The 107,189-nt window shown below is 51.3% G+C and overlaps 5 protein-coding genes and 1 long non-coding RNA gene across 38 annotated transcripts; 2 read left to right on the top strand and 4 right to left on the bottom strand.

Annotated features, from left to right (window-relative positions):
- Nucleotides 1-823: 823 nt before the first annotated feature.
- On the top strand, nucleotides 824-10,670 carry PALM3 (paralemmin 3). 3 transcript variants are annotated; one of them, XM_085012696.1, is made up of 8 exons: nucleotides 824-947; nucleotides 3,972-4,020; nucleotides 4,427-4,495; nucleotides 4,918-4,998; nucleotides 5,530-5,672; nucleotides 5,824-5,908; nucleotides 8,475-8,520; nucleotides 8,623-10,670. In XM_085012696.1, exons 5-8 carry the CDS (start codon nucleotides 5,557-5,559, stop codon nucleotides 10,419-10,421), a joined length of 2,046 nt encoding a protein of 681 aa, XP_084868822.1. In that variant the 5' UTR covers nucleotides 824-947; nucleotides 3,972-4,020; nucleotides 4,427-4,495; nucleotides 4,918-4,998; nucleotides 5,530-5,556; the 3' UTR covers nucleotides 10,422-10,670. The 3 variants fall into 3 exon arrangements, with proteins under 3 accessions (XP_084868822.1, XP_013850124.1, XP_084868823.1); XM_013994670.3 differs by lacking the exon at nucleotides 4,427-4,495; XM_085012697.1 differs by lacking the exons at nucleotides 824-947; nucleotides 3,972-4,020; nucleotides 4,427-4,495; ... (1 more) ...; nucleotides 5,530-5,672; nucleotides 5,824-5,908 and adding an exon at nucleotides 7,873-7,910 and having other exon boundaries at nucleotides 7,991-8,520.
- Nucleotides 10,671-10,811: 141 nt separating this feature from the next.
- IL27RA (interleukin 27 receptor subunit alpha) lies at nucleotides 10,812-33,201 on the bottom strand. The gene is given in 14 exon segments (NM_001243884.1): nucleotides 10,812-11,541; nucleotides 11,667-11,760; nucleotides 11,951-12,041; nucleotides 12,418-12,543; nucleotides 15,422-15,580; nucleotides 15,659-15,760; nucleotides 18,786-18,971; nucleotides 19,068-19,251; nucleotides 24,585-24,658; nucleotides 24,757-24,916; nucleotides 27,687-27,844; nucleotides 27,933-28,090; nucleotides 32,407-32,524; nucleotides 32,999-33,201. Coding segments are annotated over 14 exon segments (1,959 nt in total). The 5' UTR covers nucleotides 33,093-33,201; the 3' UTR covers nucleotides 10,812-11,286.
- A 224-nt stretch (nucleotides 33,202-33,425) lies between these two features.
- RLN3 (relaxin 3) lies at nucleotides 33,426-56,816 on the bottom strand. 5 transcript variants are annotated; one of them, XM_021081988.2, is made up of 5 exons: nucleotides 56,456-56,689; nucleotides 45,524-45,605; nucleotides 37,130-37,241; nucleotides 36,280-36,486; nucleotides 33,426-34,244 (listed from the first exon to the last, which is right to left on the bottom strand). In XM_021081988.2, the coding sequence occupies exons 3-5, from the start codon at nucleotides 37,194-37,196 to the stop codon at nucleotides 34,015-34,017; spliced, it is 504 nt and encodes a 167-aa protein (XP_020937647.1). In that variant the 5' UTR covers nucleotides 37,197-37,241; nucleotides 45,524-45,605; nucleotides 56,456-56,689; the 3' UTR covers nucleotides 33,426-34,014. The 5 variants fall into 5 exon arrangements, 4 of the variants coding, with proteins under 4 accessions (XP_020937647.1, XP_084865893.1, XP_013850120.1 ...); XM_085009767.1 differs by lacking the exon at nucleotides 56,456-56,689 and adding an exon at nucleotides 45,789-45,951; XM_013994666.3 differs by lacking the exon at nucleotides 37,130-37,241.
- A 266-nt stretch (nucleotides 56,817-57,082) lies between these two features.
- On the top strand, nucleotides 57,083-89,093 carry RFX1 (regulatory factor X1). Of its 25 annotated transcripts, XR_014837524.1 has the most exons (23): nucleotides 57,083-57,303; nucleotides 64,473-64,860; nucleotides 72,508-72,617; nucleotides 72,822-72,905; nucleotides 73,474-73,581; nucleotides 74,650-74,766; nucleotides 75,867-75,962; nucleotides 76,323-76,712; nucleotides 77,430-77,524; nucleotides 80,214-80,580; nucleotides 82,505-82,686; nucleotides 83,678-83,797; nucleotides 83,888-84,003; nucleotides 84,235-84,353; nucleotides 84,436-84,545; nucleotides 84,701-84,852; nucleotides 84,927-85,024; nucleotides 86,407-86,556; nucleotides 86,672-86,880; nucleotides 87,268-87,421; nucleotides 87,503-87,548; nucleotides 87,685-88,259; nucleotides 88,589-89,093. XR_014837524.1 is itself a non-coding variant. In XM_085012680.1 (22 exons), exons 2-22 carry the CDS (start codon nucleotides 64,542-64,544, stop codon nucleotides 87,852-87,854), a joined length of 3,312 nt encoding a protein of 1,103 aa, XP_084868806.1. In that variant the 5' UTR covers nucleotides 57,083-57,303; nucleotides 64,473-64,541; the 3' UTR covers nucleotides 87,855-89,093. The 25 variants fall into 25 exon arrangements, 20 of the variants coding, with proteins under 20 accessions (XP_084868806.1, XP_084868807.1, XP_084868810.1 ...); XR_014837525.1 differs by lacking the exon at nucleotides 76,323-76,712; XR_014837527.1 differs by lacking the exon at nucleotides 76,323-76,712 and having other exon boundaries at nucleotides 64,554-64,860.
- On the bottom strand, nucleotides 60,751-68,722 carry LOC146405466 (uncharacterized). Its single transcript, XR_014837529.1, has 3 exons — nucleotides 68,320-68,722; nucleotides 67,064-67,184; nucleotides 60,751-62,905 (listed from the first exon to the last, which is right to left on the bottom strand). It is a non-coding gene; the product is annotated as an uncharacterized LOC146405466 (long non-coding RNA).
- Nucleotides 89,094-89,193: 100 nt separating the features above from the next.
- On the bottom strand, nucleotides 89,194-97,028 carry DCAF15 (DDB1 and CUL4 associated factor 15). Of its 3 annotated transcripts, none has more exons than XM_085012698.1 (13): nucleotides 96,893-97,028; nucleotides 95,308-95,405; nucleotides 95,072-95,207; nucleotides 94,326-94,432; nucleotides 94,101-94,240; nucleotides 93,846-93,933; nucleotides 91,223-91,657; nucleotides 91,022-91,113; nucleotides 90,789-90,917; nucleotides 90,610-90,695; nucleotides 90,285-90,389; nucleotides 90,085-90,200; nucleotides 89,194-89,723 (listed from the first exon to the last, which is right to left on the bottom strand). In XM_085012698.1, the coding sequence occupies exons 7-13, from the start codon at nucleotides 91,569-91,571 to the stop codon at nucleotides 89,668-89,670; spliced, it is 933 nt and encodes a 310-aa protein (XP_084868824.1). In that variant the 5' UTR covers nucleotides 91,572-91,657; nucleotides 93,846-93,933; nucleotides 94,101-94,240; nucleotides 94,326-94,432; nucleotides 95,072-95,207; nucleotides 95,308-95,405; nucleotides 96,893-97,028; the 3' UTR covers nucleotides 89,194-89,667. The 3 variants fall into 3 exon arrangements, with proteins under 3 accessions (XP_084868824.1, XP_003123398.2, XP_020939365.1); XM_003123350.5 differs by having other exon boundaries at nucleotides 93,846-94,016; XM_021083706.2 differs by lacking the exons at nucleotides 95,072-95,207; nucleotides 95,308-95,405 and having other exon boundaries at nucleotides 93,846-94,016.
- Nucleotides 97,029-107,189: the final 10,161 nt, after the last annotated feature.

Consider the following 107,189-nt stretch of genomic DNA (forward strand, 5'->3'; position numbering starts at 1 on the left):
CAGGACTGTGATAAGGGAAGCGCTGGAGGCTGCAGAAGACTGACCTGGAGCAGGAGACGATTTCCTCAAGGGGATGATTGAAGAAACACTATCAGCTGAGAAAAGGGGAGCTAGCCCTTTAAGCATAGGATAAGGGCATAGAACAGTGACCCTCAAGATCTGGGTAGGACTTTCTCTAGACCTTCCTCATGACCACACCCCCCAATAGTTATAGCATCTAAGGAGTATCCAGGCTCCCAGAGATCGTTTGATCTCTCATTCTACAAAAGGGGAAACTGAGGCCTAGAAACCTGGGAGAAGTTGCCCAGAGTTGTCTAGAACCCAGGTTTTCTGGTCCCCATGGGGCACAGGCTCTGGTCTCCAGAATCCTTGAGCTGGATCAGCCCTCCCTCCTCACCCCAGAGCCAGGGTCCAAGAAGGGAGCAGTACTATGTCAGAGTGTCCTTCATGTGGCCTGCAATGGTGCTCAAGGCTGGGTGACTCTGGGGAGGGAGGGAGCAGCTGGACTTGAAACTTGAAATGTCTAGGGTTCCAACTGGAGGCCCACTGTCTGAGGGGAGTGGGGGACTCCCAATTCCCGTCCACACGCTCTATCATGTATGTGAGTGTGTGTTTGCCGGAAGGCAGGCCAGCAAGTGCAGCAAGGAGGCCAGCTGCTGGTAAATAATTGATCAGGACAGCTGATAGTACCTCCCCAGAACTGCCCGCCGGCCCCCAGCCCCCCTCAGTCCAGCCCAAGAGTCTCCCGCCTCCTGGCCCAAACCAGCTGGACCAGCTCTCCCAGTGCCCGCCTGCAGCCCCCCCCACTCCCGACAGCCAAGTCACAGCCTCCAGGGCACCTTTACAGCAAGCAGGCGGGTGGTGGGTCCTGAACTCGGAGACCAGAAGGTGGGCTTCTGGGCAGAGATGGCCCTGCAGAGCCAGGCGTGGTCTCCGGTCACACCCATGTAAGTGTCCAGGGTCGGTGGTGGGGGCTGGTGGGCAGAGCCTGGGAGGGGCTCATGGAAGCCCCTGACTTTTCCACAGGAGGGGGTGGTGAGAGCTCCAGCTAGCCTCTTCTAAGGGGGCCGGGAGGAGTGGCGGGAGGCTGGCAGCCAACCCACAGGTTCTTCTATGCACCCCTCCCCAGAGAGTAGGGTGGGGGATGTGAACCCCACCCCCCTCTTCTTTTTTAGGAATTTTCCACTGGCAGGCTTCAAGCCCAAAGTCCAGCCTGGGGGTGGGGCTATTCCTTGGTGGGGGTGGAGAATGTTAGGGTCCCTTACTCCCATATTTTGCTTCTGGAATCATCCCTCAGTGTCCAGGGTGGGAGGAAATGCTTGCGATTCAACAGAAAAAGTTAACAGTTCCCAGACTGGGAAAGATCACCTTCTTAATGAAATGACCACCAATCCTCGTGGGGCAACAGGCCACCACAGCCAAGGTTGTTCTTGTAGGCTTAAAGATAAGCAACATCTACCAAGGTGTGCAGAGTATTTTAATATTCAAGATGCAAGGGCTTTTCAAAGTAATAAGATGGAGGGACTCCAGAGGTTTGTAAAGAGTTCTGGAAAAGGGGTGCCCCCCAAGGGACCCCAGTTTGGTTCCTCACTCTTTTGGGTTCCCCTGTTGCATTATTCACCAACTACAAACCTGGTTGCCTAGCAACGGGAACCTGATTCCCCCCCCCAGCAAGGAAGAGGCAGGGAGATTATATCTTGGGGGTAGGAGAGCTGAGGGGACACTTCAGCCTTTCCCCAGTAGCAAACCTATTAGCAGCAGGTCTGAGCTTTTGCTGGGGCACCCTCTAAAGCATGACTTTAGCTTCCCACCCTAAATGAAATTGGGGACCCCACCCCAAGGCTGATCTCTGGTCTCCTGGCTGTCAAGACCAGGACACCTACACTCCCCTCTTCCCTACAGCGTTCCCACTGCTTGGGGCTTGAGAGTTCCAGTCTTGACTCAGTGATCATAGACCAGTCTCTTCGCCATTTCTTGGAGCCTCAGTTTCCTCATCTGTAAAATAGGGACAGTCATACTTATCACCTAGGATGGTAGAGAGGGTCAAATGAGTTACTACAGGTAAAGCAATTAATAGTGCCTGGCACATAGTGTGCACTGGCTAATGGTTGGCTGATTTTATTCTCAGTTGAAATGTCGATTCAGCAAAGAGTCAACTACAGTGGCTCAAGATCAAGGCAGGGAGGGGGAAGCGGAGGTGGCTGTGGGAGTGGATCGGAAGTCCCATAGAGCACTTAGAGCGCTATATATAGTAAGCGCTAAGTGTGAGCTCACTATTATGCCTTCATGGTGAGGCCAGAGAAGATCTGGAGGCCCTGCCAGGGTTTAGGCAGTGAGGTTAATGCTCACCCAATAGGTTAGTGCTCAAATTAATAAGTGTTTGAGGGCTTGCTCTGTGCCCACCCTGGGGTAAGTGTCAGGGCCCACAGGCAGATAGATAGATACTTCTAGAAACTGGCCCATGAAGCACCTGCAAGAGTCAGCACTCAATGCATTTCTGTGATGATAAGTTAATGTGATGATACCTGTCCCCAAAGTGACCCACAGTGCCAGTCAGCCTCCAGCTTCCAGAGGGAGACCAGATGGGCCGGGGTGGCCCTGGAGGCTGGGAATTGGGGATCCTAGGGTGCTTCGAGGAGGACAACAATGGGGGAATCTCAGGTTAAACCTTAATCAGCAAGTCCCCCTCCCCCTGCTCCCAGTAGTTCAGAGTCCAACACTAGAGAAGTGACCTGGTGACCTATGCCACCAGGGAGTGGGGTTTGCAGGTGGAAAGGCAGCTCTGGAATTACCATGGCAACAATACCATGGTGGCATGGACACTTCTCTCCCCAGACTCCCTCATCTCCCAGCACTTAAGGCATGCTGGGTAGGAGCAGAGGTTCAGAGAAAGTGTGGAATTGAAAAGAGACCCCCAGGAGTTCCCGTCGTGGCGCAGTGGTTAACGAATCCGACTAGGAACCATGAGGTTGCGGGTTCGGTCCCTGCCCTTGCTCAGTGGGTTAACGATCCGGCGTTGCCGTGAGCTGTGGTGTAGGTTGCAGACGCGGCTCGGATCCCGCGTTGCTGTGGCTCTGGCGTAGGCCAGTGGCTACAGCTCCGATTTGACCCCTAGCCTGGGAACCTCCATATGCCGTGGGAGCAGCCCAAGAAATAGCAACAACAACAACAAAAAGACAGAAGAAGACAAAAAGACAAAAAAAAAGAAAAGAAAAGAAAAGAAAAGAGACCCCCAGCATGTCTGGTGGGATTTGAGAGTTTCTGTAGAACAGACTGGGACTGGTTATTATGATTAATCAAAAACATTTTTTGTCATGGAAATTATTAAGTTATTATTATTATTTTGTCTTTTTAGGGCCATGTGGAGATTCCCAGGCTAGGGGTCTAATCGGAGCTGTTGCTGCTGGCCCATGCCACAGCCACAGCAACACCAGATCCAAGCCACATCTGCAACCTACATCACAGCTCACGGCAATGCCGGATCCTTAACCCACTGAGTAAGGCCAGGGGTCGAACCCAAAACCTCATGGTTCCTAGTCGGATTCGTTTCCACAGCGCCACGACAGGAACTCCGGGAACTCCTAAAGTTATTATTAATAATAAATGATGCTACTGTTTTTGGAGCACTATGTCCTAAGTTTTTTCCTGCATGGAAACTTCTTTGCAAGGGCATCTCTCTACAAGATGACTATCCAAGTCTCAACCCATTTTACAGATGAGGAAACTGAGGCTCAGAGAGGTGATGTTAGGCCTAGGAAGGGATTTAGCTCAACTTGTCATGATCTCTGTTCTCTCTTCTCTCAGCCGCAACTCCTCCTAGGTGCAAAGGGGAAATATAGGAAAACACTGGGTTTTTGTTGGTTCCGAGCAGCTCAGGGATCTTGGCTCAGAGCAGGGTATTCAAGAGGTGCACCTGCTGAGAGGTGGACCTCTGGGAGACCCCTTTCTCAGCCCCTGCCCTCTCTCTACAGGCTCATGGCGGAGAGCTTCCTCTACCGGCAGCGGCTAGAGGTCATCGCGGTAAGTGAAGCCCTACCAGTGCGCTCCGCCCGCTCCCTGGGCACCCCTACCCTTGCCTCTTGCCTCTTGCCTCTTGCCTCTTCCTCGCCTCCCTCCAATCATGGGGAGCAGGCCCAGCGCTGTGAAAACGAACGGGAGCACCCTCAGCTCCAGCCTATCCAGGGGCGCCCCTACTAAATCCTCGGGTCCCTGTGCCCCCCATTTCCTCTGGTCACAGCCACTCCCAAAAATGGAGAGCTGTGGACCCCGAAGGATCGAAAGCCACATCATCCGATGCTCCATTCTTTAACCCTCGACTCCCAAACACCCCATGTCCGAACCCCATCTCTCTAACCCCGTCTCTGAATCCTCATCTCTCTGAACTCCCCATCTCACTAACCCCCATCTCTCTGATCCCCTACCTCAGCACTCCCATCTCTCTGGTCCCCATCACTACATCCCAAGCCTCGCTGGAACCCTATGACTGCATCTCCTGGTAGGACCCCCTTTCTTACTAGCCCCCTCCCTTTGATCCTCGTGTTGGACCCCCTTCTCTCTGAACCCCCTCCCTCTTAACTCAATATCTCACATCCTACTCTGAATTCCCATTCCAAGGCCCTCCCCATCTACAGACCCTGATTTTGTGCGGACCAGGCCTCTTCAGCATCCCCGGGCGCGGCCGGCCCCGCCCCCGCCGGCCCCGCCCCCACCCGCTGCTGAGTCAGCGCCAATGCCGCCCCCTCCCGCGGTGGGGCCCCGACCGGTGTTCAGCCAGCCTGCGCTGCTCGAAGTCTGGGGAGTCCCGGGAGCCCCCGGGAGCCCCCGGGAACCCAGCGGAGGAGGGAGGGCGGAAGGGGAGGTGGCTGCTCCTCCCGGCCCCACCCGGCCCTCGGGCAGCTCCCGGTTCTCTGTGTGCAGGAGAAGCGGCGGCTGCAGGAGGAGATCCGCGCCGCGCGCCGGGAACTGGAGGAAGAGAAACTCCGCGTGGAGCGACTCAAGGTTGGGGGCAGGCGCGGGCACCTGCCCAGCCAGGCGATGAAGTGAGGGTGTCTGTGATAGTTCTGGGAACCAGAGGAGCCGCTATCTAATTGTGGGGGAGGGGGCATTAGTTCCAGGCTTGGGGCGCGCGGCTTTCCCAGCTTGGGAGAATAGGTGGTGGTGATGGGGACATTTGTTCCACTTTTGGGAAGAGTATGGGGACAGTGGAGGTGTTTGTTCAGCTTTGGGGTAGGAGGGGGCTGATAAGGTCATGGATTTCACTTTTGGGGATGTCTGTCCCCTTCTGGAAGGGTTGGGGAGATTGATGGGTGTCTTTTCCAGCTTGGGAAAGCTATGAGCTGGAATGACAGACTACGGGGTGTCTTTCCCACCTGGCATTGTTGGGGACAATGAGGGCTTGAATTCCAGCCTGAGGGGAAATGTTTGTCTCTGTGGTTGTGGGGCCATAGGAAATCTGCCCAGCAGATGGTGGGCATCCAGAGGGGGCACTACAGGAAGTAGGATAGTCCATGTGCCCCTTCCCGTGCCCAGAGGAAATCTCTCCGGGAACGCTGGCTCATGGACGGGTCAGCCGAGGAACCAGAGCGACCCCAGGACCCCACCTCGCAGGACCCCCAGTCACCTGAGGGCCAGGCCCAGGCCCGCATCCGAAACCTGGAAGACAGCTTATTCACGTGAGCAGGGCCCCTGCCTGACAGCTTGGCCCCAGCCTGGCTGGGCCAGTCCTCCCAGCCCCCTGCTGGGAGGCTCCAAATTGAGACTTTGGGTCGGGGTGGTCCCTTGACCCTGGGGTCCAGGCTCCCAGCACACCCTTCTCTTTCCCAGCCTCCAGTCCCAGCTGCAGCTGTTGCAAAGCGCATCCACAGGTGCCCAGCACAAGCCTTCAGGCAGGCCCACCTGGCGCAGACAGGTGAGGAGCTAGGGGAGCAGGTGGTGGGGTCAGGGTGTGTGGCCAGCAGGGCCCAAAGCAGGACTTCTCTCAGTACAGTTTTTTTATTTTATTTTTTTATTTTCATTTTTGTGTCTTTTTAGGGCCGCACCCATGGCCTATGGAAGTGCACAGGCTAGGGGTCAAATGGGAGCTGTAGCTGCTGGCCTGCACCACAGGTCACAGCAACGCCAGATCCAAGCCTTAACTCACTAAGCAGGGCCAGGGATCAAACCCGCATCCTCATGGGTACTAGTCGGATTCGTTAACACTGAGCCGCAATGGGAACTCCTCCCGATATAGTTTAAATTTTTTTTTGGTCTTTTTAGGCCACACCCACTGCATATGGGGGTTCCCAGGCTAGGGGTCCAATCAGAGCTGTAGCCGCTGGCCGCAGCCACAGCAACATGGGATCTAAGCCGCATCTACAACCTACACCACAGCTTACAGCAATGCTGGATCCTTAACCCACTGAGCGAGGCCAGGGACTAAACCTGCATCATCATGGATGCTAGTCAGATTCATTTACCGCTGAGCTATGATGAAACTCCTCCCAGTATAGTTTAGATGCTGGGTCCTCAGTTACTTCTTTGCTCTGTGGTCTTGGGAAAGTTGCTTTCCCAGCCCAAGCCTCAGTTTCCCCATTTCTAAAATGCACATAACAGCACACACCTGGAAGAGGTGTGCCAGAGGGTCCATGAGATCATAGCTTGGCACCTGGGAAAAACACAGGGGAACATTTTGATACATGGTTGCCACTATGACCTGAATGAGGAACATAGAAAATGTGGGAAAGTGTTTATGGAATTCAGCCTCTAAGGTAGGAAAGGGTCACCATGAGATGCTCTCATGATTTGAAGCATCAACGTGGGCTTTGGGTTTTGTTTCAGTAGTGCTTTTATTCAGATGTGATTTGCATGCCATGCAATATACTGGCTTTTGAAAACCAAGACAACTTTACATGAAGTGGTTCTTTGTGGCTCTCTGAGTTGTCCTTGAAGTCCAAAAATCCAGCAACATTTGCACCTGGCCACAGTGCACTGTGGGTTTTCCACAGTCCCCATCTCTCCCTGATGCCTTACCTTGGCTCCCAGGTGTCTGGCACAGGACAGAAGGGGTGAGAGGAGACCTTTAATTGGCATGGGAAGCCCTTGTTGGGTTTTTAGTCTAAGCTGGGAGTTCCTTGCTAGAGATGTATGAGTCATGATTCCTGGCCCAAGGGAGCTCACAGTCCAGATGAGGAGATAGGATGTAAAGAGTCTGTGAGGGGGGAGCCCAGGATGTAGAGAAAGTACCTAAGTGAAGTTGGGGTTTCAGGGAAGGCTTCCTGGGGGCAGTGACATCTATACTGAATCTGAATGGGTACCAGATGGTAAGAGAAAGAGGAGTTCCTGCTGTGGCATGATGGGTTAAGGATCCAGTGTTGTCTCTGCAGCTCTTGGGTCACTGCTGAGGCACAGGTTTGATCCCCAGCTTGGCACAGTGGGTTAAGGATTGGGTGTTGCCACAGCTGAGGTCACAGCTGCAGCTTGGATTTGATCCCTGGCCCAGGGACTTCTCTTTGTGGTCTGTGCACTCAAAAAGAGAGAGAGAGAGAAAGGGAATCCCAAGGAGTTCCCTAGTGGTTCAGCAGGTTAAAGATCCAGCATTGTTGTCACTGCTGTAGCTCTGGTTACTTCTGTGGCGTGGGTTCAGTCACTGGCCGAGAACTTATGCATGCCACAGGTGCAGCAAAAAAGGAGAGAAAGACAGAATTCCAGGCAGAGGAAACAGCCTGGGCAAAGGCCTGGAGGCTGGTAAGAGGAGGGTAGGAGCAGAGAGCTGTAAGGAGACTTTTGGAGAGCTGTGGGGTTGGGCACAGGCGGCCTGCAGAGCTATCCCCAACTCTCCTCTCTGAGTTCATCTTCCCCTCAATCTCTTCCTCACTCCACTCCAGCCACCTTGAGCCCCTTTTCTATTCCTTGTACTTGCCTAACTCGTTACAGCCTTTGCACTTGCTGTTCCCTCTGCCTGGAATGCCTTTTCCCACCTATTGGCTCAAGGCTGGCTCTTCTCACCTTTCAGGCCTTTGTTCAATGTTACCACTTCCAAGACAACCCCCTGTGTCTTATACCTAATAGAGGTACCTCATCACCTCCCAGCCTTGTCGCCTGCTTTTTCCCTCCCTTATCAAAGCCCTTCTCACTCCCTGAATTATAGATTTATTTGCGTTTTATGTTTATTACCTGCCTCCTCCCACTGGAATGTTAAGTTTCAATAACAAATGGCTTAAGTCCCTTAAGGAACTTGAGTAGTTTGGCAGAATAGGTCTCTAATACAGAGGGATTGGCTGCACGGACACAGTATTGATGAAGCACCTACTGTGTGCAAGGCAGTGGAGCAGAGGGACATAAGACTGGAGAGGGAAGACTGAGGTACAATAGAGGGTTTGGTCCTGAAAGTAATGGGGAGCCCCTCCGGGTGTTTGAGCTGGGGAGGGGTGCCAGCATGCAGGAGGCTGGCTGCGGAGATGCGGGCTGGCCTGACTTTGTTTCTGCCATCTCTGCAGGGTCACCGTCCTCTCTCCCAGCCTACGGTGGAGGCAGGTCCTGCAGGTAGGTGTTTGGAGGTCGGGGGGGGGCGGTCCTGAGAGGAAGAGCCTGAGTCTCACTCTGTTGCCCTATCTCTCCTCTCCACTTCTCCCCTGACTCCCCCAGGCCAGACTGATCTAAACAAGAGAGCTTCCCTACCAGCTGGACCAGTGGGCACAGACCCAGAGTCCCCCTCTGAGCCCAGAGATGAGGCTGTCTGGGTTCCACCAGCCCCAAGGAGGGTCCCTGGGGCAGCAGGGGTCTCCTTGGAAACCAATGGCCCCTGCCCTGGATCCAGCCCCCCTCTGGAGCAAATGCTGAGTCAGGGGGTGGCAGCACTGGAGGAGGGAGTGAATGGGGCCAAAGGAGAAGACACAGTGAAGGTGGAGTGGGAGGGGCTGAGGGCCACAGAGGACTGTGCCATGGGGACGACGGGCCTGGAGCTGGAGGCTAAGGTGGAGGAGATGGTGCTGGAGGCCATTGGGGACAGACAGGAAGCCGGCCACCCAGAGATCCCGTCATGGGTCAAGGAGGACAGGGGCATCGTGGAGGTACTCTGGGAAGGGGTGGGAGGCACAGAGGGCAGTGACTTAGAGGTCACGGGGGAGGCGGGCCAGGGCCTGGAGGCTGTGCAGACCAGCTCCCTGCAGCTCCAGGAGGGACCAGTGGGAGCAATGTCTGAAGGAGGGGAAGGCGCTCCCAGGGGCAGCCCTGATGGTGATGGGCAGGGGGGCCTTAGAGGAGAGGAGGGGTCCTTCATTTGGGTGGAGAAAGTGACCCTCAGTGAGGAGTGGGAGGAGCTGGTAGTGGAGGGGTTAGAAGGGCCAAAGGCCCTGGGAAGAGAAGGAGATGAGAGTCCACTGGGGGCAGAGGGTAGAGGTGGGGAGGAAACGTGGGAGGTGGAAATGAGGCAGGCAGAGGAATCGGTGGGCGAGGGGAAGAAAGGAAGTGAGGGAAAGGTAGGTGCAGAGCCAAGAGAAGCAGAGATGTCACTGGCGATGGAGAGGAAAGGAAGTGAGGAATCCTTGGAGCCAGAGAGGAGAGGAAGTGAGGAAAAGGTGGAGACAGAGAGGGGAGGAGAGGAGGAACCACTGTCAGCAGAAAGAAAAAGAGTTGAGGGACCTCCGAGGGCAGAGAGGGAAAGAGGTGAGGAGCCATTGAGAGCAGAGCAGAAAGGAGGCAAGGAAGAGCTAGAGGCAATCAAAGAACCTTTGGTGACGGAGAGAAAAGGTGAGGAATCACTGAAAGTAAAGAGAATGGGAGGTGAGGAGCCACTGGAGGCAGAGGCCAAAGGAGATGAGGAATCATTGAAGGCAGAGAGAACCAGAGATGAGGAGCCACTGGACGCAGAGACAAAAAGAGATGAGGAATCACTGAAGGTAGAGAGAATGGGAGATGAGGAGCCACTGGAGGCAGAGGCCAAAGGAGATGAGGAATCACTGAAGGTAGGGAGAACTGGAGATGAGGAGCCGTTGCAGACAGAGAAGACCCAAGGGGTTGAGGAAGATCTGAGTCCAGAAGAGCAGAGAGAGTCAGGAGGAAAAAAGGAATGTCAGGCAGAAGAGGTGAGCAAGACAGGGTCTCCCCTGGGGGCCAAGGAGGAGGCAAGGCCAGAGGAAGAAAGACAGCAGCCCCAGGAGAAACAGGAAGGCTCCCTGAAGGAGGAAACAGTGAAGCCCCAAACCCCTGCTGAGGGCCAGGACCCCCCTGGGGATGCCACCCCCTTTCTGGCGGAGACCTCAGCTCCGGAGCAGCCTGCTGAGTGCCAGCCACTGCTTCAGGTGGAAAGGCCTAGGGCCAACCCCAGTGCCCGCCCTGTGCCCACCTATGCACCTGCCCGGCAGCCAGAGCCATCTTCCCCTCCTGAGGGTGAAGGGGCGAGTGGCCCTAAGCAGAAGACGTGCCAGTGTTGTGCAATTATGTGAGCCCGTGCCCTCCACCCCATTCCCAGCTCCTCTCACAGCTACCTCGGCCTCTTGGCATCCAGCAGAGGGTCCCAGGCACAGACAGGGCACTGTGGGACTGGCTGTGGTACCTGGGAGCCAGCTGGGCCACATGTCCAACTCCACCTGGACTTCCAGACCCCTTGTCCACTGCCTGTGACCCTGGCTCCCTTCTGTGACAAAGCCTTTATACTTGAAATAAAATGATAAAACGATAATCCTTGGAACAAAGTGAGTGTGTGTGTGGTTGGTACTGAACCACCTCGCCATCTCCTGGTGGGAAGTGGACAACTTCACTCTGCTAAGAATCAAAGATTATGAGTCAGAGAGAGTATCGATGAGCCAGCTGCTATAACAAAAAAGACCTCAAGCTACAGTAGCTATCAAAATATTAAAACATTTATTTCTTTAGGCACTTCTTGTTCATGTAATCATTTGGGAACTCTGGTTCCTTTCCATTTCTTGTTCCACCTTCACCTTGGGTGTGGCCAAAACTGGATCACAAGGCACAGTCATGCTCCAGCTCATGGGAAAAGGACGGGAATGTGGAGAGGCCCCCACCTAGACCCAGCCTTGGCACACATCATCTCTGCTTGTGTTCCACATGTGAGAACTCGGTCCATGGTTGGACCCAGCTGCGAGGAAGGCTGGGAGTGCACAGAACTACAGTTCTGTTATAGCAGCAGGACAGGTTTGGGGAGGCAGCTCCTCCTCTGGATTTCGTATATTTTCCTTTGCTCCCTTATCCATCCACATATTCTCTCTAGGGCCAAGCCCTCCTAGCCCCTTCTCTGTAGGGGTGCTTCAATGTCAGCTCTTCTTGGCTGAGTGTCCTCAGGCAAATGTCTCAGCCTCTCTGAGCTTCAGTGTCTTCATCTGTCAAGTGAGTACCCCTCTCCCCACCTGGCGTGGTTTCAGGCCATAACCTGGAGCCTGGGGTGGGGCCCAGAAGGCCCAACTCTTCAGGCGTGGGCAGGAAGTGTTTCTCATACCCAGAATCCAGTGGGACCGAGGCCTGGGGGGGCTCTGTAACCGGTACCTTCTCTATCTCCTCCACTTCCAGGATGGGCGAGTCCCCAGGAGGCTGGGCTTGGGGCAGCTCCTGGGAAGAGAAGAGGCTGAGATTGTTCCCCTGACCACAACCCCCCCCAATTCTTACCTGCCCCTCACTGTGCCAGCTTTCCCCAATCCCCCAGAGCACCCAGACAAGCCAGGCTTTTGTCTCACCTTCATGGGGGGCAGGCTGAAACTGCTGTTGGCAGGATCAGGAACCTTCTCCCAGACCCAGTGAGGTAATACCTTATGCCTCAGATGGACGCACCTGGCAAGCAGGTAAGAGTCAGAGTAGGGAATCCAGGCAGCCAGATGCCCATGCCTAGAAGGCAGGGTCCAGGAACGTCACAGAACCCCAAGGCATTGGCCCTTTACCAGCCTCCCCTGCCCCCAAATTCAGCTAATATCCAGCTGCCCTCTTGCCCTGAGCGAGAAACCCATGTTTCTGACAGCCTCACCTTCCGGAGGTGGCTAGGCTCACGCTACAGCCCATCAGGAGCAAAACCCACAGCAGGACACCAGGCAGAATTTTCCACTTCAGGGTGTGATCTGGGGAGGGGGAGGGGCAAAACACTTGGACACCAGGGAGGCAGGGAGGGGTCAGGTAAGACTCCTGAATGAGGCAGGACACGAGCAGAGGAGGTGGCTGAGAGGGCATGGCTTATGGATGGTAGGGGCTAAGGGTGTGGGAGATCTTGAGGTGGGAGTAAGGCTTGTGAAAAGGTCAAGGTCAGGGATGGGGCAAAACGGTCAGAGACACACATTGCCTGATAATTCACAGCCTTGTTTGGCAGCATCAACATCTACCCCCACCCCCCCACGCCCAGTCAAAAAGTTGACCACTCATTGAAGCTCAGTAATGATTACATAACCTCCTCGCATGGAGCAGGACCCCTCCCGTGGTAGTCCTACCCAGCCCCCCTACCTTGTAGGTGAAGCCAGAGGCTTGGACCAGATGGGCCCTGTCCTGCAATGGTGGATGCAGTCACCCACAGCTCGCAGGAACCCCAGGGAAGGTCAGGCAGGGTGATGGTCCGGGTGCTGCCACTCACTGCAGGACATCCGGAGAGGTCAGGGAGGTAGTCAAGTATTGTCTCAGGACCTTTGCACCTGCCATGCTCTCCCCCAATATCCACATGGCTCCTGCCTCACTTTCTTTAGCTCTTGACTCAGAAGGTCACTTTCTTAGTGAGGCCTTTCCTGACCACCCGCCAACAATTAAAATAGCACCTGCTTCACCACCCATCTTCCTTGCTTCATTCTCCATCCAGCACTTATCACCTGACACACTTAGATATTATTTACTTTGTCTACATCTACATGTCCCCGATTAGAAAGTCAGCTCCACAAGGGCCATATTTCCAACACCTGGATCAGTGCCTAGCACATAGAAAGCACTCAAAAATGATACATATTTGACTCTTGAACAACACTGGGGTTAAGGATGCAGACCCTCTGCTCAGTCAAAAATCCGAGTATAATTTATAGTTCTCCATCCCCAGTTCCACACCTGCAGATTCAACTAAATGCAGAGAGTACTATAGTGTTTGCTACTGAAAAAAGTCACGTATAAGTGGACCTGCTCACTTCAAACCTGTGTCATTCAAGGGCCAACTGTGTATTTGAATAAATAAAAAGAAGGCATGAATATCAAATCCCTCACCAACACAAAATCCAGTGAAGGGAAATTTGCCACAGATGAGAGGAAGACATCTGTACCTCCCAGAATTGTTTTTGTTTATTTTTTTTTAACTTAATTGCCCTTTTCGGCTTTTAAGCCAAAAGAGAAGGCAGCTTTTGGTCTGTTATAGGATTATAGGAAACATGAATATGGGTCAAGACATACTGACATGGAGTTCCCATTGTGGCTAAGCAGTAACAAATTCAACTAGTATCCATGAGGACTCGGGTTCGATCCCTGGCCTCACTCAGTGGGTTAAGGATCTGGCATTGCTGTTAACTGTGGGAAGGTCACAGACAAGCTCAGATCTGGCATTGCTGTGGCTGTGGTGTAGGCTGGCAGCTTTAGCTCCAATTCGATCCCTAGCATTCGAACCTCCATATGCCACAGGTGCAGCCCTAAAAAGACAAAAAAAAAAAAAAAAAAAAGACAAACAATGAGAATGCTGATATACTTGAGTATATTTTTTTTTCATTTTTAGGGCCGTACCTGCGGCATATGGAGGCTCCCAGGCTAGGGGTCAAATCGGAGCTACAGCTGCTGGCCTGTACTACAGCCAGAAGTACTTGGGATCTGAGCCGCGTTTGCGACTTACAACCCAGCTCACAGCAACACTGGATTCCTGACCCACTGAGCAAAGCCAGGGATGGAACCCTCAATCTCATGGATACTAGTCGGATTCGTTTCTGCTTTACCATGACAGGAACTCTCCTTAAGTATAATTTAATGTGTCAGTTTTTCACTTATTTTTTTTTCCTTTTTTGGCCACCCTGCAGCATGTGAAATTCTCCAGCCAGGGAAGAGATCCAAGCCTGTGGGTTAAGGATCCAGCTATGGCAATGCTGGATCCTTAACCCATTGTGCCGGGCAGAGGATTGAACCTGAGTCCCAAAGCTCCCAAGACACTGCCAATCCTGTTGCGCCAGAATGGGTACTCCTAATGTGTTTGTTTTTTAAAAAAGAACAAATAGGAGTTCCTGTCGTGGCTCAGTGGTTAATGAATCTGACTAGGAACTGTGAGGTTGTGGGTTCAATCCCTGGTCTTGCTCAGTGGGTTAAGGATCCAGCGTTGCTGTGAGCTGTGATGTAGGTCACAGACATAGCTTGGATCCCATGTTGCTGTGGCTGTGGTGTAGGCTGGGGGCTAAGCTCCAATTAGCTGGGGAACCTTCATATGCCGAGGGAGCAACCCTAGAAAAGGCAAAAAGACAAAAAAAAAAAAAAAAGGAACAATTAATTTTTGTAATTAGAAAAAAAAGGTGGGGTTTTTGGTTGTTTTGGTTTTGGTTTTTATGGCTGCACCCCCAGCATATGGAAGTTCCCGGGCCAGGGGTCAAACCTGAGCCGCAGCTGCAACTTACGCTACAGCTGCTCCAATGCCGGATCCTGAACATGTTGTGCCACAAGGGGAACTCTAAAAATGTATTTTAAATTACTGTTTTTTGCTTTTTCTTTTCATTGTGTCTATAGAGATGATGGATGTTCACTAAACTTACTGTGGGACTATTTCACAATATATGTAAATCAAACCATTACACTGTATACCTTAAACTCACACAGGGATATCAATTATATCTCAATAAAACCAGAAGGAAAAAGGTCATAAAGATAATTTAAAAAGGAACTTGTGGAGTTCTCTTGTTTTGCAGTGGGTTAACCACACAGCATTGTCATTGCAGCAGCTCAGGTCACTGCTGTGGAGCAGGCTGGATCCCTGGCCTGGGAATTTCCATGTGTAGTGGGTACATCCAAAAAAAAAAGAAAAAGAAAAAAACCACTAAAAACATAAAAAGGAATTTATGCTCAAGAGTAAAAATTTAGCCTACACTCAAAGGTATGAAAAATAAAAATAAAAATTATATGTAATCCTATAATCCCTATGGACATTGTGGGGGAATTTCTTTCCATATTTGTGCCTCTGCTTCACTCAATGCTGGATTTATTTTACAAAAATGGAACCATCCCAGAGAGTTTATAATCCTTTCATCTTTTTCACTTATTAAAATATGACAGGCATCTTTCAATGTCAATAAATATAGATTGGAGTCTTTACTTTTAAAGGCCAACTGATTGTCTACTGCACTGATAGCCACGAGGGTTATTATCCATTAGAGAACCAATGATATCAAGTGTTCTCCCAGGGGCTGAGAGGGAATCAAAAAGGCCTGTCTGGGGGCAAGGGGAAAGGCAGACTGATGTGTGGGTCTGGTGGGGGCTGAGAGTAGGGGCAGGAGGCAGTGGAGCTCACCATTCATACACACCGAAGGCCCAGTCTCACTCTGCGCACACAGGGTGTAGTGGGTGAGATGGCCCCGAAGCTGGTACCTTGGCACCTCTCCCCACGCTACAACAGGGGTCCCTGGAGGGGCATCCTGGAGTCGCCAAAGCACTGGTCCTGCTATAGGTGCTGGTGAAAGAAAGATGGCTCTCAAGGTCAATGTCGGCTAGAGTTTCAGGACTCTCCATCTCCAGCCCCATCACTTACCTAGTTCCTCTCTGAACTTCCAGACTGAGGGGGCAGGGGCCAAGCCCCAAGGAGAGACTGCTGTCACCGTGATTCGGTAGGGGACCCCTCTGGTGAAATTCCCTGAGTGGGGAAGGAGCGAAGACCAGTTAGAATTGGCTCCCCTCCCTCACTCATTTCTTTTTTTTTCTGCCTTTTCTAGGGCTGCTTCCCGCAGCATATGGAGGGTCCCAGGCTAGGGGTCGAATCGGAGCTGTAGCCGCTGGCCTACGCCAGAGCCACAGCAACGCGGGATCCGAGCCATGTCTGCGACCTACACCACAGCTCACAGCAACGTCGAATCCTTAACCCACTGAGGAAGGCCAGGGATCGAACCCACAACTCATGGTTCCTAGTCGAATTCATTAACCACTGCACCATGACAGGAACTCCACTCATTTCTTACTTTGGAGGAATCTTCATTTGTGTCCCTAGCAGGACACTCTGATATAAGGATTTGGGTGAAAGTCATTTATCTGACATAATCCCAGAAAACACCAAGAAGGTAGTGAGGAAGTGAAGCAGGGCAAGAAAGGCAGCCAGTAAATGGTGTGTTAAGAGAATCAGTTCCCAATGTGGCCAACGAAAGCTCAGTCCCGCTGGTGACCTCTGGGTGGCAGAAGAGAGCACAAGCCTGAGAGACATCCCACTCAAGGAGGGAAGGAGTTGGGGTATTTATCCATCAACTATTATTAGTCATTGGTGGAGGGCATTTGAGGGGCCTTGATTCCCTGGCAGGCAAAATGCTTCTAGCTGTCCAGGTAGGCAAAATGCTTCAGATCAGAGAAAGCCCTCACGCCAGACATGCAAATGCCAGAGGCTGGGAGATAGTCAAACACTCGCCCCGGCTATGAGTGGGGTGCCTGGTTATAAGTGGGGCAAAGGAGGCTACTGAAGTCCCTTCTCAAAACTTACTGCTAGGAGTTCCTTCTTGGCTCAGTGGGTTAAGGATCTGGCATTGTCACTGCTGTGGCTCTGGTTATCGCTATGGTGTGGGTTTGATCCTTGGCCTGAGAACTTTCAAGTGCTGAGAGCAGCTAACCCCTGTGCCACTCCCACCCCCCAAAATAAACCCTATATGGCCTCCCCAGCTGTGGATTTTCCAGACCTGGGGCTCCTCTTCTTTTGTCCATATATACTTATGGGTCTTGGGACTCTATCCTAAATCTCTTACTCAACACCTTCTCAAGGGTTATACCAAATACAGACTCTCCTATTTTGAAGCTCAGCTTAGAACTTACTGCTAGGCTGAAACTTGAGTATCTGACAGTCCCATGGACAACTGCACTTGGATGAGGATATCAGATACAACATATCCAAATGGGTCCCCAAAATTCTGCTCCAAAACTCCCCAACAAGTCTTCTCTGCCTTCTCTGGTCTCGCCCTGGTCCAATCCCCATCAGCTCCCACCTGGACAAACACCAGTCCTTTCTCTTAGGTCTCTCAGCTCCAGCCCTCACCCTCCCACAACAGCCAGGGGGCGCCTGTTAGCACTTTAGCAATGCTCCCTCTGTGGCTCCCACCTCACTCAGAACAAAAGCCAATGTCCTCCCCATGACCCTGTTCTTTGCACAGTCTGCCTCATCACCTCTCTGCCCTCACCTCCTTCCACTCTCCCCCTTGCTCATTCCACTCCAGACACACTGGCCTCCTCATCAGGTACATTCCTGCCTCAGGGTCTTTGCACTGTTTTATTCCCTCTGGCTTTTTCCTCAGACATCCTCAGAGCTCTTTCTCTCATCTCCTTCAGGTCTTAGTTCAAATGCCACTTTCCCAGAGAGGGCTTTTCTAACTTTTCTTTGTGAAATAGCCATCCCTCCTTTCTCCCTATTATCCTGACTTATTTTACCCCAATAACATGACAGATGTACTTGGTTTTTGTTCCATTGGTTGCCTGTCCTACAAGATGAGGATAGAGATGTTGATAGGGATGATGGTGGGGATGCTGCTGAGAGCAGAGTGATGGCTCAAGGTTTAGCTTCAGGAGCCTGACTCCATGGTTGAAATACTTGCTATATGGCCTCAGATGAGTTGCTTAGCCTCTCTGAGCCTTCTTATTTTCTTTCTTTTTACAGATGCATCTGTGGTATATGGAAGTTCCTGGGCCAGGGGTCGAATCCGAGCTGCAACTGCAGCCTACACTACAACCATGCAATACTGGATTCGAGTCACATACGCAACCTATGCTGCAGCTTGTGGCAACACTGGATCCTTAACCCACTGAGTGAGGCCAGGGATCAAACCCACATCCTCACAGAGACAATGTCAGGTCCTTAACTCACTAAGCCACAAGGGGAACTCCTCTGGGACTTTTTATCTTTTCTTTTCTTTTTTTTTTTTTTTTTTTGCTTTTTAGGGCCACACCTGCGGCATATGGAAGTTCCCAGGCTAGGAATCAAATCAGAGCTACAGCTCCTAGCCTACACCACAGCCACGGCAAAACCAGATCTGAGCCGTGTCTGCTACCTACACCACAGCTCACGGCAATGCTGGATTCCCCAACCCAAGGAGCAAGGCAAGGGATTGAACCCGCATTCAATACTAGTTGGATTGTTTCCACTGCGCCATGATGGGAACTCCCTCTGGGCCTTTTTCTTGATCTGCATGATAATTGCAGAAACCTACTTTATAAGGAGTTTGAATGATTTAATGCTTATGGTGAATGCCAATATACATCAGCTGCCATCACTGTGTACCAGTGTCTGTATCAGGGCCTGGCTCAGAGTGTCTGGTCAATTAATATTTCTTGCATGAATTCATGATCCTCTTTTTTTTTTTTTTTTTTTTGCCATCTCTTGGGCCACTCCCGTAGCATATGGAGGTTCCCAGGCTAGGAGTCGAATCAGAGCTGTAGCCACCAGCCTATGCCAGGCCACAGCAACTTGGGATCTGAGCCTCGTCTGCAACCTACACCACAGCTCACGGCAACACCGGATCCTTAACCTACTGAGCAAGGGCAGGGACCGAACCCGCAACCTCATGTTTCCTAGTCGGATTCATTAACCACTGAGCCATGACGGGAACTCCATGGATTCATGATCCTTTAACACTCCTGCAAATCCAGCCATCAGTCTGCTCTCCAGGACTGAAACGGTCCTGGGGCCTCACCTGGCAACACAGCGCTAAGGTTCCCAGGAGGAAGCCGGACCCAGCTGAGGTCCTCCAAGGGGTCTCCATCTCGAGCCCAGTCCACCACATGCTCCTGAGGCCCTCCAGACCCCTGATGCCAAGTCACCAGCAGCTCTTTGCTCCCAATGATGCTGACCTCCACGCCATGGGGGGCAAAGTCTGGACCTAGAGGATGGGGAGGAGAAAGCTCAAGCAGTCCACTTGGGAAGTCCCTTCCTGAACCTCCAGGGTACCATGCAGAGGAAGATCAGAGCCTCTTACCCAAGCAAGCCAGAGAGAGGTTGGTAGGAGGCTCCCAGCTTGTGGCATTGACGGCAGACACCCAAGCCCACTCTGCCTGCGTTGGGATGGAGAAGTTGCAGCAGGGAGTCTCCTCCTGGGTCAGTTCCTGATCTTTAACCTGGAACCAGACTCTATAGCTGACCTGCACACAGTGCCCTGAGGCCTGAGAGATGAGGGGAAGAAGCAGTTAATACCTCCCATTTATCAGGCGCATACAATGTATCTCAGTAAGGTCACCTGACAAACCAGTCAGTGAAATTTTTTGTTTTTGTTTTTTGTCTTTTCAGGGCTACACCCATGGCATATGGAAGTTCCCAGGCTAGGAGTCGAATAGGAGATGTAGCTGCTGCCTACACGACAGCCACAGCAACTCGGGATCCAAGCTACATTTGCGACCTATACCATAGCTCATAGCAACACCAGATCCTTAATCCACTGAGCGAGGCCAGGGATGTAACCCGCAACCTCATGGTTACTAATTGGGTTCGTTGACCACGGAGCCACAATGGGAACTCCCTGTGAAATGTTTTTTTATTGGCTTCACTTTACAGGTAAGGAAATGTCACTTAGCAAGTGAGTCTCAGAGGAGCTCAGTGGCAGAGGTGGGATTAGAGTACAGCATCTGGAGTTCCCAGTGGCTCAGTGGCAACAAACTCAACTAGTATCCATGAGGACTCGGGTTCAATCGTTGGCCTTGCTCAGTGGGTGAAGGATCCCGGGTTGCTGTGAGCTGTGGTGTAGGTCTTAGACAAGGCTCAGATCTGGTGTTGCTGTGGCTGTGGCATAGACTGGCAGCTGCAGCTGATTCACCCCTAGCCTGGGAACTTCCATATGCCAGAGGTGCAGCCCTAAAGAGACAAAAAGAAAAAGAAAAAAAAAAAAAGAATACAGCTCCTGGGCTGGAACTAAGATAAGGTAAGTGAGGCACTCACCTTGGATACAAAAAAAGAGAGAAGATACCCCAAAATCCGATGAGGTTAAATTATATTTTGGAGTTCCCACTGTGGCACAGTGAGTTAGGGATCTGATGTTGCTGCAGCTGTGGTGTAGGTCGAAGCTGTGACTCAGGTTCAATCCCTGGCCCAAGAACTTCCATATGTTGTAGATGCAGCCAAAAAAGAGGAAAAAAAAAAAAGATAAATTTTAATGCAACATTTTATTTAATTTTTTTATTAAAAATTTTTTTTTTCATTTTTGGCTGCCCCTCGGCATATGGAGTTTCTGGGCCAAGGATCAGATCTGAGCCGAAACTGCAACCTATGCCACAGCTGTGGCAATGCCAGATCTTTTAACCCACTGTGCTGGGCCAGGGATCAAACCTGCATTCCGGTGCTGCAGAGATGCTGCCGATCCCATTTCTCCCACATCAGCAACTCCTAATGCAACATTTTAATCAATCAAAATTAATGCAAAAGACAAATTATCAAGATTTTAAGTAAAGACAGGATCTGACTTTGCACTTGTACACCCTGCCTCATTCACCTAGTCTGTACTGTGTAGTTCTCAGGGACTGCAGAATTCCCACTGTTGTTTAGTAGAGTGTTTATGTGTAGCAAAGAGCAGAGTGCTTTGGGGAAACTTGTGAGAATTTTTGGTTGCCTCAATAATTGGTTTTTGATGGGCAAAAGCCAGGGACACTACATTTTCCTAGAAACAAAAAACTGTCCCATGTCCCTTGGGACTTTTTTTCTTTTTTTGCCACCCCACAACCAGGGATCAGATCCAAGCAGTAGTGACCTACACTGCAGCCTGGCAACATGGGATCCTTAACCCACTGTTCAGGGCTGAGGATCAAACAGTGCTCCCAAGGTATTGCCAATCCCATTGCACCACAGCAGTTAAATCCCCATGTGCCTTGTGACTTTTGAATATCACCCCTACTGGAAAATATTGTAGGTGAAAAATCTAATATTTTTAACTGATTCTAAAACCAAACTCCTTTTTTTTTTTGTTTGCTTTTTAGGGCCACACATGTGGCATATGGAGGTTCCTAGGCTAGGGGTCTAATTGGAGTTATAGCTGCCAGCCTATGCCACAGCGACAGCAACACCAGATCTGAGCCACGTCTGTGACCTATAACACAGCTTATGGCAATGCTGGATCTTTAACCCACTGAGTGAGGCCAGGGATTGAACCTGAAATCTCATGGTTCCTAGTTGGACTCGTTTCCCCTGCACCACAAAGGGAACTCCCAACCAAACTCCTTTTGATGTATAAATACAAAATCTTTTTGAGACCTGGTTTTAACATTCACTGAATTTTTTAGTTCTCTTCTGAACATATGGTGACTTTCTAGGCAGTTTTTATTATCAATTTCCAGCACAATCTGTGTTTTTTTTGTTTGTTTGTTTGTCTTTTTGTTGTTGTTGTTGTTGTTGTTGTTATTGTTGCTATTTCTTGGGCCGCTCCCGCGGCATATGGAGGTTCCCAGGCTAGGGGTTGAATCGGAGCTGTAGCCACCGGCCTACGCCACAGCCACAGCAACGCAGGATCCGAGCCACGTCTGCAACCTACACCACAGCTCATGGCAACGCTGGATTGTTAACCCACTGAGCAAGGGCAGGGACCGAACCCGCAACCTCATGGTTCCTAGTCGGATTCGTTAACCACTGCGCCACGACGGGAACTCCTGTTTGTTTGTTTTTTTGCTTTTTAGGGCCGTACCTGCAGCATATGGAAGTTCCCAGGCTAGGGGGTCTAATCGGAGCTACAGCTGCCAGCCTACACCAGAGCCACAGCAGCACAGGATCTGAGCCATGTCTGTGACCTATACCACAGCTCATGGCAACACCAGATCCTTAATCCACTGAGCAAGGCCAGAGATTGAACTTGCAACCTCATGGTTCCTAGTCGGATTCATTTCCACTGCACCATGATGGAAACTCCTACACAATCTGTGTTCTGATTAGAGAATTTTTCAATGTGCCCTGAACCACCTCATCGCTTTGAAGTTCTTGGAAAATGGCTCTACAGCTTAGCATGTGGATGATTTTGGTAACTGTTCAGCTTGTGCAGGGGAAAAAAAATGCATGTTCTGATGTTTCCTATGTGAGTCTATTAAGTTGTTTGTTATTCACGTGTTCAGATGCTCTAGCTCTTAGCCTGTGGAAAGATCTTTTTGTTATGAAATTACTTAGAGTGGTATGTTAAAATTCCCACAATGGTTTTGGAATTATAGAGTTCTCCTTGTAGTTCTGTCAATTTTTACTTTATGTATTTTATTTTATTATTATTTTTTTTTGTCTTTTGTTGTTGTTGTTGTTGTTGTTGTTGCTATTTCTTGGGCTGCTCCCGCGGCATATGGAGGTTCCCAGGCTAGGGGTTGAATCGGAGCTGTAGCCACCGGCCTATGCCAGAGCCACAGCAACGCGGGATCCAAGCCGCGTCTGCAACCTACACCACAGCTCACGGCAATGCCGGATCATTAACCCACTGAGCAAGGGCAGGGACCAAACCTGCAACCTCATGGTTCCTAGTCGGATTCGTTAACCACTGCGCCACGATGGGAACTCCTACTTTATGTATTTTAAAGCCATGTTATGAGGTACATACAGATTTAGTGCTCATATTGTACTGGTGAACTAAATATTTGCCATTACACAGTAGCCTTATTTCCCCTTTATTTTCCACTGAATGTTATAATTAGAACACTGTATTATAAATATTTTAAAATATGTGTAAAGGAGTTCCCATTGTGACGCAGCAGAAACAAATTCAGCTAGGAACCATGAGGTTGCAGGTTAGATCCCTGGCCTTGATCAGAGGGTTAAGGATCTGGTATTGCTGTGAGCTGTGGTATAGGTCATAGATGCGGTTCAGATCTGGCATTGCTGTGGCTGTGGTGTAGGTCGCAGATGAGGCTTGGATCTGGCATTGCTGTGACTCTGGCGTAGGCCAGCAACAACAGCTCCGAAAGACAAAAGACAAACGACAAAAAAAAAAAGTGTAAAAAAAATTTCCTTTAAGGAGTTCCTGCTGTGGCCCAGTGGGTTAGTGATCTGGCTTGTCTCTGTGGCACTGCTGGTTCAATCCCTATCCCAGTGCAGTGGGTTAAGGATCCAGCAGTGCCATAGCTGTGGCATAGTTCATAGTTCATGGGTGTGGCCAAAAAAGGAAAAAAATAAATAAATAAAATAAAATGATTGTAAAAAAATGACTTCCTTTTGGAGTATTCTTATGGTGCAGCAGGGTTAAGGATCTGGCACTGTCGCTGCAGTAGCTTGGGTTGCTGCTATGACATGGGTTCAATCCCTGGCCCAAGAACTTTTACATGCGATGGATACAACAACAACAAAAAAATGTGTATACATGGGTTATATCATCTATGTATTTTGTTTTAGTATAGTAACGGCATTACTAAGTATGTGTTATAAAACAGAGGCACTGACTCTGTGAATCGCCATTTGAAAGCAGGTGAACCTTAGCTCTACCACTTACCATTTGTGTGGTTTAGGGCAACTTCTGTGTCTCATTTTCTCATCTGTAAAGTTAGTTAATATATTAAGTGTGTAGGCTAGGACCTGGCACACAGTAAGAGCTCTGTAAGTGTTATGTATGGTTAAAATGAGTGATATTAGACTGTGTGGCCCAAGAAAGCATGAGCCCTATTGTTTTGTTTCTTGCCATATTTACTGTGAGCCAGCGCCTAGCAATTCCTGGAACGTAGTAGGTGCTCAGCAGATTTGGATCAGTGAGGACTGTTTGTTTCACCCTTGTCTATCATCTCATAATACCTTTTTGTAGTAACATCAGAGCCTTTAGCATATTGTACTATACTTTGTGGAGCAAAGCCTAGCCTTGCTTTTAAATCTTTGCACCCAATGTCCCCCCACCTGGAACACCTGTACCCATCTCCATGTTTCAGTATAGATCTCCAAGATTCAGCCAACAACAATTGGTGGGGTTCTTTTGCGTGTTTTGTTTTGTTTTGCCTCAACCACAGTATATGGAAGTTCTTGGGCCAGGGATCGAATCTGAGCCACAGCTGTGACCTTTGCCACAGCTGCTGCAACACTGGATCCTTAACTCACTGTACCATAGCAGGAACTCCAACAATTGGTGGAGTCTTGCTCTGTGCCCAGCAAGGTACCAGGACCTCTCTGAGCAGCCCCTCCTTAAAGCCCTGAAGCAACCTCAAGAGGGCAGCACAGTAACCTCTATCTTGTTTACATCATTGTTTTTTGTTTTTTTCTTTTTTTGTCTTTTTAGAGCCACACCCGATGCATATGGAGGTTCCCAGGCTATGGGTCTAATTGGAGCTACAGCTGCTGGCCTAGGACACAGCCACAGCCACACCGGATCCAAGCCGAGTCTGCGACCTACACCACAGCTTGTGGCAATACCAGATCCTTAACCCACTGAGGCCAGAGATGAACCCGCATCCTAGTGGATACTAGTTGGGTTTGTTACCACTGAGCCACACGGAAACTCCCACATCATTGTTATTTGGTATTTCCTGACACATGCAGAGAAATGTAACTAGTCTCTACAACTCACCTTCCACAGAAGTAGGGGTTCCTGTCCGCCTGGTGCCCCACAGATGTTCCCTGATATCCACACATCTTTCGGACCTGGCAAGGATGAAAAAGGAGAGACAAATGGGAATGGTATGATTGGCCAGACTTGTGGGAGAGAGGACGAGGGTATGGGGTAAGCTGGGAATTCTCACCAGAGGGTGGTGTCTGGAAGGACAGAATGGGGCTCCACTCGCCCCACAAATTCTCTTCTTTCTCCACTTGGCAGCGGCCAGACATCTCATAGACAGTGGCTAGCTCTAGGTCCTGGATCTCAAGAGGGGTCAGGGGTATGGACTTCACTTCTGGTTCCAGCTGAGGGAGAGATAGGGGAGAGTGCTGAGGCTGAAGACTGAAGTGAGGAGTTCCCGTCATGGCTCAATGGTTAACCAACCCAACTAGGAACCGTGAGATTGCAGGTTCGATTCCTGGCCTCCCTCAGTGGGTTAAGGATCTGGTGTTGCCATGAGCTATAGTGTAGGTTGCAGACTTGGCTCAGAGCCTGAGTTGCTGTGGCTTTGGTGTAAGCTGGCGGCTACAGCTCCGATTAGACCCCCAGCCTGGGAACGTCCTTATGCCTTGGGTGTGGCCCTAAAAAAAGACAAAAAAAAAAAAAAAAAAAAAGACTTAAGTGAAAATACTTGGTCTTGGAAATTGCCATGTGGCACAGTGGGTTAAGGATCCAGCATTGCTGTAGCTAGGGTGCAGGTTGCAACTGTGGCAAGTGTTTGATCTCCGGAACTTCCACATGCCGCAGGTGCAGCCAAAAAAGAAGAGGAAGGAGGAGGAGGAGAACAAGAAGAGGAAGAAGGAGAAAAGCAAAATAGTAACTGGGTTACTTTGCTGTATAATAGAAAACTGACAAACACTGTAAACCAACTACAATGGAAAAAATAAAAATCTTTTTAAAAAAGAAAAAAAAAGTAAGTACTTGACCTTACATGTCAATAAGATGACCAATACTGTCCTGCTTTGCCTGAGACAGTGCATTCTCAGGACACAGGGCTTTCTTTTTTAAAACTGGGACCATACCTAGCAAAAAGAGACAAATTGATTATCCTCTGTGCCAGGTATAGCATTAGGTGTAAATTCTATTATCATTCCCATTTTACAGATGAGGAAAACTGAGGCCAAGAGAGTGAAGTCATATACCCAAGGTCCCAGAACTGATGAGTGCTGGAGATGAGATTCATGCCCAGTCAGATTTCAAAGTCTGCATCTTGGCATTGCTCTGAATTGCATGAATATTCACAGTGACAACAACTTTGCTCTACATTGTGGGCTTTGGGTTTTTTTTTTTCGGATATGTCTGCAGCATGTGGAAATTCCCAGGCCAGGGATCAAACCAGTGCCCTGAGCCACAGCAGTGACAATGTCAATTCCTTAACCACTAGGCCACCAGGGAACTCCCTATATTGTGGTGTTTTGCACCCAAAGCTGTGATTGAGACAGTTAACTTATCCCCAATATTCATTCTCCCCTTCTTCCTTTGGAAATAGAACCTGTGAGTATCAGTTGGGAACATGTGTGTGAAGAATAAAGACTACATTTCCCAGTCTCCCTTGCAATCAAGTGAGACCATGTGATTATGTTCTAGTCAATGAGATATAGGAGGAAAGATACGTGCAACTTTCAGGTTATGGTGTTTTTTTTTTTTCCTTTGGTGTCTTTTTAGGGCCGCACCCGTGGCATGTGGAGGTTACCAGGCTAGGGGTCTAATCGGAGCTGTAGCCACCAGCCTACACCACAGCCACAGCAAAGCCAGATCCAAGACAAATCTGTGACCTAGAACACAGCTCATGGCAACACCAGATCCTTAACCCACTGAGTGAGGCCAGGGATAGAACCCACATCCTCATGGATGCTAGTTGGGTTCACTAACTGCTGAGCCACGACAGGAATTCCGCTTTTATTATTTTTGGAGTGGTAACTGAAAACCAGGCTCCGCTCCTCATCTGTAAAATGGGTAGGCATAAAAGGAATTACCTCAAAGAGTTCTTGTAAGGATTCAATAAAAAGCCTAGAACAGTGTCTGGCACACAGGAGGTGCTAAGTGTCTGCTGTTAAACTCTTATTTTATTTTAAGGTTAATGTAAGCTATTTGAGGATTTTTATTCATTCATAAAAATGGCAGAGGGGAAGAACTCCCTCTGTAGCTAGTGCCTGTGAGGATGTGGGTTTGATCTGTGGCCTCGCCGAGTGGGTTAAGGATCCAGCATTGTCACAAGCTGTAGCATAGGTCATAGATGCAGCTTGGATTTGGTGTTGCTATGGCTGTTTCCAACCCTAGCCTGGGAACTCCTATAGCCTCCAGGTATGGCCCTAAAAAGAAAAAAAAAAAAAAAAATGGTAGAGGAAAGTTCCTGTTATGGCCCAGCAGATTAAGAACCCAACATAGTATCCATGAGGATGCAGGTTTGATCCCTGGCCTTGTTCAGTGGATTAAGGATTCTGGAGTTGCTGCAAGTTGTGACGTAGGTTGCAGACTCAGCTCGGATCTGATGTTGCTGTGGTGTAGGCCAGCAGCTGCAGCTCCAATTCAACCCCTCGGCCAGGAAATTCCATATGCCACAGGTGTGGCCTTAAAAAAAAACTAATAGGAGTTCCCATCAAGGCTCAGTTGTTAACGAATCCAACTAGGAACCACGAGGCTGCGGGTTTAATCCCTGGCCTTGACCAGTGGGTTAAGGATCCAGCGTTGCTGTGAGCTGTGGTGTAGGTTGCAGACGCGGCTCGGAACCGGAGTTGCTGTGGCTCTGGCGTAAGCCGGTGGCTACAGCTCCGATTCGACCCCTAGCCTGGGAACCTCCATATGCCACAGGTGCAACCCTAGAAGAGGCAAACCCCCCCCCCCAAAAAAAAAAAATTGATAGAGTAAGTTTACTGAGTTTCTCGAAAATTTCAAGTGGAATTTGGATTGGGACTACATGAACTTTATAGATGATCTTGGGGGGACATTTTTTACCTGAACAGGCTGCGTGTAGACTCCAGGGGCAGGTAAGAAATGAGTTCTCTGATTTGGGAGTAATGTCCCAGGCCCTCCTGGAAAGGGGGAGAGGGGAGTAAAAGGGCCCCTGACACTCACCAGGGTCCAGTCTGTCTCCTGGCATCTTCGGTAGCGGAACTGGCAGACCAGGACCTTATGCGGTGGCCACACAGGAGGGGCCCACTGGACAATGGCCTCTAGGGGGTCATCCTCTGAGAAGTCCACATCAGGGTACAATCGGGGGGCATCTGGCTTCACTACAGAAGGGGAGGCCGAGGTGCATTGAGTCAGGGCCTCCAGGACAACCCACCCCACACAAAGCGTACCCCCACTCTCGCCTGTTACTTTGGGTTTCGAGGTTCACGAAGACTGGGGTCCAGAGAGGCTGGCCTGCCTTGGCTGCCCAGACAAGGAGTTTGTCCGCTGTGGTGAGCTGTTCCCGTGGAATGGTCACCCAGCTCTGCCCCGTGGGCACTGCCACAATCCAGGTTTTGTTAGCATGGCTGTGAGGAGAGATGTGGGAATGGGGAGAGTCTACAGTGAGCTGGCCCAGAGCTGTAATGGTAACATCTGCTCTCCCCGGGTTCAAATCCCAGTTCTGCTGCTTTAGAGCTGTGTGACTTTGAGCAAGTGACTTAATGTCTCTGTGCCTCAGTTTCCTCATCTACAAAATGAAGGTGAGAAAAGGTACCTTCTGAGGAGTTCCTGCTGTGGCGCAAAAGGATTGGCAGCATCTCTGCAGCACCAGGAAGCAGGTTCAATACTGGGCCTGGCACAGTGGGTCAAAGGATCAGATCTCATGCTGCCACAGCTGTGACCTAGGTTGCAGCTGTGGCTGGGATCCGATCCCCGGCCTGGGAACTCCCTATGCCAAGGGGGTGGCCAAAAAGGAGAAAAAAAAAAAAAAATAGGGCAGCTGAAAGGGCTGAATAGGGAAGGGGAATCAATGAGCTAAGAAACGGAAGGCATTTAAAACAGCAAGTGTCAGGTGCACAACAGATGTTACATGAGCGTTGGTTATATTTATTGAGCACCTATTAGATCTATGCACATTTACTTCTATGCGACTTTTCAGTCAGCAATTACGTATTTTCTGCCAAGCCCTGATATAGAAACTGGGAATAGGGATTTGACCAAAGCAATTAAGGGATCTGTTCTCTGGAGATGGTTCCAGTGGGGAAGGCAGATGAGAAACACATAAATACGGAGTTCCTGTTGTGGTTCAGCAGGTTATGAACCCGACTAATATCCATGAGGATGTGGGTTCAATCCCTGGCCTCGCTCAATGGGTTAAGGATCCAGCATTGCCATGAGCTGTGGTGTAGGCTGCAGACGAGGCTCGGATCCCACATTGCTATGACTGTGGCATAGCCCAGCAGCTGCGGTTCTGATTCAACCCCCAGCCTGGGAATTTCCATATGCCACAGGTGCAGCCCTAAAAAGCAAAAGAAAGAAAAAAGAAAAAAACAAAGAAACACATAAATATATAATTGATGGTACAATCGATATTAAGAACAATCAAGGAGTTCCCCTGGTGGCGCAGTGGTTAACGAATCCAACTAGAAACTATGAGGTTGCGGGTTCGATCCCTGGCCTTGCTCAGTGGGTTAACAATCCGGCGTTGCCGCGAGCTGTGCTGTAGGTGGCAGACGCGGTTCTTGGATCCTGTGTTGCTATGGCTGTGGTGTAGGCCAGCAGTTACAGCTCCAACTGGACCCCTAGCCTGGGAACATCTATATGCCATGGTGTGGCCCTAGAAAAGGCAAAAAGACAAAAAAAAAAAAAAAAAAAGAGCAATCAAGCAGGAGTGAGGATGCAGTGTGATGATGGGATATGGTGTGACAGTCCTGATTTAGGAACGGTCGCCAGGAAAGGTCTCTCTGAGGAGCTATTTGAATAAAATAAAGGCTGAAGGATGTGGACGCACAGCCAAACCGCACTGGGGGGAAGAACATTTTAGGAAGAGGGAGCAGCCAATGCAAAGGCCCTCAGGCCATACTGTGCCTGGAGTTTTACAAGAGGGAGGCTTGCACAATGGAAGTAGTTAGTGAGGGGCAAAGTGGGAGGAGGTGAGGGCAGGGAAGTGAGAGATTGTACAGGGCCTGAGGGGCTGCAGGAAGGACCTTGGCTTTTACCAGGAGTGAGGTGGGAGCCCTGAGGGGCTGTGAGCAGGGAAGGGAGGTGCCCTCTGGATGTTGTGGTGGAAAACAGACTGTGGAGCTTAGGATGGCAACCAGCATGAAAGGAGGAGTGACTGCATGGTCCCAGCCAGCGAGGATGGGGGCTGGACCAGGGTGGGTGCTGAGGAAGTGGGAAGTGCCAGATTCTGGACAATGTAGAAGGTGGAGATGGCAAGGCCTGCTGCTAGATCAGATGTGGGTGACAGAGAGAGAAGAGTTTAGGATGTAGCAAAGGACTGGATTTCAAAGGTTTAAATCAAAGCTTTCATTAAAAAACAAGAACTACCACAACAACAAATACACATGTGTTGGCAAAGATGGGGTGAAATTAGGAGTGTCTGTTGTGGCGCAGTGGAAACAAATCTGACTAGGTGCCATGAGCTTTCGGGTCCGATCCCTGGCCTCGCTCAGTGGGTTAGGGATCTGGCGTTGCTGTGAGCTGTGGTGTATGTAGGTTGCAGATGAGGAACTGATGTGACTGTGGCTGTGCCATAGGCCGGGCAGCAACAGCTCCAATTAGGCCCCTAGCCTGGGAACCTCCACATGCCACGGGTACAGCCCTAAAAAGACAAAAGACGGGAAAAAAAAAAGTTGGGGAGAAATTGGAGCTCTCATATTTTGCTGGTAGGAACATAAAATGATGCAGTTGTTGCAGAAAACAGTTAGGTGGTTCCTCAAAAAGCTAAACACAGAATTCCCATATGACCCAACAATTTTATTCCTAGGCATTTACCCCAAAAAAACTGAAAGCAGGGACTCAAAAACTTGCACACATATGTTCACAGCAGTGCTAGTCACACTCGCCCAAAGGTGGAAACCACCCAAATATCCATCCACAGGTGAAAGGATGAACAAAGTACAGCATTCCCTACAGTGGAATATTGTTCAGCCATAAAAAGGAATGAAGTTCTGGAGTTCCCATTGTGGCTCAGTGGTTAATGAATCCGACTAAAAACCATGAGGTTGCGGGTTCGATTCCTGCCCTTGCTCAGTGGGTTAAGGATCTGGTGTTGCCGTGAGCTATGGTGTAGGTCACAGACATGGCTCGGATCCTGCGTTGCTGTGGCTCTGGCTTAGGTTGGTGGCTACAGCTCCGATTAGACCCCAGCCTGGGAACCTCCATATGCCTCGGGAGCAGCCCAAGAAATGGCAAAAAAAAAAAAAAGGAATGAAGTTCTGGAGTTCTCTTGTAGTGTAGCAGATTAAGGATCCAGCATTGTCACCACACCGGTTCAGATCACTGCTGTGGCACGGGCTCAGTCCCTGGCCCAGGGACTTCCATGTGGCTCGGGCATGGCCAAAACAAACAAAAAAAGGAATGGAGTTCTGATTCATTCTACAACATGGATGAACCTCAAAAACATGCTAAGTGAGGAGTTCCTGCTACGGCACAGTGGGTTAAGAATCTGACTGAAGTGGCTTGGGTCACTGAGGAAGCATGGGTTCTACCCCCAGCCTTGCATAGTAGGTTATGGATAGCGTTGCTGTGGCACAGGTCATAGCTGCAGCTCAGATTCAATTCCTGGGCAGGGAACTTCCATATGCTGTGGGTATGGCCATTAAAAAAAACAGAAAGAAAAAGGAAATGGTTAATTTTAAGTGAATTTCACCATGAAAAAAAGGGGAAAGACCTTCTTTTACTCCCTCCCCTTCCCCCAATGAAAACCCTAGGCCCTGTTTCTGGAGATCGGTGGTTTGATGGTTGCACAACAACATGAATGTATTTAATGCCACTGCTGAACTGTACACTTAAAAATGGTTGAGAAAAAAGGTGGTAGATTTTATGTGTATTTCACTACCCTTAAAAAAAAATTCTCTCATTCCAGTTCCCACCTTTTTTTTTTTTTTTTTTTTTTTTTTGGTTTCTTTGTCTTTCTAGGGCCGAACGCACCTGAGGCATATGGAGGTTCCCAGGCTAGGGGTCAAATTGGAGCTGTTGCCACCGGCCTACGCCACAGCCACACCTGATCTGAAACAAGTCTGCAACCTACACCTCAGCTTACGGCAATGCTGGATCCTTAACCCACTGAGCAAGGCCAGGGATCTAACCTGCAACCTCATGGTTCCTCGTCAGATTCGTTTCAGCTGCACCACGACAGGAACTCCTCAGTTCCCACCTTCAAATGCTCCTTTTACTCTCCTCTCACTTGGCCAAATTTGAAATGAATTTCAGTTTCCAGAGTGATTCACTGTGAAGCAACATCAGTCACCCCCTCAGAATGTGAGCTCCATGAGGCTTTCTTTCTCACTGCTGCACCCCCAGCACCAGACCAAATGACCTTTTCATATGCTCAGAGAAGCTAGCAGCCTAAGGTCACACAGCACTAAAAACAACTCCTAATCATTAAGTGTTTTCTCTTTCTCAAGTGCCTCACTCACTGAATTCTCAGAACCAACCCTGGGAGGCAAGTTCCATTACTATCAACTTTTGATAGAGGACGAAACAGGCTCAGAGAGGGAAAGTGATCGGTCCAGGGTAACAGGCAAAGAAATGAGGGAACCTAGACTCTAAGGACTTGAAAGTGGGCAGGGCTGGGGGTGGGGGGTGGGACAGAATGGGTTCTCTCAACCTGAGAAGGCTAGGAACCTAAGCGGTGCCGTCCAAAGCCTCAGTTTCCCCGTCATCCCCTTGTACTCACTACTTCTGGCTCTGGAGGTAGAGCGTGGAGGGGGTTCCCAGGTCCCCAAGAGGCTCCCACGAGCAGTTTAAGTCGCCCAAGGGTCCGACTCCATAGCACTGCAGTGGCCCAAGGCTTCCTGGAGAGAGGGGCGGGAGAGTCCAAAGGAAGGTGGTCAATTCCCCCAGCCACCGGCACACTCCAGAACCTGAACTTCCGCGCCCCCCATCCCGAGTTTTGACAGCTTCTGAGGGGGATCCAGGGTCCCTCACGGAAGTGGGTGACAGAAAGGGGGCGCTGGGTACCGCTCCCCAGGCTTTGGGCATAACTCCTCCCCTCCCTCTGCCAGCCACATCCTGTTACCACCCCCTACAGCCCCTACCCCTGCCCACCCCCCACTCCGGGCTCTGGCTCCCAACTCGCTTCCGCCCATTACCCAGCTCCTTTCTTCTCCCAGTCCCTACCCCTGCGGCGGGGTGGGGGTGGGAAAGCAGATTAGCGCCGAGACCTCAGTCATTCATTTCGCAAACTTGAGCTGCACCCCTGAGGATGTGCGCTTTCAAGCATGAGCGTGGCGGCAGAGAGCCCGACACGAGCTCGCTCCAGAACTCACCCTGGGGCCGAGTCCGGTGGAACAGCAGCAACAACAGGGGCAGCAGCACCAGCTTCGGCCAGGGCACAAAGGCGGCGGCCCTGGCCCCAGGCATGGCACTCCCGCGCCCCTAGTCCTGCCCGGCCCTTCCCGGCCCAGCGCGGCCGCGCCGCTCGCCTAGCTCTCGGGACCCAGCGCCCAGAGCGGCAACGGGAAGCCGATCCACCCCTCGCGTCCGCCTCCGCACCTTGCGCTCGGGATCCCCGCCCCTTTGCTGCGCCGGAAAGTCCCCGGCCGCGCTCTCAGGGGCTGGGGAGGGGAGAGCCAAGGGGGAGAGAGAGGGGGAGGAGGAGCGGCGTCGAGGGTGCGGCAGAGCTCCTCTGATACCTGCCCCTCCCCTCCCCAAACACCATACACACACACACACACACATACACACGCTGCCAAGTACTTTGGAACTTTTATTTGGGGGGTTGAGGAAGATTCTGATCCGTACCCCTCCCCCCACCACTGAGCCTCCACCCCAGGAAACGAAGGGAACCTGAGGTCCCTCTTCCAGGCTTGGGGTCCACAGCTTTAGAACCCAGGCTGGGGTGGAGGGAGGGGCCTGGAAGGCTTCGGGGAGAGAGGGGGCAAAGGCTAGAATGGGGCGGGAGTTGGGGGTGGTATAGTTTGGGCTGGCGAGGGGACAGTGGCCACAGCTGGGCCAGGGTCTCAGTGTGGCCACTTTGGGTAGAGCAGGGGCAACCGTTGCAGCAGGAGACAGTACAGGCCAGGAAAGGCATGAGATGGGCTGGGGAGAAAGGGTCCCCATGTGGCCAGGTAGGGGCACAGCCTGCTCAGGGTCAGGATAGGCTGGCCAAAGGTCAGGGTTGGGTGGGAGGACTCTATTCTGAGCCCATAGTGCCTGAGCTCTGTGACTTGCTGATGAATGAATGCATGAGGGGCTAGAAACAGGTGCCCACCTGGACACCCATTAGGTGGACAGCAGAGCTGGGACATTCACTCTGGTTCTCCATGGCCACCTGGTCCCCTGTCTAGCAGAGGCTGCTGATTTCACTCTTGCTGCACCCCCACTTGCAGCAGTTGCTGGAGAGGCCAGCCAGGACATCACGACTGCCCCTAAGAGCCCCAGGGGTTCTCTGCCAGCCTGGTTGAACCCCATAGAAGGTCTCAGGGGACTTGGTCAGGGCCAGCCATTCGCTGGAGGCCATTGCCTCGTCCAACTCGCTGTCTGCGTTGGAATCTGTGTCTGAGAAGACATCCCCTGCAAAAAGATGAAAAGAGTGAGTGCTTGGGATTCAGCTCAGGCCACACTCAGAGTTCTGGCTCCTGGCTGGTCCAGCCACTTCTCTGTTCTTGTGACTCAGCCTGTTAGTTAAAGATTTTTTTGTTTTTGTTTGTTTGTTGTCTTTTTAGAGCCACATCTAAAAAGAAAAAAAATTGTGGCCAATGACATGGCCCCGTGGGACAAGGACAGGTGCAGCTGGGCCCCTGGCAGTGTCCTGGAGGCTCCTAGCAGCCTTGGGGTCCTCAGGGAGGACTGGGGGGTGGGGGAACACAGGGCTTAGGACAGTGACTCTTTTTTTTTTTTTTTTTTAGGGCAGCACCTGTGGCATATGGAAGTTCCCAGGCTAGGAGTCAAATTGGAGCTGCAGCTGCCAGCCTAGGCTGCATCCACAGCAACTCCAGATCCGAGCTGCGTTTGCAACCTATACAACAACTCATGGCAACACTGGATCCCCAACCCACTGAACAGGGCCAGGGGTTGAACCCTAATCTTCACGGATACTAGTTGGGTTCATTATCACTGAGCCACAAGGGGAACTCCCAGTTAAAGATTTTGATGCCACTGGTACCTGGGTTCCAGCTTTGATGGGCAGCTTACTCGACCTCACTGAGCTTGGCTTTCTGCTTCAATCATTTTCTTTCCCCTACTATTTATTTGTGGAGGACCTGATGGTTAAGAACATGTGTTTGGGAGTTCCCGTCGTGGCACAGTGGTTAGCAAATCTGACTAGGAACTGGGAGGTTGTGGGTTCGATCCCTGGCCTTGCTCAGAGGGTTAAGGATCCAGCGTTGCTGTGAGCTGTGGTGTAGGTCGAAGATGTGGCCCGGATCCCAAGTTGCTGTGGCTGTGGTGTAAGCCAGTGGCTGTAGCTCAGATTAGACCCCCAGCCTGGGAACCTCTATATGCCGCAGGAAGCAAACCCTAGAAAAGGCAAAAAAAAAAAAAAAACATGTGTTTGAGAGCTGAACTGACTAAGCACCAATCCAGCCTCTCTGAGTGATAACCCTGAGCAAGTGAATTTACTTCTCTGAGCTTAAGTTACCTTGTCTGCAAAGTGAGGATAATAATAACTCTTATCTTCTAGGATCTCGTACCCAGTAGAAGACTCAATACCCATTAAAAACAAAAACAAAAACAAAAACAAAAACAAAAAAAACGGAGTTCCCATCGTGGCACAGTAATTAACGAATCTGACTAGGAACCATGAGGTTGAGGGTTCAATCCCTGGCCATGCTCAGTGCGTTAAGGATCTGGAATTGCTGTGAGCTGTGGTGCAGGTCGCAGACACAACTGGGATCCTTCGTTGCTGTGGCTCTGGCATAGGCCAGCGGCTACAGCTCTGATTAGACCCCTAGCCTGGGATCTTCCATATGCTGTGGGAGCGGCCCTAGAAAAGGCAAAAAAACCCCAAAAACAAACAAACAAAAAAACACTTAAAACAGTGTCTGGCACATGGTAAGCACTCAACTGTATGCTACTCTGTCTTGCCTCACTTTTGCCACTTAACACCTGCAGGATACAGGGCCTGTGCTCCTATTTGCTGTTAAAGAGGATCAGGGAGGGAAAGCAAGTTGGTAGGAGGGTCACCTACTAGGTGGCAAATCTAGCCTTGGATTCATCACATCCCTCACACTACCTTCCCCAAAGGGTTGGAAAGCACTTTAGTTTCCGCTTCTGAACGGCACATACCAGGGTTTTGCAAACAGCAGCCTTGCCTAATGCAGGGCTCACACATAGCAGGTGTTCCAGAAAGAGTAGCCTGTTCTCTGACTTTTAGCTAGGGTGAATGGCTTGCTGTCCCCACACACACACCACCCCATCCCAGCTCCTCTGCTCTGCTAATTGGCTCCTCCAGCCTTGGCACAGCTTTGAGGGCTTGGCTGTCTCCCCAGTTGCATGTGGAGGGAAGGGACTCTCTTGCTCTTCATCTCACCTCCCTTCCTGGCTCCTCGGACCCTTGTCCTGTCTCGTCCACCCCCCTTCCCCACACACATTACCTCCCCAGCCTCACCCAGAGCTTCATGGGCCAGCATGTCCGACCGTCTCCACCGGGAGCCCCCGCAGGTAAAGATGACCGCTCGGATGAATTCACGGCCGCAAAGCTTCACTCCATAGGGTGACGCCCGGGCCTCAGTCCTCAGCCACAGCTCCCCAGCCAGCACCCATACGGCCAGCAGCAGCAGCAGCAGTGGACGTTTGGCCATTCTGGACGGGCTGCCTGAGATGTGAGAGTGGACGCAGCAAGGCAGCTTTCTGATGGTTGGTGCCTCCTGGACCCCCATTTATACATCTTAGCTCCCCCCACCCACCATGGAAGAGCCAAGTGACCTCCTTTATCTCCTCCTGCAGAGGGAAGGCGGCACAGCACCCACCCCACCCCGACCTTTTCCATCTCCCAGACCAAGCGATAACCTTTCGCCAAGGATGGGGTGACGTGGTCCAGCACACTGTCATTTTCAACAGAGAGAGGCGAGAAGGTCTCCATTCAGCAGAGACCAGGAACCCAGACCCCCATCAGACCAGAAGAGGGGTCACAGCCAGCCCCCCATCACCACCATACTGCTAGGGTCCCAGGGCCTCCTCTATAGTGACAACAACAGTAAGTGCTTACGCAGTATGCACTGTGGGAACTTCAACCTATGCCACAACTTGTGGCAAAGCCAGATCCTTAACCCATTGAGCAAGGCCAGAGGCCAACTTGAATTGGAGGGCTTGTTAAAACACAGATCTCAGGAGTTCCCTGGTGGTTCAGTGGGTTAAGGATCTGGCATTGTCATTGCTGTGATTTGGATTCGATCCCTGGCCCAGGAACTTCCACATGCTATGGGTGAAGCCAAAAATAAACAGAAACAAAAACAAACCATAGATTGTTGGGCTCTGACTGCAGAGTGTCTGAGGATCTGCCTTTGTGACAAGTTTCCAGGCCATTCTGATGCTGCTGGTCCAGAAACCACACTTCTGAGAGCCACTGGACTATGAAATCAAGACTAAGATTAAATCCATGTTACAGATGGGGAAACAGAACAGTGACACAAGGTGCTCAAGATCAGCTGGTAAGTGGAGGTGGGAGTTGGGGTTAACAGAACCTCTGGCTCCAGAATCCACACTCCAAGCGAAAGTTTTTAAGGATTAAAGAAAAAAAATGTTTTGGGGACAGAGCTTCAGTTTTGCAAGATGAAAAGGGTTCTGGAGGTAGATGGTAGTGAAGGTGGAACAATGGTGTGAATGGACTTCATGCCACTGGATTGGAAGCTTAAAATGGTTAAATGGTACATTTTATACTATGCATTTGTTACCTTTTTTTTTTCTTACCACCCTGAGGCATATGGGGTTCCCAAGCCAGGAATCAGATCTGAGCCGCAGTTGTGACCTGTGCTGCAGCTGCAGCAACACCAAATCCTTAACCCACTGCACCTGGCCAGGGATTGAACCTACGTCCTAGTGCTACAGAGACACTGCCGATCCTGTTGCTCCACTATGGGAACACCTATTATCACCATTTATTTATTTATTATTATTATTATTATTTTATTTATTGTTTGTTTGTTTGCCTTTTCTTGAGCTGCTCCCGCGGCATATGGAAAATCCCAGGCTAAGGGTCTAATAGGAGCTGTAGCCACCAGCCTACGCCAGAGCCACAGCAACGCAGGATCCAGGCTCACAGCTCACAGCAACACCGGACCTTTAACCCACTGAGCAAGGGCAGGGACTGAACCCGCAACCTCATGGTTCCTAGTCGGATTCGTTAACCACTGCGCCCCGACGGGAACTCCTATTATTATTATTATTATTTTTGTCTTTTCTAGGGCTGCACCCAAGGCATATGGAGGTTCCCAGGTTAGGGGTCTAATTGGAGCTGTAGCTGCTGGCCTACACCAGAGCCACAGCAACTCGGGATCCAAGTTGTGTCTGCGACCTACACCATAGCTCACAGCAATTCCAGATCCTTAACCCACTGAGCAAGGCCAGGGATCAAACCTGCAACCTCATGGTTCCTAGTCAGGTTCGTTAACCACTGTGCCACAATGGGAACTCCCCTATTATCATAATTTAAAAATAATTTTTAAATATTTAACTAATATATACATAAAGAAGATGTCACGAACTGGGAAATGTTTTATTTTGGTTTTTGACTTTTTAGGGCCGCACCCACAGCATATGGAGGTTTCCAGGCTAAGGGTCCAATCAGAGCTGTAGCTGCCGGCCACAGCCACAGCCACAGCAACGTAGGATCTGAGCCACATCTGCAACCTACACCACAGCTCCCGGCAACGTTGAATCCTTAACCCACTGAGCAAGGTCAGGGATCAACCTCCGTCCTTATGGATGCCAGTCAGATTCTTTAACCACTGAGCCAAGACAGGAACTCCAGGAAATGTTTAACAATGGGCTCTCCCAGGTTAAAAAAAAAAAAAAAAAAAAGGCGGAGATTTGTAGCATCTATAGGGTTTCTGGTCAATTTCAAGCCATACATGTAATATCTGTGTGATGTCCCCAAATTCCTGAAAAGCTAACAATTTGTTCTCACAGGTCAGTATAAATAGGCTCCAGGACACCATCAAAATGTGAAAAACATTACAATTTGTGCAATTAAAAAAAATAATTATAAACAGGACAACCACATCATCATCACCCAGATCAAGAAGTAGGATAGTAGTAGCACCATAAATGTCCCCCCTCCCTGGTCGCAATCCCTCCCTGCCAAAGTAACTGCCATCCTGACTTCAGCTATCATCATTTCTTTGCTTTTCATTACAGTTTTTGGGTTGTTTTTTGGGGGGTGCTTGTTTGTTTGTTTGGTTTGGTTTTTGATTTTAGGGCCGCACCTGTGGCATGTGAGAGTTCCCAGACTAGGAGTCGAATCAAAGCTACAGCTGCTGGCCTACACCACAGCCACAGCAAAGCCAGATCTGAGCCTTGTCTGTGACCTACACCACAGTTCACGGCAACACTGGATCCTTAGCCCACTGAACAGAGGCCAGGGATCAAACCCACCTCATGGATGCTAGTGGATACTCTCCACTTCCTGCTGAGCCACAACAGGAACTCTTCATTACAGTTTTTAACACAAACATGAGTGTCTCTGAAACAGATAACTGAGTCTATATTTCTTTCCATTTTTTTTTTTCATTCTAACAAATCGAACTTTTTTGGGGGGCCACACCCATGGCATACAGAAGATCTCGGGCCAGGGATCCAACCCATGCAACACCAGTAATCTGAGCCACAGCAGTGACAATGCCAGATCCTTTACCTATTCAGCCACTCGGAAACTCCTAATAACAAATTGAACTTTTTTGTTTGTTTGTTTTTTGTTTTTGGTCCTTTTGCCATTTCTTGGGCTGCTCCCGCGGCATATGGAGGTTCCCAGGCTAGGGTCGAATCAGAGCTGTAGCTGCCAGCCTACGCCAGAGCCACATCAACGCGGGATCCGAGCCACATCTGTAACCTACACCACAGCTCACAGCATCACCGGTTCCTTAACCCACTGAGCAAGGGCAGGGATCGAACCCGCAACCTCATGGTTCCTAGTCAGATTTGTTTCTGCTGCGCCACGACAGGAACTCCCAAATTGAACTTTTTATCAGTGTATGACATACATGCAGAAAAGTGCCCAGGTCCTAAGTGGACACCTGGAAGAATCTTCACTAACTGAACACACTTCTGTATCCACAGCTCAGGTCCAAAAACAACGTTCCCAGCCTCCATCCAGAGCAGAGGAATTAAGCTTCACCTTCTGGGAGGAGAAATATGGAAGAATTTGTGGACATATATTAAAACTACACTAACTGGGATTTCCCACTGTGGCTCAGTGGGTTAAAAACCCCAAATAGTGTCTTGTCAGGATTCAGGTTTGATCCCTGGCCTCAATCAGTGGGTTAAGGATCTGGCATTGTCACAAGCGGTTATGTTGTTCACAGATGCATCTCAGATGTGGCACTACTGTGGCTGGGCGGAGGCCAGGGGCTGCAGTTCCCATTGGACCCCAGGCCTGGGAACTTCCATATGCTGCAGGTATGGCCATAAAAGAAAAAAAAAATCAAATTGCACTAATAAATACTTTGAGTGAGGCACTTTGAGGCTATACAAATATCCTGTTTCCCATCCCACTCACTGATCTTAGCATTTGTTGGGACATCATATGTGTAGAAATTACTACTGTGCTGTTTGTTTATTAGTAATTTTCCATTTACTTTACTCCTTCTGCATTTGCTAGTTGTTATTTTGGGATTCTTCTTGAGTGAAGAATTGTTTTATCTCCATTTGTTTATTTGTTTAGTCACTTGTTTACACCCACATAGACTCATGAACAGTTATTTGGGTTAAAATCCAATACCATGGTTATTCATTTCATGGGCCAGATCTTTCCAGCTTTGGCCATTGGGAGCTCTTTCAGCTGGCCCCTGCCCTAAGCATTTTATTTCAGGCACTGCTCTTTTGACATGACTCCATATTTTTTCTTAAGTACGTCCTTACTTTCTGGCACCACAAGCTGTTCCAGGCTCATCTTGCATTTTCCCAGCCCCAGTCCTGGAATCAGCCAGGGAACCTGAGTTCCATTTATTGGAAAGTGGCATTGAGAAGCCAAGACTTGAAGGCTGGGTCTGCTCATTGCTATGGAATGGGGGCTGATGTTGTTGCTTCCAGGCCCTCTCAGATGATATTATTACTTAAAAGTGTTGAGGCCAGGGGTTCCCTGGTGGCTCAGCAGGTTAAGGATCCAGCATTGTCACTGCTGTGGCTTGAGTCACTGTTGTGGCATGAGTTGATCCCTGGCCTCGAAGCTTCCATATGCCATAGCTACGACCAAAAAAATAAAAACAAAACAATTAAAAAATATATATTGAGGTAATATGCCTACGAAATAAGGTTGACCTTTTTTAAAAATTTTTTTATTTAGAGAAGACCTTTCATTCAGTATTTCTTTCTCTCTCTTTTTTTTTTTAAGGGGCCACACCTGCCGCATATGGAAGTCCCCAGGCCAAGGATCGAGCCATAGCCACTGTAGAAGCAACGCTGAGTAGTTAGGTTGTGAGCCACACAAGAAGTGCTCATTCAATATTTCTTTTAGAATGGGTTTAATATTTCTGTATTCTTTTAGTTTTTGTTTGTTGAAGAAATGATTTATTTCTCCTTCTATTTTAAATGGTATTCTTGCTGGGTGGAGTAGTCTAGGCTGCAGATTTTTCCTTTTATTTTATTTATTTATTTATTTATTTTTGCCTTTTCTAGGGCTGCACCCGCAGCATATGGAGGTTCCCAGGTTAAGGGTCTAATTGGAGCTACAGCTGCTGGCCTACCACAGAGCCACAGCAACGCCAGATCCGAGCTGCTATCTGCAACTTACACCACAGCTCACAGCAATGCCAGATCCTTAACCCACTGAGCGAGGCCAGGGATCGAACCTGCAAACTCATGGTTCCTAGTCGGATTCGTTAACCACTGAGCCGTGACCATTTTACTATTATTTTTTCTTTATAGGGCCATGCCTGTGGCATATGGAAGTTCCCAGGCTAAGGGTCGAATCGGAGCTGCAGCTGCTGGTTTACACCACACAGCCGCACCAACACTGGATCTGGCTGTGTCTGTGAACTACTCTGCAGCTTGCGGCCATGCGGGATCTTTAACCCACTGAGTGAGGCTAGGGATCGAACCTGCATCCTCGTGGACACTATGTCAGGTTCATAGCCCATTGAACCACAATGGCAACTCCTAAAATTGACCGTTTTAATGTTACATGTTCATAGCAGCATTAGTCACAATAGCCAAAAAGTGGAAACCACTCAAATTCCCAACAACAAATGAGTGGATAAATAAAATATGGTCCATCTATACAGTGGAATATTACTCAGCCATAAAAATAAATGAAGCACTGACACATGCTACAATGTGGATGAACCTTGAAAATATTAGGCTCAGCAAAAGAAGCCAGAGACCAAAGTTCATACCATGTATAATTCCATTTATAGGATACTGTTTAGAATAGGCACACCCAAAGAGACAGAAAGCAGACTAGTGGTTGGTTGCCAAGGGTTGGGAGATGAGTAGAATTGGGAGTAATTGCTGCCATCTATACCTCTAGGGTGATGAAAACATTTTGGAACTAGACAGAAGCAGTGGTTGCTCATCATTATGAATATACTAAACACCACTGAATTGTTCACTTTAACATGATTAATTTTTTTTTTTCCTTTTTTGGCTGTACCCGAGGCATATGGAAGTTCCCAGGCCAGGGATCAGATCTGAGCCGCTGTGGCAATGCCAGATCCTTAACCCACTGCTGCCGGGCTGGGGACTGAACTAGAAATGCCACAGAGACAAGCCAGATTATTAACCCACTGTGCCACAGGGAGGACTCCCTGACATGGTTAATTAATTTCATGCAATGTCAATTTCACCTCAATTTAAAAAATACAATAGGAACTCAAGTGAAGGGTAGCTGCTGGGTTGGAACCTCATCTCTGCCTAGTTCCTGCTGTGTGACCTTGAGCAAGACACTTACCCTCTCTCTGCCTTGGTTCCCCTCCTATAAAAGAGGGAGGATGCAATAAGTGCATCACATGTTTAAAACAGTCAGTGATATACAGTAAGTGCCGCCCAATTAAACGTTATTTCTACTTGACGCATTCCCTTTGGATTCGAACTTTATTCCTTTGTCCTTTTCTTCATGACAAACTCCTGGCCTTGGTTGCCCCCCGTGGTGCCTCAGGCCAAGGGCAATGCTCCAGAAGGCAGGAGTCATATCTGATTGTACTGCTTCGAAAGGGCTGATGAATAATATGCTCCCCTCCTCTGCCTCTTTGCCCCACAACTCTCTAGGGACGCACCCTTCTGCCCTTTTCTCCATATCCCCAGTCCTGGCCCAGGGGCTGCTGATGAATAAACACACCAGGAAATATTTTCTGCCTGACTGTTGGACTCTGACTGTTCCAGAAACAGAAGCTTCTTTTGTGCCTCCCAGAGAAGCAGAGTTTGGAGCTCAACAGAGCTGGGTTCAGATCCCACTTCCTGTGTGACCTGGAGCAAGGCACTGCCCCTCTCTGAGTTCACTGGGAAGGTGGAGATAATAAACATATCTATTTCATGGGGCTGTTCGAGGACTGAAATTACATAAAATGCTTAGCACCCAGAAGAACGTACAGTAAGTGCAGTCGGTTAAATGGTGACCTGCAGAACCCAGGACCTGTGAACGTCACCTTATTTGGAAAAAAGGGGTCTTTGCAGATATGATTAAGGACTTCCAAGTGAGATTGTCCTGGATTATCTGGGTGGGTCCTAAATTCTATTACAAGTTTTAAAGACACAGACAGAAGGGATAAAGCCATGTGAGGGCAGAGATAGAGAGAGAAGAGGAATGTAGCCAAAGAGGTCAAGTCATGCCAGGAGCCACCAGAAGCTACAAGGGACAAGGAAAGATTCTCCTCTGGCGCCTTTGAAGGGAGCCCTGGCTCTGTCAACACCTTGACTTCAGACTTCTGGCCTTCAGAGCTATGGAAGAATAAATTGCCATGGCTGTAAGTCACCCAGTTTTGGTGAACTGTTACAGCAGCCATGGGAAACTCATAGATAAGAATTGGAAGGAGGAGTTCCCATCGTGGCACAGCAGAAACGAATCTGACTAGGATCCATGAGGTTGCGGGTTCGATCCCTGGCCTCGCTCAGTGGGTCAAGGATCCAGCGTTGCTGTGAGCTGTGGTGTAGGTTGCAGACGAGGCTCGGATCTGATGGTGCTGTGGCTGTGGCATAGGCCAGCAGCTGTAGCTCTGATTCGACCCCTAGCCTGGGAAGCTCCATATGCCATGAGCGCAGCCCTGAAAAGACCAAAAAAAAAAAAAAAAAAAAAAAAAAAAGAATTGGAAGGAGCTCCGTGGTGGCTCTGAGGGTTAGGGATCCAGCATTGTTACTGCTGTGGTACGGGTTCAGTCCCTGGTCTGGGGATTTCCATGTGCCACATGCTTGCCAAAAAAAAACCAACAACAAAAAACAGAAAATCCAGAATTGGGAAATATCACTCATGTTAATATACCAGTATCACTATTATCATCATACTCATCATCATCATCGTTATTCTTATGGTCAGCATAAAATGTACCCAAGGAGTTCCCTGGTGGTCTAGTGGTTAGGATTCGGCAGTGCTTCCACCTGGGCTCAAACCCTGATCTGAAAACTGAGATCCTACATCAAGCTGCTGCATGCTGAGACAAAAAAAATAAACCGCTCAAATCTTTTTTTTTTTTTTTTTTTACTTTTTAACTCAAATCTTACTAATCCTAAATAAAGCCATTCTCCATATTTCTTAACTAATTTTATTTTTGAATAGTGGATGCATTCATGTGCTGCACAAACAAAAAGCATAAAGTTTACACTGCAGTATTTCCCAAGTCTTAGTTCCCCTCCTTTTCCCCACAGGAAACCCACTGCTCCTGATTTCCTGAGTATCTTTCCAGAATTTCTGTGCCCATACACAAACAAATAAGAATACAAGTCCTTATCCCTCCCCCCTCATCTGCTTTTACATTAAAGGTAGCAATAAAAAGTTGTTTTTTAGAGTTCCTGCTGTGTGGCCATTATGGTTAAGGATCTGCCATTGTCTCTCCAGCAGCTTGCGTCATTGCTGAGGTGTGGGTTCATTCCCTGGCCCAGGAACTTCCATGTACTGTGGGTGCAGGGGAAAAAAAAAAAAAGCTGTTTTTTAATTGTGATAAAATATAACATTTTAGCCTTTTTTTGAGGGGAGGGGGCAAGCCCATGGCATGTGGAAGTTCCTGGGTCAGAGACTGAACTCAAGCCACAACCGTGCCAATGCTGGATCCTTATCCTACTGTGGCAACAAGGAACTCCACATCCTAACCATTTTTAAGTGCACAGTTCAGTGGCATTAAGACATCCATATTGTCATGCAACCATCACCACTAGCCATCTCCAGAAATTTTTCATCTCTCCAAACTGAAACTCTACCTAATTAAACAATAATTCTCCATTCCTCCACTCCACCCTCCAGTTCCTGGTAACCATCATTCTACTTTTTGTCTCTATGAATGTGCTTATTCTACATAGGTTGTAAAGCAGAACAAGACACTATTTACCCTTTTAGGTCCAGCTTCTTGCATTTGGCATAATGTTTCAAGGTTCATCCCTGTGGTAGCATGTGTCAGAATTTCAGTTCAAGGTAGCATGTTTCATATGTTCTTCTGCACCTTCCTCCCTCCACCCACCCCCCCACTCCACATAACAACAAATGCTGGAGATCTCACCTTTTCAAAGCTCTTGTGGAAGTTCCCTCATGGCTCAGAAGGTCAAGGATTTGGCATTGTCCCTGCTGTGGCTTGAGAACTTCTACAAAATAAAAAAACAAAACAAACACCAAACAAACCTCTTTATGAATCTGTATCATTTGTCTACAGCAACATAATATCATGATATTTTGCTGTGTAGCTGCCCCATGGTTAATTTCACTGCCTCAGAGAGAGATTTTTTTTCCCATCCCTTTGTTCTTAGGTTAACATCACAGTGACGTACCTTGTACCAATGTCATTTCACACATAGACAAGTGTAACTGGAGATAAATTCTGGCTCAAAGACTATGGGCATTTGCAATTTTTACAGATACTGCCAATTTTCCCTCCTTGAAGGTTGGCTTAATTCACAGTCCCTCCAGTAAAGGATAAGAGTTTTTCCCTTTAGCTTCACCAACACTGTTATCAAACTTTGGACTTTGGCCAACAGGAAAGGTGAAAAACAGTATCTCAGCAGAGAAAATGTACATTTCCCTTACCACAAGCGAGGCAGAACATATTTCCGTGTGTTTAAGAGCTTTTTTTTTTTTTTTTTTGGTCGCTGTCTCTTTTTTTTTTTTTTTTTTTTTTGTCTTTTTAACAGAGGTTCCCAGCCTAGGGGTCCAATCAGAGCTGTAGGCACTGGCCCACACCACAGCCACAGCCACAGCCAAGCTAAGCCAGATCCGAGCAGGGTCTGAGACCTACACAACTGCTCATGGCAATGCAGGATCCTTAACCCACTGAGTGAGACCAGGGATTGGAACCTGAGTCCTCACAGATGCTAGGCTGTTAACTGCTGAGCCCCAAGGGGAACTCCATTTAAGAGCTATTTATAGTTTGCTCTTTTCTCCTCTGCTTACCTTTCTTGCCCATTATTCTTTTGAGTTGATCTTTTCTTTCCTGATTTCTAGGAGTTCAGTATATATTGAGGAGGTTTACCATATGGTTGTGAAATGAGTAGTAAGTATTTTTTCCCCAATTTGTCATTTTTCTAAGCTTTTAAATTAGTGATCACTAACACTTACTGAGGATTCACCACATGCCTGGTTCTCTCCTAGGTGCTTTAAACACACCATCTCTTGTCAACCTGACACTAGTTTTCATCTCTAAATACTACACACGAATCTCTGAAAAATCAGGACATTTTCCTACATAATATAATGTCATTTTCACATCCAACAAAATATACAATTATTATTCAGTATCATCTTACACCAGAGTGAAACATCACATTTCCCTGAGTCGCTGAAAGAGACTTTGAGAGTTGGTTTTGAGCAGTGCTGACCAACAGAACTTTCTCTGATGATGAGAATGTTCTCTATCTGTGCTTTTCATCACAGTAGCCACTAGCTACATGCCGCTGTTGAGTGCTTGGAAATGTGTCCAGTGAGACTGAGGAACTGGATTCTTCATTGTGTTTTATTTTAGTTACTTTTAAGTTTTAAGAGCTACATGGTAAATTATAGGCCAGAATCCCTGATGGACTTAAATGCAAAAACTCTCAACAAAATATTGGCAAATGAAATTCAACAATACATTATGAGGATCAGACACCATGATCAAGTGGGATTTAGTCTAGAGAGGCAAGGATGGTTCAACATCTGCAAATTAATCAGTGGGATGCACCACTGTAATAAAATGAAGGATAAAAACCATATGACCATCTCAATAGATGAAGAAAAAATCTGGTAAAATTCAATATCCTTTCATGATAAGAACTCTCAACAAACTGGTATTTAGATAGAATGTATTTCAATGTAACAAAGGCCATATATGAGAAGTCCACAGCTAACATCATACTCAACCCTGAAAGCTTTCCCTCTAAGATCCAGAGCAAGACAAGAGTGCCCATATGTACTACTTTTATTCTGCATAGCACTGGAAGTCCTAACCAAAGCAATTAGTCAAGAAAAAGAAAGAAAGGGCAACCCCTCCGAACCAAATAGCCACATAGGACTAGTAGTTACCATATAGGTTACTTCCTCACCCAAATACAACTCACCTGTCCTGTCTTCATTCCTCCCTTTCCCATTTGGCCTTCAGCATTTTGCCAGGTGATCCCCCCACGCATGCCACTGAGCCCAGGTCTTACCCAGCCCCACCTCTCCCCAAACTCTATCAAGCTTTCATTGGTTCATGCAAAGCCCTCATTAGTTTAATTTCTGCCCCCTCCATCCCAGATCCCCAATTCTTTGCCCTTCCCAAATCGTGACCATCATCTGGAAGGCATTTGCTACATGCTCCTGAACTGGTAGATGTCCTTAAGCAATAGGATGTATCCTTCTGTATGTTTATACATTGACTTTGTACAAGTATGTTGTAATTTGCAAAGTAACATTGTATGCTATATCTCCATCTGTATCCTTTTAGTTCAGTGATACATTGTAGGGGATTGTTTGTTTTGTTTTGTCTGGTTGTTGTTTTTATGAAATTGAAAACATTTATTAACTTCTTTCCTTCAGCCTCCTCTCTCAACACAAAGGTGTCCTTCCACTGGGGGTGAGAGTGGTGATGGGGGTGGGGAATAGGTTGACACATGTTCATGTAGATGTGCATGTGCCCCAAGCATCTTCTCTAAAAGCCAGATGGTTGTGAAATGAGTAGTAAATATTTTCCCAGTATTTAGGGCCTCACCCCTCAGATCTTCGTTTTTATTTTAAAATCTCAATCCATTCCTATTACAAATCTTCCTGTGTAATGATACAGTGCCTCTAGCAATAGGTTTGCAAGATTGTCTTCATGCATCAAAATTGTTTCCAGTATATTTCCCCAAACCTGTTTGCTTGTGTGTCCCCTGACATTAGATTCCATTTCATCCATGGATATATCAGCAGTGTTTACATATCGAATATATATAAATATTTTTTACTGTATTATGTATATAGTTTACAAGATTTTTTTTTTTTTTTTTGTCTTTTTAGGGCTGCACCCCACGGCATATGGAGGTTCCCAGGCTAGGGGTCTAATTGGAGCTGTAGCTGCTGGCCTGTGTCAGAGCCACAGCAACGCCAGATCCAAGCCTCGTCTGCAACCTACACCACAGCTCACGGCAATGCCAGATCCTTAACCCACTGAGCAAGGCCAGGGATTGAACCCGAAACCTCATGGTTCCTAGTCAGATTCGTTAGCCACTGAGCCATGATGGGAACTCCTATAGTTTACAAGATTAATAAGCCTCATTTTTAATAAGCAGGAATGCACAGGCTTTTAAGATGAATTTCCAACAAAACACAGGACATCTTGTTTGCATTTCGATGCACCAAGTGTCAGATTCTTATCCCATTACTCCCTGGCACATTAGCAGATGGTTCTTAAATTTCTTTTTTTCTTCCTTTTAGCAAAACTCTGTGGAGACCTCTCACTCTTGCCATTTAGGTCAGGAGAAAGATTGCCTTATTTTTATTTTTTTGCTTTTTAGGTCCACACCTGTGGGATGTGGAAGTTTCTAGGCTAGGGGTTGAATCAGAGCTACAGCTGCTAGCCTAGACCACAGCCCCAGCAATGTGGGACCCAAGCCACATCTGCAACCAACACCATAGCTCACAGCAATGCCGGATCCCCAACCCACCGAGTGAGGCCAGGGACTGAACCCACATCCTCATGGATCCTAGTCAGGTTCGTTAACCACTGAGCCACAAAGGGAACTCCCGGTTGCCTTATTTTAAAATGCTATAGTGGGGAGTTCCTGTCGTGGCTCAGCAGTAATGAACCCGACTAGGATCCATGAGGACACAGGTTCAATCCCTGGCCTCCCTCAGTGGGTTAAGGATCCGGTGTTGCTGTGAGCTATGGTGTAGGTCGCAGATGGGCTTGGAGCTGGTGTTGCTGTGGCTGTGGTGTAGGCCAGCAGCTGCAGCTCCATTTGGACCTCTAGCCTGGGAACTTACATGTGCCGCAGGTACAACCCTGAAATTTAAAAAAAAAATTTAAATGCTATAGCAGGAGTTCCCACTGTGGACAACAGGATTGAGTCTCTGGAGTGCTGGGATGCAGGTCTGATCCCCAGCCTGGCACAATGGGTTAAAGGATCTGTGTTGTGGCAGCTATAGGAGAGGTCACAACTATGGCTTGGATAGAACTCCAAATGCTGCTGGGCAGCCAAAAAAGGAAAAAAAAAAAAAAAAAAGCTAGAATCACCCCGTCAGATTTTTTTTTTTTTTGCTGGTGAGAATTCTTTTTTAATTTTTATTTATTTATTTTTAAATTGTCATTTCCCCAATACAATTTTTTTTAATGTTAATTCCCCACATGGTGCTCACTAGTTTCATTTAACCATGTTTAATTCTTTTTTTTTTTTTTTTCTCCACTGTACAGCAAGGGGGTCAGGTCATCCTTACATGTATACATTGCAATTACAGTTTTTCCCCCCACCCTTTCTTCTGTTGCAATATGAGTATCTAGACAAAGTTCTCAATGCTATTCAGCAGGATCTCCTTGTAAATCTATTCTAAGTTGTGTCTGATAACCCCAAGCTCCCAATCCCTCCCACTCCCTCCCCCTCCCATCAGGCAGCCACAAGTCTCTTCTCCAAGTCCATGATTTTCTTTTCTGAGGAGATGTTCATTTGTGCTGGATATTAGATTCCAGTTATAAGTGATATCATATGGTATTTGTCTTTGTTTTTCTGGCTCATTTCACTCAGGATGAGATTCTCTAGCTCCATCCATGTTGCTGCAAATGGCATTATGTCATTCTTTTTTATGGCTGAGTAGTATTCCATTGTGTATGTATACCACATCTTCTGAATCCAATCATCTGTCGATGGACATTTGGGTTGTTTCCATGTCTTGGCTATTGTGAATAGTGCTGCAATGAACATGTGGGTGCACGTGTCTCTTTTTTTTTTTTTTTTTTGTCTTTTGTCTTTTGTTGTTGTTGCTATTTCTTGGGCCGCTCCCGCGGCATATGGAGGTTCCCAGGCTAGGGGTCTAGTCGGAGCTGTAGCCACCGGCCTACACCAGAGCCACAGCAACGCGGGATCTGAGCAGCATCTGCAACCTACACCACAGCTCACGGCAACGCCGGATCCTTTAACCTACTGAGCAAGGGCAGGGACCGAACCCGCAACCTCATGGTTCCTAGTCGGATTCGTTAACCACTGCGCCACGACGGGAACTCCACGTGTCTCTTTTAAGTAGAGTTTTGTCCGGATAGATGCCCAAGAGTGGGATTGCGGGGTCATATGGAAGTTCTATGTATAGATTTCTAAGGTATCTCCAAACTGTTCTCCATAGTGGCTGTACCAGTTTACATTCCCACCAACAGTGCAGGAGGGTTCCCTTTTCTCCACAGCCCCTCTAGCACTTGTTGTTTGTGGATTTATTAATGATGGCCATTCTGACTGGTGTGAGGTGATATCTCATGGTAGTTTTGATTTGCATTTCTCTTATAAACAGTGATGTTGAGCATTTTTTCATGTGTTTGTTGGCCATCTGTATATCTTCTTTGGAGAACAGTCTATTCAGGTCTTTTGCCCATTTTTCCATTGACTGGCTTTTTTGCTGTTGGGTTGTTTGTTTATATATTCTAGAGATTAAGCCCTTGTCGGTTGCATCATTTGAAACTATTTTCTCCCATTCTGTAAGTTGTCTTTTTGTTTTCTTTTTGGTTTCCTTTGCTGTGCAAAAGCTTTTCAGTTTGATGAGGTCCCATGGGTTTATTTTTGCTCTAATTTCTATTGCTTTGGGAGACTGACCTGAGAAAATATTCATGATGTTGATGTCAGAGAGTGTTTTGCCTATGTTTTCTTCTAGGAGTTTGATGGTGTCCTGTCGTATATTTAAGTCTTTCAGCCATTTGGAGTTTATTTTTGTGCAGGGTGTGAGGGTGTGTTCTAGTTTCATTGCTTTGCATGCAGCTGTCTAGGTCTCCCACAATTTTTTTTTCTACCGTACAGCATGGTGACCCAGTTATACATACATGTACCCATTCTATTTTCTCACATTATCAGGCCCATCAGATTTTTTTTTTTTTTTGTCTTTTTGCTATTTCTTGGGCCGCTTCCGCAGCATGTGGAGGTTCCCAGGCTAGGGGTTGAATCGGAGCTGTAGCCACTGGCCTACGCCAGAGCCACAGCAAAGCCAGATCCAAGCCGCGTCTGCAACCTACACCACAGCTCACGGCAACACCGGATCGTTAACCCACTGAGCAAGGGCAGGGACCGAACCCGCAACCTCATGGTTCCCAGTCGTATTCGTTAACCACTGCGCCACGACAGGATCTCCCCATCAGATTTTTTTTTAAGAGCTACTTTGTTGCTTTCACTGTTGGCTTAGTGTTTTGTATTCTGCAGCCTTCCTTATTTCATCTTTCTGGTCCCCTAGGGATGGACACCCACATCGCCTTTCTGCTTCAATGAGCATTCTTATCTGGTGTGAAACTTTCAGTGAATATAAAAACTTGGAACAGGATTACCAAAGTCATAGTTCTCTCAATTTAATGAGGACCCAATAATTGGCTTAAACAAGAGAGAATGTTTGTCTCTTTTGGCCTGGGGATCCCAGGTCCTCCTGCCAGTTGCTCTGCCATCCTCTAGGGCAATATCTCCAAGGACATTTGGCTGTGTCTGGAAACATCTTTGGTTGTCACATCTGGTGAGGGGTGGGGGCTGTGTGCTCCTGGCATGTAGTGAGTGGCAGCCAGGGATGCTGCTCAGCACCCTACAATGCAGTTTGGCCCCAAATGTCAATGATGTCACCTGCCCTAGAATACTCCCCATTCCCTTTTGCCATGACTGATTCATCGAAGAGACAGTTGTCCTCCAGCATACTCCACCCTTGGGGTTTGACAGCTGTTTCCTGATGTCATTTAACTTGTTCCTCCATCCTTGCCATTTCCTGCAAATGGGATATTAGGTTGAGGATCAGAGTCAGGGTTTGGCAAGATGTATCCTAGAGGAAGCTGTGAATTTCCTTTTGTATTACATCAGGGGGCCCAGCAAGCCTAAGGGTCCCTCTGTTGTGATGCTGAGCTTCACTGCAGCTAACGATGGGGACAGTCTGGCCTCCGTGTTGAAATCTGCACCCCCTACACCCAAGGAACCCTCTGGTGCCCTGTATCTTGGTCCAAATCCTCTTCTCACCTGATGTTTTATAACCCTCATTGATGATCATTGGCTAAATCGATGATTTCATTGGCTTGTGCAAAACAGTGATTTTTCTTATTCTTTCATTCCTTCCACATTTTTTAGCTGGCATTCTTGGGCTGTTTGGTGAACATGAAAAGCTACTACTGGGAAGCCAAGATCATACTTAATTCCTTACTTTTTTTTTTTTCTTTTTACCCATGGCATATAGAAGTTCCCAGGCTAGGGGCTGAATTGGAGCTGCAGCTGCTGGCCTATGCCCAGCCACAGTAATGTGGGATCCTAGCCACATCTGAGATCTACACCACAGCTTGCGGCAATGTAGGATCCTTAACCCACTGAGCAAGGCCAGGGATTGAACCCGCATCCTCATAGATACTAGCCAGGTTCTTAACCCACTGAGCCACAATGGGAACTCCTCCAATTCCTTACTTTTAATTATGGCTTCCAGGAAGGAGTTGGTTGAAAGCTACTTCCCATGAATTAATGTGTGTGTGTGTGTGTGTTTCAACTTTTTTTTCGTCTTTTTAGGGCCGCACCCATGGCATATGGAAGTTCCCAGGCTAGGGGGTCAAACTGGAGCCATAGCTGCCGGCCTACTCCACAGCCATAGCAATGCAGCATTCGATCCACATCTGTGACCTACACCACAGCTCATGGCAACGCCAGATCCTTAACCCACTGAGTGAGGCCAGGGATTGAACCCGAATCCTCACGGATACTAGTTGGGTTCATTACCACCAAGCCACAATAGAACTCTCTGTTTTAACTTTCAAATTGAGGTATACTGTATATAAAGTACACAGGTCTTACATGGAGAGCTCAGGGAATTTTTACAGTTACACACCTTTGCAACCACCAGCAGATTAAAAACATAGGACATTTCTATGGAGTTCCTATTGTGTCGCAGGGGAAACAAACCTGAGTAGTATCGATGAGGATCTGGGTTCAATCCCTGGCCTCACTCAGTGCGTTGGGAATCTGGCGTTGCTGTGAGCTGTGGTGTTTGTCAAAGATGTGGCTTGGATCCCACGTTGCTCTGGCTGTGGTGTAAGCTGGCAGCTGCAGCTGATTCTACTCCTGGACTGGGAACTTCCATATGCCTCAGGTGCAGCCCTAAAAACCAAAAAAAAAAAAAAAAAAAAAAAAAAAAAAGGGTATTTCTAGCCCCACACTACCTTCCCTGCCAAGGTTTACAATAAATAATTTTTGGGGAGTTCCCGTTGTGGCTCAGTAGTTAACGAATCCGACTAGGAACCATGAGGTTTCAGGTTCAATCCCTGGCCTCGTCCCGTGGGTTCAGGATCCAGCATTGACGTGAGCTGTGGTGTAGGTCACAGATGCAGCTCGGATCTGGTGTTGCTGTGGCTGTGGCACTAGCTGGCAGCTACAGCTCCAATTAGACCCCTAGCCTGGGAACCTCCATATGCCGTGGGTGTGGCTCTAGAAAAGACAAAAATAGATAAATAAATAAATAATTTTTTGGCCATGCTCACAGCATGCAATAACTCCAGGGCCAGGGATTGAACTTGTGCCACAGCAGTGGCCTGAGCCAGAGCAGTGACAATGTGGAATCCTCAACCTGCTGAGCCACCAGGAAACTCCTATAATTTTCTATTATTTACAAATAATTTTGATCTGGGTACAGGCTTAGCTGTACCCATCTTGGGGTTCAAGGACTTCCAGAACGTGAGGAAATGGGTGGGAAGTAAAAATAACGGTTCTATCTGCTTCCCACCAACCAACATATCTGGCCATGGGACCCAACCCTGTCTCAGAGAAGCAACTGCAGGGGCTAAGTGACTTACTTTGCCAACTAGGATTTATCCTAGGCACCTCCTGCCTAGAAGTCTCATTAATTCTTGGGGCTCAGCTATCAGCAGACTGTTACTGTTACTGCTTCTCCCCTTCCATCCAGGGGCAGCAAAGCACACTGGAAAGTCCCAGAAAAGGAGACAGGCTGTTTGGGTTCTGCCGTCTTCAGTTACATGATCCTAGAGGAGTTTCCCTTTTGAGCCTTTGTTTGCTCACCTGTCAAGTGGGGGAATATTGCACTTTGCTGGGTTCCTGGGAGGATTTCTGCAGAATCATCATGACAGCCTTTACATTTCTGGCCTCACCTTCTGGCCCCTTCCTCTTTGTTCATTCCACCCCCAGCCAGATGTTTGTTCCTATCCCCAAGCCTTTACTCCTCCACCTCCGTTTTGTGGGGCTTGCTGGCTTCTTCTCACAACTCAGGCTCAGTTCGAATGATTCCTCCTCAGGTTACAGAGGCTACTGAGTCACTCTTACCACACAAACCCTAATGTCGCTCTCACAGCTTTTTTTTTTAAGAGTCTTTGCTGTTGTTTTTGAATTTTAAGTTAGTTGATTTACAATGTTGTGTTTTGTTGTTTTTAAATTGAAATATAGTTGATTTGCAATGTTAGTTCCAGGTGTAAGCCAAAATGATTCAGTTATACACACACACATACATATATGTACATAAATATTCTTTTCCAGATTTTCTTGGCTTATAGGTTATTATAAGATATTGAGCATGGTTCCCTGTACTATTCAGCAAGTTCTTGCTGATTATCTACTTTATACATAGTAGGCTTCATAGCTCTTATGAATTGATCTTAAGTATTAATCTCTCCTTTTTTTTTTTTTTTTTTTTTTTGCTTTTTAGAGCCACACCCAAGGCATATGGAGGTTTCCAGGCTAGGGGTCGAATCAGAGCTGTAGCCAATGGCCTACACCACAGCCACAGCAACGCAGGATCTGAGCCACATCTGCAACCTACACCACAGCTCATGACAATGCTGTATTCTTAACCCACTGAGCAAGGCCAGGGATCCAACCTATGTCCTCATGGATGCTAGTCAGATTCATTAAGTGCTGAGCCATGTATTAATCTCACTGCTTATTGTGCCTCTTATTGTAGAAGAGTGCAGAGTCTTGGACTTGCCTGCTTCACTTTTACAGCCAGGGCCTTGCACAAAGGAATTATAATGCTGGCTGAAGTAGGAAAGAGTTCAGAGAGGTAGAGCCACTTTTTCAGCATCACACAGCAAAATTTGAATTAGATAGGTAGGCTTTGAGCCTTTGGTTTATTTTTTCTCTCTCCTTGGTCTCTGGTGGGGATTAGGGTACAAAATTTAAAGGGTGTCAAAAAACTCAGTCATCAAGATATTTTTACAAGTCAAAATTAATGCCAAAAAAAGAGAATAAAAGGTAAGATTTGACCCTGAATTTGAACGATTTACTTCATCCTGATCGCAAAGTCCAGGCAAATTCTGTCTTTATTCAAAATTTTGCTATTTTGTTTATCATGGATTTATTTTTCCATTAATTTTGCTATCTAAAAAATAACATTGCATTAGACTATTATTTATCTTGATGACTGAATTTTTACCGAGACGCTCACCCTAGTGCAGGCCTCGGTCCTGTCACTTCTCTCTTAGATAAACTGAGGCACGGAGTACTGGAGGTGGGAGTAGGGTAGGGATGGGGGAGGAGTGCAGAGCCCTTTTGAGCGGCCCAAGCTGTCCCTGGAGGGCCGGACGCTGACCTTTGCTTATCGCCCGAGGGAAGAGCTGCTAATTAAATCCCCCGCCTGCAGGAGACCTTTCCCAGGGCGGCCCGCGCCTCCTGCGGGGCCGAGATAGCCTCGGTCTCCCCGGCAGCGGTGACCTTTCCCGGCCCAAAGGGGCGGGGAGGCCGGAGAGTGCCGGGCGACAGAGCTTTTGGCCGAGTCTAGGCGGAAAGTGGTTGGCGAGGATGTCGCTCTGCGGCTGGACCCTGGCATCGAACCCCGCCTCGGCTCCCCACGTTCAGCCTACCATCGCAGGGCAGCAGGGGGAGGAAAAAGGACCCGATGACATCATCGAACCGGGAGCCCGGCCTTCGTCGTCTACGTCACAAGAGCAGCGTCGCGTCACCGCATTCCTCCCATGACGTAAGCCCGCGAGGCCAAGAACTGGCCCACCTGGGAAAAGAGAAGTCTGAGGGAAGAGATCTTTCCTTTCTCGCCCTTTATAGTCGGTAAGGCGTTTAAAGTGCGGGAACCGACTACCACTCCCAACCGACCTTGCGTGCTACGCACGCGCACAACCTCCAGCGAGAGAGCGCGGCAAACCTTTGGGCTAGATTGACATCCCTTTAGTCGAACCGGAAGGCAGGTGTAACCGCCGCAAGCCAATCCCGACCCCACAAACCCCACCCCTTTATTCTTAGCTAGCTGCTTCCTTGCTGGAGTGACGGGCTCCTCTGCCTTTCAGGGTTCAGTTTGCTTTGATGGACATTCATACCGATGAATCAGAGCACCGGGAAGTCGAGAGGCTGTTGAAAAGCGTGCCTCGGAACCAATAGCTTAGCAGCAGGGGCTGGCGCCGTCCAATCACTTTTCCCGGCTCCGCCAATCACCCTGGACCCCGCCCCCGGCGCGTGACGTAAGTAGGGTGGGTAGCAACAGTTGCCCCGGTGAGGGAAACGGAGGCGCCATAGCCACGGTAGTCGTGGCGACCAAGCAACCCGGCAACGCGAGTCAACAACAACAACCTCCCGGCCGCCCCCCGCCCCCACCCCCCCGGCCCGGCCCGGGGCCCCCGGCACTTTCTGTCCACCTCTCAACATCGCCTCCGAGACCTCTGGAAAGCCCTTCCGCGGACAGAAGTGGGGAGAAGCCGAGGTAACTGGGGCGGCCCCAGCGTGGCGGGCCAGGCCGGGCCGGGTCGGGCGGGGGAGGGCGGCGGGGCCTGAGTGTCGCTGTAATCATAGTCTTGGGGGAAGGGGCGGGCGGTCAAAATGGCGGCGGCGACTGTCGGGACTATGGGGGAGGGGGTCAGGGCCCGTCCGGGGCGACACCACCCGCCCCCGAGCCCCGCGGCCCGGCCCCCGCGAGGGGCGGGCGCTAGCAGGCCGGCGGCGAGTGGAGGTCGGCTGGCCGGGGCGGGGGGCTTTTATATGTCGGGAGGTGCAGAGGGGCGGGACTTGGAGGGCTGGGCCAATGGGAGCGAGGGAGGGGTGAGGCGGGACCTAGGTGAGTGGGCGTGACCTTGCCCTAAGGTGTGGGCGGGGCCGGCCGGTACCCGGGGAGCCGGGTGGGGCAGCCGCCGCCTAGGCCTTCCAGCTCCACTAAGCGATAAGAGGCCACCTGGCCTGCGTCCCTTTAGAGCCTTCCAGGACTCAGTGCCTGCCGTATGTGAGGCCTCAATTTTCCATCCTGTAAAGTGGGGAGAATCATGACTATCACCCCCTTTCTGCAGTTCAGGGACTCCTAATTCCTTCTGGGAATTTCTCTAGGGCTCACCCTGAACTTTTTACTCCAATCTACTGTTTCCGAATGTGTTTTATAGATAAACGGTTAGTCTTAATTGCTGCTTTGCTGTCTGCTCCTAAATCGGTCGCCTTCTCTCTTGAGAGGAGGTGAAGGTAAACAGTTTCATGAAGCTGTGGGCTAAGGGGTATGGCTTTTGTCTGATTTGGTTTGCCGAAAGCGAAGCCCATGGCAGAGAGGAGTGATCTCGGGTGACTGTGTTAGAGGAACAGAAACTTGATTGCTGGCTCTGTGGGCAGCTCTAAGATCTAAGATCTCAAATGTCTCTGGGCAGGGGCCTTGCTCTTGGAGATGGGAATCATTCCTAGCTGTTCTGCCCATCCTAGACTTCCTTTCTGGGAATGGGGAGTAAATGGCGCCTGAGGAAGTTTCTTAAGCTGCTTCTCTTGGCCAGACACATGTTTTTGTGTCAATCAAGTTGGTGTCAACTGGGTCACATGTCACTGAGGAGATACCGGCTTCCAGAGCCCTGTGGACACCGAAGTCAGAGAGGGAAGGGGAAGTGCTCTACATTTGTTAGAGGAGAATCTGAGTGACTGCTTTGCTGGGCCTAAGGATCTGCCAGCTGGGGGAAGAATTTTTTTTTTTTTTTTTTTAATAGCCAGCCAGGCCAAATTCACTTTGCTTATTCTCTATCTTGCTTTGTAGCTTGGCATCAGCAGAGCTGAGTGCAAACTGCAGCCATTTTCTTTAAAAATCAATCAATAAACTTCAAGGTGAAGGAACATTTCAGGTTCTCCTAAAGCTTCCCCCCAAGAATTTGAGATAAAGCTGTGTCACTTCTCAAAGGACTTTTCCAGGTCAAGCCCTCTTTCAGAGGTGGTAGGACCCCTTGAAAATTAGGAAAGGTAGAGATTAGTTTTCATTAAATATTTAGAAATAAGCTCGCTGACAGATCGTGAGCACCTGTTAGAAAGGGGAACTCTGAGCAGCTCAGAAAGTGATGTTACAGATCATCTAGTTTTGTGGACTGCCACTCCCAGCCTCTGCCTCCCCATATCTTATGCATTTGAAAGGCCCAAGCCCTGAGGGTTCACTGACTTTGAAACAACCAATTGTCTTTGAAACTGTCAGCTGCTTTCTGGCTGTAAGCTCCTGGGCAAGTAACTTCTCTGGGCCTTAGTTTCCTCCCACATAAACTGGAGGCAGTGGTCATCAGCAGTGCTTTTAATCTATTACTGTGCTGTGGATCCTATAAAAGAATACATGTTGAGCATCATATACATAGTAATTGCTCAAACTGTGTTGGCTGCTACTGTTATTATGATGATTGTCGCTTCCTGCTCAGCCCTTGGAATTACACCATTCGCATTTATTTTTATCATTTTGAATTTGGCGAGAGCCTAGTGGCTTTAAAGCTTGACTCACTTGCTGGGCTATGTGGGCTGATGACAGGGACCCCAGGAAGCTGGGTACCAGGACTCCAATTTCTAGTGGGAAAGGGTCACTCTCCTAAGGCCCTTCTCGGGCTTCAGGAGAACAACCAGAAAGAAAATTTTCCCCTGAGCCCAGGCTCAGGCTCAGCATTCCAGGAGGCAGCTGGATGAGCTGCGGGTGTGGGTGTCATGGGAAGGGTGAGGTGGGAAAGGTGTCACTGGAGCTAAGGGTCTCACCCTCCCCTCTTGTCACACACCCCAGCATCTTGGGGCCAAAGACAGGGGATAGGCCAGTAGACACCACCCCCACTCCCAGACATGGCCTCCAGATAGCAGCTACACACTGCATAGTCTTCCTGGCCTAAAGGGCCTGTTCTGGACTGGCAAGCATCACCTGCCCCTGTAGCATAAGCTTGTGGCTGGCAGGAGGCAGGAACTTTTTCACAAGGTCTTACCACTTGGTAGATTTGAGCCAGCTTTTGACAGTCACTAGCAGTGTGTTCCCAGCATTGTGGACTCTCATTTGACGGTAAAATTTGAAGCCCCATTGTGTGCCAAGTCAGTATTCTAGTGGTTGGGGATAGAGTGTGGGCAAGGCAGGCCACGTCCCCACCGTTGGGGAAAGCTTAGCTTTCTGGTCTTGGATGGAAGAGGAAAATATGCAGGATACAGGGCCAGGAAGAAAATAGAACAGGAGTATGTACTCCAGGGTGCTTAGAAGGGGATTTCTTGAGACCCGAGAAATTGACATGAGCTTAGACATGATAAGAAGGAGCCAGTGGTGGAGGCAAGGAGAGCATGCTAGCAGTCAGAAGAACTGGTGCAAAGGTCCTAAGGCAGAAGGATCCCTGGCACATTTGGGAAGGAGTGACACTGGCTAGCACATGCAGAATGAGGAAGGGCAGTGGGGGATACAGATCCCACAGGGCCCTGTAGGTCATGGGGAGGGCTGTGGATTTTATTTATTCTTTGTGATGGGGAGCCTTAGGTAGGGCCTTCTCAAGAGAGGAGTGATACTGTAGTGTTTGTGTTTTCAAAGGATCTTATAGACTGTAGAGCCAAGTGTGAAGCCAGGAACCAGTGACGAGGCTATGGTTGGGGTCCAGGTGAGAGATGATGGCAGCCCAGACTAGTATGGTGTGGATGAAGATGGAGGGAAATGCCCAGCCTTAGCATCTATTTTGGAGGATTTTTTTTTTTCCCACGTGGCATGCAGAAGTGATTAAACCTTTGCCACAGCAGTGACCTGAGCCACAGCAGTGACAACACCGGTCCCTTAACCCATTAGGCCACCAGGGAATTCCTCCAGTTGTTTTTTATGGCCTGTGAGCTGAGAATGATATTTACATTTTTAAAGAAGGCTATTTTGTGACATGAATAATATATCGTAATATGTGAAAATTACATGAGATTCAGATCTCAGTATCTTGAAATAAACTTTTATTGGCATGCAGCTACACTAACTTGTTTACATATTATCTATGTTTGCTTTCACACTCCAGTGACAGTTGAGTCACTGCAATAGACTGTCTGCCCTCAAAGCCAAAAGCATGGACTGTCTGGCCCTTCACAGAAATTTGCCAGCCTCTGATCTAAAGAATTGATTCAAACATTCTCTAAAAACAGGTGTTGGCTTTAAAGATACGTGCAGCCATTGGTGCTTTTTGGGGGACAGTTTCATTGCTAAGGAACAGGTTTGCTGAGTCTCATGCCCAAATAGATGGCAAGTACCGCATCCTGTATAGATATTTGTGACTTATTCCTTTCCAGGGAACACCCTACAGAACTCTCCTTAACCTCATCTTCCACAAATGGAGAAAAAAGGGGGTTCTCTGGTGAAATAATTATGGGAAACTTGGCATTCTCTATTGTTTTTCCCGAGACTAACAGTGACAGTGCCAATAAGGTCTCCACTAGGGAAGCTGGTTTAACTGTTTTATTCATCTCCTCTTTCCCTTTGTGAGCTCAGCTTTTTAGTGGTCTCATCGCCTATTTTCCTTCCCCTGAGTAGAAAGGAGGAGGCCTGCAGGGTTTGCACTTCTGAGGAGGCGAAAGCACCAGCAAGTGTGGAGCTTTTAAAGCCTTTTTATGGTGGGAGGAGCCACAAGGCACCAGCTCTCCTAGGGCTGGGAGGGCCCAGGCCAGTGTTTCTCAGTGCCTCTAATACCACTTGTCTCAGAATCATCCAAGGGATTAGCTCAAACAGCAGACTCCAGGGTCATCCCAGACTCTGGCAGTGGGGCCTAGGAACCTGCACTTAACTAACTCTCCAGGTGAGGCTGATGAATACCAGAGTCAGAGTCCCCCTTGCCACTTCTTTCTAAGAGCTTCGAGGATTGTGTCTGTCTTCTTCCCCTTCCAGCTCCACCTGGCATGGATGTTTGTTGAGTGAATAATAACAGTAGCAGCTTCCACTTCTCAGCACTTATTGGGTGCTGGGCTGATCTCACTGGATCTTTACAGCAGCCCTGTGAATCAGGTATTCTCATCCCCAGGTGACAGATGGGGAAACTGAGGCCCAGAGGAACGTCAGTTACACATTCATCAATTGAGACAGGCCAGGGTTCATGTTGAGGTGGGTCTGACACCCATCAGAGCTGCAGTGTCTCCAGCACCTGATCTGGGCCAGAGTTTGGACTCAGTGTTGTATGGAGGCATGAGGAGGTGGGTCCCTCTCATACGGGCAGGAAGGAGTTTGGGGAGAGTGGGGACTGGAGGAGGATGTCTGCTCTGGCATCTGGTACATGGCATACCGTAGCCTCTTCCCTCTCCAGTTGGGCAAGCTACCCCTGCAGCCCGAGTCCCTTGCAGGCCATGCTTCCATTCTGCCCAGTGGGAAAGCCCAGGATAGCTCCCTACAACCTGGACGAGGGCCCATTCCTCCTGTCTCTGTCCATCTCTCCATAATGATCAGGCTTGGCAGGGAAGGTGGCCCCAGGACTCTGCCAGCTCTGCTCATGCCAGCTATTGGAGTCCTGCAGCCCCTCCCCAGCCTATCCCAAGCCCAAGGAACCCACCCACATGCAGAGAGAAGCCCCTGTTTCCATTGTACTCAATAGCTCAAAGCAGGGAGGCAGAGCCTGGAGGCTTTGTAGTTTTGCTTCAAGCCTTGTTAAAGGGCCCTGGGCAATGATGGTAACCAGAGCCATTTTTAAGTGTTTATGCTGCACCAGGCACTTGGCCAAGCACTGCCCACATGATCCAGCTGAACTCCTTAGTAACACTGCAGTGTAGGCCTGCTGTTCTCCCATTGCAGAGATGGGGCAGTGGAGGCCCATGGAGGAGACGTCCTCCCTGAAAATCACACATCTTGGAGGTAGCCAAGTCCTGCATTGGCCAGTCCAGGACTTGTTTCTCACCTGCCTTACCCCTTGCTGACTTGGATTCTTCTTAGGTTTAGCATCCAAGGGGCTAGAACCCCAGGGAGTGAGATCCATGAAGAGTATGGGAACCGCTGTGCTGCCTGACCTGAGGCCTCCTTCTGGCTGGTGGGCTCCACATTCTGAGTTCTGCTGCTCCAATCAGGGGCCTTGGGCAATTGGTATTACCCCCAGTGGGTGGGTCTCAGGTGATCCCATCTGAAAAACAGAAAAGATGCCATCTACTGATTGTGAGAAGTAAATGAGCCTGGTACCTGACTCCCTGAGTGGTGCTAGGGGTTACCAGCACATATCTGAGGGTCAGAGAGACCTGGGTTCAAATTCTTAGCTCACTGGTTGCCACAAGGCGTGTGGGCAGTTTACCCCTGAACCTCACTCGTCTGAGAAATGGGCATGGTGGTTATACCCTCGTGGGCCTGCTATGAGGAAGTAATCACGGCAAAGTGCTCCTGGGGCTTCTGGTCAACAGGCAGCAGTTGTTTTTCTCTTTCTCCTTTCCCTTGAAAAATCTCACTTTTAGTCACCCTGTGGCTGACTATGGCACACAGCTGCTGCAGGGTTAATGCAGAAGGGCCTCTAATTCGGTCTGGAGTGCCATGCTTCTGAAGGTAACAGGTCAGGTGACCTCAGGCAAAGCTCTTACACTCAAACACCTTCAGGGCCAGCAGAGGCCATAAGGCGGCGGCAGGGTGGGGGGTGGGGGGGGCTGGAACTTCTTTTAACCACTCTTGCCTTCATTCACTGTCCACAAATGCTCAGAGCTGGGGAGAGGGGGCTCATTGGTGCAGAAGCCAGGAAACCATCTGCCTACCCCTGCTGAGGTGGGGCTTTGTGCGAGGGGTGGAGCTTAGCATGAAGGGGCAGGGCTTAGCTAGAGGGATGCAAGCCTCACTCAGCAATCAGCTAGAAAAACTGCTTCTGCCTAGTCAGGTGGGCCCCATTCTGAGGTCAGCAGCGGCTGCTGGGCCTGCCCTCTGGCCAGGGCCTGCTCCCAGCCTGGTTGCCCCTGGCCCTTGAAGGGCCCTCTGTAGTGAGGAGCTCACATCTAGTGTCACAACCCATAACCGCCCTGGCTTCTGTGGCCGCAAGCAGCTTAGGGGGCTTTTTTGTACTCAAACAACTTCCTTGTGTCTGGCACCCCCCTGGGAATGATACTCAGCCAAGAACCCAAGCCCAGATGGTGGCCATGTAGGGAACTGGCACAAGCTGGCTGGGAGACAGCTTTCCCCACAACTTTCTTTTTCAGCAATTAGCCGATTAGTCAAGTACTCAGAATGCCCAAGGTTCAGACTCAGTCCTGCCTCTTCCCTGCTCTATGACCTGGGCCAAGCTCCTTAACCTCTCTGAGCCTCAGTTTTTCAGCTGGCAGAAGGAACCCAAACTCAAATGTGATTGTTGTAAAGTTTAAAATGAAATACTATAAAGAAAGCAGTCAGTACAGTGCACAGCCTGCAGGAGCCCTCAGGAGAACAATTTGTTCTGCCTCCCTCCAACATAGGGGTTCCCCAGGTGCAGGAGGCTGGAAAGGGAGAAGGCAGGAGTCCTGGGCGGGGTGAGTGGAGAAGGTTCAGACCAAGCCCAAGTTCAGTTGCCTTACAGTGATGGGTTGGTTATCTTGCCACCAGCCTCAGGATTTAATTAAGTTACTGATGAATCCAAACATGTCTCTAGGGAGCCAGGAGCTGTCCCTGGTTTCCTCTGCCTGTAGATTAATTCTTGTTTTTCCTTTTTTTTTTTTTCCCTCCCCCCCCACCTTCTTCCCAAGCAAGCAAAAAAAAAAAAAAAAAAAAAAAAAAAAAAAGCCTTATTTATTATCATTTTCTCCACTGTTGGCATGGCAACACAGGCGTACGTTACTGAGCTACAGGCAGCCCCGCAACCATCCCAGCCACCACAGGCACCTCCACAGCCCCAGCCCCAGCCACCACCTCCGCCCTCAGCGGCACCCCAGCCACCCCAGCCCCCTGCCACTGCCGCCACCCCCCAGCCCCAGTATGTCACCGAGCTGCAGAGCCCCCAGCCCCAGGCACAGCCACCAGGCAGCCAGAAGCAGTATGTGACAGAGCTCTCAGCTGCCCCCGCACCCTCGCAGCCGGCTGGCGCACCTGCCCCATCCCCGGCGTCCCAGCAATACATCGTGGTCACCGTCTCCGGTAAGTGGACATGTGCCCAGAGCCAGGGCACTCTGCAAACACCTCCAAAGGGAGTTTCGGGAAGCCTAGCATCCTGGATGTGGGGGCACGGCGATGTCCTTCCACTCTCACTGGGCCTGTCACCAGAAGGGCAGCTTTGCCCAGGTGGGACTTGAGGACTTGAGGGGCATCTCTAGGGAAGTAGTCAGGCCAAGCAGGGAGGCCTCTGTGTCCCCAAACTCCTGCCTACCAGTTCTTAGAGTGGTTTCTGTCTCTGTCATCAAGTAAGATGTCACTTGAAGGAAGGCTTGGGCCATGGAATTAGTTTGCAAAGGCTGGGGGGACAGGGGTGTGGGTGCATAGCCGTCATCCCTAAAGGGGTCATGACGGCCTTGAACACCTGGATATGCGTGAGGGGCTCCCTGCTGTGGTTCAGGGATGTCTGCTGAGAAGCCTGAAGGCATCGCTTCCCTTCCCCTCCCATTTCACTCTTTGGCCATATTCAGGCCAAGCGGGGCTCTTGGGTGGGCATTTGAACAGGTGATGTGGCCACGGGCTCCTGTTTGTCACTGGCCACCCCTTGAGGCTGTGGAGCAAATGACCAGGCAGCTTGGGTCATGGCACCCATGGTTCCTGCTTAGAGCATCTTGCCCACGCCTGCTTATTCCAGGATAGGGATGGGCTGAGAAGAGGGAAGTGGGAGCAGAGGGTCAGGATAGGTGGTCACTCCCCTGAGGGAGAAGGTGGAACTCAGAACAGCACTGGGTGTTAGCGGTTTTCCATGTGCTCTTTGTAAAGGAGAGGAGGCTTCCAGAGTGGAAAAGGAAGTGGTGGAGAGCCTAAGGGTGTCCTGGTGGGCTGTGGACAGAGCAGGTCAAGACTGCGTTTAGGACCATAGGACAATGAAGCGTCAAAATCTGTGGCCATTGGAGTTCCTGTTGTGGCCTAGTGGGTTAAGAACCCGACTAGTATCTGTGCGGATGTGGATTTGATCCCTAGTCTCGCTCAATGGGTTAAAGATCTGGCGTTGTTTTGAGCTGTGGTGTAGGTTGCAGACACTGCTTGGATCTGGTGTTCCTCTGGCTGAGGTGTAGACTGGTAGCTATAGCTCTGATTCAAGCCCTTGCCTGGGAATTTCCATATGCTGTACGTATGGCCCTAAAAAGAAAAAAAATTTTGTGGCCAATGACATTGCCCCATAGGACCAGGACAGGGGCAGCTGGGCCCCTGGCAGTATCCTGGAGGCTCCTAGCAGCCTTGGGGTCCTCAGGGAGGGCCGGGGGTGGGGGTACACAGGGGCTTAGGACAGTGACTCTTTTTGTTTGTGTGTCTTTTTTTTTTTTTTTTTTGTCTTTTTTGTTGTTGTTGTTGTTGCTATTTCTTGGGCCGCTCCCGCGGCATATGGAGGTTCCCAGGCTAGGGGTCTTCGGAGCTGTAGCCACCGGCCTACGCCACAGCCACAGCAACGCGGGATCCGAGCCGCATCTGCAACCTACACCACAGCTCATGGCAATGCCGGATCGTTAACCCACTGAGCAAGGGCAGGGACCGAACCCGCAACCTCATGGTTCCTAGTCGGATTCGTTAACCACTGCGCCACGACGGGAACTCCTGTTTGTGTGTCTTTTTAGGGCCACATCCAAAGTATATGGAAGTTCCTAGGCTAGGGGTCAAATTGGAGCTGTAGCTGCCAGCCACAGCCACAGCAATGCCAGATCTGAGCCGCATCTGTGACCTATACCACAGCTCATGGCAATGCCGGATCCTTAACCCACTGAGCAAGGCCAGGGATGGAACCCTCAACTTTATGGATACCAATCAGGATCATTACCACTGAGCCATGACAGGAAGTCAGGACAGTGACTCTTTGATGCATAGACTGAGGTGGAGGGATGGCCTGTAAGTGTCAGCTGAGCGCACTGAGTGAGGCCAAGCCACGGACGGGCCAAGGTCAGGGTCACTGGGACACACAGCTCCAGAGGGTTCTCAGTGCAGAACAGGGATCCTGCTAAATTCCCTCGCCAGCATTCCTCCCACTCTCTGAGAAACCCACTCCTTTGCTTTCCCTCTCACCTCCATCACCCCTCTCTCACTCTTGTGTTCTTGACCCCTGACCTTGCTACTGACCTCCCTGGGGACAAAGCCTCATCACATGATGAAAAGAAACCCCCCACACCCATCACCCCAGCCAGCCTCCCAGCTCCTTGGGTCCATCTGCACCTACCAGCTCTGCGTTCTCGCTGCTGAAGGCTGAAGTGGCCCCCTGCCAGTTTCAGGCTGCACCTCCAGGACTTGTCATCCCAGCTTCATCACTTGGTCTCTCTCTTGCAGATCTTTTCCACCAGCTTGCAAAGACACAGCAACTCCCATTTTAACCAGGCCCACCAGGCCCTGTACCCCCTTTAGTCGCTGCTGGATTCTCTTCCCTTTAAGTTAGAATTTCTCAAAAGATTCATCCTCTCTTCCTTTGTCTCTGATCTCTGAACTGATGCTCTCTCCTCAGCTGCCTATGCCTTCCCTCCTCAGCATCTCAGTCAGGATCACCCACGACTTTCCTCTTGACATACCGGTCACCCTCAGTCTCCTCTTCCTGGTCCCCCTCCTCTCAGAGATGCCCTCTTGCCCTGGTCTCTGCCAGCCTCCCTGCCACCCTTCTCAGTCTCTTTTGCTGTTCCCTCCTCATCTTCCTGACCTTGTCAGCAATGACCCTGTCAGGCCTGAGGCCTCCTCTCTGCTCCAGTAACTCCCCTTTCATGGTGGCTTTGTCCAGTGTCTCAGCTATCAATGTCACCTCTGAGCTGACAATGCCCCCATTGAGGTCTGTACCCTGGGCCTCAGTCCTGAGCCCCAGCCCTGAGCCCCAGCCCTGAGCCCCAGCCACCTAGGACCCATCCACTAGGTCAAACTGGCCTTCCAAACCAGATGGCCAAACAGAAGTCTAAATTTTTCCCTTCAAATCTTCAAATCCCTCCTTTGAGACATCCTTGTTCTAGTAAGTATCACCCCCTGGCCTGGGTCAGCCTTGATTCCGCTCTTACTAATCCTTGAGCAAGCAAGGCCTCTTGGCTCTGCCTCCTAAATCCAGCTGGAATCTGCCACCTCTCCCACCTCTATGGTCCCAACCTGGTCCAGCCTCTGCTCACACCCTTTGCCATTCTCTCCCCACCACAGCCATAAGGAGCCTCTTGACAACTGTAGATTAGGTCCCATCATCATATTCCAGCTCAACTCAGCTGATTCCAAGGCAGGTGGCCCTGAGGGCACTCTGAGAAACCTTGGCCTGGCCTTTCTTGACCCTCCCTAGGAGATGTGATTTCTCTCCCCCCCCCCCCCCCCCCCGCCGCCCCATGGGACAGGAAAGGGCTTTAAAAGCTCTACACTCCCTGTGCCCTTGTTGACATATGTCTAACCTCCTGACTCTGACCTTCAAGACCTGCTGCTGCCCAGCCCCACCTGGTACCAACCTGCCCCCTAACATACCTGCTTCAGCCCCGCTGGCCTTCCTATTTCTCTGCAAAGCTTCTTGGCTCAGTTCATCTCTGGGCTTTTGCGCTTATGTTGCCCTCTGCCCTCTGGCTGGAGCAGTCCCATTCCAGACATTCTGGTGGCTCATCCCCCTTGAATGTCTGACCTAGCTCAGCCCTCACCTCCTATCAGCCCCTGGGCAGCCAAGAGCAGGCAGAAGGGCTTGCCTGTCACCGCTGGAGATTTTTTTTTTTATAGCCTTCAGGGCATCTTATTGGCCTTGGACCTCCTGTGTGCTGGATTTTGCTGCTTCAGGTGTCCAGGGTCCCTAGAATGAGGGTCTGGAATGGAGGCACGGCTCCAAACCTCAGAACGCCGCAAGCCCCGGTCCATCTCCTCTCTTCCCCTTTTCTTCTGCAGCTCCTCCCAGCATTCCCCCAGGGAGGCCCTAGTGCTTAAAGGTCATATAGCCTTTGTCCCCCCACCTCTCCTGTCCCCCCCATCGTGCTGTGGGACACTCTGTGTGGACGGGTCGCAGTGTGGGTATGACTGGCTATTGGCGTGAATCTCTGCCTTCCTTCTTCGGCTGGGCTGTGGCTTCATTGTCTTTCACAGTCGTCCTGGGGAATTTCATTTCCTTTCTGCTCCTGCTTCTGGCAGGAGCCAGCCTGTCCCCAGAAGGGTTACTGAGCAATGCTTCCTTGATTTGTTCTGAGGAAGAGGAGGTTGGCTTTTGCGCCCTGTCACTGAACTTACTGCTCCGTTGACCCCTCCCCCCCCCAGCCCCTCACAGTGATTTTCTAGGGTTCCTCCATAACCCTCTCCCAGGTTAGTGTCTGTTTTATCTAAGGTGGCCTTTGGGCCATGTGAGCCAGTCGTGAGGGTGGAGGTAGGGATGTAACTGACACCATCGAAGGCTGCAGCAAGGAGCCTGGGGCTCCTGCAGAGCCAGAAGCAATCTGAGCTGACTAGGGACCCAGGGAGTCGCAGGGAGTAGGGAGGGAGGGGCCCTGGACCCAGACCTGGAGCCCAGGCTGGAAGCCAGCCAGGAGCAGCACCAGAAGCAGCTCATCTAGCCTGATTCTTGCGAGCTCTGCCCTAAGGTGACTTTGGAGGTGATGAGAAGGAAGCTCAAATTTCCCAGCTTAGGAACAATCCTCTAGATCCATAAATCCCTGTCCTCAGAGGCCACCAGACTCTCATCCAAAATCCGGACAGAAAAAAGGTGTTGTGGGCCTGCCAGCCGTCCCTAGGAAGGTGACACCAAGCCTGCTGGAAGGGGATTGGGTGGGGCTGAAGAAGGAATCATGTCCAGCCTCTCTTCCATGCTTCTCTCTCTCTTGGAGTCCTTGGGGGTCCAACAAGACTTATGATCAGGAGAGGGACGTGGAGGGTGTCTGTCGGCATCCCCAGGCATAAATAGGGAAACTAAAGTCGGGGCAGGCAAGGGTCCCAGGATCCTGGGGGCAGCAGGAGTCCATAGCACCCCCCACACACACCCCAAAGAGCCTTTGACCGAAATCATCAGTGGAGCAAAGGATCGGGAGGGAGAGGGCTAGGCTGCCCCATCTGTTGTCCGTGGTGAACTGGGCCCTGGCTTGGAGCCAAGCTTCTAAGGACACCCTCCATCTTCCCCCAAGTAGCTCGTGGCATTTGAGGCATGAGTAGGTCTCGATGAGGAAGTGCGGGGCCCAGGGAGGAAGAGACACTCATTAGATCGAGGGACAGGAAATCAGCCTCTGCTTCCTGACCAGAGACTTGAGACAGTGGGGCCCTCTCTGGTCTTGTGCATACGCCCAGAATGGAGTTTGCACACAGATGTAGATGCTTGTGCAGACTCAGTGTTCCCCTGCATGCATGCATGTGTGCGCACATGCGCGCGCGCGCGCGCACACACACACACACACACACACACACACACACACACACACAGAGCTGGGGGAGACACAGTGGCAGGAGGCCCGTGTTGGCCACAGGCAGATGGACTCACACTCAGGAAGCCCCTTGTCTGAAGAGTAGACTCAGGAACCTCACCTGCTGCTCCTTGTGGTGTGGCCTGGTGTGCCCTCCTGACCTGGCAAGGATGAGGGTTCTGGCCTTGAGGTAGAGATGAGTAAGACTGCTTCCCGGGGTCTCCCTGTCCAGGCAGATGCTTGACCTCAGCAAGTCCCCAGGCCTCAGTGTCCCACTCAAGGATCAGCCTTGGCATTTTAATCAGAGCACCGGAGCCTAGGAGGTGGCTGGGGCCAGCCTCCCACTCACTGCCCACCCTGAGCCGGGCTTAACCTGCCACAGGTCTTCTCATTCAGTCTCTGTCCCTTGGGCTCTCCCAGCTCCCTGTGCCCCATAGACACCCAGGTGTGCTGGGCTCCTCACGTGACTTGGGGCTTTCTCAGGTTTCTCCCAGAGAGCTGGCTCAGTGAGGGCCTCCTCCCTCACGGTTCAGGGAGGCCTAAGTAGATGTGAAGGACAATTCCAGCAAAACAGGAATTAGTGCCTCCCAGAATCAGCTGCAGAGGCAGCTGGCTGAGCAATCCCTGCCCCACATCTGGCCACCCTCCCACACACCCAGCATATACACATTTATGTGCTCTGCCCCAGACGTGGCCCCTGAGGTCCTTGATTCTACCTGGGATGACCTTTCTGTCCTGTCCCGGTCTTTCTGCATGTCTTCCCATACAGCCAAGGAGCTTCCCACAGAGCTCCCTGCTCTAAAAAGGCTGAGCCCCAGAGGAATGTTCTGGACCCCAGCTCACATTCCTCCTGTACATGCATACCCAAGTCCACACACTACTTGCCTCAGGGGCCTCAGCCTGGGCCTGACATGTGGCTGTGGGTTCTATGCATGGTGTGAGGCTCATGTGGGCACAGACATGGTCCAGTGTCCTGGAATGCCAGTTCTTGGCTGGGTGACCTCAGGCAAGTCACTTCTCCTCTGGTCTTTGTTGCCTGGTCTAAAAACTGAGGTAATAAAAGTTCTTTCCATCTCCAGCTGCCCAGGAAGACCTGATTGCAGTGCCTGGGGGACTGGAAGCGCTATAGTTAGTCTTATTGATCCTTGCCCACCACCCTCCGATCTGCCAAGGAGCCCCCAGGGGACAGGACTGGGTGGGACCTTGGCTCCTCTGGCAGCACATTAGAGGAAGGGCAGACACGTGTGGGCAGCCATCCCCACCCTGCCTCTGAAACTGCTGGGAGCAACCTGGCCACATAGGGAGGGTGAGGTGGATGGCGTCCTGGCCCTCCACGCCCCTTACCGCCCCCCTCCCCCAGTCTCCCTGTTAATCACTTAGCAAGATGTGCTTGAAACTCGACCTGAGCCTTCCTGATAGCATCTGCGGGTACCAGCCTCCCTCCTGACCCCACAGTGTGGCCCCAGCCCTGCAAAGGCCCTACCTGGGCTGTGCTCACTGGAAGGGAAGTGTTTATCCCAAGAGGGCGGCCAGGAGCTCTGCATCCACTGGGGGGATTAGCTCCTCAAGGTTGCAGGTATAAAGCCAGCTGCACACCCTGCTGTTCCCAAAGAGGTGGGCAAGGAGCACAAGGAGTGCCAGACGGGCTCCCCTGGACAGAGGGGAGCAGGGGCTTGGGGTGCGGGGGGCACCATGTTCTATGATTGTCTCTTCTCGGCTGCCTGTCAGCGTGAGTACCTGCCTGCCCAGCCCCAAGCCCTCTGCTGCCCCCAGGGAGGCTGGGACAGTGGAAAGGGAGGGGGTATTCAGCTGTAGGGCAATGAGACCTTCTGCAGCTGCTCCTCTGACCAGCTTCCATTCCTGGGAAGCCAGGGGTCATGTCAGGAAGGTAGCCCGATGCCTTCCAAGGCTGCTGGGACCAGGGTGGGGGGGAATGGGGGTGGGATCAATTACTGTCCAGGGTCCTGCCGATGGGGAAAGGGGTCCTTCCCTCTGAGCCTCCCCTACATCATGGTTTCTCAGTCACCCCTTCTGGTCTGACTTAGGGACAATGAGGGTAGGGGTGGTGATGAAGCCGCTTCTGGGAATTAAGGATTCCTGGTCCTTGCGTGGCCCCTAGCCAACCCCAGTGGGCAGCGTTGGGGCTGGCCAGGGGCCAGGCAGTCTTCTTGGAGAGGCCTATCCCTGTCCAGAGCTGGCTTCAGGATGTACCATCCCATCCCAATGGGCTCAGGCTCAGGGTAGGGGTAGGGGCAGCAGGCAGAGCTGACCTGGTGACCTTTCCTCACAGAAGGTGCCATGCGGGCCAGTGAGACTGTGTCAGAGGCCAGCCCAGGCTCCACGGCCAGCCAGACTGGAGTCCCCACTCAGGTGGTTCAGCAGGTGCAGGGCACCCAGCAGGTAGGACACACCCCTCCCCCAGGGGCGGGTAGAGAGGGCACCTGAGGGGGGCCATGGGGCTGTGGCCTCGGGTACCTTGCTTCCCCTCCACGTCCTGCTGCCAGAACCATCTGCTCCCCTGTTCTTATCAAGATGTTCACTGCTGCTACTCCCCCATCCCTGGGGAGGCTGGCGTGGCTCAGGTTCTTCCTCCTCCCTCCTCAGCGGCTGCTGGTCCAGACGAGCGTGCAGGCCAAGCCAGGCCACGTGTCACCCCTCCAGCTCACCAACATCCCGGTGCCCCAGCAGGTAAGGCTCCCCCCCGCCCTCCCTCCCGCATCCAGAACCAACCCCTGTAGCCTACTGGGATCTGCCCTCAGCATCATCAAGGACATGGGGCCTCTCCAGAGGCTGCCCCACCTGTTAACTCAGCCAGTGAGGCCATGTCCATCAGGGCCCACTGGGGAAGAAGTAGTGGCACAAGCCTCTTAACAGAGAGAATTGGGGATTGACAGTAACAAATGTGGCTTGTGGGTCCAGCCCCCAAGTCCCAAAGCAGAGGACCCAAAGTTGGTCAGGACCCAAGACCCCATAGCCAGCACAAGGACTGAGTGCGGGGTGGTCTCTCCCCGAAGGCTGCACACCAGGTGCCAGGAACCCAGCAGAGGCTGGGACAAACTCCTGTCAGCCTCTGGAGCCAGGCTCCCTGGACACAAACTCTGGCCCTGTACTTCTGGGCTCCAGGACCTGGGGCAAGTACCTCTGCTGGTCCCAAGCCTCACTGTCACCCTCTGTGAAGTGGGGGAGCGACTGCAGCTCATTAAAATCATACAGGCTGTTGTCAGTGAACTGTGGTCCTTCTCCCTTCTGGCTCCAGGCTCTCCCTACGCAGCGTCTGGTGGTGCAGAGCACAGCCCCGGGCGGCAAGGGTGGTCAGGTCTCCCTGACGGGGCATAGCACCCAGCAGGTGCATTCACCCCCTGAGGTAGGTGGTGGCCCCTTTGGCTATTGTCCCTACCCCTCTCCCCAAAGGGGTGAGGATTCACCCCTCCAAAGTTCTCGTTGACCCTGGATGGGGCTGCTCGGCTGCCAGATTCTCAGCCCTGCTGGCTCTGAGCTGAGTCTGGTTCCAGGAGGAGGAGGCAGCTTCTTCCCCTGGGTCCAGATGGGCCTAGAAGCCCCAGCTCTGGGCACTGCATCCCAAGAGGCAAAGTGGGTCCCTCTTCCCTCGACAGGGTGGGCAGAGGTTCCTCCTCCCACCACAGGGTGGATTCTGGGGACCTCTGAACACCAGCAAGGATATGGAGACAGGCGAGCTGTGGGGGGGCCAGGAGTATGGGTGTCAGCATCTGGAGCTTGAGGTCAGATCCCTGGTTCAACCATTTAGTCCTGGGGGGCTCTGGGCAGGGCCTAAGGGCCTTCTGAGCCTGGTAGAATTTTCCAAGCCACAGTTGCAACCTGCACCACAGCTGCAGCCCTGCCAGATCCTTAACTTGCTGCACCAAGGAGAACTTCCAGCCTAGGATTTTCTATGCGTGAGAGAGCTAATGATACCCACTGCCCATCTGCTTGCTGTGGAAGCACAGCCCAGAGTTAACAGGCTCTGTAGGCAGCCCACCTAGGGTCAGCACCTGGCACCACCACCACAACTGTGCAGCCCAGCACATGTCCCTTCCCATTGGTGCCCCAGCAACTCATCTAGAAAGTGGGGACCCCCTCACCTACCCTGTCTCACTTCAGAGCTGCAGCCCATCTGATTACGGAGGCAGCGGGTAGCCTCTGAATGAGGCTAGAGTCCCAGCCATCTTCGAGGGGGAAGATAGGTGTCCCACCAGCATCTCTGGGCTGAACCCTGGGCTCTGCCCCAGAATGACTGGGGTGGTGGTAGGGACCAGGCATTTGGATGCATGGGATGGTTACCAGCTTAGCTGGCTGGGATACATCCCGGCTGGCTGCTGCCCTCCGCAGATTGCTTTCAGGACAGCCCTCCCAAGCAGGGTTTGGTCAGGGCCCGGCTGCTGCACACAACACTCCGTGTCTCCTTCCCTTGCAGCGGTCGCCAGTGCAGGCCAATAGCTCCTCCAGCAAGACGGCTGGGGCCCCCACGGGCACGGTGCCGCAGCAGCTGCAAGTCCACGGCGCCCAGCAGAGTGTCCCCGTCACCCAAGAGGTGCCAGGCCAAGGCGGGCAGTGGCAGGGGCGAGGGATCCTGGCCAGGCGGCCTCTGCATCCTCCTTCGGCTGTCCGTGGGAGTTGCAATGGGGAAGGCCTGTGAGAGACAAGCAAATGGGGGTCCAGCCCCACCTGGGCCTTTGGCAAGCACCTCTGCTTCTCTCCAGACTCCATGTCTAAATAATGGCTTCTGCCCTGGAGGCCTGGAAGCAGGGGGTGGTTGGGGCAGCTGTGAGGATGAAATATATCCTTGTGGAATACATCTTAATGCTGAACAGGCACTGGAAATTTCGAGTTTCAAGAAACAACCTTGGCCTCTTTGGGCCCATTTGCCTGGAGGAAACCCCAAGGCCAAATCCTGGCTCACCCCTAAGGGGTGCAGGGAGAGGCCTCAGTCTCCCAATCCATGCCCAGACTTCAGGAGGAAGCCTCACTCTGAGCTGCCAGCCAGGGCAGAGAGCAGGTTAAGAGGCAAGGGTTGTCTGCCATCTGTTCATTACCTCTCAAGTTGGGGGGTTCCCAATCCCTCGGAAAACTGGATGAAAGCCATAGACCCTTTCCCTGGAGGAAAGCAGAAACCCCACGCCAAAGGATTCAGACATTCTCTGCCTGGCACTATAGCCCTTCTGAAGCTCTAGGCTGGGTTCGAGTCCTGGCCCCCTCACCCAGCAGCTTCCCACCTCCCAGCCTCTATCCCTCACTCTGTGCCCTGAGGGTAATACCAGCATCCCCGCCATAGCATGGAAGTGAGGACAGTTAGCATCACAGGTATGGGGGTACAGGATAACACATTTAGGGATGGGGGTGGAGAACAGGGATCCCTCAGTCAGTCCCAAGTTCAACTCTTAGTCCTCCTCCATTCAGCCTCACCTTCCTGAGTCTGGGTTCCACACCTGTAACTTTGCGCCCAGAATCAACATGGTACTGAGCCTGGAGGGCACCTGGTGCAGGGCTGGCAGCAAAAAGCTGGAGAATGGCAGCCTCTTGCCTTAGGGCGCTGCCATAAGGCTTACATGAGTTCCTGTGGGCAAGGGGTGGCGTTTAGGGACAGGTGGGCAGCCATCATCACCATCATCTGACTTGCCTTTCCCTCCCCAGAGGTCCGTGGTCCAGGCCACTCCACAGGTGCCCAAAGCTGGCCCCGTGCAGCAGCTCACAGTGCAAGGGCTCCAGCCAGTCCATGTGGCTCAAGAGGTGTGTATCTCCCCCACCTACCTCTGGGCAAACTGGGGCTGGGCCCAGGCTGGGCTCTGGAGGGTGCAGGCCCCAGGGAGGGAGCTAAGCTACCCTGGGGGGAGGCGGGGGGCGGGGAGGCAGGTTCAGAACGATATCCTCGCCTTGGGTTCCACCTCTAGCAGTGGGCCACGGACCGGGTCACGCTCTTTCCGGCACCTGGCAGAAGAGAGAGATCTCCATTCTCTCCTCCCTGACATGGGGTGGGGATCTTCTGGTCAGGTTGCTGCCTGAACTCAGCAGCCTGGTGGGCGGTGGAGGCCTGGAGCCCCGCCCGCGGCCGTCCCCGGTGACCCCCCAGTGTCTCTGTTTGTCCTCCAGAGCTCAGGCAGTCAGTTACCCGCTAGGAAGGCAGAGCAGCAAGAGCCCCGGCCCACGCCGCCACCGGAGCCGCCGCCCCGGCCGCCCACGCCTGGGCCTGGGCCGGGCGTGCTGGCCTCGGAGCCGCCGCCGCCGCCGCTCCCGCCCGCGTGCAGCGGCGAGGCCCAGCATCTAGGCAGCCCCGAGCCGCCGCCGCCCCATTACGAGACAGGCGCCGAGCAGTGGGTGGAGCTGGTGGGCGTGCTGCCCCCACACCTGCTCCTGCCGCAACAGAAAGTGGTCCTCGAGCCACTACCCGGGCTCCCGGCCCGAGCCAGCCCCGACCAGAGGGTCAGGATCCAGAGAGTCCCCCAGGTGCTAGTGTTCGGCACGGCCGCCACGGCCCTCAAAGTAGGTGGCGGACGCACGCACGGGCGGGCGGGGGCGGGATCCGCCGGCCCCGGCCCGCGCCCTTACCCGCAGGCACCATAGACCCCCACAGAGCCCCACCTCCACTGGGCTGGTCTGGGGATCCGTTTCTGAACTTCACCCATTTCCCCTCCACCCCCAAGCGAGCTCCAGGTCCCAGGCTCCGCCCCTACAGACTGGAGTGGGGAGCTCAGGCCCCGCCCCTAACGCTTTGTCAGTTGTTCCAGGTCGAGGCCCACAATTGGTGCCCCATCCTCCACCCCTTGCCCCGGCTCCGCCCCTAGCGTCCTGTGCACCACTTCTGGGGTCCCTTCCTGCTGCAGGCTCCAACCCTGAGACCTTGACTGTAGTTCCAGGTTCTGGCTTTAGTGACAGCCCTTTAGCAGAACCTGGCTCTGCCCCTGGGGTTCATCTTTCATGCCCACGGTAGGACCCTGTCTGGGGTCCCCTCTGCCCACCTCACCTTAGGCCCTGCCCTTGCTCTTCTCAGCCCAAACAGACAGTTCTGGCTTCTGACACAGTTGTGCCTGATTCCCAGCCCTGTCCCCATCCAGGTTGTTCAGAGGGCCCAGAAGTGCAGTCTTCCAGCTGGGAAGCTGCGTGTCCCGGCAAGCTTTGGCAGCTGCTGCCAGACCTTTAGAAGCAAGGCGAGGAGCTGGCCCACCCCTGACCCTTTGCGTACCCTTCCTCCCACACCAGGTGCAGCAGCTCCAGCAGGTGCCGGTCCCACACGTGTACTCCAGCCAAGTGCAGTATGTGGAGGGCGGCGATGCCAGCTACACAGCCAGTGCCATGTGAGTGGGGAGGGGGTTGGGGGAGGAGATAGAAGGAGGGTCATAGGTCCGCTGGGGACCCCCCAGGACTTGAGTCCCCACCCCCTAGCAGATCAGCCAGGCTTCAAGGCCTCAGGTGACAGATCAGATGGTGGATGCTCCTCAAGGACAGCCAGCAGTCACCAGGAAAAATGCAAAGCAGAGGGAGTACCCTGGCAAGTTGGGAAAAGCATTCCAGCATAGCTTAGGGCTTTGGAGTCAGGTGGGAGGTTTGTTGTTGTTGTTTTGAGAAAAAAACATTTTAATTTTTACAAGACGGAACTTTCTAAGGAATAGGGAATGTTAAACAGTGAAAAAGAAATTTCCTTCACTCCCGACCCTCAACCCTGCCCTAGAGGGGATGCTGTGATCCATATCTTTGTTTCCTCCCATCGATACTCTTAGAATGGAAGTTACTCCTTTTCTTTGTTTAGAAATAGAAGCAGCATGTTCTAGCCCTACAACTGTCTTTGGTATCATCTAGCCCCACAGACCTGCCCACGGGGGAAGCAGGGGAGGAGGAAGAGGAAAATGGACTCAGGTCTGAGTGTCATTTCTGTTGTCTCAGGTGTGCTCAGACTGATGCTCCCCTTAAACACTATCTGTAAACTTGGAACTTTGCTGATGCTGGTTTGTCCTGCAAGTAAAGCCCCCTGAGAGTGTCTGTTTCTGAAACAGATGGCCTGGGTGCCTGTCCTAAACTTGAGCTTTTCAGAGCAGCTCCAGGACGACACTGTGGCATAGGTTGCAGATGTGGCTCGGATTTGATCCCTGGCCTGGGAACTTCATATGCCACAGATGCAGCTAAAAACGGGGGAGGGAAGGGGATTCTTGCTCTATGTAAAGTTCTTGAGGGCCCTGGATCTTCCGTCTCTCCCTCACTGTGGGTGGTTACCACATTCCCAGCCATTTGCCAGCCTGGATCCCCACCCTGAGCAAAGCCACAGCCCCTGGGCCTCTGTCCTTGGAGATACACATTCATTTTTTCAGTCATTCAGCAAATAGCTACAGAAGTGATATTTTCAGGGAGCACATGTTCCAAGTGGGGTGCTAGGCTGGCTATGGTCCCTGCCGAGGAAGGGACCGGGGGCACTTACCAGTGCTGGCTCAGGTCACACACTCTGTGTCACTCGTGCAATGGATGTGGACTGATGTGAACTGGGGCATAGTGATCAAGAACTGCTTCCTGGTGTCTGATGTCACTCACCTGGAGTGACCACACCTCCACTCCAGTTCCTCTCCTTGCTGCCCCCAGAGCCCTGCACGACTCCCTTAGCACCATCTGAGCCAGGGCACTTCTGGCCAGCCTCCCTCCCTTTCTGGATTTAAAATTTTTTTAACATTTCTCTTTAAATCACTAATGCACTGAGAAGGCTCAGAAATCAAAACTCTGTCCAACTATGTCTGGTGAGGTGCTTATCCCCTGCCCTCCACCCCCACAGATGGTAGGTATAGATATGAACTGCCGCATAAACCTCCCTGTTCTTCCTAAGGCACCATCCACCTACCCTCTTCCCTGCCTCTATTATTCACCTAATGGAATGCTCTGGAGCTTGTTCTTTGACAGGACTTCAAGACCTTCCTCACCTTCTCTCACTCCTGCATCACCATTTAACCTAACATGCCATTAAAGATGGACCCCCCAAAGTCACTTGCTGTGATTTGCAGCCTTGAGCTCATGTCCCCTGATGCAGGTCCTGGGATAGCTGGGAACCCTCTGGGGTGGGATAGGTCTCTGGTCAGAGGCAATCACATCTGCACTCCTATGGTCATCACTGCCTAACCCCTCAGGGTGGCCACTGGATTTAGAAGTAGAGACCCCTAGAGTTCCCATTGTGGCCAGCGGGTTAAGGACCTGAGGTTGTCTCTGAGGATACAGGTTTGATCCCTGGCCTTGCTCAGTGTGTTAAGGATCTGACATTGCTGCAAGCTGTAGTGTAGATTGAAGATTTGGCTTGAATCCCGAGTTGCAGCTCTGATTTTATCCCCAGCCTGAGAACTTCCATATGCCGCAGGTGTGGCTGTAAAAAGAAAAAGTAGAGCCTCCCCCTTTTCCAGCACCCATGTCCCGCCTCATCTACCTTGTCTGTGCCACCATCCACGCTATCCTTGATTTATCTTTGCACTTGGCTTCTCCTTTGGCCAGAATGTTAACTTCTCCAGGTTGGAGTCTTTTCTGTTTCGTTCAGTATTGGGTCCAGCATACCTAGAACAGTGCCAAGCATGTAGCAGGCACTCACTGGTTCTTTTTTTGGCCACACCCTCAGCATTTGGAAATTCCTGGGCCAGGGATTGAGCCCATGCCACAGGAGCCACCTGAGCCACCACAGTGACAGCGCTAGATCCTTAACCCACTGAGCCACATGGGAACTCCTCAACAGTTCTTTTTATGATTGAGTGAAGTGTGTGATCTATTATAAGTTACCTAGCCCTTCTAGCTCCACTTCCTCACGTCTAAAGTGGGGCCCCCCAAGTCTAAAGCAGAGACCAATTTGAGAGTTAAATGAAAAATTACCTATCAAGCACTTGGGATGATGACTGGTCCAGTGCATGGGGCTATTGCTTCCTGCTCCCCATCTGGTAGGCCCCCCTACTACAGTACCCTCCTTGGTCATGCCCCTTGGCCACTCAGCTCTTGTCCCCTGACTCCCTCCCTCTACTTCTTTTGCAGCCGCTCCAGCACCTACCCCTACCCTGAGACACCTCTGTACACACAGACGGCAGGCACCAGCTACTATGAGGCTGCGGGCACAGCTGCCCAGGTCAGCACACCTGCCACCTCCCAGGCAGTGGCCAGCAGTGGCTCTGTGCCCATGTACGTGTCTGGCAGCCAGGTTGTTGCCAGCTCCACCAGCAGTGGGAGTGCAGCCAGCAACAGCGGCAGCGGCGGCAGTGGAGGCGGGGGTGGTGGTGGTGGCGGCAGTGGTGGCGGCAGCAGCAGTGGCAGCGGAGCTGGTACCTATGTGATCCAAGGCGGCTACATGCTGGGCAGTGCCAGCCAGTCCTACTCCCACACCACCCGTGCCTCACCAGCCACTGTAAGTGCCAACCCAGGCCCCAGAGGAGGTGGGGGTGGGGGGGACCTTGGTGGAGGTGGTGGGTGGTGGTTGCCGGCCCCCATCAGCAGGCGCCTGGTGCCAGGGTGCTCAGCTGAAGATGGCCTGGCATTGAATCCCTGCTGGGTGGCCTCAGACATGGAACTCAGCCTCTCTGGGCCTCAGCTAGTATGCATGAAGCTCTTGGAGCTCTTACCCAAGAAGTGTCATTTACTCTGATAGTAACTGGTGATGGCAAATAGATAGCAAGGGAAGGGAGAGACAGGCACCACCATGGAGGAGCTGCCTGGAGCAAGGCAGCATGATAACCCAGAGGCGGCTCTGTGGACAAGCCCTAGATCCTAACCCTGACTGGGCCCCTTGACAACTCTGTGACTGTGAGTGGGTAGTCCCTGGGTGGTCCTTGTCCTCTTGGAGCTTGGGTCTGAAGCAATGGTTTCTCCTCATTTTTAACTACTGCCCTCTCCCAGGGTGACTCATTGAGGACCCCATAACCAAGATGGAAGCTTTCACAGAAGCCAGGTCCTCTCTCGTGCAACCATGCAGCCTGGCTTCTGGTGTTTTGTTTTTTTTTTTAGCCATTCCTGCATTATATGGAAGTTCCTGGGCCAGTGATCAAATCCGAGCTGCAGCTGTGACCTATGCCATAGCTGGGGCAATGCCGGATCCTTGATGCCCTGTGCCAGGCCAGGAATCAAACCCATACCATCACAGAGACAACGTGAGATTCTTAACCTGCTGTACCACAGTGGAAACTCCTCTAGTCTGTTTTTTATAAATGCTAGTCATGACACACATTAATTGGTTTCATGACCTCCTAATGGCTCCTGAAAACATGCTTTGCTAGAACAGTGTTGTCTAATAGAACATTCTCCAGTGATGGAAGTGTTCTGTCTGTGCTGCTGGTGCAGAGGCCTCTATCCACATGAGGGCTTGAAATGTGAGTTTCAAGGTCCCAGGAACTGAGTTGAGTTGGTGTTTTTGTTTTTTGTTTAAAAAAAAAACTAATTTGATGAGTTCCCACTGTGGCTCAGAGGTAACGAACCCGACTGGTATCCATGAGAATGGGGGTTCAATCCCGCTGGCCTTGTTCAGTGGGTTAAGGATCTGGCATTGCCGGGAGCTGTGGTGTAGGTCGCACAAGTCCCTCAGATCCCATGTTTCTGTGGCTGTGGTTTATGCTGGCAGCTGTAGCTCCGATTTGACTCCTAGCTTGGGAACTTCCATATGCCGCAGCTTTGGCCCTAAAAAGCAAAAAACAAAAACAAAACCAAAAACCCAAAAAACTAATTTGAAAAAATTATAAAACCATAGGAGCTGCAAAATAGTAGAGATCCCTGTGGACCCTTCACACAGGTTGCCCCACTAATTCCATTCTGCGTATCTGTAGTATAGTGTCTAACCAGGAAACTGACATTGGGACAATGTGGGTGTCTGCTTCTGTGTCTTTTTTGTCACATGTAAAGATTTGGGAAACCACCACCACAGTCAAGATGCAGAACCGTTATATCACCACAAAGATCTCCCTCCTACTAACCCTTTATAGTCATCCCTGCCAGCCTCCTTCCCATCATCCCTAACCCCCAGTGATTATGAATCTGTTCCCCATTTCTCTAGTGTCATTTCGAGAATGTTCTCTGAATGGACTCATACCTCATGTGACCTTTTGACATTGGCATTTTCCATTGAGCATAGATTAATTCAAATAGCTCTCTGTGGCTAGTGGTGACTGATTTGGATAGGGCAGTTCTAGAGTGTTCCATCGGATTTGGTTCCCACCGGGGATTGTGATATGACTTGCCTTCCAGTGTGCTTATCAAGATCACAATCGGAAATAAATAGAGAGAGCACTTAAGACGTGGAAACAGTTCTGAGCACTTTTCTGTTTCCTCCCCTTGGGCCCCAGGTCCAGTGGCTTCTGGACAACTATGAGACAGCCGAGGGCGTGAGCCTGCCTCGGAGTACCCTCTACTGCCACTACCTGCTGCACTGCCAGGAGCAGAAGCTGGAGCCTGTCAATGCCGCCTCCTTTGGCAAGCTCATCCGCTCTGTCTTCATGGGCTTGCGCACCCGACGTCTCGGCACCAGGTGGGGCCACCTGCCCCCAGCAGCCCCCAGCAGCCACAAGGCCCACCCCCACTCTAAGTTATCGAGGGCCTTGGCTCCCCCTTCTACTCTCACTCACTGGCTTCTCCACTGCTTCTCTGACACTCGCGTGCTCCTACCCCAGGGCCTTTGCACTGGCTGTGCCTTCTTCCTTGAGTGCCTTTCTCCATCTCCTGACTCAGATTTTCCCCTGCCTCCTTAACTAAAACTGAAGCCTTCCCCACCTCCCTGACATCCACCCCCTCTTATTTTCCTCCTTAGAACGCAGCACCATTCAGCATGCCTTTTGTGTTACTTCTCTTGTCTCAGATCTGTCTTCCAATGCCGAAATAGACATCCCTTGAGAGTGCGGGGGCTACACACAGTCAGTGCTTAATCAGGGCCTGTGAGTCAGTGCATTCACGTAGGAAGGAGCAAGGACCCTTCCCAAGAACCCACCCTTCTCTGCCTCTCCTTCAGGACCCCCTCATGCCTCTCAGGGCTGACCCCTGCTCTTCTCTTGGTTCCAGCGCCCAGCTTAGGCCTCAGGTGTCACTCGTTCATTTATGCATGCATGCGTGCATGCAGAACCTGGGCAGAGTACTGCATCTCTTGGTGCCTCCATTTCATCTGTCAATCCAGGATGCTAGGAACACCCTTCATAGGGGAGAGATGAGGAACACGTGAATTCGTAGGTGCTTAAGGGCTCAGAGTAGCACCTGGCACCATGTCATGACTGTCAGCAAATACCTGCTAAGTGCCTGTGCCTCTGATGCTGGCCCTGTCTTCACAGAGCTCCTCTATAGGTGGGAGCCTCCCCTGGCACCCCCAGTCCCTGTGCTTCCTCAGCCCAACACCCCCTGCTCTGTGGAACATGGGTCTCGGCTCCTGTTGTCCCCTTAGCAGAGAGGAGGTTGGAGTGATGTGAAGCTCCTGGTGGATGACCAGGGGCCACCCCCAGCCAGCCCTCACCCTGTGCCTCCCACCCTCCCAGGGGCAACTCCAAGTACCACTACTATGGCCTCCGCATCAAGGCCAGCTCGCCCCTGCTGCGGCTGATGGAGGACCAGCAGCACATGGCCATGCGGGGCCAACCCTTCTCACAGAAGCAGAGGTAGGAGGGCGGGGCTGGCTCTGTGCAGGTGGGTGGGGAAGGGCATGGTGGCCCATCCCCACTCCAATTGCCTGCCCATCCCTTCTCCAGGCTCAAACCCATTCAGAAGATGGAGGGCATGACCAATGGTGTGGCCGTGGGGCCACAGCAGGCCACTGGGCTGTCGGACATCAGTGCCCAGGTCCAGCAGTACCAGCAGTTTCTGGGTGAGGGTTCCCTGGACTCTGGGGTGGGGGACCTAAGGCAGGGTCTGTGGCCCCCAGTGAGTGTGCAGATGGTTCACTGGCCCTCCCCAAAGCTCTCCGCCCCCACTGCACATGGGGGAGCTTCCACCTGGTAGCAAATTGTTGCCAATTTTAATAGGATTCTAGGACAAGGCTCCAGGGGGCAGGCAGGTGGGGGAATGAATGGCCTCATGGTGTCTTCTCTGCCCCCAGATGCCTCAAGGAGCCTCCCTGACTTCTCAGAGCTCGACCTCCAGGGCAAAGTGCTGCCTGAGGGCGTCGGGCCTGGGGATATCAAGGCCTTCCAGGTCCTGTACCGGGAACACTGTGAGGTAGGGCACCCAGGCAGTGGGCTGGGGCAAGGGAGGGACATGCTGCCCCTCGGCCCCCTGCAGCATCCAGCCTCCCCAACAGGCCATCGTTGATGTCATGGTGAACCTGCAGTTCACCCTGGTAGAAACGCTGTGGAAAACCTTCTGGAGGTACAACCTCAGCCAGCCCAGTGAGGCGCCACCGCTGGCCGTGTGAGTGCCTCTGAGTGAGGGCGGGGAGCGGAGTTTTCCAGTGGCAGGGAGTACCTGCCTGACCCCAGGGTGGGGTGGAGGTGCTGTGCCCTTCTGACCTGTGTACAGGACCATGGTATGTCCTTGTGACCCTGGGATGGGGTGGGTGCCCACAGGCATGATGAGGCCGAGAAGCGGCTGCCCAAGGCCAGCCTGGTGCTCCTCTCCAAGTTTGAGCCCGTGCTCCAGTGGACCAAGCACTGTGACAACGTGCTGTACCAGGGCCTGGTGGAGATCCTCATCCCCGACGTGCTGCGGCCCATCCCCAGTGAGTGCACGGCTCCCAGTCCCCCCACCTCACCCCCACTCTGAGTCCTGACCAGCCCCTACTGCCGTCCACAGGTGCCTTGACCCAAGCGATCCGGAACTTTGCCAAGAGCCTGGAGAGCTGGCTCACCCACGCCATGGTGAACATACCCGAAGAGATGCTGCGGGTGAAGGTGAGAGGGTGAGGGGGTGCCAAGGGGCCAGCTTGGGCCCACAGCCCAACCCCTCCCTCCTGGCTAGGGGGCTGGGGGCTAGGCGCTTCAGTCTCCTCTACTGGACAGAGGCAGTAAGATTTGTCCCCATGTGTGTCCCCTCAGAGTGAGTTTTGGGCGTTGCCTTTACAACCCAGTTTCCTCAGGTGCCCACGTCTAAAACACAACCTGTCTGTGGTATTTTTGTATGCAACACAGCCTCTTAAAAAACAAACTTGAAGTAGCTCTCTTCAGACAGCTTTAACAGAAAGTGCTGTGGGTGTTCAGAAAGAGATAAAATCTTAAAAAAAAAAAAAAAAAAAAGACATCTATAAGGAAACAGAGTAATAGCCCTCTTCATCAACACTGCACATTCACTTACTACCAAGATGTGAACAATTATATGGGGTGTGCTTGCTTTTGAGGAAAAAATTAATTAAAAAAATTTTTAAGTCCTTAAAATGCTAACAAAATAAACAGAACTGGATGTCTGAAGAATGACCGTTGGGTGTGCTGGACACAGGGCCAGGGTAGGGGAACTGTGGACAGATTTAAAAAGCTGAATCCCCAGGGGAGCCCTTTAGAACTGGTAAGACCTACATATGCATTCACTTATTCCAAACACACTTATTGAGCACTTACTGTGTGCCCAGCTTGGTTCTAAGTGCCAGGAGCCCACTGATGACCAAGATGAAAAAAACTCCAGCCCTCCTGGAGCTGACATTCAAGGGAACAATAATCCAAACAAAATGAAACAAAGGGTTATGGAAGCAGCAAAAATGGACAGAACAGTGTAAATCAACAATAATAAAAATTAAAAAAAATAAAAAGGGCTATGGGGGAGTTCCTGTCCTGGCTCAGTGGTTAACGAATCCGACTAGGAACCATGAGGTTGCAGGTTCAATCCCTGGCCTTGCTCAGTGGGTTAAGGCTCCTGCATTGGGATGAGCTGTGGTGTAGGTCGCAGACACGGCTGGGATCTGGCGTTGCTATGGCTGTGGCTCCTATTGGACCCCTAGCCTGGGAACCTCCATATGCCGTGGATGTGGCCCTCAAAAAGAAAAAAAAAAAAGGGTTATGAAGCAATGCCCTTTCTGGGCAGTGCCTTCCAAGTTTTTCTTGTGTCCTTTAATTTAAAAATATAATGCTGTTCAGACAATACATTCATTTTTTTGGACACATTTTTTGGGTGGGTGGACACCCAAAGTTTGAAAATCCCAAGCCTTTGATCTCCCAACAAAAGGAGCAAGGTACATCCCTCCCTTTTAGGAGAAAGAAACAGGCTAGGAGAGGTTACAGTGGGTGGCACAGGGAACGGTGGGGGGTGTGGGTTCCACGGAAGCCATAAGCCCTGGGCCCCACAGGTGGCAGCGGCTGGCGCCTTCGCGCAGACACTGCGGCGCTACACATCGCTCAACCACTTGGCGCAGGCGGCGCGCGCTGTGCTGCAGAACACCGCGCAGATCAACCAGATGCTGAGCGATCTCAACCGCGTGGACTTCGCCAACGTGCAGGTGAGCGCGGCGGGGCAAGCGAATGCAAGACGACCAGGCCCGGCCCCCAGCGGGGCATGGGCGGTGGCAGCGGCGGCGGCGGCTGAGCCGCGGGTGTCTGCCGGTTGTATCGCAGGAGCAGGCCTCGTGGGTGTGCCGCTGCGAGGACCGCGTAGTGCAGCGGCTGGAACAGGACTTCAAAGTGACGCTTCAGCAGCAGAACTCACTGGAACAATGGGCGGCCTGGCTGGACGGCGTGGTGAGCCAGGTGCTCAAGCCCTACCAGGGCAGCGCCGGCTTCCCCAAGGCGGCTAAGCTCTTTCTCCTCAAGTGGTCCTTCTACAGGTGCGCGCTGGCTCGGCCGGGTGCGGGTGGAAAAGGAGTTGAGCGGCAGGAGGCTCCTTCTATAAGGGCCGGACCCTGAGAGGCCTCCTTTGCTCTGGGGCGGGGCCAAAATGGGACCAGAGAAGGCCCCGCCTCTTCGATGAGGGTGGGGCTAGATAAGGGCTCGCCTCCTTGAGGGTGGGGCCATATAAAGCCCCGCCTTCCCCGGAACTCGGGTGTCTTTTGTGAAGCCTAGGGTCACGTTCCGTCTGATGGGCGCCCTAGGGAACCCTGTGTGGTGCTGGGAGGTTGTAGCTGGGCTCACTTAAGCCTGGTGCCCTTGCGTCAGGGAAGGGGGGTGAGGGATGGGTCTGGGCCTGAGGATCTCCTCTCTACCGCGGCTGCCAGCTCCATGGTGATCCGGGACCTGACCCTGCGCAGCGCCGCCAGCTTTGGCTCCTTTCACCTCATCCGGCTGCTCTACGATGAGTACATGTACTACCTGATCGAGCATCGCGTGGCCCAGGCCAAGGGCGAGACACCCATCGCAGTCATGGGCGAGGTGCGCGCGGTGGGGTGCTGAGGGCACGGGTAAGGGCGCCCTTGGGCGGGACCCTCACCCCTTTTCCTCTTCTCCTTCCAGTTCGCCAACCTGGCCACCTCTCTGAACCCCCTGGACCCAGACAAAGGTAGGTGAAGCGTATCCCTACCCAGGGCTCGAGTCTAGGGGGCGGCGTACAGAGGGGCTGGGGTGGAGGAGAGGCCAACGGGGAGCTGGTGGCGCCGCCGCCCCGTGCTGAGCCAGGCCTGGTCCGTGTGCCCCAGACGAGGAGGAGGAAGAAGAGGAGGAGAGCGAGGATGAGCTGCCGCAGGACATCTCTCTAGCAGCCGGCAGCGAGTCGCCCGCGCTGGGCCCTGAGGCTCTGGAGCCACCGGCCAAGCTGGCGCGGACAGAGGCGCGCGGCCTCTTCGTGCAGGCGCTGCCCTCCAGCTAAGCCCTAGGCCTCCCCCGTCCCGCCCGCCCTACCCCGCTGCCCCTCCTCGCCAGGGTCCCTCACAGCTATTGTGGCTTCGCTGTCACCACTCCAACCGCTCCAGGGCCGGGAGGGGGCCTCCGAGACAGGGAAGGCAAGGGGGTCCCCCCCCCATGGGGCCGGCACAATCACAGGGCCGGGCGGAGCCGCAGCTGCAAACTCTGACACAAAAGACGTGCCTTAAGGAACCCGCCGTCGTGCCCAGGTGCCCCCTGGGGCAGCCAGCTTGGCCCCTTGGCCCCAAAGGCTGCATCTCCTTCCCTTCCCAGCCCCGCCCCTGCCACCCCAGGGGGCAGGCAGGCAGGCCCCCTCCCTTGCAGAACTGTTAACTTATTCAGCTCGCTGGCTTTGCACAGCCTGACCTGGGCCCAGCCCTGAGCCCCGGGTGGGCACAGGTGGGCAGACCTGGGGACCCACCACTGTCAGCAGCAGCCCTGGACCCTCCCCCCAGCAACCCCACTGCTTCCCCCTCCTTGGTATAAGTGCAATTAAAGCCGTGGGTGTCGCATCTGCTCCAGCGCTGGGCCCTCCCTTGCCCTCCCTTGCCCTAGACGGGGCCACTGCCTGACCTGGATAGGGGGAGGGCAGCAGGGGCACCACCTCCAGCTTCCAAAGAGCGGCAGGCTGGGCTGGGTGCCCCGGGAGGGCCTGCTGCAGGCGGTGGGCTCAGAAGTGCCCATGCTGGCCCCAGCCAGGGCTGGGTGCTCCGCTGGCTCAGATCCAAGACCCCCGAGTCCTGGGCCCTCCTCGCCGCTGGTTTGTAATGGAACCTCCATGCTCCTACTCTCCCCGGAGACCGTGCTTCTTCTCCGTGCGTGCGACCCCTGCCCCCCAACATGACTATTGTGCGATTTGTGAGCGGAGTCGGTAACTTGTTGGGTTTTTTTCCAACCATCATGGCCTTATCTGTTCCGGTTTTCTCAGTGTTTTCAACCTGTGAGATAGATGTTTATGGCAAAAAGCGAAAAATAGAAAAAAGAAAAAAAAAAAGAAAAACCTGACCTATTGTATAAACATCACTATTTTGTGTGCTCTGCGTGCTACAGCTTTTGGGGTGGCTCGCCCACTCCCCCTCCCTACCCCTTGGGGGCTCCCCCCTCTCCTGGCGGTGAAAGTGTCCACGCGTGTGGTAGTCTAGTGTGCCGAGCTGTTTTCTACCTTTTTGTAGTCTTTCTTAAAACAATAAATTCCGCTGTGATATTTGGCTGCTGCTGACTTGCCGGGCCTTGGTCGGGCCCTTGGGGCTGGGGGTGCCAACTGGGCCCCGAGCACCGGAGTGGCAGGCATAAAGGGAACTCGGTGAGGTTCAGAAATAAAACATTTATTATGTGAAGAGGAACAGGGTGGAGAGGGGGAGGTGTGATGGCTACGAGGTTCACCACCTCAGGTGGAGGGAGGCTGGGGATGGTAAGGATAGGGGGACGGGATCCATCCGGCCTCCCTGGACAGGGGAAGGCAATGTCCACGCCTGTAGCCGAGGAAGGAGGCAAACTCGCGAGGAATGAGGGCCAGCTTAGGGTGAAGGCGGGCGCTCAAGGTTGGTGGGGCAGGGGGCTCCCTCCCTCTGCTCCTTTCCAACTTAAATAGGCATAAATAAGAAGCGTCCAGACTCTCAGGCCACCAGGGGCTGCCCCACCCAGCCCCCTTCCCGCAGCCTAACACTAGTGCCGGTCATCAGTCGGTCGGCCGGCCAGCCGGGCAGAGGCTGCCAGGAAGGCGGCCAGCTCCCAGGCCGCGGAGGTAGTTGGAGTCAGTGTCCAGGGTGGCCGGGCCCTCACAGCACAATCCACGTGTATCGCTCACTGTCCGCCAGAACCTTCAGTGAGCACCCTGCAGCAAAGGGTGTGGACAAAGCTTTGGCATCTCTGCCTGCCCAGGCCTTAGGCGAGACCTCTCTCTTTCCCTGACTGGGTTTGGGCTCAGAAGATTCTGGAAGGCAGGCACCCTAAGTTACCTCTGCCTCCTGCCCGCAGCCATTCAGTGAATGTCTGCCAAATGACCAAACGACTGGCCAAGGGCCCCCAAGTGCCACACCTGTGCTGGCCCCCTGGTTTGGCCTGGGCCGCCCTCCCCTCACCCCAACGCCATGGTGTCCACTAGCACAGCCAATGCGCTTCTCCATCCAGCGACACTTAGGAATGGCCCCAGGATAAGGTCTGAAGTCCTGGGCTCGTGGGGTGACGGGGCCCACCTTTGTGCAGTGCTTCGTTGGTCATCCTGTTGACATACCGGCCGCTGCTCTCAGGCACCAGCCACTTCATGACCATGTCCACGCAGCTCTTACGGTATGAGCTCCAGACACTGCCGCTGAGGGTGAGGGGGTGAGCAGCTCTCCTCCCCCCTGGCCTAACCCTCCCCCCACCCCCGACCCTGGCCCCAGCCCTGCCTCACCTGGTCTGCCCTTTGACCTCAGTGAGGTCACCCACGCTGACTGTCACAAAGATGCCTGTGTTGAGGTCCCATGCCACCTTGAGGCTGGTGTGATAAGTCTTTGGTCTACGGGAGGAGGGGGGGTGAGCAGAGGAGAAAGAGGGTGGGGCCCCAGGGACCCTGAGCTTGAACCCAGGCTACCCTGACAGGTTTTTGTTTTTGGAGCAGTGGCCAATCCACATTTTGGGGGTGGGGAGAATCCTCACATCCCCCCTCCCCTCACTGAAGCGTCTTGAGTGCGGGACCTCACTGGACAAGTATGAGGGCAGGGTTCCTGCCCACTCACCGGAGCTGGCCCTCCTCAGTGGGGGATGGGAATGCCAGGAGCAGCAGGCCAATGTTAATGAGGACCTGGTTGGTTTCTGGGCAGACCTGGGGGGCAGAGGGGTGGATAGTGACAGTGATTGAGAGTAATGTCCAGAGCAGGGAGGCCCTGGGTCTGTCCTGTCCCAGCCCTGGGCCCACCTCTAGGATGACAATGTCATAGTCGCTGAAGGAACAGAACTGGTGACCCCAAGTGGCATCATGGCGGATGACCTCGTTGATGACATACTCGAAGTCCAGTGTGAGCTGCTCCACTGTCAGGTACTGACCCTGTGGACAGTGGGCAGAGAGGCCAGGGGAGGATTGCACTACCCACCACCCCAGTCGGCTCCCCGGGAGAGCTGCCCCTCGGCCTGCCTGCCATCAGCACCAACCTGGACAGCAGCCCGCTCCCGCATGGGTCGCAAGTTGCGGCCACGGAGATCAGTCACCACGAAAGGCAAGGAAATCTTGTCATCCTCGAACTCTGATGGGGGAGGAGGTGGAGGTAGGGATGGTGGTGGGAGGCCAAGAGGCCCCTCCAGGCCAGTCTCCCATGCCTGGGACCCTGCCCGCCAGGTGGGCTCCCCGCTCACCATCCTCTGGCTCCGTCCCCTCGCCGGAGCCCAGCACGTAATACAGCTTGGTGTAGTTGACGTATCCAGGCTCAGGGGCAGGCACCTCTGCTGCTGGGGGGCTGTCCCGGGGCACTGCCTCCCCACCTGGGGCTAAGGGCTCAGAGGGCAGGCGGCAGCGGCTGCCCGAGGGTCCCGGGCAGGGGGGTGGCCGGATTTCCTCTGAGGTCCCACCCTTGGCCTCTTTGGCCCTGCGGAAGATGTCGGCCACAAACTCCTTGGCTTTGGCGATGGCGGGCGAGGGTTCGGGAGCCCCGGAGGGCTGGGCTGGGGCTGCTTCGGGGCAGAGGCTGGCGGGGACAGGGGGCATCTCTGGGCTCTGGGGCCCAGGGGGACTGGGAGGGCCAGGGGGGTAGGTGGTGTGGTCATACAGGATTTGGCAGAAGCTACTATCACCTGGAACATAAAAATAAAAAGTGATGGAGATGGGAAGGGGCAGGAGATAAGCTCAAGTCCAGAATGCTCTCCTGACTTCCCTTATTACCCAGAGGGAGTTGTTAGAAATCCACCTTTAGGAGACCCTTCTAGAAGACATACATATGCTGAAATCCATCTGAAACACCCAGAGGGAAAAGGGACTTACACACACACAGACGAACATGTTCAAACCTTATTCTTGAGCACCTGCTGTATGCCACACACTGAGGACACAGGAGTGAACAAGACAGACAAAAATCCCTGCCCTTGGGGAGCTGACAGTCAATGGTGATGACAGATAAAAGCCACATAAGTTCGAGAGTTTACTACACAGCCCTCTGTCCTTCAACGCAAGCCAGACCACTGAAGGCACAGACTGGCCAAATCCCAGGCCTCCGTCTATGACTCTGCTTGACAAGGGGCCAGATCCCCCTGGGAATGGACAGTCAGTGGGGAGAACCCCAGCATATTCTCCGAGCAGCACTGGGGCCAGGCCCTGGGCTTTGCCTGCCATGCTTCCTCTGGACACCCCACAAGCTACCCTTGGAGAGGGGACCTGGTCTTCTAGTTCAGAGACTCGGGCCTGAGGCTCAGAAAAACTTGTCCAAGGTCACACTGAGAGATAATATAACTCCACAAGAACACTCCCATCTGCCAGAGTGGTGGTATTTCTGGAGGGGAAGGGGAAGAGTAGAAAATGTTTGAGTCAAAATTCCCCCCTTGTGCAAATACCCTCCTAGGGTGAGGTGAGTGTTAGACATGGATAGCAATGGCCTCACCTTGGCCATGGGCATACGGCTGGATCCTGTCCCATGTGGTCCTTCCTAACAGGGCAGGGGGTGTTGGCCCCATCCAGGTCTGGCTTGGTGGGGGCTCACGGCTTGGTGAGAAGCAGGGTCTTACCCACGCTGGCGCAGGAGGCCAGGGCAGGGGTGGGAGGCCCCTAGACAGACCCGAGGACAAGACATCCTGCCCCTTGCTGGTCTGTGGGCTTAGTTATATTCATAGAATCCTCTTTTAATGTCCCTCCCCCTCCCTTCCCTGTGGGCAATGCTTCCTCCCCACCCCCTTTTTTTCCCCCCTTTTTCTTTTTCGGCCACCCCACGGCATATGAAGTTCCCGGGCCAGGGATCAGATCCGAGCCACAGTTGTGACCTAAGCCTTGGGTGCAGCAACACCTGATCCTTAACCCACCATGCTGGGCCAGGGATCCCAAGAGGCCAACAATCCTGTTGTGTCACAGCGGGAACTCCCAGGGGCAACCATTTGAAATGCAGTTAGTGGGTATCTTTATTTGACTGGGTTCTGGCAAAACTGGAACACATTTCTAATTCCTATGATCAGTATATAGTTATGGATCTCCTCGTGTTTCTTTTGCCTTGAGCATGTCTTTAAGGCACACTCTCCATGGACATGGGCACCAGGACTCTCCCTGGGCTTGCTGATGCAAAGGAAGTGCCCCCCATGTCCTACCTTGCCCATGTCCTACCATCACCCATCCCCAGGGAGGGACATCAGGGGAGCCCCAGCTCCTGCCACTAAAGCCTTGGTATGCCTGGTGCAGGGCTGCTGGGCCACAGGCACCCTTTGTTGCCAGAAGGTCCTGGGAGTGCAGGAGAGCCCCATGTCGCCACCAGCCAGTGGCATTATCCAGCTTCTTAACGTCTGCCACTCTGTGCAGGGACATCACCTGATTTTCACTGGCATTTCTCCGATCACCAAAGCTGTAAGCTGGCTGTCTGTCCACGAACCACTCCCTGAAAATTTTAATTAGCATTTCTCTTTTTGAAGAGAAGGAAGCACTGCAATGTCCAGCATGGTAGCCACTGACCACATGTGACTATTTGAACTTAACAGAACTAAAATTAAATTTAACAACTCAGTTCCTTGGTCATGTGAACCAACCATTCTCAAGTGGCTACTGGTGGCAACTGTAGCAGATGCGGCTATGGAACATCCCAGCCCTGTGGAATGTTCTAGCGGACAGGGCTAGGGTGGAGGATGGCAGAGTTTGGATTCCACATGCCCACTTCCTGGCTGTGTGACCTTGGACAAGGGACTTCACCTCTCAGGGCCTCAGTCACCCCATCTTTGATGTGGTGAAGTGAGAGACCCACCTCCCGGGGCTGCCTGGCCGAGTCAGTGGGTCACAGGCACCGGGGCCTACCTGCCGAGTGGACCGAGACGGCGCAGGCCACCAGGGAGTAGCTGGTGTTGAGCAGCACCACCTGGTCCTTCTTGAGCTGGAAGGCGGGCTGGAAAGTGGGGAAGGGGTAGACCACCTGGTACTTGGTGTGCAGCATGAAGCCATGCCGCAGGCACTGCGCGCTTGGGTCACCTGCAGCGACACAGGCCACACGGGCTCAGCCGTGGCCCCAGGGCAGGGAAGCAGGCAGCCCGTGCCCAGACCCCGGCCCCTCACCTGGGTGGGCGCGGCTGGCGTCCCGGCAGGCAGCACAGCGGCCCGGCGGTGGCACAGCCACCGTGCTGATGTAGATGTCCCGATGGTTCTCGTCACTCATCATCATCATGTTCATGAGCATACCATTGGCTGAGCGGGTGCTGGGGGCCGGCACAGCCTCAGAGCCTGGCCCGCGCCTCCACCCTCACCCCCACCCCCTTCACCCTCCCTGTCCCCAGGTCTTACTTGAAGCCGAAGACAATGACCTTGGAGGCGTCACTGGGCCACTCACACACAGTAAGGTACAGGTCACTGTAGATCTCCTCATCCTGGAAGAGCCGCACTTGCCGGACCTGAGGGGAGTGGGCAGGGTAGGGTCAGAGCAGGTTAGGTTCCCCAGCACCACCTGAGACTGCACAATGCTGGCAGGGTCAGGCAGGGAGCCCCAAGCAGCCCCCACCCTGCACCCCTCTGCCTTCCTAAGGACAGGCTGAGAAGTAGTTCCTCTCACAAGTGGGACATGCAGGGAGGCTGAGCACATGACAGGATGCAGCAAATGGGAGCCCAGCCCCAGGAGAAGGGGCTCAGCCAGACACATCGGTTCCAAGCCCAACCTACCCTGAAACCGGTTCACCTCTCTGGGCTCACATGTCAACTGGGGTAAGAGCACTCACCTCCTGAGGTGGGGCATTGGAGGAGTCAAAGTCAGGGCTAAATCAAGGGTGTCAGCCTGCTTGGCCCTAAAACAGCTAATGGGTCCCTCCTGGCCTGAGCCATCAAGCCATATGAATCTGCTGCTGTTTACCTATTTTTAACTCTAAAAAAATGGCAATTTCCTATAGTCTGACTGACTAGCTCAGAATCTTGACAATGACCCCCACGAGTACATGATCTCTGTTTAACCGACATGGAACCTGAGGCTCAGCGGGGTGACGTGATCTGCGGGAGTCATGCTGTTGGAAGGGACAGTCCAGCGCCAGGCCTGGCCCTACCAGCTTGAGCTTGCTGTGGACGTTGAACTCCCACCAGTACAGGTGGTAGATGTAGAAAGAGAAGTCATCGTCCCCGCTGCTGCTGGTGTAGGAGAGAACGTAACGGCCGCACTTGGAAAAACCCAGGAAGATGTGTCTGTGGAAGTGTGGGGGTGGGGTGGGGGGCAGAATGACCAGGTCAGGGCCATCTTGCAACCCTGCCCAGCCATCCCCCCCCGGGGGGGCCATAGCCTCACCCTGCATAGAGGAAGTCTTCATCCACAATGTTCTTGAGAGAGACACAGACCCTGGGTGGCAGCTTCCGGAACAGACGAGGAGAGAGCTGCCCACTGATCTGGGGAAGGGGCAGCCAGGGATCTTGAGGCACCATGTGGTGGGGGCAGCCTGCAGCCCCCCAGTCCCCTCATCCAAGGCAGAGCAGCACCCCTGGGATCCGGCTCAGCCGGCCCTGGCCATACAGGCCCACTCCCTGCCAACCATAATGGTTAAGGGTGGTCTAAGCTCTAGAAGGTACCAATGGCTTGAGCATGACTCTTTACCAGGGACCTGTGCCACCTTCCCAGCTCCGCAGCCACAGAACTCCTCTTGCCCAAGCCCCCAGGAACTGAGGATGAACACTGGCATCACCTCTCCCAGGAAGGTTGCCCAGTTATCCCTGGCCCACACTAGGCCACCTAGCTGCCTTACTGATGGCTGCCTCACTGCACAATGAGCTGTGGGCATCCAGGTCTGCTAAGGAGGCTGGAATGGGGGCTTGACCAACTACATTCACCTGTTCCCAACCCACCCACTTATACACTGGGGGCTCAGGCCCCTTGGGGGCCAGTCGAGGCAGACAGAAAGGTAAGCCTGACCAGTGGCCTTCCCATTCCCCCTTCTCAATAACTGCTGCCTTCCAACTGATTCCTTCATCGAGCACCTTCGGTTCTGCTACCCAGTCTAATGGGGGAGATGCAGCCCAGCCCTCAAGGAGATCCCAGTCTGGTGAAGCAGCCCTGTGTGCAAGGCCCAGGCTGCTGGGGAGACACAATCCCTGTCCAGGGAGCTTCCAAGCTAAGGGCGGAGTCACAGCCCAACCCAGGGAGCAATCAGGCTGAGGGTGGAGACTGTCCCTACCCACGGAGCTCCAGTCAAAAGAAGACTCAGCCTTGCCTCACAGAGTCCCCAGCCTAAAGGGCAAGGCATACTACTCCCTATCCATGAAGGCACTGTCCTGCCCCACCTGCTGCTGACCTGACAAGAGATTCACATGTCTGCCCTCCCAGAGCTCCCAAACTGATCCTAGCACACTGAGAGTTTACAGTCTGTGCTCAGGTGGCTGAAGAACAGGCCTTCTCCAGGGAGCTCCCTCCCATTCAATGGGGGAGACAGAGGCAGTTACAAGAACTCTCAGCTCCTGTGTGGTCAGAGCTGGACAGAGAAAGGAACTCCAGGCGGAGTAATCCCAAAGCCGGTATCAGGATCTCTGCCAAGGGGGGGGCGGGAAGGCTCCGAAACGGAGGGGCCATGGTAGCAGGGTTTTGAAAAATGAGTCTGACCCTGTATGGCCCCCTTCCTCCTAATTCCTCCAGCAGCCTCTAAGGGCCCCTCCATCCAAGCCCCTTCTCAGGGACCCCGCCCCCAGCCCCTCCATCAACCTCCCGCCCTAGCCCCCCCCATCCAAACCCTCTCCCCGCGGCCCCGCCCAACCTCCTTCATCCGAGCCCCCTCCCCCGGGGCTCCGCCCCCAACCCCTCACCCCGCTAACGCCCTCCCTCCCTCCGCCTCTCTCGTCCCTCCTCCCAAATCCCCGAAGCGCTCCTCCCAGACTGCGGACCTCACCTTGACCCGCTCCAGCTGCTTGAGGACGTGCTCCCGCCGCCGCCCCGCTGCCCGCTTCCCCCCGGCGCCCCCGGGGCCGCCGCCACCGCTCCCAGTCCCGCTGTTCCGCTCCGATTTCGAGCTGGGCGCCATTTTCACCCCCTCCCTCCACTTCCGGAGCAACCGGCCTCTTCGCCCCACCCCCGCCGCCTCCTCATTGGCCCTTTCTCGGCTCTGCGGCCAGCGGGTTGGGTGAAAGCCCGCACTGAGGGCCTTTTCCCGCTACGCTTGTCCATCACAGCCAGCTCGGCCCTTGATTAGTAGAGATGGTACAGTCTGCGCGTATTCCCGCCTTCCCGCAGGGACTCACCCGTCAGAGGCCCCATTTGCGTTCCTCTCCGAAATGACTTTGACCCAATAGGCAGAGGCCTCTTTCGGTCTCCACGGCGTCACGCCCCCTTGTGGCTGGTGGGTTTCCATGGAGACCCAGGCGGTCCAGGCCCGTGGGCGGGGCGTTGGGAGCCTGTGGTCCAGGAGGGCCCAAATCCCCAGCCTAGGAATATCTGCACCCAGTCCGAATGGGCGAAGGCTGGCTAGCATCCCGAGGCCACCGGGACAATCGAGGAAAGGGATCTGAAAAATGAAAAATCAGTTAAAATGAAAAATCAGTTAAAACATCTTTCAGCTGCGGGGCGGCATGGCAGGATGATGACGATAATAATAATGACAGCATCAATCACTTAATAGCGTTTTACACTTGCCAGAAACTTCTGAGCTTACAATTCTATATAGTAGGTCGCTGTTATGCCCATTTTATAGATGGTAGTAATAAAAATCGTTTAGTGTCTGATATGAGTATCATCTTCCTGTGTGGCTTATTTAACATCGAAAAGAGTATTGGAGATAGGTGTTTTTATTTTCTTCATTTCACACATGATAAAACTGAAGCCTCTGGTGAAGCACTCCTGAATACCTAGCACATATATACCTCAGATGCCAGCTGTTGTGACTATAACCAGAGAAGACTATATGGCTCCCATATTCGTCCAGCCACAGGCATTCATTTATTCAACAATTTTTTTTGGTCTTTTGTCTTTTGAGGGCCACACCCGCGGCATATGGAGGTTCCCAGGCTAGGGGGTCTAATTGGAGCTGTAGCTGTCAGCCTATGCCACAGCCACAGCAACACCAGATCTGAGCCGCATCTGCGACCTACATCACAGCTCACGGCAACACCAGATCCTTAACCCACTGAGCGAGACCAGGGATCAAACCCGCAACCTCATGGTTTCTAGTCGGATTCATTTCTGTGGCACCACGACGGGAACTCCTATCCAGCAAATTTTTACTGAGCACCTATTATAATCTAAGTGCTGGGGATACAGCAGTGAACAAGACAGATAATAAACAAGGAAATAAGTTTACATTATCTAATCCCGGGTAGAATTTTTTTTTCTTTTTATGGCCATACCTGTGGCACGTAGAAGTTCCTGGGCTAGGGTTGAATTCAAGCTACGGCTGCTGGCCTACGCCACAGCCACAGCAACTCAAGATCTGAGCCTCATCTGTGACCTCTAGTGCAGCTTTTAGTAACTCTGAATCCTTAACCCACTGAGCGAGACTGGGGATCAAACCCTCAACCTCATGGACACTATGTTGGGTTCTTAACTCGCTGAGCCACAGTGGGTACTCCCCAGGTAGGATTAGAGAGGAAAGAAGAAGGCTGCTTAGACAAGGTAGTTAGAGAGAAGCCCTGTGAGGCGGGGGAGGAGGAATATTCCAGGAAAGACAAAGGTTTCAGGGGGACAGGGCAGCATGACTGAGAGACTACAAAAAGCTCACCTGGGCCAGAGCATGAATGAATGAGCACCAAAAAAAGTAAGGAAGGAAAACAGGCAAGGACTGGGAAGGAGGTAGGGAGTGTATGAGACTTGTAGGTAAGCAAGACACCTGGATTTTACTCATAACATAAAGGGAAGCCTCTGGAATGTTTTAGTTTGTTTTTCTGGCTGCACCTGTGCCATATGGAAGTTCCTGGGCTAGGGGTTGAATCAGAACTGGTGCCTATGCCACAGCACACCAGAACCGAGCTGCATCTGCAACCTACATCGCAGTTCGCAGCAACACTGGATCCTTAACCCACTGAGTGAGGCCAGGGATCAAACCCCTATCCTTATGGACATTCTGTCCTGTTAACCCGCTGAGCCACAACAGGATCTCTGACATTTATTTCTTATAGTTCTGGAGACTGGGAAGTCCAAGATCAAGGCACTGGCAGATCTAGTGTCTGGTGAGAGGGCACTTCTGGAATTGTAGACAGGCACCTCCTTGCTGTATGCTTACATGATAGAGAGAGAGACAAAGAGAGACATAGGGATGGAGATAGCAATAGATATAGAGATAAAAGAAGGAGAGAGTGAAAGCTTCCCTATAAGGGCACTAATGCTATTCATAAAGGCTGCACCCTCATGACCTAATTATCTCCAAAAGGAGCCATCGCCTAAACAATCACATTGAGGGTTAGTGCTTCAACATTTTTTTTTTTCTTTTTGTCTTTTTGGCTTTTCTAGGGCCATTCCCCGCAGCATATGGAGGTTCCCAGGCTAGGGGTCTAATCGGAGCTGTAGCCGCCAGCCTACGCCAGAGCCACAGCAATGCAGGATCCAAGCCACATCTGCAGCCTACACTACAGCTCATGGCAATGCCGGATCGTTAACCCACTGAGCAAGGCCAGGGATCAAACCCGCAACCTCATGGTTCCTAGTCGGATTCGTTAACCACTGCGCCTTGACGGGAACTCCTTCAACATTTGAATTTCAGGGGGACACAGGCATTCAGTCCATAGCAGAAATCTTCAGTAAATCAATTTTTTTTCAGGGGTTCCCACTGTGGCTCATTGGGTTCAGAACCCAACATAGTGTCTGTAAGGAATCAGGTTTCAACCTTGGCCTTGCTCAGTGGGTTAAGGATCCTGTGTTGCTGCAACCTGAGGTGTAGGTGGCAAATATGGCTCGGATTTGGCATTGCTGTGGCTGTGGTGTAGGCCAGCAGCTCCAGCTCTGATTCGATCTCTAGACCAGGAACTTCCATGTGCTGTGGGTGCAGCCATAAAAATAAAAGATTTCAAAGTAGAAAGTTTTGGGAGTTCCCGTCGTGGCTCAGCGATAATGTACCCAACTAGTATCCATGAGGACTCGGGTTCCATTCCTGGCCCTGCTCAGTGGGTTAAAGATCCGGTATTGCGGAGTTCCCGTCGTGGTGCAGTGGTTAACGAATCCGACTAGGAACCATGAGGTGGCGGGTTCGGTCCCTGCCCTTGCTCAGTGGGTTAACGATCCGGCGTTGCCGTGAGCTGTGGTGTAGGTTGCAGACGCGGCTTGGATCTGGCTTTGCTGTGGCTGTGGTGTAGGCTGGCGGCTACAGGTCCAATTCGACCCCTAGCCTGGGAACCTCTATATGCCATGGGAGCGGCCCAAAGAAATAGCAAAAGGACAAAAAAAAAAAAAAAAAAAAAAAAAAAGATCCGGTATTGCCATGAACTGTGGTGTAGATCAGAGATGCAGCTCAGATCCTGAGTTGCTATGGCTGTGGCATAGGGCAGCAGCTACAGTTCCCATTCGACCCCTAGCCTAGGAACTTCCATATGTCTTGGGTGCAGCCCTAAAAAAGACCAAAAAAAAAAAGGAAGAAACAGAATGAAGGAAACCAGGAAGAGGGTCCCTTCACTCCCTCTCCAGACCCTCATCTACCCCAACAGAAAGACCTTGTGTCAGTTATCCATTGTTATATAATAAGACCAAAGAGCAGTATGAAATGACAATAATCATTGAGTAGTATTGTCTCTCACAGCCTAAGTGTTGGCTGGGCTCAGCTGGGCAGTTCTCATCTGAGGTCTCTCATGCAGCTATGGTCAGATGGTGGCTGGGGCAGAAGTCACCTCAGAGGCTTCCTCATGACTCATATGCTGTGTGTTGGCCAGAACAGAGCAGTGTCTTGGGCTTCCTCACAGCATGGTGGAGAGGGTTCATGGACAAATAGCATGAGAGAGAACCAGAAGCAATCTCTATCCCCTTTTATGATCTAGGCTCAGAAATGGCATTGTAGGGAGTTCCCTTTGTGGCTCAGTGGTAACAAACCTGGCCTCAGTGGGTTCATTCCCTGGCCTCAGTGGTTAAAGATCTGGTGTTGCCATGAGCTGTGGTGTAGGTCACATGCTTGGCTTGGATACCGAGTTGCTGTGGCTGTGGTGCAGGCCAGCAGCTGTAGTTTTTTGGGTTTTTTGTTTTTTGTTTTTTTTGCCATTTCTTGGGCCGCTCCCATAGCACATGGAGGTTCCCAGCTAGGGGTTGAATTGGAGCTGTAGCTGCCGGCCTACACCAGAGCCACAGCAACACGGGATCTGAGCCACGTCTGCGACCTACACCACAGCTCACGGCAATGCCAGAGCCTTAACCCACTGAACAAGGCCAGGGATCCAACCTGAAACCTCATGGTTCCTAGTCGGATTCGTTAACCACTGAGCCATGATAGGAACTCCCGGGAGCTGTGGCTATGATTCAACCCCTAACCTGGGAACTTCCATATGCCACAGATCCAGCCCTAAAAAATAAAAAATAAAAATTTTAAAAAAGCAAAAAAGAAATGGCATTGTATTACATCTACCAAACTCTACTGCTTGTGTTAGTTGCAAAGATCCACCCAGATTTGAGGGAAGAGGATACAGAGTCCTCTTCTTTTTCTTTTCCCCTCCTTCCCCATTCAGAAGTTCCTGGGCCAGGGATTGAACATATGCCACAGCAGTGACCTGATTCACAGCAGTGACAAGCTGGATCCTTAACTTGCTGAGTGACCAGGGAACTTCTAGAATCCACCTCTTAATGGGAGAATAGGACACATTGTAAGAAAATCACATGATCCCAAAACAATTAAAGCAACTAGGCAATAAAATAAAGTTTTAATATAGTTTTTTTTTTTTTAAGGGCTTTACCAGCAGCATATGGAAGTTCCCAGGCTAGGGAGATGTAGCTGCTGGCATATGCCACAGCCACAGCAACTTGGGATTCTAGGCACATCTGTGAGCTACAGCACGTTCATGGCAACGCCAGATCCTTAACCCACGGAACAAGGCCAGGCATCAAACCTGTGTCCTCATGGATACTAGTCAGATTCATTTCTGCTGAGCCACGACAGCAATTCCCACTATAGTTTTTAAAAAGTACATGATCAATGCATTCTTGTTACAACCACCTTTGGAAATTATAATCTACCAGTCGTCTTTTATCAAATGTTGATAAATTTGAATGATCAAATATTGCATATACAAAACAATATTTTAAAAGATATATGCCTTGTATAAGAATAGAAATATTACCAGTATCCTTGAAAATTCCAACATCTTTATTCCCCCTCAAGGTAACATTCTGGAACTTTGTTCTATCATTCTCATGCTGGGGAGTTCCTGTTGTGGCTCAGCAGAAACAAAACTGACTAGTATCCATGAGGATGTAGATTTGATCCCTGGCCTTGCTCGGTAGGTTAAGGATTCGGCCTTGCTGTGAGCTGTGGTGTAGGTTGAAGACGTGGCTCTGATCTGGCAGCTGCAGCTCGGATTCAACCCCTAGCCTGGGAACTGCCATATGCCAAGGGTGCAGCCTTAAAAAGACAAAAAGACCAAAAAATATCATTCTCATATGTTTATATCCCTAAATAATGTATTATTTCTTTTCCCTGTTTTGTACTTTTACACAAGTGGATTCATAATGGTGGAAATTCTCCTATGACTTGCTTTTTCCTCCCTCCCTCCCTCTCCCTCTTTCTTTCTTTTTAAAAAATCTTATGGAATACACACACAGCATATGAATGTTCCCAGGCCAGGGACTGAATTTGATTCACAGCTGTGACCTACACCACAGCTGAAGCAAAGCAGAATCCTTTAACCCACTGTGCTGGGCCGGGGATCAAACTTGCACCTCCACAGTGACCTGAGCCACTGTATGCAATGTGATTCTTTGCTTTTGCTTCTTTTTTTAATTTAATTTTATTATTTTTTTTTAGAGCTGCACCCGCAGCATATGGAGGTTGCTAGGCTAGGGGTCAAATTGGAGCTGCAGCTGCCAGTCTACACCACAGCCACAGCAATGCCAGATCCCAGCCACATCTGCGACCTACTCCACAGCTCATGGCAACACTGGATCCTTAACCCACTGAGTGAGGCCAAGGATCGAACCCGCATCCTAGGGATACTAGTCAGATTCATTAGTACTGAGTCACAAAGGGAATTCCTTAATCAAATTTTTTTATTCAACAGATATATGAAGATATATGCTGGCAAATCCCTCTCTCCTCTCAGCCCCAGCCATCCAATTCTCCCCTCAGAGCCAATCAACTTATGAAATTTTTTAATTTTTTGGCCACACCCGTAGCAGGATTTGGGGCGGGGGTGAGGGATCAAACCCATGCCACAGCAGGGACCTGAGCTGCTGCAGTGACAACACCAGATTCTTAGCTGCTACATCGCAAGGGAACTCCTGAAAATTTTAAGTTTCTGAAGATGATGGATGTTGTTGGCCTCACCCTGCAAATTTTTTTCTTCACAAGATGAAGCTCTACTCACACTTGTTCCTACTATATGTAGTAGTTTGAATGGTGATCCCTAAAAAGATGTCCTAACCCCCAGAACATGTGAGGATGACATAATTTGGGGGAAAAAAAGACGTAATTAAATTACGGGTTTGAGATTATCCTGGATTAACTGGGAGTGCTCTAAATCCAAAGACAAGTGTCCTTACATGAGACAGAAGAGGAGAAACACACACACATACACACAGAGGAAAAGGCCACATGGAAATCAAGGCAAAGATTTCAGTGACGCAGCTACAAGCCGAGGAATATCAAAGACGGCCAGCAACCACCAGAGTGGAAGAGAAACCAGGAAGGAATCTCCAGAAGAAACCAAACCTGCCAACACCTTGACTTTGGACTTCTAGCCTCCACAAATCAACATGAACCCATTTCTGTTAAGTCACTCAGTTTGTAGTCATTGGTTATAAGGGTCCCAGGAAATGAATACAATACATGTAGATAGAGTCCCTTGTGCATCCTAAATCTGGTCCATTAGTTTAAGAGGACACATTTTTTGTTTGTTTATCTATTCCCCTTGTGCAGAATTTTTTTCTACTCACCCACACAACCTGTGTTCATCAATCGCCTGGTATGTGAGAGGCAGTGTTCTAGGGTTGGGGAGACAGTAGCGATTGTGGCCAAGTGCCCATCTCCACGGAGCTGACATTCAGGTAAGGGAGACAGATGGTGGAGAAATATATAAGTCAGAATTTGAGAAAGGCCCAGGAAGAAAATAAGACAGGAAAGAGGAGACAGAGTCAAAAAAACTGCTTCTGACCTCGGACTTTGGTGAGGGGTTTTCTCTGTGGAAGTGACGTAGAAGTGAAGTAGAGTTGTTAGCGAGGCAAGAGAGAATTGTCACGCTAATAAACAAGCCTGGGGTGTTCCCATTGTGGTTCAGCAAAAACGAATCTGACTAGCACCCATGAGGATGCAGGTTCCATCCCTGGCCTTGCTCAGTGAGTTAAGGATCTGGCATTGCTATGAGCTGTGGTGTAGGTCATAGATGAGGCTTGAATCTGACATTGCTGTGGCTGTGGTGTAGGCCAGCAGCTACAGCTCAATTTGACCCCTAGCCTGGGAAACTCCATATGCCATGGGTGCGGCCCTAAAAAGACAAAAATAAAATAAACAAGCCTGCGGGGGAGGTCCTTGTAAGTGGGTGTGTATGGCGGGGGGGAGGGGCGGGGGGGTACTGTGTGAGGGTTCTTCCAGAAAAATAAATTGCTGCTCCTTAGATGTCACAAAGAACTTAATACTCCAAATGTTCTGCTTGCTTCTCTCCACCTCCCCATCCCGTCCCCCTAATTTCTCCTTTCCTTTTGGTCAGGCAGGAACATGTGACTAATCCTGGCCAATGAGATGGGAGCAGAAGGGTAGCATGGCCCTTCCGAGTGGAAGCACTACAAACGTGGTGGAGAGTCTGTCTCTTCCACTGCACCAGCAACACAGAGGCTGCAGTTCAATGGTGCAACCTCAAAAAAAAGAAGACGGTGCAGCATCTGTTGGACAGGGTCCCTGAGTGACTCTGTGGCTCTGAGGCCCTGCTGCTGATCTGTTGAGATGGTGTGGTTCGGCTGATGGACTCTGATGTTAGTCATTGATCTTTGGGGGCATTTGTTATGCAGAATGATCTTCCCTGCCTGCATATATGTATTTGCACATATCTGTGTATATATATCTATATCTATATATATGTATAGATATAGATATATATATACACACACATATATATAGTTGACCCTTGAACAATGTGGGGTTGGGGGACCATCCCTCTGTATAGTCAAAAATCCATGTATGATTTACAGTTGGCCCTCTGGATTGCATAGTTCTGTAGTATGAATTTAGTGGGGAAAAAAATCCATGTATCAATGAACCCATGTAGTTCAAGGGTATATATGTGTGTATACACACACACACATACAATATGAGTGTATATAAAATATGTGGAGGAGCTCCCGTCGTGGCGCAGTGGTTAACGAATCCGACTAGGAACCATGAGGTTTCAGGTTCGATCCATGCTCTTGCTCAGTGGGTTAACGATCCGGCGTTGCCGTGAGCTGTAGTTTAGGCTGCCGTGAGCTGTAGTGTAGGCTTGGATCCAGTGTTGCTGTGGCCCTGGTGTAGGCCAGCGGCTTCAGCTCCAATTAGACCCCTAGCCTGGGAACTTCCATATGCCGCGGGAAAGGCCCAAGAAATGGCAAAAAAAAAAAAAAAAAAAAAAAGACAAAATAAAATATGTGGAGTTCCTGCTATGGTGCAACAGGATTGGTGGCATCTTTGCAGTGTCAGGCAGAGTGGGTTAAAGGACCCATTGCAACTGCAGCTAGGATCTGATCCCTGGCCAGGGAACTCCATATGCCACAGGGCAGCCAAAAAGAAAAAAAGATGTATATATAGTATATATGTGTATATATACACATATAATACAGTTGATATACATATCCTTTTACATATACATATATATCCTTTTGTTTTTATTTATTTATTTGCTATACCTATAGCACATGGAATTTCCCAGGCCAGGAATCAAACCCACACCACAGCAGTAATCAGAGTCCCAGCAATGACAATGCTGGATCCTCAACCTACTGAGCCACCAGGGAATTACCTGTATATCCTTTTACATATATGAAAATCAATATGTATGAAAGGAGATTTATTATGAGGAATTGACTCATGTGATTACAGAGGATGAGAAGCCCCATAAGCTGCTTTCCGGAAGCTGGGGACTCAGGAGAACTGGTGGCATGATTACAGTCTGAAGCCTGAGAACCAGAGGAACCGATGGTGTACATCTCAGTCCTGGGACAAGAGAAGACTGAGGTCCCAGCTCACGTGGGCAAGACAAGAGAAAAGGGGCCATCTCGGAGTTCCCATTGCAGGTCTGCTCGGCAGCAACAAACCTGACTTGTATCCACAAGGACACGGGTTCAATTCCTGGCCTCGCTCAGTGGGTTAAGGATCCGGCATTGCCGTGAGCTGTTGTGTAGGTCTCAGATATGACTTGGATCCTCCGTTGCTGTGGTTGTGGTGTAGGCTGGCAGCTGTAAATATGATTTGACCTGTAGCCTGGGAATTTCTATATGCCATGGCTGCAGCCCTAAAAAGACAAAAAGAAAAGAAAAGGGGCCGCCTCTTTCTTTTCCTCTTTCTTCCTTTTGTTCTCTTCCAGCCTGTCATGGACTGGAGGATACTGGTGCATACTGGGGAGGGCCATGGAGTTTACTGAGTCCACTGATTCTTTTTTTTTTTTTTTTTTTTTTTTGGCCACATCCATGGCATGCAGAAGCTAAGGACAACCTACGCTACAGCAGTGACAACACTGGATCCCTAACTGCTAGGCCACCAGGGAAATCCAATTCCCCCAATTCTAATGCTAATCTCTAGAAACTCCCTCACAGATGTGCTCAGAAAAAAAATGTTTAATCTGAGCATCCCATGACCCAATAAAATGTTATATTATTTTATATTTGACACATACAACAAACTGTCACCAGTCCATAGCAGGCACATCTTCGGTTTCCCCAGATACTTTCTTTTTTTTTTTTTTTTTTTTTTTTTTTGTCTTTTTGCTATTTCTTGGGCCACTCTCGGGGCATATGGAGGTTCTCAGGCTAGGGGTCGAATTGGAGCTGTAGCTGCTGGGCTACGCCAGAGCCACAGCAATACGGTATCCAAGCCACATCTGCAACCT

This window comes from Sus scrofa, chromosome 2 (genome assembly GCF_054392235.1).
Source record: "Sus scrofa isolate SSC_HxYL_T2T_F1_AM1 chromosome 2, Sscrofa_HxYL_maternal_Yorkshire_Landrace_v2.0, whole genome shotgun sequence".
NCBI lineage: Eukaryota > Metazoa > Chordata > Mammalia > Artiodactyla > Suidae > Sus > Sus scrofa.

Excerpts from the sequence above, each read along its gene's own strand:
- PALM3 (XM_013994670.3), top strand. The coding sequence starts at position 907 with ATGGCCCTGCAGAGCCAGGCGTGGTCTCCGGTCACACCCAT. Across the intron at positions 948-3,971 it reads TGGTCTCCGGTCACACCCAT|GCTCATGGCGGAGAGCTTCC; the intron begins GTAAGTGTCCAG and ends CTCTCTCTACAG. Across the intron at positions 5,673-5,823 it reads CTGGAAGACAGCTTATTCAC|CCTCCAGTCCCAGCTGCAGC; the intron begins GTGAGCAGGGCC and ends TCTCTTTCCCAG.
- RLN3 (XM_021081988.2), bottom strand. The coding sequence starts at position 37,196 with ATGGCCTGGAAACTTGTCACAAAGGCAGATCCTCAGACACTCTGCAGT. Across the intron at positions 36,487-37,129 it reads TCAGAGCCCAACAATCTATG|GCAGCCCGTCCAGAATGGCC; the intron begins GTTTGTTTTTGT and ends CTCACATCTCAG. Across the intron at positions 34,245-36,279 it reads GCTGGCCCATGAAGCTCTGG|GGGATGTCTTCTCAGACACA; the intron begins GTGAGGCTGGGG and ends ATCTTTTTGCAG.
- RFX1 (XM_085012680.1), top strand. The coding sequence starts at position 64,542 with ATGGCAACACAGGCGTACGTTACTGAGCTACAGGCAGCCCCGCAACCA. Across the intron at positions 73,582-74,649 it reads AGGTGCATTCACCCCCTGAG|CGGTCGCCAGTGCAGGCCAA; the intron begins GTAGGTGGTGGC and ends CTTCCCTTGCAG. Across the intron at positions 86,881-87,267 it reads CTCAAGTGGTCCTTCTACAG|CTCCATGGTGATCCGGGACC; the intron begins GTGCGCGCTGGC and ends CGCGGCTGCCAG.
- DCAF15 (XM_003123350.5), bottom strand. The coding sequence starts at position 97,024 with ATGGCGCCCAGCTCGAAATCGGAGCGGAACAGCGGGACTGGGAGCGGT. Across the intron at positions 91,114-91,222 it reads GGGGACGGAGCCAGAGGATG|AGTTCGAGGATGACAAGATT; the intron begins GTGAGCGGGGAG and ends CTCCCCCATCAG. Across the intron at positions 90,696-90,788 it reads ATGACATTGTCATCCTAGAG|GTCTGCCCAGAAACCAACCA; the intron begins GTGGGCCCAGGG and ends TCTGCCCCCCAG.